The 144,179-nt window shown below is 39.8% G+C and overlaps 6 protein-coding genes across 14 annotated transcripts; 3 read left to right on the forward strand and 3 right to left on the reverse strand.

The window, feature by feature from the left end:
• Positions 1-18,735: 18,735 nt before the first annotated feature.
• LOC121302435 (mitoferrin-1-like) lies at positions 18,736-31,817 on the reverse strand. The gene is made up of 4 exons (XM_041232415.1): positions 31,046-31,817; positions 23,430-23,658; positions 21,801-21,857; positions 18,736-21,563 (listed from the first exon to the last, which is right to left on the reverse strand). The coding sequence occupies exons 1-4, from the start codon at positions 31,238-31,240 to the stop codon at positions 21,037-21,039; spliced, it is 1,008 nt and encodes a 335-aa protein (XP_041088349.1). The 5' UTR covers positions 31,241-31,817; the 3' UTR covers positions 18,736-21,036.
• LOC121302437 lies at positions 29,616-35,654 on the forward strand. Of its 2 annotated transcripts, none has more exons than XR_005947702.1 (4): positions 29,616-29,890; positions 30,335-30,409; positions 34,052-34,215; positions 34,808-35,654. XR_005947702.1 is itself a non-coding variant. In XM_041232417.1 (4 exons), exons 1-4 carry the CDS (start codon positions 29,738-29,740, stop codon positions 35,053-35,055), a joined length of 618 nt encoding a protein of 205 aa, XP_041088351.1. In that variant the 5' UTR covers positions 29,616-29,737; the 3' UTR covers positions 35,056-35,654. The 2 variants fall into 2 exon arrangements, 1 of the variants encoding a protein (XP_041088351.1); XM_041232417.1 differs by having other exon boundaries at positions 34,074-34,215.
• Positions 35,655-41,634: 5,980 nt separating this feature from the next.
• On the forward strand, positions 41,635-53,339 carry LOC121302434 (ectonucleoside triphosphate diphosphohydrolase 4-like). 8 transcript variants are annotated; one of them, XM_041232409.1, is made up of 13 exons: positions 41,635-41,735; positions 43,037-43,171; positions 43,772-43,969; positions 45,063-45,268; positions 45,482-45,632; positions 46,543-46,727; positions 47,160-47,219; positions 47,650-47,801; positions 49,429-49,595; positions 49,684-50,008; positions 51,276-51,361; positions 51,746-51,907; positions 52,334-53,339. In XM_041232409.1, exons 2-13 carry the CDS (start codon positions 43,164-43,166, stop codon positions 52,563-52,565), a joined length of 1,932 nt encoding a protein of 643 aa, XP_041088343.1. In that variant the 5' UTR covers positions 41,635-41,735; positions 43,037-43,163; the 3' UTR covers positions 52,566-53,339. The 8 variants fall into 8 exon arrangements, with proteins under 8 accessions (XP_041088343.1, XP_041088341.1, XP_041088345.1 ...); XM_041232407.1 differs by having other exon boundaries at positions 41,638-41,774; XM_041232411.1 differs by lacking the exon at positions 41,635-41,735 and adding an exon at positions 42,049-42,171.
• Positions 53,340-57,335: 3,996 nt separating this feature from the next.
• On the forward strand, positions 57,336-96,019 carry LOC121302433 (lysyl oxidase homolog 2B-like). Its single transcript, XM_041232405.1, has 14 exons — positions 57,336-57,580; positions 61,950-62,371; positions 64,329-64,504; positions 72,958-73,169; positions 76,906-77,119; positions 80,510-80,693; positions 83,859-84,010; positions 84,682-84,849; positions 85,566-85,731; positions 87,143-87,383; positions 89,681-89,796; positions 90,031-90,167; positions 91,944-92,055; positions 94,261-96,019. The coding sequence occupies exons 2-14, from the start codon at positions 62,017-62,019 to the stop codon at positions 94,329-94,331; spliced, it is 2,304 nt and encodes a 767-aa protein (XP_041088339.1). The 5' UTR covers positions 57,336-57,580; positions 61,950-62,016; the 3' UTR covers positions 94,332-96,019.
• Positions 92,113-101,260, reverse strand: LOC121302436 (R3H and coiled-coil domain-containing protein 1-like; the record flags this gene model as incomplete). The annotated part of the gene is made up of 8 exons (XM_041232416.1): positions 92,113-93,852; positions 96,381-96,503; positions 97,170-97,265; positions 97,902-97,972; positions 98,632-98,807; positions 99,320-99,905; positions 100,563-100,700; positions 101,136-101,260. Coding segments are annotated over 7 exons (1,305 nt in total), but the record flags the coding sequence as incomplete, so codon positions are not given.
• Positions 101,261-112,951: 11,691 nt separating this feature from the next.
• Positions 112,952-123,692, reverse strand: LOC121302482 (golgin subfamily A member 7-like). The gene is made up of 6 exons (XM_041232488.1): positions 123,598-123,692; positions 121,231-121,356; positions 119,974-120,126; positions 116,855-116,956; positions 114,489-114,548; positions 112,952-113,094 (listed from the first exon to the last, which is right to left on the reverse strand). Exons 1-5 carry the CDS (start codon positions 123,670-123,672, stop codon positions 114,501-114,503), a joined length of 504 nt encoding a protein of 167 aa, XP_041088422.1. The 5' UTR covers positions 123,673-123,692; the 3' UTR covers positions 112,952-113,094; positions 114,489-114,500.
• Positions 123,693-144,179: the final 20,487 nt, after the last annotated feature.

Consider the following 144,179-nt stretch of genomic DNA (forward strand, 5'->3'; position numbering starts at 1 on the left):
GCAGTTCTATAGAATATTTGTATGTCCTACCATTGCACTAATTCGATTTATGGCATTACGTTTATGATTATTATTTATTTCTTAGCAGACGCCCTTCCCCAGGGCGACTTACACTTGTATACAAAATAAAATACAGCAATAAAATAGGATTTAAATGATCATGCCAGTGGTGAGGCTATATGTGCTAGTTGTTTTAATTGAAAATAAAAAAAAAAAAAATAAATAATAATAATAATAATAATAATAATAATAATAATAATAATTATTATTATATTATTATTATTATTATTATTATTATTATTATTATTATTATTATATTTTTTATTCAGGAAGCTGGAAGATGACGCTTGTTGCATCGATCAGAAGTTTATGAAATAAATATTAATTAACAAAATCACATATGTGGCTACCTACACACACACACACACACACACAACACAGAAGGGAAAGGGAGCTATGCTTACCATTTGAACGCCGCGTTCTTTAGAAACAAATGGGCTGCAAATTATGACCTTTGAGGTGGCACGAGAAAGATTAAAATGTGCTCGCGAGGGACAAAAAAAAAAAAAAAAAAAAAAAAAAAAAAAAAAAAAAAAATTAAACATGCAAGTTCATATTATATAACTATTTTATTTATTGTGTATAATAATTTAAACTCGTCGAATGTGTTGTTAAAAATGTTGACACTGTAATATTACTAATAATAATAATAAATAATAATAAATAATAATATAATAATATAATACTGATGTTAGGAGATGGTAGTCAATACTTTATAATATTATCACCGTTTCCCCTTTTCTTAAGATCTTTTGATATATATATATATATGATATATATATATATATATTATATATATATATTATATATATATATTATATATATATATAGCATTCCTTCAACCTTGTATTGAAGTTCTGGCGAGCCAATGTCCGTGCTAAGATGTCAGCTTTATTTTTTTCAAACATTTTATAATGTTAAATGTAAGCTGAGAGGTTATGATCTTAATTACAACTGTGTCTGATCTTTTACAAAATGTTTTCCGTATGCTTCAGCTACGATCTGACTTTGATCAGATGTGTTTTGTAGAAACCAGTATAGCCTACAGCAAAACAACAGTAATATTAGTTTCAAAACTTTAACACATTTGCAACATAAAACCAACTGTATTGGTATCGGCTTAGTGTTTACAGACAGGTACACATTGGCAAGGACCGTTCAAAATATTTTTAATATATTTTTAAAATAATATTTGTATTCGTATTTAAGCGAGCGTAAATACTCATTAATCAAAGTGCCACTTGCAATGCAAAGTTTGTTTAGCGTGCCAGACTGTCAGTTTGACAAATTTCGTTTTGAGTAACAACATGCCTTATTAGACCCCGCTGTCGTGGCCATGTGCCTAAAAAAGCAACTCGGCCGAAAGAGAACTGTTTCAGAAATGTTTCCATAATACACGGAGGCATAAACATCGTGTCATCAATGGTACTGCTATAAATAAGATGAGCGTTTCTTTCAATCAGACTGTATGTCCCCAAAACATGTTATAATCCTTTGTTTAAACTTAACATTGCGAAACTTTTCACTACAGGTGTCCACACAACACACACACACACACACACACACACACACACACACACACACACACACACACACCAGTGCCAGTTGTAACACGTGACCCCGTACACTATTAGCTGAACTATATTTGGACACATCAATCTTGCACTGAAGGAAACAAAAGGTTCATATATCACAATTGTGTTGTTGTTTATTTCTTCAAACAATGTTACATCTGACCCCCACCTCCGTTACAAGTGACCCTGGCTGTGGATTCAATTATAACATCGGACAACTTAAATTTCAAGTATATCAGCTCTTAAAACAGGATAACTATGGAGATTGGTAGAGGAGAGATTTAAGTTGTTTGTATCAAAGTCTGGTCAAACTAGCTCTGTGCGTAATGGAGAGAAAGATTACAACTGTCCCCGGTCTCCCCTATAACAGAATGCAAGCAAAAGCAAGGTATGTTGGACGTTTTTAAAGGTAACACTAAGCAATGGATTTGCAGCCGTTCTATTGAAGTGTTACTGTATAGCGCAGTATCTAATAGAGGTTGGAGGTCAGAACGTGCTGGGAACCCTGGTGGTCTTTTCTGTCACGTGTGGAATGTATTAACCTCTGTCCAGCAGCAGTAACCTTTCCAGAACATCCTAAAAGGTTTCTAATTCGAACTCCCCTACACGCTGTAAACAGAAGTGCTGGCCTCCCTTTCCTGCTGCCCAGAGCACACCGCCAATGCGCTCTGACATTTATCAGAGTGCATCGAAGTAACCCACTCTGTGTTCGTGGCCCCTTATTAATGTATTAATCGACCTTCTCTGTTTCAAGTGCTTTAGACAGGAAAGGAGTGTCCGCTGCGGCCCCTTTGAATTGATTGGAAAGTCATTGAGTCTTTATATTACGCCAGCATGCAACTTGAATCACGTTGAAGGTTGCAGTATGGTTTCTCTGTGTTACTTTTTTCTTAAATTGCTTCGTGTAATGCAACATTGGTTTTTGTTATAGCTTTCCAGCTGATCACAAGCTACTGTCTCCGTCTGTCTTCTAATATATATTAAATGGTTTTGTAGAGACCTCCATGAATATGACTTTTGAACAATTTTAAACAGATCTTTAATGATGGTCAAATATATAATTCGTAACACTCAGACTTATTAGCTTATGTCTATTATACATTGCAAAATTGTTTCTACTTTAAATAACTTTAGATGACTCATCCTGGCCCGCTGGAGACCTCACTAAGGTGCTCCAATGATTTGCATTAGATGAACACTCGACAGTGCCAGATGGATCGATATCTGTTTTAGTGTTACTGATTGCTTTGATATTGCCGTTTCTGCTTGGTTTACCGTGCACTGTTTGTACAGCCTGCTTACTGTACATCTGACACGCTCTGCCTGTAATAAATAAAAGACCACTACTAGTGTGATCACAACAGCAGCGAGCAGTTCAGTTAGGCGCGCTGTTCTATTCACCGTTTCCTCCCCCGGTGACAGTCAGTGCTCACCGAACTGTTAAAGTCAACAGGTGACGCTCAACGAACTGTTGTTAAACTCGCAGATGAGCTAGACTCACCGGGTCTAATAAATTAAATTAAATTAAATTAAATTAAAAAAAAAAAAAAAAAAAAAAAAAAAAACGTGCACACATCACCCCTTCATCACACAGGTCCCGAGTGCCTCCTCAACCTGCTGACCCGCTGTGTTCCTAACCCCCAGACTGAGATCCTCCGACTTTGGCCTGCTTGTTATTCCCAATCAAAAGTGCACCACACTTGAAGAACGCCCGTTTAGCTTTGTGGCTCCGAGTCCTCAGAACTCTCTTCCAGCTTTGGTGTGTAAAGCTCCCACCGTCGCTAGCTTTAAATCAGCTCTCAAGACCAATTTGTTCTCTTTTCCTTTCCATGCCTTTAAGCCTGATATCTGCTATTAGCTGCCGTGTTGTTGCTACTATCTCACGTATTATGCTATTATATCACGTATTATGCATTTTTCACTGTGTTTAATGTATTATGCATTTTTACTGTATATCATATATTATGCATTTCTCTGTATTTGAAGAATTATGGATTTTCTTGTATTTACTGCATCTTGTAAAGCCCTTTGTGATGGTGCTCCACTATGAAAGGCGCTATATAAAATAAAGATTGATTGATTGATTGAGTAACAACATGTGCACCATGGAGACTGTCAATGTGGAGTGTGTGGAGACCACATTTATCATTTATTTATTTATTTGTTTATTTATTTGTCATAGACACATACAATAATAGCATAAGGGTCATTTACATAACACAAGATCCATTGTACCTTCAATGCAGCCGACTGGCTAATTTCCATTGACAGTCTCTGGGCAGACATTGGTGATAACTATAAAATAATACTCCTACTGCTCCTATTCCAACTCCTAAAATATTGAATTAATGCTACAATTACAATCGTGAATAACCAATAGTTATCTTTTTTGATGTTACTTTCAAGATGAGGGTCGATTCTTCAGACAATCAGCTAACCACACCCCCTGTTAGTCCGGTTAAACTAGTTGATAAACGATTTATCTAATTCAAAGGAAATTGCACCCTTTTAGAAACACACAGCTTGACAAATGAATATACTGCAGGTGGCTGTGAATTGTCTTAAAGGAGGACTGTCAGTAATTCTTTTTTTTTTTTACCTCCCTAGACAAGAAATTGACAGTAGCCTCTGCTAATGCATATTAGACACAATTCATGGCTGAAGTGACATTGTTTACCCTAACATTGACTCTCTGGTCCTGTACTAATTAGCATGCTCTTGAGAATGTCCAGTGCCTTCTGTACACACAGTTACAAAACCCAACAGTGAAATGCCTTCAGTTTGATTCCTGGGTATTGTCATGGCATGACTCGTGTTAAGCCTGTAAATCTGTATGAGAAGGTCTTAAGGTCATGAAAGGGTCAAGACATTCCACGTCAAAGTTCCCAGCCAGTAATTCACTGTATAGTATCTGCTGTTTCAGCCACTGAATTGTACAGTTTCAGCTGTTTTTTTTTTTTAAGGAATAGTTATTCAAATGTCATTATTGAGGTGAATTTTTGGGAAGTTTGAGTGAACATACGGTAATTAAAACATAACTATAAAAGAAAAGTTTGTTCTATTTAAATATTAGACCACGACCACCACGTGTTTGCTTAAGATCAAAAACAAAACATATTTTCAATATAATATATATATATATTATATATATATATATATATATATATATATATATATATATATATATATATATATATATATATATAATGTATGGTGTATATGAGTCATACATTTAAAATGTCTAGCTTTATATTACAAACGGTGAACCGATATCTGAACTATATGAAACATGTACAAACATATATATTATGTAACTTGAAAATTCCGCGAACGTATGCAAACAATAAATTCAGAATGCATTTTGTTTCCATTGGTAGAACTGCAAATATAACCGAAGTTACAAGGTATAAAAAAGGAAACAATGTAGCTGATGTCAAGCACGCACTCATTATAATCTACAACAATGACACGCATTCAACAAAACGGCTGCCACTCCAGTGTGAGCAGCCTGCGTTTATGTCTCAGTAAGCTCATTACACGAGCACCGTGGCTACAGTTCCATATAGCTGCCATACCAGCTCTGTGTATAACGCTAAGAGACAAGTCTGATCTTGTGGTAATCATGACAAACAAATGTAGATTTCTACTAGGAAAGTAACAGCTAAAAAAAGTACATTTATAAAACACACACACACACACACTATTATTATTATTATTATTATTATTATTATTATTATTATTATTATTATTATTATTATTATTATTAGCAGCAGCAGCAGCAGCAGCATCGTAATATTGGTAAATAACTTATGTTTTCTGCAAAAAAAAAAAATTATAATCAAGGTGTTTTTGTTTTAATGTTATTTTCAGAATTACATTTGTCACACACACTGAGATTGAAAGGGCTACGGAAATATCATGGATAACTTACTTCCAAGTTTTTGTTGAATGAAAAAAAAAACTATTTTTTCTGGTTTTGTATTGATCTTTTTGTTCTATTTCAGATTCTCTTTTCTTTTTCTAAAAATTGGACAGCCTCTCCCTGGCAGTCGCCATCCTCAAAGGGATCCAATTCTCACTTAGCTTACGCGCTATTTACGCGCTGGCAGGAAGGTTTACGCACCATCTGAAGCCCTTGTTCCAGCGCATAAACAGCACGTAACCCCAGTGAGAATACAGCCAAATATTTATGCCGAATGACCGAGAACGCCAGCTGTCTCTGTAGTTTATTCGTGGGTGTGAGAATAAACAATGCGTCGACCTAAGTGGCTGTCTGGTACTCTGAAGAAGTTCCCCCTACATTTGATGTATAACATTGATTATATTATTATTTATGTCTCTATCTGGCATGCTCCTTGCGTGATAACATCTTGGTTTCGTTTTTACACCAGACTGCTTTCAGTTCCAATAGATTTTCTTTTATATTTGGCCTACTGTAAATAATGTCTTGGAATGCTTTTTATTTAATTAAAAATGTTTATTTTTTGTTTATCAAGGCTTCAGGCGTGGGACCATTAATTTCCCCATATGGACGATTATTATGGCCTAAATGAAATTCCACATAATGTAAACGCAAATTGCCAGTGCACAGAATGCGTATTATTATCTCAGAAATGATCTTCAACTTTATTTTGTTTGTGTTTTCGTACTTTTTTTTTTTTTTTTTAAACCAATCAAAAAATAATTGTTACAATGTATGGTCTGGAATATATTCTGATATAGTTTATTTTCTTTTTATGGTATATTTTGGCCATGTTTTTTGGTTAGAATATATTCAGAACACACACACACACACACACACACACACACACACACACACACACACACACACACACACACACACACACACACACACACAGCGAGAGCTTGAGGAAGTGCAAGTGAGGGTCAGCGGATGAAGGAAGCAATAGGCTTTGTGGATTGTTTTTGTGGCGTGGTTTTGGTCCAAACAGGGTCCGTGTTATTATAATTAATAAACTGAATATTAATTGTACCTGGTAACGCTCACCATCTGCTCATCAAAAGGGCACTGGTCATTACAATGTAGAAAACAGGTTTTTAATTATGCTCCAAGTCATATCTCTCAGCATCTGCAGGAGTGCATGCCCGCTGTGGTATCAGAAACCCAGGAGACAAACATTTCAGTCAGGTTTCAAAACGCTGCTGATTAGATTACGGAGGTCTGCATTGTGAACTTGTACGTTTTCTAAACGAAGCGTTACCCACAAATATATAGACAGAGAATGCTAACGTATATGCATACTAAAATTGATTTTAAATATGTTGCAAATGATTTCTGTTTCCAGAGCCCTGGAGCCGGAGCGGAGCTTGTCAGTTTTCAGAGCTGAGCTCCGGAGCCGAGCGGTGCTGGAGTTGGGAATGCTGGAGCCGAAGCGATGCTTAAGCTGGCTCCCTGGAGCGTAGAGCTGGACCGGGGTTCCAGAACAGCTCCACTATATCCTTTCTAAATTATTCAGTTCAAACATTTGAATGAACAAAATAAATAAGTGTATACAATAACTAAATGTAAGTACAGAAGGACTTTAATGTGCATAATATTTCTGTTGATATAAGGAGTCGTCTAAAATGATCAACTAGAATCGTATATTCCGGTATCTGCAGCCATTACCTTTTATAAAACCCAATGCAGACATATGGAGAGGGTCCTCCTAATCTAGAAACATACACAGGAGGCTAGGATTGAATAGATGGTGAAGACTGGTACAGTTATCATGCTCACAATTTAGTTTGTGACAGACAGACCGTTAAATCAAATATATAATGTATATTATAGCAATCTGTATCATAAGACACACTAGATACTGGAGTTTATAGAACACTGATTCTATCCATGCAACATATATTTATCATACTGCCGGAATGAACAGGGTATGATCATGTTCAGATACCTGTTCATGTATTCAGCGGCGCTGGAATTAGGGGTGCTGGGGGTGCGGCTTTGCATGGATTCCATCACGTACAGGGGTTACAGTTTTGTTCAATGGCTTTCAGCACCCCTACTATTAAAACTGTTCCAGCGCCTCTCTCTGCATGTAATTGAATATTTGTTAATTTGCCAAACTTTATCAAAGTCATTCTATGTAAAATTATTAAAGCTGAAAAATATCGCAGAAGCAAGAAAGGCTTGGCTGTACCCTTGTGAATTAATTACAAAACAAAGCATGCCCTACAGTAGTTAATGTTAAAAAATGAATAATCCTAAATGCATTTCAGGTAAAAACACAAAGTACACAACACTTACTTTTTAATAATCCCTGCCATTGCAACTTCACATGTGTGCAAAGATCATTATTTGGCAGCTAGTGCTGTGTGCACAGTTTAATCTAGACTAGCTAGAAGTAAATAGGGGACCAAGAATGGCAGTGTTGATCTTCTGTATGTATAAAAATCTTCATAATATATCTAATATATATATATATATATATATATATATATATATATATATATATATATATATATATATATATATATATATATATATATATATATATATATAATATATATAACACACAGTGCTATTTTTCCTGTTACTAATTCAAAAACTGTTTCCATCTCCTGGCAAGCTGGTAATCGATGCAAGTCAAAACAGGTTGTGATATGTATTTCTCATTTCTGTCAACTGTCATTCCTGACTGACACAAAAACTTTTTTTTTTTTTATTCCTCAGATATTAGTCCCAGTATTATATACACACACACACACACGCACACGCACACGCACACACGCACACGCACAAGCACACACAAATACATATGTAGAAAACCACAGAGGGGAAAAAGCAACTCCCTTGAATTAATCCAAATCCATATTCAATTTGTAGATAAAAATATATATTTATTCTTGCATACTCATGTTTCAAAAATCAGCGAGCAACAATGTTTACACATTTCAACAATCTGTCTTTATCAGATCATATATATAGATTATTATTTTATTGTATGTTCAATATTATTAATAGACCAAGACAGAAAATGTACAATAAAAACAACTAATAATAATAAAGTCTGCAGGTCTCAAAATGCTGCAACCCTCCTAGAATTATTAAGCATATTACATAAACACATGTAAGCAATCAATGAACTTTTATTTTTTTAAATGGCTTTTGTATATAAACCTGCGAAACAAATACTGAAAAAAGTTAGATCTGAAAAGAATTAATGAATTTACCACAAAAGCTCTTCGAGATCTTTAAGTTTTTATTCTTAGTTTTTGTAACATCTACCAAATAGTAATACTAAGTGTTTGCACAATGAACTCCTGTCCAATATTATGTGAATCCTTAGCAGGTCTGTTGGATCAGTGGTTTTGGTTCTTGGTCAATGGTACTTTGAGAAAGGCTATTTTGACCTATTTGTGATAAACAGGTTTACTTCAAACGCAATAGGAACCAAGTTTGTACCTTGTTGATTAATTCTACATGTTTGTATTCAAATCCGATTTATTGGTTCTACTGCTGCTGTGAAGAAGCCAAAAAGAGAGAATCAGCTTGGTATTCTATGACCTTGACATGGAGGTCAAAGGTTTCCCACACTCCTTGTATATGCTTTAATCTACCTGTATGACAACCCAAAACCTACTTAGTTTGTGAGTTATGGAGTGTAAAATTAAAGCATGATTTTAGTATAAAAAAAACTACTACGACAGTCAAGAACATACTTTACTGATTAGAGGTTGTAGAGTCGGAGCCAGATAAAAGCTGCTAGACCTGAAGCAGCAGTGTGGAGGAGCTCTGGAACTGAAGCAGGGGCTGCTGGAGCCAGCCTGGAGTTTGCAAAGCCGGAGCACGGCCAGCCCTGTCTCAGTGTATGATGCCGTTTGACAGCTTCACCTCTTGTTTAGGTATCCATGTTTGTTTATCCTTCTAGCTTCTAATTATGATTCACTTTCTTTTGTTGTACTTGTCATGCAACACAACACCCTAGGCTTAGAACGACTGTATCTCTGAACCGACTCCTGCAAGCTAGTTATTTAAGTGTAGTGAACCATCAGCTGTGCTGTTTGAAGTGCATGCTGCGCACTAAGTGAATGGTTCACCTAAGAGGAACACTGGCTCATTAATAAACGTGTATAACCATGAAAACAAGTTCCGGCTTCTTTTTTTTCAAACTGTATAAATAGCATGAAAGGTGTTAAGTTCAGAGGTTTGAGTTGCGTGCATTTTTTTTTCATCTGCCATGACATGTCAAATGTTCTTTCAACGTTGTTTAATAGTTTTGCTAAATATAGTTCTATTACTGATACTGAAGATATGTTTCCAAGATAGCTCTCTGTCGAGGTTTCAGTCGAGTGGTGTCAGATCATGTTGTAGGCTGCAAAGCATGTCACTCAAAGCAGTTGGTTGGTTAATGATGGTGTCATGTGAAATATGGTTCCCCCTGCCGGGCTGAAATCTAGAGCCACTGTGAAAAAAGGTCCCGACCTTATGGTCCCCCAAGAAATATGTTTGAAGTGTGTGTCTACACCACCTTTAAATCACAGGTTTGAATTGTTGCAGGTTTGTACTATTAGGGTTCCTATATATTGACTGGGGTTGACCTGTATGTAGGGGTACAGGAAGTGAGAAGGAGAGCGAACACTTGAGTGACTAGTGAGTGACTAGTTAACTCCAGTCCTTCATGTTCCATTGGCCCCCACATTTCACTCAAAACCATTACTGGACATGACTTATGTCAATAAACTGAGATCTGGTCAAGTGTTCACCACCCCAGCCAGGCAGTGCCATGCACGAGGGCCAGCAGCCACTAAAGAGAGAGAGGGAAAAAGATTAAAAATTCCAAAGATAAATATCAGGATTTTTTTCCCAAGCATCCAGACGTGGGACTGTCCCAACCATATAGGACCTGTTGGCATGAATAGAATATAACACACTGTATTGAACACAACTGTCAAAAGACTGTTAGGTTCTACTAATAACCTGCACTGTGAAGGCACAAAAGCCAGTGCTTCTAAAGCCTGCTTTTTTTAGTCTGAAATAGCCTTACTAGTTCATTCTGCTTTCACTGGCTCATTGAGCAAATGGCTTCTGATAACATTGACAACAATCCAACACCCACAGGTGAACTTTAAATGTAAGATCAGATTGAAATCTAAAATTCTAACTATACAGGTTATGAGATTGTGACTTCTTTATCATATCAGATACCGAGACGATAACAGGAACCAGTTGCTGTATTGTTGTGAAATGAGAAACATCGGAAGAAGGAAGTGAAGAGTCATTATCGTCCTTCTTTTTCTTCTTCAACTGGATTTTACTCATTCTTCATAAAATCTCATCTCATACGCTTTACAAGAAATGACCACTGCGGGGGGGGGGGGGGGGGGGGGGGGGGGGGGGGGGGGGGGGTGCAGATATGTGTCCTGATTTCTGATTTCCCCCCCTATCTAAAACGGTGGGGAAGAAAAAACTCTCAATACAAAACTACAGAGGGAACAGCTAAACACACCTAGTGGTCAAACTACCTCACTTCCGAAATTCAGCTCTTTGTTTCACTATCTGACTTACATATTGGGGAAAAAAAAAAAGTGAAATACTGAAAATAGTGAATTAGTAAAGAGCCCTTACTATAAAAACATGGCCTAACCATGAATTAACCAAAATCATGAACTAAAAAGAGATAACCGTATTAGTATTTCAGAAGGGTTCTGTGAAAAAGGGACCTTTTTTTCTGGAGGCGCTGTTTCCTCCTCTGTATCACAGATAATCCACCAACACAGAAGCAGCACAGATCTGAAGACAGATACTCATCTTGCAGTCGTCAACAGCAATCTCCCACACTACCTTAAAAACAACCTGCCTCTTTGAGACTGATAGCAGCAATCAGATAGCACTAAGTAAAGGAAGGGCATTTGATCATTTCATGTTTCAAATTCTTAGTATTATTTCTGGCAACCAGCTACCAGTATGTTTTTTTTTTTGTTTGTTTTTTTTTTATATCTATGTAGGTACAATGAAAACCAATTAAGAAGAATATAAGTCCTTGTTAATATGTTCAACCACACACCCCACAGAACAGAACAACACAAAGTCTATCTGTCTCGACAAACTTGCCTTTCTTACAGAAAGGTGCACCAACAAGATATGGATATAGATTTGAATCACCTAGACTGGAATGGCTTTGTTTACATGATGTATATAGCGTTGCCCAAAAGAACTGACATCCTCCTATCTTTTCAATAGAAAATGCTCAGTTTGACTGACCACTCATCCATCCGTCTGTATGTCTGTTACAGGGTGTGGGTTGTCACTGAACAATACCGAGGCAGACACAGAGCACTGGGTGTTGACATGCTGCACACGTGCGCAGATTTAATTAATTAAGGTGCTGCAATGGTATCCCTAGTGTCAGATTCAATAAAGAAAACAAAACCAAAATTAAAGTTTGCCACACAAGGTGAGTACTAGTCCCACTAAAAGAACCATCGCACTCCAGGAACCTACTTCTCTATGCAAACCAACACTCTTTGGGATCAGCATCCCCCAAACTGATCTACTTCTGGGCTCCTGGAGTCTAGATATTCTCACAGCGACTCCTGCCTCTTCAAACGGCCTCAGCTGGGCAATGCCTTCACAAGCACAGTCTTGCAGTGGAAGGGTTCCGTGTGGTAGTTTCTGGAGAGAGGATGCTCTCCTCCTTGATGTCAACAAAAACACAAGCTTTCGCTCAGCGCCCGTCTGTAGGGCTATGGCAGAGGAGTCTCCTCGAGATGGGGCACAGACGCTTTTTGGGCCCCCCAGCTAACCAGAACCTCACAACCAACTCAGCACCGGGCGAGCCCACCTGCTCAATTAGTTCCTTTGCAACGCGTCTGCTGTGGCGCGCCCCAGCTGCTTTCACAAAGACACACATGCACTCCAGAACCAGCGACAGGGTCTGCAACAATGTCACTCTTACATTTTCGCATATGAAACTTGGTCATTCTTATTTTACACTATTATGTTGATTTATGTCAGGGTCTTCAACATTTTCCTCGTATGTTGCGGGCATACTTAAAAAAAAGTGTTGAGAAGTATTTTCATATACAGTACACAGAGAATATCAATGTAAATAAGAGCATTAATTAAAGCGATTGTAACTAACAAAATCATTTCTTTAAACCAGAATACACTGCTCGTGTGAAATGAAGTGTAGCGGAGCACCTGTGAAACAAAGAGTAGAGACTGAGAATGTTCTTTATCCTATAGTAGCACCAGATAGCGTGTAAAATAAAAATACATGCTTGCTATAACACGTTTCTCTCGAAACTGCACTTTTAAGACCAATGCAGTGCAAAACAGATTTTTGTTGTAATTGGGTTTTGCACCGTCAGCGTACAGCTAGGCCAAAGGTTTTGCATCACTTAGAACTTTAGGATTTTATTTAGATATTTTATTTAACATCATGTAATCAAATCAATTACAAAATTATATTGTAAATGTCTACCGGAAGCCATAATAGTAGTGAAGTATTTCAGGTTAGATTTCGAAATGTCACATTTTTCAATTTGTCAGTGTAGTATATGGAAAACCACAATATTCTGTAATTCAATAGGTTAACATCACATTATTCAGCAGGTTTTATTCGACTTTATGAAGCAAAATGAGTTCATTCGACAGGGTGATGCTAAACTTTTGGCCATAGCTGTATATATTATATGTTTACTATTTTTGGGGGGGTAATTAATTGTATTGTGTTTAATTGTGTACATTCATTGTGTAACTACTGATCAATTAAAAAATATATATATTAGTATTAGTACAGTAACTGCCTATTCAACACAGTATCTCTGTATACGTTGAACATAAAGCTGTCCAGAGTGTAATTGAATCTTGATTGAGATCAAGTTTACTACCAACGCCGGAACAAAGAAGTAGTAATGAGATGAGTTCACTTTCCATACCTGGAGACACACTGGCATCTTCAAACTATAAACACAGCGTTCCATATATAAACAGCATGCTGTGTTTGTTTTGAATAACACCACCTGCCATCAGTCTGATAAAGCCACCTTTAATCAAGCTGTTGCGTCAGTCCCAAGCAAGTGAATGGATGTGATTAATCTGGAGCGTCACCAAAAGGCTTTTCATGGCAGTAGAGAGGAAGGAACAGCACTGAGCTCAGGAAAGCAACAAGGAAGGAAAGAAATAATTTTTTTTTGTTTAACTACACTGAATTAAGTAATTGGGCCAATTAGTCTATTACAGTTGGAACAATAACCAGGAGGAACAGCGCCCCTCTAGGACTAGCGTTGGAGACCCCTGCCTTAAAGCACATATATATATATAACAGTATAAGAATGTAAGCCACAAGCCTAAGTACTTTATTTAAGTCACTCTTTTTGGAAACTGACCAAAATATATTCCTTGACTGATGAAATGTCAGTCCTACCATTGACACTATTATGTCAATACCATGCTGCATAGGGCAATAACAATAGAAATGAAAAGAATTGAAAGCGAATGAACCCATCTTACCTAGCACTCAGTGTTATTTGCGATTTCAACTTTGTGTAAATCGGCTCTGATGGGAGCTGCTCACCACTGATACAATCACAACTGATGGGAGACACGGCGACTGGAGGGATGTCGTAACAGTGTGTCTACCATTGTGCTTTGTACTGCAGTGCCACTACCTTTCCATTGAAGATCATGTGTACACAAAAGTAAAGGCACAATATAATACTGTTTCATGAATTATCTGTATCTCCGATCAATCTCTAAAGCCTCGTTGAGTTTTCTAGACAGTGTGGTCATGAAGTCTTACCACTAGCTCTTCATAGCTGGCATTGCTGCAAAAGAAAAACAAACAGATAGACAAGAAGAGATGCATTGTTAGCGTTCAAATATGCCGTGACTGGCTGGCAAAACGCTTACTGCCCTGCTGATAAAGCCCTAGGAGTCCTTGGAGAACAGATTCATAAACTCCCAGGTCAAACAGTGAAAGACAATAACGTTGCAGTACCAGCACAACCATCCTATCAGTTGATATAGTTTCACATCCAACTGATGCTTTATTTAGATACAGCCAACCCCCTATCATGCATTGTCCTTGTTGCCCAACGTTATGACAGAGCGAAGTAGACAGGCTCTGTATTGTGTGATCTGCGCAGCGCACATCATTTACTTTCAAAGCCCTTCGATGCTGCTCTTATCTTGAAAGACAAAGTAGCAACTGGTAGGAAAGTTTACGAGAGACAAGGTGATTACAAAAGGTTAAGGTAAAACAGGGGCGTTGATGTAGAGAAATATTAAAACCTGGAATTCAGGAACCAAAGTATTCAGGAGGTTACATTTAAAGTTTCCATGTCCATGTTTCACGCTAGTGTTTTAAAGTTTGAATTACAAAGTGCGTTGTATCTCAACTCTATAAAGAAAGTTACAGCTCTCAAATTAAAATGTGAAAATTATATTTCTTTCTATTTAGTAGCTTATATTATTGTCAAATGTTTTTTTTTTTTTTTTTTTTTTGTTGGGGGTGGTTACAGTTAGGGTAACCAAACTACATAGTACGCATTTTTATAATTTGTTGGGCTCACAGTATGTTTTGAAATCATTAAATGGTGTCTTAATGGTTTTGGATGGCAACAGATGGTTTATTTTTTTAATATTATTTATCAAAGCGCAGGGGAATATTTAGTTCTTTTTCTTTTCCTGCCAAGTAAAGCCAAAACCATGATGACACACATTTGGGTAATAAACAAGAAGCTGTGTGAGAGATACTTGGGGTCAGTTATCACACAAAGCGAGTGCAAGGCCTGAACAGCAGTGTTTCAAGACGATACATAATGATTTGATGTAACTCGTTCAGGGGGGTAGAAAGTTCAGACGAACCTCGTTGGCTTTACAGTTGTTCTTTAACAGGTCAAATGGTTCAAACCAAAATTGTGGAATTTGAAAGTAGTTTTATTTTCATGTAATGTTTTTTAACCAATTGTGACCAAGAGCAACTACATTCAATTTCCTCTGAAAGCAGGGTACAGTAAGGGTTGCAAAGGCTTACAGGACACAGTAATCACTCCAGTCTGTAATTAACTCTTGGAACAGCAATGGAGACAACAGTAAGTACCCCTTAAGCTCAGGTTTTTCTTCTTCAAAACCTTTAATTAAATGGATATTGCAATGTATAATTCAGCATGTGCGGATCTTTTTGAATCAGCGGTATCAATGTTCTCTTTCTCTCATGATCAGACCTCTCTTGCTAGTCCCTGACAGATCTTTTAGATTTATTTCTTTTCAACTCGACTCTGGCGACGTCCATTAGACCCGAAAGGACCGAAGTAGCTGTTTGACAGACACCTGGTTCAGTAATCACATCGAGTGACTGTAAGGCTATTTTTCCCCTCAAGATCAATACCCAGAATGATCAGGTAGCTTCCCCTTGTGGCACATGGGAGTTTAGCTGGTATAAGGTGCAATCTGAATATCTCTTGCACAGGGATTGTACCCACAGTGTGGAAGCACGTGTTAAAAATAACTTCACCAGATTAGAAGTGAAAATAAAGGCTGGAAATATTCGCAAACTACAAGCAAAGTTAAGCCTTTTTTTTTTTTTTTTTTTTTTTTTTTTTTAAGTTTAAGTTATGGATCCTTTAAACCCAAACCTCCAAGCACTGCAGACAGACTGTTGTTTTGTATTGTGGCAATAGCACACCCTACTGGAAAAAAAACACACCATCAGTTTTATCCAACAGTGATGCACTTGTTTCAAATTTAGGACTCTGTGGGTGTTACAGAAAAGAAAAACACACACACATACACACCAGCCAAGAGCATTTCTTTACTATTTGTCTTCGCTCCAGTGTTATAACTGCAGCAGCAATATAAAATCATAAAACAAATGTATTTTAAAATTTCTTTAAAATTATTTCAGACTCCAGATGGCACTATATATTTACAAGTCTTTACTCTTATTCACGATCCTTGTGTGCGTTATTCAACAGACAGCTGCAAAACAAATCGCATTATACAAGAAAACAAATAATAATAATAATAATAATAATAATAATAATAATAATAATATAATAATAGGATGAAATAATAATAATAATAATACATAATTAATATACAAATGTGTTCATATGTTAGATTTGTTACAAAATATACATTTGCATAACTCAAACATAGCCTCCCACATTCCTTGCTCCCGGGACACAGGAGAACACCCTCTTTCCCCAGCGCCAACACTAACGGGCTGAAATGGAAAGGCATTTAAAATTGGAATTCAGTACATTGGGAATACATTCATTTTAAAAGGACTGGACCCTTTTAGGACTAGACCTTTGTTGGCTGGTTTCACAAACCTGATTAGCACCTTGCTCATCAGGTTCTGTGAAACCAGCTTTTTTTTTTTTTTGTATGTGATCCCAGACCCAAATGAATAAAGAGCACTGGTAGTGAGCAGTGGTAAGGCAATGGTACCCTTTTGGTCATAGTCTCTATTCATGTCATTTTACACAATCATCAAGGCTCATTCTTAAAGCTCCAGGTTGCTTGAGAACACCAGATGTTGCTTTTTTTTTTTAGGAACATGCATCAAACTAGCGGCCTTCAGACAAATAGACTTAACAAACCCAGCATGCCAACTAAATCTCCATACAAAACAAACAACAACAAAACACTGAAAAAAGGTTCCTGTGCAATACAAGGGTGAAGTTCAACGCCTGTAGCAAAAATTGGTAAATTGCGGGCAGACTCTCTTTTCCACATTGCGAGTCGCTCAGTGTGTGCTTTCACTTTTGTTTTCAACCTGAAGTTGGAAGCAGCATCCCTGCCTCTGTGTTTCAGTGCAGCATTGTTTGAGAAGGAGTTTCCTTTACAAAAGGAAGCATGTTGCCATCTAGTGTAGTATTAATCAAAGCACACTTCTGACCTTTACCCGGTCACTTCACTTTCAGTTTTGGTTTTCAACAGGGTTTCTTTTAAGAGTGATGCCCACTATTTATTTATTTTTTTTGTCTCTCCAACTCAAAAACAACAGATCGCAACGGATACGATTACAGGATTATTAATGAAAAGAATATTAGCAGCAGCAGAATAAAAAGCCATTAGAACCTAAAGTATGCTGACAAGAGACATAACGATTGAATGGCTCCAGAGCTCTGTGATTGACATTCTTTTACGTGAATCAATGTCCAGGAAATGGATCTGTGCCCTTTTGATCGCCTGCATTTTTATTTTTTTTAAGCCTGGTAACTCAGCTGCAGAGAGAAACATAAAGCCAGCATACAAACCCATCAAACAGCAACTGCAACAAGAAAGCATGGCTCAATGCCTGCGACACACACAGCCCCACTAGCATGCAGATCAAGGGCTAGGAGAATAGCAGCTGCACATTTCGAATTAGCAAATAAGCAGTCTTTGGTGGCTTACCGCGAACAAAATACATTCTCCGGGTCTTCACTGTCCACATCATACACTTACTACAACTCAGTGGAAAGATGATATAGCGTCACCTAGCCCTCTGTGCGTACTGCAGCATACACATTTAAAGCAGAACGGGTGTCTCTGAAGATCATTTAAATACAGCACAGAATTTAATAAAATAAAACACAGACTGTCTATCTAGAAAGGAGAACGCAGTGCAGAAGCATCTTGGAGGGAATGATTATCGCCTTAGTGTGCGCTTGGTAACAAAATTCTGTTATTTGTTAACTAAGTCACGTTAGGGGCACAAGACAAGGAGCAGAGCATACGGTAGATTACACCTCTCAGCATTTATCACAGGACTTGTTAGAAACAGCAGCGGACGCTCTCTCACTTTCACAGTACCTGAATGGGATAAATCCTCACAAGTCCCCATCACTTCCAGTAGCTTTAGTACACACACAACCTATATATAAATATATAATTAGTGTGCAAATGTATTAGAACACCCCATTGCTTCTGTTTTCGTTTGCTGTGCATATGAAATCCAACCACTGGAACTGAGAATATAGGAAAACTGTCAAAATAGGCAAATGAGTGATGGTCCAATTTAACTGATGACTTTAATAGAGCACACGTGCAACTCATTTAAAATAGTAAGAGAAAAGGAACACATAGTCACACATGGTAAAATGCAGGAGACTTTGTAGAAGTTGTTTAAGATGCCTAATTAAAGCACAAAGTGGTCTAACATTTTTACACACCACTGCCTATTGCTTCTATATCACTGATTACTGAGCGGAAATTGAAATTCTCCCACCCAGAGGTTTTTTGCAGGTGGGTGTATATATAAAGGATATAAAATGTTCCAATACATTTGCACAAGACTGTATGAACTTGTTTATTCATGATGACCCAATCTTGACCCCTAGCGATCACGGGACACTAAACTGACCCACTGAACTCTGCCCAATGACCTTTAATACTGTATTGGTCCTGTCCTGATCAATTTTTGTCATTCAAGGTCATGTGGCACGATGGGGGTCAAGATCAGGCCATCAGAAAATAACACCACTGTACAGAGCATGGGGGGAGGAAAAAAAAAGGAAACGCCTGCCATATGCAGCACATACTTGTAAAAATAGGTGAACATGACAGATTCATTTGTAATGCAAATTGCATACTTTTATATTCTGCAATATATTTAAGTTGTGTCAGTAGCAGTCACAGTGGGCAAGAAAGCTAATCTGTTGGACTGATATTGGGAGGACAAGCCCTGACTACAGAAACAAACCGAGTGTCTGTTTAACACTGTTTTAATGATCACTCATTAAAATTAATAATCACTGGTAATCATTGCAGAATGGTCACATATCTCTTAAAAGCAAGTTGCTTAAAAACTTGTGTCGTCCTGCCCTTTGCGGCACTGCATTCTATTGACAGTGCTATGGGAGGTGTTTCCAATTTTTAGTCCAATCCTTATACATTTGCATTGACGCATACATGACTAGCTTCAGATTTGCACAAAACAGTGGCTGTTTGGGTTCAAACAGACCAAACTGTAACCAGCTTTCAAGCCTCCACTCGTCCTACTGCTGCAGGCATGTCAGCAATACAACACCAGAGTACCAGAGAAGACTTGCCTGTGGGCTACAATCCACCCTATGTAATGATAGTATCTTTTTAATAAGTAATTGTGCGTGTTTTAAGACAGCAGATTGTCTGAAAAGGTATTATTTTTTTCCCCCATTTCTCTCGAACGTTAATCGAGCTTCCTACTCGAGAATACAAACTAATGAAGTGTAATGTTTTTTTTTGTTTTGTTTTTGTTTTTAGGGAAACGGAATGAGGTCCTGCTTGCAGACTAGGGAGAACAAAGCAGCGCGTAAGAACTTTGTTATTTTAATTTTTTTTTTTTCGTTCTATGTAATATGTCCTTCGTTTTGCATCATTCAGGTCTAAATTAAACTGGAATAGCATATTAAACAAACAACAGCAACATTCAGTGCTTAATGGGAATTAATTTACTCAAGAAGCTGTAGGTCCAGCAATAGGTAAGCTAAAATCAATTAACACACCAATTATTGACAGTTATTTTAGGTCTTATAAAGTCTGGTTAACAACTTATTTTTCATTTAGTTTTCCTCATCAGTATAAAACGATCACGGTAGGTAATGTAAAAAAATATAGGATTTAAATTGTGTAGGTTACTTGGGAAATTGACAGCGCTGTTTGTGACAAGAAAAACAAAACCCTATGGAAAGTCTAGGCACTTTTTAGTAAACGACAACTGAAAGGAACGATATTTGCTGGTAATCTTGACATCTTAAAAAAAAAACAAAAAAAAAACTAGGTGTCCTACCTTTGAAAGACTGCAAATAGAAAAAAAAAACAAAAAAAAACATATATGCCAATATAAACACATACTTACTGTAGGATTCTCTCTGTATAAACATTCAGAAACTGGGCTTTCTATTATGCCATTTCTGCTGATACACAAAGTAAAAAATTGTCCCATTTGGTTAAAACTAGGTAAGACAGGATTATTGATAAACACCACACCCAATGAAAAAAATAAAAATCAAAATTGCATTATGGAATTTAAATTGAGCTCTGTCTTTGATTCCAGTTAGCTAGGACATTGTGCAGATGATTGATCGTTCTGATGTTTCTTGTTTTTGGCCCCCCCCCCCCTTCACTGTACCCAAGGTGCATTGTTTAAGAATAAACCTGCATTCTTATCAAATAAATCCTAACACTAACACACTGCATATAGAAGGCTTACTGGAGTGCTCGTTTGCTTACGGCACATGGTGGGTTCATCAGTGCCCTTGCCAATTACTGCACCTATGTACAGAACAGACACAAGCAGAGTTGCAGCTCCGACTAAGTTATGCAGAGTCAGTGGAAAACAAGAAGTAAAAAAAAATTAAAAAAACATTCTTGTTGAAAAACAGGGTCCCAAAAACGAAAAAAGCTGCTCAATTTGCTCCCTATTAGCAAGAGCGCTTAACTGGTTTCGTTTTTTTTCCCCCCTTTTCTTCAGAACGAGGATTCGCCGCTCTTCTCCAGGTTGTGCTTGCTGAAGAAGTACTTGAAGAACTCGTAGACCGACCAGGCGATGGCTGTGGAGGGCATCTGGAAGATGATGCGAGCCTGGGCCCCCTTGAAGTAAGCCGGGATGCCTCCCAACTGATACACAGTCCTGAAAGCGTTGGCCATCCCGGACAGGTGGCCGCTCACGTGGGCGGAGTTCAAGGCCACGTTCTCCTGCGTGTTGAGCAGCGTTTTGCAGACGTCCAGCGGGGTGGTGGCAGCTGCGGCCACGGCCCCCGCCAAGGCCCCGGAGACGATGTGCGTCTGAGGCTGGTACTGCCGGCGTGGGTTCAGCTGCTCCTGCATGAACTCGTAGGTGATGAAGTGCAGGGCCTGGAAGGGGATGTTCATGGTCAGCTGCGTGGTGTAGCTGCGATAAAAAGCCGCCAAGCCCTCTGTCCTCCTCACCGTGCGAATGCAGTCCCAGACGCCCTTGTAAGGCGAGTTGTACATCTGCATTCTCGTCTTCACCACTGCGGAGCCCCAAGAACAGAGATGTTAAGGTTTGTTGGAACAGTGTTGGAAAAGAGGGGTGGGGGGGTGCATTGGACATCAAGGGTCATGAGGATGGAAAAAAAGAAAATGAAATAAAAAACTTTCCCCCAGCACATTTCCATGTACTTTGACTCAGGCCTGAATGAATGATAGCATACATTACCGAAAGCCGTTCACTCAGCATACTGTACTATCACACCCCTGAATCACATTACCTTCTGCCGGGTTCATCACTGCATCGTGGAGCACTGTAGCCATGCTGCCAGCAATGCCTGGAAACAATCGAACAAAAAAAAAAAAAAAATCAACACTGAGCCACTGTTACTGCCATGCAAACACATCTGTGGAACCTATGTATGAAAAGGCAGCAGACAGCCAAAAACAATAATACACCAGGTGAAATTTTGTTTTGGAAATAAGACTCATTGCATCGCAAGTTGGTCCATTCCTGGTTTTATCATGAAGTTTAAAAAGAGACAGAGCGTTAACTATACACTGGGGCTAATAGAATACATATTAAAGCCTGGAATGGGTCAAACGGATATGCGATGGGAGTCTTACTGCCATCCCCGATAAAGGCGTTTCAGTTGTGCTTGAAATGACGACTGTGTTTTTGTTCAGTGCAATATATTTGTATGGGAGTCTGAACCTTATATTTTGCTTCACAACTCTGATTAAACACGCAGCTAGCTGCAGAAGCCTTGTGGCCAAATGAACATTGATGTGGTTTGCATGAAAGATTCCTCTGGGTTGAGAGGCAGTGTGATCTTTCAAAGATTTATCATCAACATGGGAAAGCGGAAAATGTAGGCCAATGGTTACAGAACAGAAATTTTAGATTTTTAGTTCTTGCCTGTAATCCAGAACAGTCTTATGCTCTAAAGAGGGTGAACAGGAATAGAAAACAACAACAGACACAAACCTTTTGACTAACAGAACACAATAAAACACACAGTGTGGGGACTTGAGTAAACTGTGATCTGGGCAGCAGCCAACGAAGACATGGAATAAACAGCACTGGTTTAGTTCAATCTCACTCAGACGGAACAGGACCTTTCATTTCGCTTGCAGTGTTGCTACTGCAACCTTAACGCAGTGCCCACCCTGCTGTAGCTAGCAAAATGTCTTCCGACAGTACCACTCTGTTTAATTAAACCCAGACACTGGAGAGGATTGTATTTCAACAGCGGGACTTGGCGCACAGAATGCAGCTCGTCCTCACATTGCCTAGCCGATCTGCCTAGGAGGAAAACTGAGCTTGTAAACAATAGGTAGAATTCAAGCTGCTTTAGCTACAGCTTATGGGTGTGCTCAGAAAAGTAAAACGTGTGTTAATGTTGACCTAGCAGTATGAACTAGGGGATGAAAACACTTCTGGATCTATGACAGCAACGCTGTTCCTTTTCAATGGAATCATCGTGATTTAAAAGGAGTAAGCTGTTGTTGGTTAAGGAGCTTGCACTTGACAAATCGAGCCATGCAACTTGGTGTGGAGATTCACACTGAAGTCGATGGCAGTTATGTGGGAGCTGCTGCAGCACCAACATTCTGATCCGAGACACTGGGAGCTATTGTCGGCTTTTTTTTAACACTCCAGAAGTGTACATGCATCTATTGATTCAAAAGAAGAATGGCAAAACTGAAGAAGTTACAAAACTAAACAAAATTGGGCATTTCGTTTTAAAGTTAATTTTAAAAGAAGGTGACATTTAGAAACCAACACAAGATGAGACTTCACCTGTGGATCTGCAATTCAAAAGATGTTTTGGAAATAAAGCCCTATTTTTACATCAGTTAGCTTGAGCGATGGTTTGCTTCTTCAATTAGGTTTATTTATTTTATACCGTTTGCGACGTGGCTGTTGCCGCCGTGCTTGATGATGTCACTCAGGGTCCACTTCATTTTCTCGTAGCAGGCGAAGTAGAGTGCGTGCGCGGGCCCCGCCCCCAGGATGGTAATGTTCATCCCCCTCAGCGGCCGCGACACCCCCTCAGTGCGCACGATCCTGCGCAGGGCTTCATACACTCCCCGGTACTGCGCCCTGGGGTCGGGATACAGACTCTGCATTCGCGTCTGGAGAAAACACAAAGCAGTAAAAAATCAGCACTGGAGCCAATGCGGTTATTCAACTGCATTTCCTTGATGACCTTAGACCCGCTTTGTTTAACCATTTGAACAAACCAAGTTGAGCAGAAAAACGTTTCGGCTAGTGCCTTCTTCAGTCTGCTTATAATCTGATCTAGTTTAGAGGGGGAGTGGTGCATCTCTAGCAGTGGAGGCAAGGGGTGCAGTGCCTCCTCCAAATTTCAAAATGAAAAATAACAATAAATTATATATCTATATATATATATATATATATATATATATATATATATATATATATATATATATATATATATATGTATTGTTGCGACATTGTATAATAATATTACTAGAATGATCAAGAAAAAAAAAAAAACAAAAAAAAAAAAAACGACAACCATTGATTCAATATGCCTATATTAACAGCAGTTCTGGCTCCTCTCTGTTATAAACTCCTACTTGTTATGAACATGCCGTAGCAGATCAGGTTACTGGATCCTCAGCCAATGCACTGTCCTGCACTATTATTATGTCATTGTAGCTATAACCTCTTGTAATCCTAACATGTTGCATCCTAGTTCATTTTGTATTCTAGTAGTATTATTACTTGCACTTACTGTAAACTACACTGTATTTAAATATTAATCTTTCACTGTAACCCTACACCCCTGTAACACCTGCAGTTGCCTTGAATAATAATAATAATAATAATAATAATAATAATAATAAAGAGTGTTGTCAGACCAAATGCAATAATAAGATTCTACTGCTGCTGAAAGTTTAAGGGGACCCCAAGTCCTCTGCTTTTTTCTGCTTCCCCACTGTTTTTTAATTTCAGCCACCACCCTATCTAGCACCCTTAGCCTCACCTAAATTAGTGAGAGGAACGACAGCTCTCTCCATCGTGGAGTTTAAAGAGACACCGAAGAATCTGCCTGCAATTGCTACTACTGGACAATTCATGTGCAAACACACGTTTATTTGCAAGGACGTACTAATGTAGATGTCTTTATTCACCACAGCTATCAGGTCACTTCATCAGTTTCCAGTATTTCCAGTATCCACACTCTATACCTGTTGCAATGGAATTCAGGCAGGTACTGTAATAGAGCAAGCCAAGTCAACACCTGCTCCACTTACCCCAGTAATCCATGCACTTGAAAGATTAACTCAGCATGCAGCGGGGGTTGGGGGGGGTAATGAAAGGTTTACAATGCATCTGTCAAATGCAGGTAATTAGTTATAATATCGGTTCAACTCTGAGGATGAAATGCACATAACATAGAAGGTTTTAAAGAATGTGCCATAACAACAACTAGAAATATAAAATTGGCACAGAGATTTCAATCCACTTTATGAGGAGCTTTACCCTAATCCTATGAGCGCTGTGTACGGTAGAGCACTTTCAAGAGCCTGTGTATTTCTTAGTACATTCTTCTGATAGGAAGCATCAAAAGTGGCTTTGATCCAAATGCTGTAAATCTGCTCTTTGTACGGGGTTGTAGTGATTTGTTTGCACTGGGACAACGTTGGGACAGTTGGGACTAAATAAGGAGTCATGATAAAAAAAAAACATACAGACACAGATCACAAAACTCTCCTGAAATGACTGTGTACTGATTTTTTAAAATCATTTTTTTCCCCCCATACTGTGCATGCTTATGCATACGAACGTACAAGAAGTACACCACACTGGTCCTTTTCAAATGATTTTGCAAGCAGCAATGTACAGAAATGAAATGCCGTCTCTCTGAAATGACAAAGTATCAGTTTCATTCTGATGGAGTAAGTGCATGCTAGGCTGGGGATGAATTATTTTGTTAGGAATGTCTCAGTGTTACTGACACAATGGGTACTGAACAGAGAACAACCAAAGATTGCATTCCACTAACACATGAGGATCTGAAATACCAAATAAAGAGTATTACACCGTGCCACTGCTATACACACCCAAAAATATTATCCCATCAATAAAAATGACAAGACACCCCATGCACCCTCTTCCCAATGTATATTGTACTAACTCTCTGAAGCAGTAATTCATTTACCACGATTACAGTAAGTAATTCTCTCTCAAGTAATTCATTTACCAAGGCGGAAGAAAAAGCCAAGAATTACAGTTGCAAAATCACCTAAATTCAGAATTCAGCTTTGCGAGTTAAAAAAAAAAAATGTACAGAATAATTTGGACATCTGGTAAAGGATGATTTGCACAGAAAAATAAAACAAGAGTATACAAATGAGACACATACTGTAATACGATGTTAAACCGCTAAAATAAATGAATTATAAAAATCTATCCTTTTATCTCAAAATACATTCCTTGAACCATTATAAGGAAATGAAAAAAGACTTCCAGTCGAAACGTTCCGTCAGTTTTAGTGCCAGTAACCTTGTCACCTAGTAGTGGGAGCGGCACCTTTCCTCCATTCCATATTCATTACATTGTAACCACAAACAATAAGAGTGCATTCTGAGCCTCTCTTCCTCACCTTGAACATTATCTAGAGATTACTGGACCCCTTATAAACAGCTGAAGGGCTCCTTTGAGTATTCCTAAAGAGAGTTCAAAGGTCACGCAAGAAGTGACAACTTTAACTGCCATTAAAAGAACAGGAAACTTTTTTATTAAAAATAATGAGATGTGTATTATATTGGCATTGTGCAACTCATCAGCATAAGATCAGATTTCTTGATGCAAATGCTGTAACCCTGCAGCCTCGTATCTGTTATTAGCTGTTGTCTAAATTGCTATTTCAGGTTTTTCACTCATTTGTACGATTCTGTATGACACACATATCCACAATGATTAGAATTCACAACCTAGCCTTTTATTTAATGCAATATGTCTGTATTTAATGTATCTGCACTGTTTTTACTGTTTGTATTTAAGGTACTATGCCCTGTATTTCAATGTATTTAATGCATTATGCATTGTTCCTCACTATCTTGTAAAGCACTTTGTGATGGTGGTCCACTGTGAAAGGCGCTATATAAAATAAAGATTAATACCGATTGATTGATTTTTATGCAGTAACCTTAGTGTGTGTGTTCTGTAATTTTATAGTAATGTAACGCAATAAGTTTTAGTTCAAATTGAAAGACATGGGGTTACACCTTAATTATGCCACACTTTAATAGATTTTAACAGTGCCTTTACTTTGAATCCAAAGGGAATAAGCCTCCTTAAAAAAAAAAAAAAAGGTAGAACTGTGTAGAAAACACAGAAATTCTGCAAAGTCATGCACAATAAGCCATTGTCTCTGTTGCTTTACTGGCACCAAGTTCTGTATAAGGAAATAGATTACTCATAGGCTTCTTGCACATAATGGCACATGTGGGTAACCACCAGTACAATTAAAAACACAACAGAATACAGATAACACAGTAATGGTACGCTTAGATGGTTATTGGGTTTAAGCTTTTTGTTCAAAGTGTAAACATCAAAATGCTCAAAAGAGGATCAGACATTTCTAAGCATCAGAGAAATTAATTTAGTAGTGTTACTTTACAGTTCCAGCTACCTGTATACGAGTAGGCAATGCAAAAAACATAAACCTTTAAAATCATTCATTTAACATTTCAATTAAACTCAAGAGATTGCAGCATTAGCCACTAAATGCATTTGGCATGTTATCCTCTTGCTTTGTCATTTAATCAAACAGTTTATTTCAGTACATTCTTAAAAAAAAAAAAGCAGGGATCGCTGTAAATTAGCGAGGAGTTTAATTAAATAATTCCGGAATGTCGCTGCGCCCACTGATTTTAAAACACCAGCTGGCCCTCCTTGCAATGACGTCATTATTATTTGCAGGAGAAGCAGCACAGGCTGGTTTGATGCCAGTCACAGTTGATGCTGCCTCAGAAAAGGGTGGGGTGCCCAGCAGTTGCATGACGGACAGATTGCTAATTGCCGTCTGTTCCAGCAGTGCAGAAGTGCACCCACCCAGTGCCTGCATCGGACCGATTCCTTTCACCAGGCTTCAGTGCTGGAGGCAAGCTCCTGAAGATCAACCACAAGAGTATGCCGCGGCACCGTGGCACGAAGCTCAAGAGGTAGCAATTCACCAAAACAGTCAGAGGGGTAATTTTTTGCCCCCTTGTATGGGATCTCGATTGTGCCTTTGCTAGTTTTGCGACGTGGACTACCGTCCTCTGAGGAGACAGTACAATGAAGCTTTCTGTACTTAAGCAGTAACTACAAAGCACATCTAGTGTCCGCTGAGTCTGACATCAATGGAGCCAGTCATTCAGCAGCCTCTGCTGAGCTGTGAATGGGAGACTTTGTGACATTACCTTTCCTAAAGTAGCTGAACTGGTTAAGATGGTCCGCCTTTAATATAATGTGAACTAACAGCAGATTTATCATTTTTAGGATGCTGGATAATCAAGCACCATTTACATCATTACAATAAAACTTCAACAGCTACTTAAATACAGTAAAGAGGGATGTCTTCACAACCACAGAACAAGCCCATGTGTTTTACAATACTGAATAACACTGTGTGATGACATCCCCTCCCCACTGTATTACATCTTCATAAGACAGAAGTGAAAGAAAATAAAACCCACTATTGCACAAGAAATGTCTGTTGCTCATCTTTAGGTCACTGATGTTGTCATATGTGATTTTTTTCCTTTTCATTGATCACTGGCTCAAAAAGATTGAATTATAAAAACAGACAAAGATGGCACTACCAGAACACCATCAGCCTAACTTTCGGTGTTTAAATTGAAAGTTTAAAAATATAAAATGGAACCAAACTCAGAACAACTTATATAAATGTACACACAACTAAGCAAAGAGAAGCAGTGCAAATCATACAGGGTTATGGCGTGGATGAGAACTGATATTAAAACCTGTAGCTACTGGACATTTTAGGGAACACTTGAAACGTGGTGCTGATGTGGCCCTGTTCTTGTGACTTCGCAGCAAATCTCCATAACACAGGAGGCACCAAACAGTCAGAGCACTCTGTTGAAGGGGGAGCTTTATTAGAAGCAACACACTGCACAATGGTCAGCTGTCAGGAAACGCTGCAGAGACATGACTGCCGTGCACATGTGATGAAGGCACCAATCACGCCACCAGCAGCAGTACAGAGGGTGTGCCTGAATGTCATGCCACGCTACTCCTATGTAGTCTGCAGCGTAAGCGCAGGGATATAATGTCTTTGTAAGGAATCCCTGAAAGCAGGCATCAGGCAGGTGAACAACTCTGCTTAATGTGCAGCATGGTCAAGAACCACTGCAACTGTCTGTCTGATTGAATGCCAACAGATGCTACCTTAGGACACAATACAAGTTACTGCCACTAACCAGTGTAATCTGCTTTTCCCATGCTTACACTATGCATTTCCTGCTCTTCAGCACAGCTTGACCATACTTTCTTGTATTTACTGCATCTTGGAAAGCGCTTTGTGATGGTGTTCCACTATGAAAGGCGCTATATAAAATAAAGATTGACTGATTGATTGATTGATACTCTATACATTTTTCCAGATTAGAACACTATGGTCTAGCAGGGACACATTTGCAGCTTATCTGTGATTTACCTTGCTTGTCTGTGAGGATTTCACTATGCTTTGACAGTAGACTGCAGGGATGGAATTTAGGTTCACACTGCATAGCAGTTTGATCTGTTCCTGGCTTTACTAGGAGTTGAGCAAGTCAAAATTTGTAAGAAAACTGGATAGTTTGTTGTTAAAAACTACTGTAGCAATTGTCTCAATCATCACACAGGATTACCTTTATATAAGATGCAAGAGTTGCATGGGATGCTGCAAGTTTGCACAGTTTTTAGTGTCAGTTTTGTTTTGTTTTTTTCCCCCACTCAAGTTCTGTTATCTCGATTTGATCATGTGTACTGTATATTAGGAGTATTACCACTGCACCACCCTGATAAAAAAAAAAAAAAAAAAAAACTGTACCCAACTTCAGAGCTTTTCAGCACAGAAGAAAGTTCCTGTGTCAGACAGTTCAGTCGTTCGGGACAAACTCCAATCACACGTGCTTTAGACAGAAAATATTTATTAGAGAATGCCGAGTATGCAAAGACTGACAATACAGAATGACATGGATTATAACTTGGCATCAAACCCAACCTATCTTGAGGACTCGCTGCCTGGCCGAACGGACGAGAACAAGGCAAAGACACCTATATTTTGAAAAAGGTGTGGAAGGGGAGGTAGTGGGTTACGATGAAATCAAGATGCAATGGGAGGTAAGAGAAGAGGGTATATATATGTTACTAGCAATCTCGGTTAGCTAATGCATGAATTGTATGATTCAAACTTGTGAGGTGGTGACTGGTGTCTGACCCTCCTCCCCAACTTTAGTTATTAACTTCATTTATATAAACTACAGTTTTCAGATATCGTCTGTAAACTACTAAGATTTTTCTTAAGTTTTCATGACCCACATTTTGGATTTAAGAAGCATGGGGTAATTATGAAGTCAGATGGACACTTCGCTTTACTCTTGTGGGAAAACAATTCACCACAGAACACAGAAACTTTATTTCAAAATCTACCACTACTCAGTGTTTTGCAGTTATGGTTGGTGTCTGAAAACTGTAGTTTATATAACTGTCTGATGCAGCAACTTTTTTTGCATGCTGAAAAGCTCTGAAGTTTTTTTTTTTTTTTATTTTTTTTTTTTTTATCAGGGTGGTGCAGTGGTAATACTCCTTAGACACAGTACACATGATCAGATCCGGATAACAAAACTCAGTGACACAAAGGTAATCATGTATGTAGATGGAGACAATTGCTACAGTAGCTTTTAACAACTATCAGCTTTTGTTATGTTTGACTTGACATGCCATCGCCTGTACTGTACGCACATACTTAATATTTCTGTTAATACGTATTACTACTTAATATTGTCGACTTCACGTGTTTGTAATTATGTCCTACACAAATGACTCTTATACTTTGTTCGGTGTCCTAATGACTTTAGGCTGACATTGTCTTCGCAAGCTAGCATGACTTTGCAAAGGTTGCCGACTGCCTTTACTAGTTCCTCCCAATCTGTAAGACCGGTCTGCACCCTAGGATGGTAAGTAGTCGCCAAATGTGAGACTGCAATGCAACTTACAACACAATCACCCGAACACAATTCCCCGAGTCCAAATGAAAAAGACACGCAAGACTGCATTAGCAATGTAACTTATGGCAGCCCTAACTAAATGAAATGCCATCAAAACAGACTCTTATTTTTGTTTTTGGCATGCAATTTACGGTTAAAAAACTAAAGTTCGGTGGCGATAGCAAACAAACAAACACATAAGCTAGTTGTGTGTGTGTGTGTGTGTTTTGTTTAGCGGTCAGGCATGTGAGTGCATGTGTGTCACCAACATGAGTCCACGCTTCCTTACCTTGACAGAGTCCACCGGGTACATCACCGTGTGCTCAAGAATGCCCGCAACGGCTCCCGCTGTCATTTGTGTCCCTAAAGAAACGGTGACCGGCAGGCTCTCGTAGTCTACCACGTCCACGGTCTCTTCGTCATTGCTTTCGCTGCTCTCTGCCATTTCCAAGGCTGCTACAACAGTGTCAGCACGCAACTCCATCCCAACTGCTTCACACACTCGGGCAGCTGCCAATGCTGCTTGCAATCCCACCGCCGTGACGTCATTCTACCCGGTTACACAACACCCCCGGCGAGCCAATCAGAATAATCACACGGAGGAGAATTCGAAGCAAAGGCGGTGATATGGCTTTAGACGGGGCCGGTTGACAGTGGAGGTAACCAATAGGAAAAATTAAAAAAAAAGGCTCGATTGCCGGGATAAAGCTATGACGTCACTACTGCATGACAAGCGAGGGTGAAAAAAAAAAAAAAAAAAAAAAAGGGATTTTGATCGACTGACGTTTTGACAAATTGTAAAAATTCACAATGTGGGACGCGACCAATAAGGAAACGGGTTCGGGAGATCTTGTTTTGTGCAGGTTACAAAAAAAAAAAAAAAAAAAAAAGTTGACGTGTTGTAAAATTAGTAATGAGGAAAGAATTGAGCAGGCTTTAGAACTCTCACACATATTTAATGTGCAATTAATATTAATAACACGGCTGTCTATACACCATGAGCAACACAAATATACATGAAATAATTATTTCCTATCCCTGGGCTGTGGGTTGAGATTTACATCTATGCTACGTTTGCACTGCAAGATTACACATCATTTGTAAAACTGTATGTATGTATATATATATATATATATATATATATATATATATATATATATATATATATATATATGTGTGTGTGTGTGTGTGTGTGTGTGTGTGTGTGTGTGTGTGTGTGTGTGTGTGTGTTTTTTTCAATTTTTTTGGTTAAATTCCTTTGAATGTTACTACGACTACTACTAGTACTAATATAATCTAATAATAATAATAATAATAATAATAATAATAATAATAATAATAATAATCATTTAGCAATGTGCTCTTTTCAGAGAGGGAGCCCCAAGTCACTTAGTTTGAAAGTTTGAGAACAGAGTTTCCAGTGTGTTCCAGTGATGTGGTGCTAAGATTACAGATACAAAGCGCCGCAGAATGGGTGTAACCCAGGGAGCTGTCCTTGTGTTATGGCAAAGGTTTGGGTGGGTCTCACAGATTAGGTGTCCCGGGCTAACTTTATCATAGGACACCTGCTGGACTATCCAGCGGGACAGCAAAGGCGGTAAGACGGTGACTCAAAGATAACAGTCCAGCTGCAAAGTTCGTTGTTCATCTTGTCCAGTGGAACTTCGAAGTTCTTTTTTTCTTGTTGTTGGCAGTGTGCACTTTTGTGTTTCTCTCACACCGTTCAGAGCACTACAGTTCCCCTCTTTTGACATTTAACTGATTGCACGTTCCAAAATGTGAAATAAAATGTTGAAAATGAGACCCATTGCACAAAGGGTTATTTTACAAACTTCTTCAAAGTGTTGCAGAGGGTTGACGTCTATGAAATCATAAAATCGATGTACTGAGGTAATAAGGGCGTTGTGAAAATTGGTAACAAAAGAACAGAATTCTTCATACAGGGCCGTGGAGTGAGACAGGGCTGCAGTCCGAGCCCAGCACTGTTCAACATCTACATCAACGAGTCGGCTGGAGCAGTCTATATTTACTAATAATAAGATATATTTACTAATCTTATAATATGCAATCTTATAATACAAACATATTGTCAAATATGTAACTTTAATAGAAGTGAGTAGTTTTTCGAGATACTGTAAATACAGTATAATCGTAAATCTCGAAAAACTACTCACTTCTAAATCTTTTGTAGTCATTTTTGTATTACTTTAGTATAAATACATGTTAATTTGGATTCATATGTTGTTTTTTTTCTGACTTTATGTGAACGAAAAGACACACATTTGCCCGTTTTCTCATTGGAAATAGTGATATTTTGAAATATCACTGTCCTGGTCACAAAAGCAAAGTTTGTGGGGAATAATAGCCATTTTCTATACTTTTGAGGCATAAGCAGTTAGGAAATAACATTTACTACCCAGGAACAAAAATTGTGTTACATAGTGTAATTATTACATAATAAAAGGAACAATATGGTAACAATTGTTACAACATTTTTTAAAGTTCTACAGTAAGGCTAAATCAATGCATTTAGTTTTTTTTTTTTTTTACATTTAAAAAACAACACTAAGATATTATATTCACAAAAACAGAATAAGTTTCAGCAAACAACACTTTGCAATGTTTAATAGTACAACACCCATCATATCTTTGTTTGAATATGTCCATTTTTGGTAGTGTGTCTATTCCAGTCCCCGTTCATGCTGCCAAACTGCATGAGATGACGGGACATATTTTCAAAGCGTTTGCTCCCGTCCTTAATCAGCTCTACTTTTTGAAAGAGGTGAAACACTCTGTTAATTACATAAAACTACAGCTATGGCAAAAAGTTTTGCATCACCCTATAGAATGTATTAATTTAATAACGGTACCACGTTGTAGTTTTCCATATACTGACAAAAATTTCGAAATTCATTCAATAGTTGATTTGATTACATGATGTTAAATAAAAGATCTAAATTATGTTTATATATATATATATATATATATATATATATATATATATATATATATATATATATATATAAAGAGTATATCTAGATATATAAAAGTTAATTAAAGAATGGAAGAAACACTTTGAAAATATATGCCTAACTTCAGAGCAAGTTTCCAGGCCAGAAGATTCCATTATCTCTGCTTCTCAGAATCATGTGGAGGACTGACTCCTGGTTTTTAGTCTATTGAAGATAATATGGACTGAAGTACAATATAATGTTTTTGCATGGGCCAGGTGGCAATTAGAGGTACTGTCAATGCATTACATTTTTCAAATGTACTTTTTCTTCTTAAATCTTAGCCCATGTCCCCCTTTCAACCAGGCTCGCCCCTGGGTAACTCTGTTCCCAATGCGCAGGCTCCTGCTGTTGTTGGTTGCAGTACAAGCAGTGCTATGTTACAATGGCTCATTGAGGACAAGGGGGAAACAAATTAAATACAAATGGATTACGTCGAGATCACAAGGTACATTAGTACAGACTTTGAAGCAGAACTTAAATTAAAAATCTTTTTTTTTTTTCATGTTCTTGTAAAGCCCAAATGCAATGGCTGCTGGTGTTCTTGAAACTGTATATTTTGTATGTTTGTGGTGCGCATTCTGACTAGGTCGTGCTTTGATGAAAGGGAACCCCATGCATGCTAATCCCATGCATTGGTACTGCAGTTTTTGACTTTTCAGTAATTCATTCAGCGACCCAGCAAAGCTGTGCTGCAGAATGGATCTATGCCCAGATGAGAAGTTTGACCTGGCTCGGAATCATAACAAAAGCTGCCAGCTCGTTTTATAAACGAGTAGGCTAGACTGGAAAGTGTGACCCTGCCCAGCAACTCTATAAAAGAATCGGCCATGGGTAAAAACAAAACAAAACAAAAAGCCTTACTTAGACATAGCGCTGTGAAGTGATGTACTGTGTAAGTTTCTGTCCAGTATTAAACAGGGTTACAATATGACTCAGTTCAGGCTTTTCAGCTCACATCAGAGTGCTTTCTGGTACTTTTTATTATTAATTAAGAGTCGCTAATTGTTTTTATCATTTTTCTCCCCAATTTGGAAAAGCCAATTTTTTTAAAGCCCAGCTCACGGCTACAACCCCCGCACTGACTGGGAAGCGGCGGCCGACCTCTTCTTTACACACTGCAGGCCCACCATGCAGCCAACACAGAGCCACAGCGTCGGAGGACAACGCAGCTCTGGGAAGCTTACAGGCAAGCTCGCAGGCGCCCGGCAAGATTACAGGGGTCGCTGGTGCGCAGATGAGCCGAGGATACCCTGGACCGACCCAAGCCCTAACAATTCCCACGTAGAAGTGTGGGAAGCCTCACACCTACATGTTATTGGCACTGAAAGTGTAACTGAAACCTGGGTTTACTGACAATAACGAAACTGTTTGTACAACAGTCTAGTCTCCACACCGCAGCATTGCGCATTCCTTTCAACATTCGTAAGTAAAGTTTCGTTCAGTTCTTTTCTCTGCCTTGGCCAAATCCTTTACATAGCTTATAGTTTTACATAGTAACACTTTTTTGGGGGCAAAGTCTTTACTGGTAAATCATAAAAAATAATAAATATTCAAATCGCCAGAAAAACAAACGGTAATCTCCGAATAACGTTGACCACGGCTGTGTTTTGATATGGTTCCTGTTATCTTTGGGTTGCCACAGCACCACCTGCTGGCTGTAACGGCAGCACAGTAGTTAGAATCGACACAGTTGGGTGTATGCTGCATGGACTGAGTGGTGCTCATCTTATTTCCACGAAGAATTTATTGAGGTCTTTACCAGCTTCTCTTCATTGTAGCTTCATAAAACGAACCGTTTATTTAATTTTTTTCTGGATGTACACTAAAGGTTTAAATGATGTTTGATAAAAGCGATAAAAACCAATGCAAACATCACGAAAACGAAGGAAGCAATGAAACAAAAAAATGTAATATATTATATATATATATATATATATATATATATATATATATATATATATATATATATATAGGAGTGTATCCTTTCAATTAAACGTATTTAACACATAACTCAGCAGTGCTAGCCAAGCCCATGCTGAATCAATTTATTTCACCCTGGGTATTTCAAATCCAAATACAGTGGCAGTGCCCTCCTGCTGTGAGACAGACTGCACGCTTCAGCCTGGCTGGCTCTTCCTAGCAGCAGCATGATGACATTTCCAGGGAATGGGGCTTCGGTTACGTTGTGAGTGGCTACATGCTGTGTGGCAGAAGCATGATCCGACGGGGGTAATGTCCGAGCCAGGCTGCGCTGCAGTGTTTGTGGAGACCCGGCTTGTCTGAGTGCTGGTGTAACACAATGCTGTTTTCACTGGAGCCTCCCTCTGACCTCCACTGTCTCAAGACCGAAACCAGGATGATTAATGACCAGCGTAGCACGGAGATGCTGTTCTGCTCCGGTTCAATGTGGGTTTTTAATGGATGACTGTGTTTTGTTGTTCACTGGTGTTCTTTTAAACAAATACACATCGAGGTAGAGATTATTAGTGCAATAAAATCCATTAACAATAGTAATCTTCATTTATGTATTTATTCATTCCTTAACCAGGAATAACCCCATTGAGACCTCGTTTATAAGGGTGTCCTCCTGGCACGATGACCAGCGACAGACAGCACTAATTTCACATCATTAAAAACAACAGCACCACCCTACAACTGTCTATGTTTAGCTGATACATTTGGGTTATTTATCTGCTGCAATACCATATCCCGGATACTGTGGTCCAGGCTGGCAAGACCTACCGACGATGGAACACAGCAGGATCAGTTTCCTCATCAACATATGATGTTCTCCCATCACCACGGAACCTAAACCTCTGGGTGGGTGAGGATCCCTCATGTCCTTTGTGTTCATCACCTGCAACATTAAGGCACATTTTGACAGGATGTAAGGTGGGTCTTAGCCAAGGATGGTTTACTTGGTGCCATGGTGCTGTAATATTTGGACTTAGCATTGGAAGACAAGCGTAACCTGACCAATAAGTTGCCACCAGTTCCATCAAAGCATTACACACAAAAGATAATATTCCTCCGTGCAGGAGAACAATCACCAATAAATTGTGTTAAAACCGAGCCTCATCCAGGACAACTGGAAGCTGCTAGAGACTGGAAAATGCTGTTTATTTTTCCACCTAAGATTACCACCATTAACCTTCGACCAGACATTGTCTTGTGGTCTGGATCAGCACGCCTTGTTCATCTGGTAGAGTTAACAGTGCCATGGGAGGATGCTGTGGATGAGGCGTATGAGAGGAAGAAATTTCGGTATGCTCAACTAGCTGCTGAAGCGGAACAGCGAGGATGGAGTGTCCAAGTTTACCCAGTGGAGTGAAACACACGGGATGGATGGTGGCCCAGAGATGTACCCTACTTAGCTCAATCCAGACGGTTGTCATGCTGATGCGCTGGGGAGACCGCACTGTGGTTGATCCCTGGAGCCAGCATCGTAGCCGTTGTGTGTGCTGATGCGCTCTGTAGGAAAAATAAGCTGATCCCGGGAGCCAGCATTACACTTCAGCCATCAACACCAGGCAGAAGGATATCTACATCATCAGATGGAAAGAAACGCAAATGGATGGAGACGCAAATGGATCACATTAGTTTACTGTAAATCTACGTCTTAGTTAGTGCTTATCTTGATGAGAGCCGAGTTCAAATCAGCATGAAGTTTAACATCTACTCTCTTGTAATGGAAATCAAAACAGGACAACATTTATATGTCACTCCCAGTAATTACTACAGTATTTATAGTTTTACTATACTAAATGCATAGATAAAAAAAAAAAAAAAAACATATAAAAGGTTACATTCCCAGTGGTAATGCAGTTGTTTTTATGTCGAGGCTAGGTCTGATACCTGTCAGCACTGCAGGTCCAGTCCCCACTCCAGAGTCAGTAATCCAGATTGACAAGACCCCAGGGAACAATGGGAACAAGCCCGCCCATTGACTGAGACACGACAGGCAGCAGCTCTACAAGGAAAACAAGGGGCTTTAACTACTGTGCAAGGCCCGGGCCTGCGTAACTGATTTAGATAAACATTCAGTTGTGTTGAAGTGATACGGCTATTAAGCCTGTCTGCATCAAGCTGCTCCTAATTAATAAGGTCCATGAGATTTCACCAAGGGACCAATTCACTTATTCACCGTTTGGCTGTATTTGAATAGGAGACAATGAAATATAAGCACAATACCTTTGTAATGGCTACATTTCACTGTCTAACTACATGCTTAAAACAACCAGTCGTGCTTGGAAGTATTCATTACATTTTTTTAGTTATGCTACAAAATGATACCATTTATATTAAAAGTTGTAATAGGTTTGACTCTAGTACATGCATTTGAAATGCTGAGTTTTCAACTCAAAGTACTTTTGGTTTGTAATAAATGTTATAAGTCACGAATGCTTACACATGTGGCTTTTTATAAAATTATTCTGAAGGATTATGTATGTAGTTTTATGGTGTTATGTAGAATTTATGAATGGTTTTGAATAGTACTTCTTTTAACAATGCCCAATTCAAATCAGGCCATTCTGAGGTCTGGTTTGTGTCAATTGCTTAGTCATTTTACAATATATACTGAGCAAGAAACTTATCACTTATATTTCAGCATCAAAAGAAACGTATCACTTATATTTGGATAAAATTCACTAGATGTGATCGAAAAATGACAAACTGTGTTTTGGAGCAGGTGCGGTGACTTTGTATCGTGCTGGTTAACAATTGACATCACGAAGATGCAGCAGAATGATCTGTCGCTCTCGGGCAGGTGTTCGTGGCCTGTCACTGACAGAGTGTGTCTGGTTATACCGTCTCGCCAGGTTTGAAGTCGCTGGCTGTGAGCACCCAGGACGCCGAGCCACAGCCCTAGTCCACCTCCAACATGCCGATTGCACGAAGGCGCTGCTTTTTCTGCGATCTTCTTTATTGCTTTTATTCAAGCTTGCAATTCAACAGCTGAAATCACTCCCTATCCAGTGTCCAATCAACTATCTCACTAATTAGGTGACTAAGTGTGGTCAAGTAGTTAAAGTCCAGGGCTTGTAACCCTGCGGTTACTGGTTCAAATCCCAGCTCAGTCACTGACTCACTGTGTGATCCTGAGCAAGTCACTTAACATCCTTGTGCTCCATCTTGCAGATGCGATGTTAAATCAACGTTCTATTGTAAGTGACTCTGCATATAATGCACAGTTCAGAGCCTACCTCTGTAAAGAGCTTTCTGATGGTGGTCCACTATGAAAGGCACTATGTAAAGATATTATTATATATAGTGGCACACAGTAAAGAAATTCAACTTTTTATTTTCTAACTCATTAAAACACTTTGACACAACAAGAATATTAAAAAAAGTTGAATTTCAAACAAACGATTTTTTTTTTCTTGTTTGATCTCACAGAATGAAGTGTAGCACACAGCTACGGAATTAAAACAGATCCCTTTGTCGGATGTGTGTTTACCGATAGAAAGTGATCTCCTGTGGTTCAGAGTTCATTCTCTTAGTTGTGTTTTACTGTCCTGCAACCCTTCCTTCCCACATAGAGCGATTAGGGAGGAATTTGCCCCACGCTTGGCTGCTGGTAACAGTAACAGAGGAGTGTTGCCTGTTTGTTTTGTAACTGAGGAGGGGGCTGAAGGCTATGACAAATCCCCATCATAAATCAAAGAGCTATCTGAGAAAGGTGCTGGAATACGCTTGCTTTGTCATGGGCTGTGGTGCTCAATAGCTGGTGTGTGTTTTCAGGAATGACAGAGAGACACAGCAATTTCATATAGGATTGGACTGCAATGCTTTCTGTACTGTAATCCAAATAGACCCTGCAAATGCATAACCCGTTATAACAAGCATATACAGCTCTGGCCAAAAGTTTTGCATCACCTAGAAATTTAGGTTTGAGACATAATTACACATAAGTAGATCCTTATGATCCACATGTACAATGTATGCCAGGGAGCAGAACTTCTATGACAACTTCAGAGCAACCCAGAGACTTGAGATGCAAGGTTCCAGGTGCACGTGCCTTGTTGTCATTGATCTTCACCCAGTTTGCTTTTACAAGGTAATCGAAAGCAGAAGCAGAGGGGATCTTTCGATGCACAACAGGCTGAAAAGAAGAAAAAAATGCATCTCAAAGTTCAGGATGTGAAATCTGCTAAGGAGATGGGGTGGGGGGGAGAGCCCAGCTTTCATGTTTGTAAACACAGCAGAAACATAAGCGGCAGGTCACTGGTGTCGGCATCTCCCCAGCGTAGGTACGTATGAAAAGCAGATTGTGATAACACAGCTGTATGGGAATACCAAGAGGAAATGCCCCGTCTCTGTAGACCCTCTTCCTGTCTGCTTTTTTGTCTGTTCTCATTGTCCCCCACGAAGGGGATACAGTAGAGGGATTGTACCTACAGAGTTTATTGTAGTGAAGCATAGCAAAGTGTAATAAAGCATAGTGAAAGCACGGCAAAGCATAGGTAAGCACGGTAAAGAATAGCGAGGTATGGTAACAGCATATTAATAAACATGGCAAAGCAGGGTAAACTATGGGAAAAGTTTGGGAAAACTGCAAAAAGATAAGGCACACTACACATTGTTCCATATATCTGGAGAATCGCTTATCCGATTGCCATAAACTTTGATGCTCGGATTATTCAGCATCAGTTATTGAGCATCAGATTCAGAGGGTATATTGGTTTCTCTGTCTGTCTGTAACTCTGTCCATCAGTGTGTCACCTAGAAATCTTATGCAAAGTACTTTCATTTTGGTAATCAATTTACTTTAAGATTCTAGTCTTTCAAAAGTAAAATATTACGTTTATAAGGTATGCATAGTAATGTAACGTGTTACTGTAACTGGTTACCTGAAGAGCACCGACGGTATGAATGCTGATGGCTTCACTGTGCATTTGTATTGGTTCGTTGGAGTTTAGCGCCCCCTTGTGATGATATTTGGTACTGTTTCCAAACAGCCCACAAACGCAAAATTAAAAAATCTACAAAGTTACGATCTGGTTTCTTAGCCCCCTGATCAGCACTAATCTTGGATTACAGTACCTAAGGTAATACTGGATAGTGAAATATTAGTGCCAGTCTGGGTTTGTGAAACCTTAGGTATGAGTTATCATCTGATTTTAGGGTTTTCCCTCAATATAGCCTACGCTGTCAAAAATGAAGTTACTGCATTAAAAACCTTTAAAAAAAACTATCCATAATCCAACCTTCGTGAGACCTTGTTAATGCCGGAATAATACAATTATCCCTACACACCATGTGCTGCGTGCTCCTTGCAGTTCATATCTGCTCATTTAATATTTTCATTGACACTGACAAACCCAAAAAGTGACAACTCTGTAACACCAGCAGCTACTCCAGGATTCAGGACTCCAGTATTGCAGTTGTTGCAAAATCTCACTTTACAAAATATCTCATTACAGATAGGACCAGTCATGAGATACAGTAAAGCGTCCTTTTGGATTTCTATCTTCAGCATAGCTTCTTGTTAATTGGTTGCCTGCACCATGTGTTAGTTTACACGCTAACTTCCATTTAAAAGTAAGCAGCTTAAACTACCTTTGGGGAATGTAAACTATCTGAACTGTCAACGTTGTCTGCTTAATGATATCCAGGATTTGTTAAATGTGGACTTGTCGGCTAACAACATGCAAAACATACGATGTTTTTTAAAAATAACGGATAGATCTGAGACCTGAACCCGATTAAATCGCAAACTCTACACGAAATTCAACATTGTGTGTATACTGCAGCGTGGGTTTTTTTTTTTTTTTTTTTTTCTTTTTGAATCAATAAAGTTGTCTTTGGCGCATGCGCAAACATTCAAGCACAGAGCTCATGCTGCGCATGCGTTGCCAGGTCTGGTGAAATAAACGCTACACAATGTAACTCGAAATGATGTATAGTTTGTATCAGTTTAATTTATTGTGTGGCTATTCGAAGAATATTCGCATGTCAGCACAGGTGCCTACTGTAAACCATATCTAGACTGATCGGGACAAGGTGTGCGTTTTCCTTAATTTTGCTATAGAAACTAAACTAATGGTCCAAAAACGTGACTGATTTCTAAACAAAATAACATCTGTTGAGAGGTCATTTTATTTATTTATTTATTTAGCATCATAAAACGAGCTTTGTGTCCTTGCTGTATTGATTTCTTTCTTTCTTTTTGGACCGGACATTGATTGCCGGTGAGTTTTGCGTGTTGGGAAGCAGGAAGCGCTTCTAGGACGATGTTGTGAAACTGCCCTCTGGTTCGCCATGTGGGCTCCGGGCTCTCTGTAGTTTACTCGGGACGGAGGCTCCGCGGTGAGCCGCAATGGCGTCAGTTTCAAACTGATGGGCGACAGCGGTTATCCGATTAGCTTTATCAGTGAGAGCAGGGGGCGGTAGGTTCAAGGTAGGTTGCACTGGAGGAAGTTTGTCATTGCAAACACCTGAGTGTGCGGGGTTGCGAAGTGACACATCAGCAGCTTCACAGGGACCGGTTCTGCACAGGTGTTCAGGTGAGACACCCGCATTTAACAGCGTGCTTGGGGGTCAGTGTAATACGTATGTAGCCGTTGCCTGGTCGAAACGCAGCGCCCGTGTGTCACACAGGACCGATAGGTTATTATCAGTATATTTATTTGTGTTTTTAACTTGGAACATTAGTTAACCCAGCTGTGCTAGTTGTAAAAGCATAAGCTGTACCGTTACACGTTTCTTATAATGAGGAATAGTTATATTCGTAATATCAACCGTTCTGCGTAGCGTGTTCGATACAGTATAGTGTCGAAGTCGTAGGCCACTCACTTGATGATTATTATTATTATTTTATTATTATTAGTATTTCAGTATTATATTACTTTTAATCGCAGCGACTACCATAATGCTAACAAGTCTTACCGGTTGTGGTTTTCGAAGTAAAGGAGAGGCGATACATTTTATTGGACTAACTAAACAATAATTAATCGCAAGCTTTCAAGAGCTCCGTGCTCTCTTCTTCAGGTGAAAGTAGACGAGAGCAATTCGTCTAAAGGGATTTTTTTAGAAATAAAGGAAGCGGCTAATTAAATGAGTTTCTACATCCTTTTCCAAGATGTCACGGACTTTATTCAAATTCACAACTTCAGTCACCGCGGTGACACAATCGTAGCCTTGGGTATAGCTGAGTGTCAGTGGAAAAACCTCCCAGCTACACCTTGTCCGGACCGTTCAGCTCTGTTATACATAGGGGGGAAAGGCAGTGGAAATGATGCATTAACGGCCATGTCTTTCACCAGGTTTCAGGATGGTGTCCATTTGGAGGTCCCCTGTTCTTTGTATTGTAAACCGGTGAAGATGTTTTGACAAAACACGTTGCTCAACCCTCATTCTATTCCCAGTGCCTTGATCAAAGGAGACGCTATCATGGTGAGGTAGGTGGATCCAAATCAATTTATTACCCAGCATTTACAGGTGAGGGATGGAAATAAGACTCCCATTGCATTGCAGTTTGATCCAATCCCGGGTTTTACTATAATAAAACACACACTTGTTCTGCTGTTGTTACCTACGCACTCATAGCAAAACCTGGAATGAGTGAAACTGCTACGCAATAGGAGTTTGGTTTCCATCCGTGCAGATTGTCTTGAGTAAATACACTGTAAGGAAATGAAGACATTTGGGGAACAGCCCTGAAACCTGATAGATACAAAACTGTGAAGTACAGATACACCTAATTCATTCTCTTAAACCATTATTAAGTTGATCTAAATACTTTTTTTTTTTTTTTCTATGGGGGTATCAAGGTGTGCATGGAATTGTCCCATAGGATGTCATGTCGGCCTATTAAAATGATCTGAAGAGGGACCGCCAGTTGAAATAGGAACAATCCTGTCCTTTTACTTGCATTTAAAAGACAGAAATACAGTTACCAGACAAGCTGTTAGTCTACTAATAGTTTTATAACCGATGCTGTTCTGATGTTTGCCTTCGTTGAGTAGCTGGTAATGGTGTTTGCTTCAATTTGCTTTCAGGTGCAGTTTTTCCTGTTTGTTCCCGGCCTCCTGGCACTTCAGCATCGCGCCGGTCGGGTTCCCTCGTATTCTCGTCGCTGCCCTTCGCCAGATAATCCTGATCGGGCTCTGCATCGCGCTCCTGGTTCTGCTGTACTTCTTCCTTGTCCTGGGGAGGAACAAGCAGGGCTGGCTACACAAAGACAACAAGTTTCACAGGTAGGCTCTGAGGATCACGATCCTGTTCAGGGTAACATTTTCAATGTGGGCTTGCAAAGTAACCAAGTAACCAGTCTGTTGTGTGTGTGTGTGTGTGTGTGTATGTGTATATATGTATAGTATTACGACACCTTTTTGAATGCGGTTGATAGTTTCGGTTCATCTCTCTCTTAAGAGAAGCCAGTATCACAAAACCACCACACAATGAAGCACTGTCAATTTCTGCTAGGGAGGGTCGGTGTTCAGGATTACAGAGTTACGTTGAGCTTTGTGCCCAAGCTGGCATACTGCCTGCCTGCCTGCCTGTCTGCAGCCTTTGCTGTTGTTAGCACGCCTTTTTAAATGAATGTGAAACGTGTAAATGTTGCACACTGCTCGCGTGTCAAGTGGATTTTTGGAAAGCTTACAGTAATGTCTGTGTATAGACAGATTGGTGCTGTTTCTTCTAGAAATAGGGTCAGTGATGGCAGCAGATATGATGTCTGGTTAGTAACGCCTATAATACTGTAAGTCTGATTTAAATGCGAAAATCTTAATTTGCTGGAGAAAGAAAATAGCTGGGTTTTTTGTTGTTTTTTTGGACTGTGTTGTAGCGACAGTTTAAAACCACGAGGTCAAATTCATTCTGCCAAATTCAAAACTACACGCGGTAGGAACACATGGATTCTGTGGGACTCCAATAACACATTAAAGATTTCAAGGAGCACACCAATACACGATCGGTAACAATATGCCATCGATCTCGGTAGAACAGAACCCTCTGTGTTTGATTCGAACTGGATTCTGGTTTTTGTGTACTGTAGCGCTATGGCCAAAAGTTTTGCATTATCCTATAGAATTAACTATTTTTTCTTCATAAGGTGGAATAAAACCTGCTGAATAATGTTACGTTAACATTGAATTACGTACCGTTTTGTAGTTTTCTTAATAAGTTTATTAAATAAGAGATCTAAATTCTGTTCATTTAAAACCAGAAAACTTTATAATGTCTCAATACTAAAATTCTAGGTGATGCAAAACTTGTGTCCACAGCTGTACATTATAGAAGGAGCGCCTGCTTGTACTGCAGTGACTCGGGTTCCTCTGTTTGCAGGTACCTGGCTCAAGTGACTGACGTCGAAGCAACAGACACCAGCAACCCCAACCTGAACTACGGCATCGTAGTGGACTGTGGCAGCAGTGGCTCCCGAGTGTTTGTGTATTGCTGGCCAAGGCACAACGGGAACCCACATGACCTGCTGGACATCAAACAGATGAGGGACAAGAACAGGAAGCCCGTGGTCATGAAAATCAAACCAGGTAAGAACTCTGGAGTGCAGAGCAGCAGGTCTGCCCAACTCCACGCACGAGGAGTCCTGCAGCCTGCCCCGGTCTGCTTTATTAGATGCAGCACTAGAAGCTCAGTCGGCAACCCCTTTTTCCAGTCGAATAACGGGTGAGCATTATTAGGAAGCAATCACACTTCTGGGTTCCCCCTCTTTTTTAACTTTTTTTTTTTTTTTTCTTTCCTAGGGATTTCAGACCTGGCAATGACCCCAGAAAAAGCCAGCGATTATATTTACACCCTCCTGAGCTTCGCGTCTCAACACATCCCCAAGGTGAAGCACAAGGAGTCGCCCCTCTACATACTCTGCACCGCTGGCATGAGAGTCCTGCCGGAGAGGTAAGAGGCTGAGGATTGAGACCCCTGCACTACAGGTTTTTAACATGGTGTACCAATAATTACCACATGGTTTGAAAGCCACAGTTGCACATCAGGGATGCATTGCAATGCGATGCAATAATGCTATGTAGAGGACACCGTTGCTGCTTGCAGTATTCTTTGAATGTTTAAGACCATAAGGTTTTAATGGCTATATGCAGGGACAACTCTTATAGGTTGCTCATATTGAGACAGCACCCTTCAGTGTGCGCTGACATACTTCCAGGTATATACAGTTGTGGCATCACCTAGAATTTTAGGGTTGAGATGCAATAAAATGTATGAACATACTTTAGCTCTTCTGTTTAACATGATATAATCAGTGATATTGCTAAACTCTACCGGAAGCCATAATAGTAGTACATTGTTTCATGTTGGATTTTAAAATGTCACATTTATCAATTTGCGTCTGTTTTTCGTTAAGTAAATGAGAAAACTACAAAGCGGCGTGTAATTCAATATATTGACATTATTCAGACTGTATGAAGCAAAATTTGTTAATTCTATATAAAGGTTGATGCAAAACCTTTTAGCTAGAGCTATATATGCATTAGAAGCAGCATTTGAGAGATAGTGTCCACATTATTATTATTATTTTTAAACATGATTTTCTAACATTGAGAAAGCACACTAGCATTAACACTCGGGTGTTTGTTTCTTGAATGTGACTGGGTTGATTTGATTGTTGCTTTTGGATAAGACGCAACTGGATTTTATTACAGCATTTTACAGCACTGAGGAAATGCCACGGGTTGCTTCCACCACCCTTGGTTATCCCCCCTCAAATCGAGTCCAGCTGAGGCTGTGGGGTGCAGGTTGATGAGTGTTTCTGAACGCGGCAGTAAGATGTGTGTGTCTGGTGTGTTCGCAGTCAGCAGGAAGCCTTGCTGGAAGATCTCCGCACTGATATCCCAGTGCATTTCGACTTCCTGTTCTCAGACTCTCACGTGGAGGTTATATCCGGCAAGCAAGAGGGTAAGAGAAACCGTAGCCAGCGTCTCTCAATTGGAAGTTTTCTACCGGAAAGTTGGTCAGTGATAAAGCTTTTCATTGTCGGTAAGGGGTGGATCAAGTTTAGTATATTAGTTCTCCAAACTTTTAAACTAAACTGTATTAATTGCATTTTTTTTTAATTTTGCGTTTTAACTTGAACGTGTTTTATTTTTTAGTACATTCTGTATAACCTGTTAAGTCCAGTTTTTAAATGTTTGTTTTTACATTCCCATTGTTTAGATACCAGATTGAGTTTTGGAACAATCAGTAAGTGTCTACGGGATGGTTTTACATACCCCTGTTAGCATTGATTGTGTACTCTTACCTAAGGAAACATTAAGTAATGCAAGATTAATGCCAATATGGGAAATGTTAGGTAAATGTCTAAGTGAAAAAAGTGTGACTGTTTGGGTTGGGATCAAGCCAAATGTACAGCATAAGACGCTAATATTTAAAAAAAAAAAAGAATTATTTTCTTTTATTTCCACATTATAGGTGTCTATGCATGGATTGGCATTAATTTTGTGCTCGGAAGATTTGATCATATTGAAGATGGTAAATATTTAAATTCTGTGATTCCTTTAACCATAGAATAGGGAAATAATCAGGGGTGGTAACAGAGTTCAAATGGAGTGTTAAACGTTTTAAATATTCACTTTTTTGTCAATGCAGGTATAATATGGCCTCAGTGTTTTCATAGTGGTACAGATTCAGTCAATTTTATTTCACATGCATTCTTCCTCATTATTTTACATTCTCTTCCCATAGACAATGAAATGTTATAAACTTCTACACCAAATACTTGCTGCAGTCATTTCTAAAAATGAATCGAGGGCTTCTTACGATAGCTTTTCTGATTGGTAGCAAACGTATCCAATATTTTTAAACATTCAGGATATGAAACGGATACTTAGACCCCTATAAATAATGCAGCGTGGTTTTGATTAACTGCAAGCCTCACACCCCCCATCCCTCTCCTCCTCAGATGACACGGTGGTGGAGGTGCAGGTGCCAGGCAGTGAGAACCAGGAGGCTGTGATCCGAAAGCGCACGGCTGGGGTCCTGGATATGGGTGGCGTCTCCACCCAGATCGCGTACGAAGTCCCCAAAACTGTAAGCTTTGCCTCTTCACAGCAGGTTATTATCCAGACATTTTTTTTATTATTATTTCCTTGTTTTTGGTCAATCCATTTCTCAACCCATTGTTTCCCATCCCTCTCGCCTTATACCGGAGTCCCTCAATCCCTCGGCACAGGGACAGATTTGGAGATCAGATTGTGGAGTTCTGATGGCAGCTAAGCAAAGAGCATGCTCTACACCTGTTGGGTGTGTCGTTTCTTTAACTTCCCAAGCTCTTGTTTTTGTGCTTTTACTAACACAGCATAAATAATTTCAGTATTTTAAAATAGGAGCACAGCTGATGCAGGAATGTATTGTGTTTTAGTTCTTGGAAGATGTTCCTTTTCAAACGCGCACTCGTTTTTTAGCACAGTAATGCATACGTTCTGCTGCACAGCAGATATAAATAGGCTCGAATGGATTGAAAAAGCAATTAAAACATTGCAAGGAGCACATTGGGAACCACTCGAGCATGAACCTGTAAAACACACTTTATAAACTCTGCGCTTACACTAGTCCAGGCACTAAGAGAAAGACGCACATTTTGTGACGACTGCTATGCATACTGTCTAGGAGGCTGCCCTTGAAGTGGAGTTCTACTAGAATCACAGAATTTTAACCAAACGGTTCAACTGAATTAGACCTATAGGGAGTGATTGGGCTATCTTTAAAAGGTGGTATATTTATTGGTAGAACATGTGATGTGAATACAGTGAATCCATGTTCATACAGAAGTAGTACTGTTTTTGAGTAGAACAAATGCCCCCTGCACACAACAAAACCCTACCCTTCAGTCCCGGAGAGAGAACGCTACACTCTGCATGGATCATGGCGTCCATGGTAGTCTTCTGTAGAATCTAAAATCCACTTTATAACACAGTTTTAAATACCACAGGGAAACAGATCTGGGGTCTGTTCAATTGATCCAAACAGTAATGGAACTAAGTACCTTCACTTAAATATACGCCATCGTTTGCATCAGTTCAGGAATGGAAAACTCTAGTGTGACAATATGCAACAGACGTGTGCAGAATGGGCATTCCACAGTTGGTACGTATCTGAAACCGTGCAATGCTGTACCAGCTGAAAGCTAAAACTGTCTGCAAGTAACATGAAATTCCCTGCAAAGGATATCAGTCTGATATTATCTGCATGGATAGTACGCTTACTGGTCTAATAGTCTGTGCAGCACAGACACCACTGGATGCCTGAAAGACACCAGACTTCAGTCTTTTAATCAGTCTTCTATTTTTTTTGTAATGGCGCACCAGTCCGCTGGTGCAGACAGATTCCCTGGATTTTTCTAGTTTAGTCAGAAGGGAATGTTGAGAACTGTTGTGACAAGGCCATCTGCAGCAGCTGACATAAAACATCCGCGCCACAGGCACTGCGTTTTTCATGTGAAAGGCAGCAGTGTTCCAGACATACACTGCTGTGGTTTTGCCTATTTTGCTTCAGCAGTAGATATCTCAGTAACAGGTCTAGCTAATCTGTTTTTTTTTTTTCAGAAAGGTAGCATTACAGTCTTCAAAGTTGGCATGCTGCAGTTCTGTGCTGTTTGTTGCTAATGCTTTTAAAGGAACAATGCAGCATACAGTTCCGTGTCTTTATTGTATCTCACGCGATGCCCGTTGCCCCATCACAGGAAGAAGTGGCAAAAAACTTGCTGGCTGAGTTCAATCTGGGCTGCGACGCTCACCGCACTGAGCATGTGTACCGGGTGTATGTGACCACCTTCCTGGGGTTCGGAGGCAACGCTGCCCGCCAGAGATACGAGGAGAGCATCATCGCCAAGACCGGGCTTGAAAACAGGTAGGCATCCATCCAGCCCCTCGCCACCTGTGCTGTTGTACTATCCCCAAAGACATACCCTGTATATAAAATGTCTGTTTTTGTGTAGTCTTTTAGGAAAACATACAGGAGAGACGTCAGAGTCCCCTTACTTGGACCCTTGCTTGCCCCTGGATGTCGTCGACGAAATCCAACACAACGGAAAGACTCTGCTGCTCCGTGGCACTGGGGACTTTGATCGCTGTCGGGTGTTGATCCAGCCTTTTATGAACAAGACCAACGAGACCCAGTCCTCCCTGAATGGAGTATACCAGCCCCCCATAGACTACCAGAACAGCGAGTTCTATGGATTCTCCGAGTTCTACTACTGTACTGAAGACGTTCTGCGCATGGGGGGGAATTACAACGTTACAAAGTACACCAATGCTGCTAAGGTAGAGAAGCCACCAACAAGAAACAAAACAAAAATAAATCCAGATAAGAGAAAGGATACTTTATAATTCATATTTAATTTCTTACCTGATCATCCTATTATGTATTGTCGCTGTTATTTCTAACCATTTTTTTTCAGCCACTGTAAAAGCTGAATTGAGGTGGTTTATAGGAAGTAGGAATGCACCGGGGCAGCTGTGATCTATAGGTATTATAGGAGACATACAGAAATTCATGTTCTGGGTGGTGAAAAAGGGACTTGCAGGACTAGTTAGTAAGTCTGGAAATAATGATCCAAGCAGAAGTAACGATGGAGAATAACAGAACACACGCAACGGAATATTGAAAATGGAATCCTGTGCATCACTTTACAAAGTCTGAACCAGTCAAACCTGTTTGTCACAATGGGCAGTCCGGGCTTTAGAGGGATTAGGGCTTAATGTCAAAGACAGTGATCCAGGCCTGGGATCAGTTGCACCAATTACAGCAGAGTTGCATGCTGAAATTGCAATTCTAATTCTATTTTGTTAAATTACAATTAGTTACAATTGTGCTGCAGTAATTGCAATTATAATTACAATTACAATAAAACATTACGTAAAACATCACACACATTTAAGGTGTCGACTCTGTTTATTCTAAATAACTGAGCAATGATCTCAGGTACAAATACAGCAAATGGGGTCACCAAAAGTTATTAAATACAAGAATAACGATCGAATGACAAATGTGTAATTGAACTGTAGTCGATCATTTATATGGTTTAATTACAATTGCGCCAAGTTTTGTTGTAATTGCAATTGTGAATTGCACAATTACAATTGAAATCGAATCCAGGTCTGCTCCACTCACTCCCGCAGCAAAACCAGATCACTGAAATCAGTGGTGTGTATCTTTAGCTGTGTGGTCAGTTGCATGGCACATTCTTCTCATCCAGACCGCACCCTGTTAAAGGTGCCTTTTAAACCTGCTGAAATGCTCATTCCTTAGTACATGCTATTGAGGGGTTCAGAATCTAGGTGACCTGCTTTAGCAGGAGTTATGGCCTCTTATTGGAAGGCTAGATCTTCAAAACCTCTCTTCCCAATGTTTATGAAACTTTGCTTGAGCGTCTGCACCTGAGCGTGCTGTAAAAATGCGTGTCTAATTAATAATTCAGCCTGGAGCAGTTCAAACTGCTTGTTGCCATCTATGGTTATTATTGCCTGTAATGGGGGTATTTGTGTAACTTTCGTGCATTGTTGAAATCAAGATCTACTGTTGTTGCAGAATTACTGCGCCACCAAGTGGACAACGCTGAAAGAGCGGTTCGATCGCGGCCTGTATGCATCGCATGCTGATCTTCACAGACTGAAGTAAGTTCTACACTAGAGATACTACAGGCTTCATCAGCAGCACTAATGAGTTAAAGATCTTAAAGGTGACTTTGTGAAGTTTTGTGTTTAGGTGAAACAAAGGACCACAAATGGCTTGCACATCAAAATTCAGGGATGGAAATAAAGACTCCTGTTGCACAGCGGTTTGATCCATTCCTCAGTTTAGGATGACACACCAGAGCTTGTAACCTATACACTGTGGCTAATCAAGCTTCTTTTAAAACCTGGAATTGGTGAAACTAACACGAAATAGTAGTCTTTCCAACGCTGAAATTGTATAAATATTTAAGGATCAATAACCAAGGCTAATAGAGATACGCTCTGTGCGGCTCTTAAGGTGTGTTCTATGTTTTTCTGCTCCAGGTACCAGTGTTTTAAATCTGCCTGGATGCATGAGGTTTTCCACACAGGATTCTCCTTCCCAGAAAACTACAGGAATCTGAAGACTGCTCTGCTGGTCTATGATAAAGAAGTACAGTGGACCCTCGGGGCCATCCTGTACAGAACAAGGTTCTTGCCTCTCCGGTAAAGAAATAGCATTCTGAACATAACTCTCCCTGGAGCCGCTAGCAGCAGTCCCTGCATTGACTTCAGCTGCTGCCTTTGAATATATGCATCGCCTTTAACCCTCGTCCCCCAAAAAAAGTTTTTAGAACTTCTCGGGTGCCAGCACATAGAAGAGAGACGGAGGGAGAGAGGGCAACCGCTAGACAAATAACAGCATAGACAAAGGCATTAGCCAAAAGCCAAGAACGCTTGTTTTTGTAATCCAGGGATAACTAGGGTCCAGTGCTGTAAAATGCTCAAAGAAAGCATTTTAGGGACATCATCCAGAACGTTTCTCTACTCCACAGAATTTGAGTGTGCGTGTTTTGTGTGTGTGTCTATATATATATATATATATATATATATATATATATATTTTTTTCTTTTTTTTTTGTTTTTTTTTAGGGACATTCAACAAGAGAACTTTAAAGCAAGCCATTATCACTGGAGGGGCTTCTCCTTCGTTTACAACCACTATTTATTCCTGGTGTGTTTCCTGGTCGTCCTGCTGTCCATCCTGCTGTACCTGCTGCGCCTGCGCCGTATTCACCGCCGCATGCCGCGCAGCACGTCCTCGTCGGCACTGTGGATGGAGGAGGGGGGGGCGGCGGCGATGAAGATGCCAGGCACTCTGTAACCAGCAGCTTCCAGAAACCACAGCCGTTCAAGAGCAAGCGGGGCTGCGCTGGTCGGCTGCACGATTCCCACGTGGATGAAACGCACGCAGTCTGTACACCTGGGGGCGTGATTGCTTTTTACCCCCGCAGTGATCTGTGTGCCAATGAGATGCACATTGAACTTACACAGCTCTGGATTCAGTGGAACTTTTCTTGAACAATTCCTTCTCCACAAACTTTCTTATTGTGGATGATGCAAACTTTTTTTTTTTTTTTAAAACCTGCCTTTTAACATCCCTGTCCAGTTAAAAGTGGTTTTGAAGATGTTTCTGTGAACTCCAGTATGTGCATATTTGATGTGTGTGTTTTTGGTTTTTTTTTTTTAAATAGTAAATTGTGAAAAGGTTACGCATTGCATTGGATAAGTGATCAATATCGGACTACTGGACCATCACCATTGCATATCATGAATGTGCTGTTAGTGATATTGGTGACTGATTGTTGTGCTTGGAATGGCTCATCTGCTTCTGTTTGTTTGTTTGTTTATTTATATTATTATTAATAAACTAGATGTAGCTTCGTTTTCTGAAGCACCAGTGTCACTGCTCTAATAATACACATTTATTTTAGTTTTTATTTTTTTAAATAGGTGGTGAAATAAACTGCTGTATTTATAAAGGACTGTATTTAAATTAATTTATCATTTGCTCAGAAAAGTGTGTCGTCGTCCAAATTTTTTTTCTCTCTCAAAATAGGAATGCAGAATTCGACTGTAATAAAATGCAGTTAATGTTTTTGGTCTGGGTTTTCTTTTGTGTCATTTTCAACGGTTTTGTATTTTTCTTTATTCAGTTGTGCTCTTGCTTTGTAGGTACAAAGACCATTGTGCAATGAATCCATTCTGGCACTTACTGTCCAAGTCGCTTTTACATCAGATGCTTAAGTGATGTTGTGCATGTGGCACTGCTTTAAAGAACAATGGAGCGCCTTCTATTGGTTTCTTGCTAGTTTTACACCCTTTTATGTCTGTTTTGTTCCTCTCTGAAAGGGTATTCTTGCTTCTCAATAGATCTGTGTGTTGTATATTTAAAAACGAGTAAGAAAAGTACTAGTACTAAAAAAAATAGAAATGAGTAATTTTTCTTTGTTGTCAAACCTTTGATCATTTTATACAAAGTGGGGGAACAAACCTACTGGTTGCAGCATTGATGAAGCGTGTTGCATTGTGCTATAGGGTTATTGTATTAGATCAGAGGATCGCACTGCAGCACTGACTCCTAGGCAGTGAGAACCCACAGGTGGGGATTACCTGTGTAAACAAACGGCGGATGATAACCTAGTAAATCTCAGCACACCGTCGCTTTTCTCTTCACTCCGGATGCTTTGATCGGCTCGTCAGCTTTCAAAGGCAGTGTTTATATGTTAGTGTTTGTTTGCATGTTCAGGTACGCAATAAGCTCTGGAAAAGCACACAGAAAGTCGGATAGGGTCAGAGAAAGGAATCGAGGCCTTTGACCTTCTCCTGTGACGGTTACTCATGCGAGCTGCACAAAGGTATCTCGGTTTCACTGATCTTTCCTCCCGTCAATCATTCTGACAGAAGCTTAACTTTGGCGTGATGATAAGAATTTGTCTTAGCTGAAAACCTCGGCTGTAGGTATAGCTACAGTGTGCCATGCGAACAATTGACTATGTTGTTGCTGGAAAATTATTGCTTTTGCTTATCCATGCACATTGAAAGACATTTAAGTCTTGTCTTTCAAAATATGAAGCGTAATAATATAATCTCGTTTTATAGCAGTCCAAATTTCACAGGAATTTACAAACTAAGTTAATGAAGCGCCATCTAGCGGACCAATAATAGACTGCACCCCCATCTCTTACTGTCTGTATGAATTTTATCCGTGGCAAACGCAGTTGCTCATCTGTCCCTATAGCGAGTGCTAAAGAAATGTCAATGCAATGTTTGGTTTTAATGCACCATGGTTAATTATAGCGTATCAGACGCCAAAATATTCCCCTACCGTTATCCAAGTTGTTCTCTCATATTTGTAACCATTTTTTTAAAAGTTTCAACAGAGATCCTCTTCAAAGAACAGGTGTATAGTTATGTGATGATATTAATTATACCCTAAGCTTGAGAACACGGTAATTCAATAGCACTCAATAGCGTTATTTGACCTGCTAATATGACGCGGGGATTAACAAGATTGATGCCATATGCCGCCTCTTTTCTTTTCCTGCCATGAATGTTTTCATTCTGAGCTCAAGCTGCGTCTTGCCCCCCATTGAAGTGAAATACATATCCCACCTCACTTAATGAGGATTGGAGATTTCCTTTCATTAAGGTAAGGAGGCTGGTACAAGCCGACCCGAGGGTGTGGATCAGTGAATCGCGACACATGCGCGGTGAGAGATCAAGGGTGTCGCATCTCCCGAACCTCGAACTGTTTTAATAGCTGCGTTTAGGGAGCTTATGGTGCCGCTGCGTTTGTTTGTTCTCGGACCTGAGGCGTTCAGTTGAGTGTTTATTATCACTTAACACATCAAACGAGGCATGCTGGTAACATCCAGGGACTGGACAGCAAGCTAACACCTACAGCACACTTCCTTCTCTGCGAAAGCAGGCTGTTCTTTGCGTGGTATTACTGGCACCCCGAATGCGAATTCTGCATAGTACGACAGATCTTCATTTTGCAAGTCTGTTTCCAAGGATCACAGTACGTTTCCAGTTGGATAGCAGTTTCATTCATGACGTCAGCAAGTGAGCAGTCTGCAGGACTTTGATTGAGGGCTCTCGGTTGGTTTTATTTGAGAGATCTTGATACGTTTAGGGCTAAATACAATAATACTGAATATATAGTACGCATTGCTCATTCAAATGGGCTCATACTGTATTTTACCTATCCTAACCTACCCATTTAAAATACTTATCTTGCGTTTGGATATAGTGGTAGTTCATACTAGGAATTGCCCGGATTCGATAATGACCTGCAAAAGAATTACACGAAAACCCAAAACACAGACGGGATCCTTGCAGTAAACCAATACGTCCACAAGAGGGCAGACATGCGATATGTGCTCACAGTTGGGATGCTGTTCTTTGCCCTCTAGTGGCAAAACTGAGTATTGCAAATCAGTTTGTTGTACATTAAAAGTGTGTGCTTGCAGCGAAGTACACTATGCGTAAAAGTTTAGACACAACATATGATTTCCTGCAGGACTAGGGGTGCGGATTGGGGATTGTATTGCTAATTTCTCCTCACTCAGACCCCTTACTAAATACCCGGGTATCTCTGAATAGGTCATTGTATCCTCTTTAAAAATAAGCTAGGGGTTTTAATGAGCAATCCGTCCCATAAATTCAATGGCACCCGAAATAGGATTAAACTACTTTCAATGCTGAATGACTTGGTGGGGCATGTATTCTCTATTTTCCTGAGTGGTGACTGGCACAGTATTATATGCAGTGCTGTCCTTGGCAACCCTCAGCCAGAAGCATAATTTTGAGGGTAAAATGAAGAGAAAATGTCACTCAGTCATTCCGCATTGGTAGCAAGTGGATTATATTTACGGTAATGCCACAAAGACATTAGATTTAAAGAGAAATAAATGTATGGTTTCCATGGCATCAAAAGCCTATAAATACCTCCAGTGTTTGTTTTCAAGCACACTTTTCCCCTGACAAAGGCGTGCTAAACGTTAGGAAGTTGGATCTTTGAGAAAGAAAAAAAAAACGTATTATTATATAATGGTTTATTTTACAATGTCAAAAAACATCAAAATGATTTATTTTTTTCTTATTATCCTATAAAAAAAAATAGACATAACATTTGTGTCGAAGGCAGAATTTAAAAAAAAAACAAAACAAAAAACGATGCACAATTCAGTAATATGTTGCATTAGTTTATTAGTGTTTTAAAGTTTACAGTAAAGTAACTGAAACAGCTTAAGAACTCAATCACTGTCATACATTCCCATACAGTTTCACTGTCCTATAAATGGCTTTTGAGTCACTGTTACTATCAGCTTTTACGTGTCTAAGTCTCAGAGAGTCATGTAATATATATATATATAATCTATATATTATATATTATATATATATATAATACTATATATATATATATATAATATATATATAATATATATATAGATTACGCCATTGTTATATATTATATATGTGTGTTTTCACTTGGCTAGTTTGGGGTAATTTGGAAAGGAAGCACTGAAATAAGAAATTGCATGGTATCTGCTTGGAAGAAAGAAAAAAACAAACAATGCTTAGGAAATGATTACGTTGCAGAGGCAAATTACAGCGCAGAGCGCAGAGCGCGGGATAATGCTATGCTGTTTCAGAAAACCAGAATTGGAAAATTACCATCTGCTTTTCTTCTTCTTGTCTTGTGGGTAAAAGATTTTGCGTGACAAGATACTCCACAGAAAATGTTAGTTAGTTATATATATATATATATATATATATATATATATATATATATATATATATATATATATATATATAAACATATGTAAACATATGTATAATTATCAACAAATGTAGTTCTTTTAATCGACAGAAAAACAATACATCTGACCAATGGCTGTATTTCATGTTATGTGATCGTGATTATGCGAATAGTTTGTTGAGCGCCGTCCTGTTTGTGGAATGGCTTGATGGCTTATCTAGCTGTCTTCTGCTCTTGACAGGTCTGCAGTGCGCGCCGGGTGCCAGTCACAGATTTCCTCGGAATCCCGGCAAGGTCTCCCGTTCCATCCACCAAAGAGCCAGTGGCCATGGTGAGGTCATTCTTCCTGCCGAGCGAAGGGGTGTTCTAATGGGCGTGGATTCGCCTGCAACTCCAGTGAAATTTGGGGAGGTGGTGAAAGTTACAAAAGAACTTCAAGGCTGGAATGGAAAAGAAAGGACTAAGGACACTGCAGACGTGCATTGCAACAGTGTAACCCAAGTGTTATGAGGAATTCAGGGCGATACAGGAGACTTGGGCAAGACAAGTGATCTGGCTGTATATATTTGAAGGTATGTGTGCGCGTTTTAAATATTTTTTTCTTGAATCAAATAATAATTTGTATGTATTTATGATGTATGTGCTCTCTTTAGTTTGAACAATACACACATATAGTCATATATATATATATATATATATATATATATATATATATATATATATATATATATATATATATATATATATATATGCCTATATTTTTTAATACAATAGACTAATGCCTAGACATAATCTGTGTAAATTTGCAGCAGAAAGGTTCAGAGTTTTCTTAGTCTGTTATCATTGGAGCTCTGATTGTGTAACCCTTGAGATGAACACTAATTGTGCGATGGATCTAACTGGGAATAAAACATATTTTGCACACGAACATCGCTTTCTGACTGCAAGACACTCGTTTACTTCTTATTAAATGAATGCGACGTGAATGTGTTTAAGTTTTAGCACATAGCAAGACAGTTGCGATAGTCTACTGTTTACTGCATCGTGCACGGTTTTTCTGCCAACGTCTACGTTAAATCAAGATAAGATCACAGCTATGGAGATCTTATAAAAGCACCAGCCTTACTAATCCTACACATCATTTTGACAGGGAAACATAGTCCATCTTTTCCCCAATAATTAGAAAGGGGGAGAAAACGTTTTAAAAAGACTGGACAGCATGTCTTTAGCATCCGCCACTGTGCAGTTACGCCTGCTAGATTCGACGTGCTTGTGGAGAGCAGTGTAAAATTGCGCTCTCCGCCAGGAATGGTGTTCAGTCGCGTTTATGAACAAAGAAAGCTGTAATCGTGAGTATAGCCCGAAGCAAAGACCGTGTAGCACAGAAAATCCATTCTTCATACTGTACATCATGAAATGACACTAAACTCCGGGAAAAGTATTTGGCTGGCTTCAACAAACCGCGGGCCCCCGACTCACTTGCCTTTCTTTCAACGACATCTGCTAGGTGCGTTTAATTTCAGACCTTCTGGGACTGAAACTCTATAGGCAACGGATTATGAATTATATTATGTCAGCAATCCGGGTTCACAAGGCAGGACAAGGAGTAGGTGGTTGTGGCGTTTGTATTAACCCTTCCCCTTCTGTGAAGCAATTTCCTCGGCACTGAAACACGCTGTCTCTCGTGAAGTTGTAACACTGGTCGCTTTCCCAGATCAACAATCCAGCATCTCCGTTTGGCATGCGCAAAACTGAACGGCCAGATTGTGTTTTTGCAATACACTGTACATCACACCGTAATGAAAAACAAAGTCAGGATATGGTGGGCAAAGTTTATAAAGGCTTGCGGGCGTTCGTACTCATCCATTATTACCGTTTACGCGCTCAGGGATATTCCCCATCCACTGGTTAGATAGTGCTTGTCCTGTTAAATAAATCCCTGTGAGGCACTGTAAAGTATATATGCAATATTTCATATGTATGCTGAATATGTTTAAGACATATTGACAGCGCCAACAAACATTTAAGACAGCTATGCTAAACATTGGTAGTTAAGTTTTGAAATAATAACGGAGAATGCCGTTATTATATGGTTACATTTACTATTGCATCTCAATTAACAGTTAATACGCATCTAATTTAAATGAATAGGTAATTGCGTATAAAGAGTGTGCTACACATGGCAGGGTTTTTGTTGGTCCGTCATGCTGTGCATTAATGGTATTTTACCAGAACACCCTGTTTTAACAACCAGTTAACTCAGTGTGAAACAATTATGTATCACAAAGCTTGGGAACAAAGTCAATGTGTGAGCTGTGTGCTGTAAGTCCAGCTGGCTCACGTTACAGTTGACAGGAGGGAAAACTACAGCTGACTTTGTAAAGTTTAATGCATGCTTGGAGTTGCAATCCCCCAAAACCAGTTGACTTTTGAACTAACGGCAACTCTGACTAAAACAAGCTATTAGTATTGTTACTGATTGCATGGATAATCACTCAAGTTCAAACAAAGCCTGATTCTTCTCATACAGTGCCAGCCTCAGAGATGATATGGGGCCTGGCCGTGCAGTAAGTCACATATACAGTGAGAACTCCCCAGTGAAATGGGACAATGAAGAACTGTACATTCTAATGAGACCGAGCCTTCCTGCCACTGGGAGACACCCCTGCTCTAGAATTCCTCTGTTTGGTTGCTTAGATACCAGCTGATAGAAGTTGCAGTGTTTCCCATTTATCAAGTACCATGCCAAAATCCTTTGTGTTTAGTGGATAGTATAGCTGTATACACTTTTACAACCTTTGCCCTTGTGGAACATCTAAGATCCAACGTTGGACTGAACCTTTTGACAAAATGCATTGCAAACAGCACCTCATTCTCACGTTGTTGGCCGTTTTCTTTAAACAAATCTCCCAAACGGCAATTCGAAAGGCATATGCAATGTAGCAGAGGATGCATATTTTTTATACAAATCTTGTGAGGTGCAGCTCCCTGTTGGCAGGCAGTGTCAGTCATGACATGTGATCTATCAGATTTATAAAGATCAATGCAGCCTGGACAGCCCATGGGGGCCTCACACCCTACTGACAGTGCTGTAGCCAGCCTTTACAGAGTGGATACTCTGTGCCCCTTGTTTACAGAGGAGACCGATGGCCATTTACCAGGGTTAGGAGGTGAAGACTAAATCAAACTAGACACGAAAAAAGGAATTTAACCTGGAATTTTTGACCTGCGCTGAAAGTTTTTAAAAGTTGAAAGAGGTTGTACAGCTGCACAGCCACACAGAAATGTCACGTCTGCTTGACAGTCAAGCCCTTTATTTTCCTGTGACCTGATCGGCACTAGAGCTGCATTGTCCAGCACCGCAAGGGTCTGCATATCTGAGGCTGTGTATTCCTGTGTTTGCTATAGCAGGGTTAGAGTGTGCAGTCACACTAGGAGACTGAGTCGGACCACATACAGACCACATCCTTCCTGCTGGGTGAAAGGGGTCAGCCACACAGTCTATTCCAGTGACTAGACGGAGCAAACACAAAGATCCAGCACATTTTAGAAATTCATCTAGAATAAAACCTGTTTCAAAAGATGGATCTGATGTTTAATGGCGTGCTAATTGAGATCGATAGAGAAAAGGCATTTCATTTGATGTCTTCAGTAGACTACCAGCATGGGAAAAGTTACCATCTTAAAACTCAACCAAGCTCTCTTGGTAGGTGTGTATTTCTGGGGGTATTTCTGTCTTTGCGCTTTAAGAAGATGCATGTCAGTGTGCAAACGGATGCTTTGATTCTGGGATGTATAGTACTGGCAGTGGCTTACAATTAGAGCTACTCTGTAGCACTTTAACTCTCAGTTAATGCCACTTCCACACAGATTATCTGCCATCCCCTTTAGTTCTAAGAGTAAGTCCCTGTCACACATTGAGGAATGATGAGCTGAAACCAATGAACCCTTTCCTAAAACATTTACTGTTCACAGATTAGCTCTAGCTAAAGCTACCCCAGGCAAGGTAATCCTGACTATTGATAATCAGGGTCTGTGAATCCAGTCTAAAGACCACATCACAAAGAGGGGAGTTTTGGAGAGAGCAGCACCCCGACTCCAGCCAGTGCCAAAGCAACCCACTGAGCACCAATCTAGCGTGGAAGAAACTTACCCTTTTCCTACAGCTGTTTCTCGCTTTAACTAACACTCTATTTTTGTAGAGAAGGAGCAAGTAATGAAAAATTGGTGCAATTTAATATCCTTGCGTTTAAAATGGGTTTGCATGAACCAAAACTTGGTATGCATTTTAGCTGTTGTTTACTAACTAGTTTGTGGTTCAGTGTCCTGAGTAAAATGCAGAGCTGAGAGCCCCTTGGTGCCACTTAACACTGCTCATGTGTTGCGTTTCACTCGGAAAGGAAACTGTTGTAGGAGAGAAGTAATACACGACCGAGAGCTTGCTCCAGAAAGAACCAGATCATTGCAGGCAAGTGACAACAAAACAGTTCTTGTGTGGGTTCGGTGATTCTGCCATTGGCTCACAGGAGAAATATGCAGACTGGTCTGGAACTGATCTTGGGTAATTTTAGGAAGGAAGGAAGGAAGCTTTCTGTTATGTTGCTTGATCTATGGAGGGGAGGGTGGGGGGGGGTACTTTGTGCTGCCGGGAGAGCCTTTGGCCCCCATGTATCATTTTTTTAACACCCTGTCACAGCATCAAGTTTCAGCCCGACTTGCAGAAGTTGATGGATACAGGATAAAAGTTTTAGATAAACAAGCCAGATTTTAAACCATATGCTTATTACGCTATACAGTACCTGCTGCCTTCTAGTGCTGTACATGCCAGCACTGTCTGTACTGAGTTCATGTATCTCTAAAGAATTTGGTTTCTTCCGCTTCCCTGATGTTACTCAGAGGGAAGTGACGAGATTTAACGAAGCGTTTGTTTGTTTTCCTCAGGAAACTGGAAGCCATCCCCACAGTGCACTGCAGGAGGCCCCACTAGAGAAATTATCAAATCTGAAGAATGCGCGCCTTTGCTCTCTGTCATGCAGCGGCTCTGCTCTTGCTCTGCGGAGAGTTGGGCTTTCCGTGTCTCGCTCAGTATGAGAACTGGCCGTACCCTGAGGGCTACCAGGAGCCGGAACAGGAGCAGTACCAGGCTCCTCAGCTAGCTTCCGACACGCCCAAAATCCAGCTCAGGCTGGCGGGCGAGAAACGCAAGCACAACGAAGGCCGCGTGGAGGTGTATTACAGCGGGGAGTGGGGCACGGTCTGTGACGATGACTTCTCAATCCACGCTGCCAAGGTGGTGTGCAGGGAGCTGGGCTACATGGAAGCCATATCCTGGGCACCTTCGTCAAAGTATGGGAGAGGAGATGGTAAAGCTGGCACCTTCCTTTTGTTACATACAGGGTCACGCTAGTCCTGTACCCAGTCCTGGGCTTCAGAACTGGTTTAGAAAAACGGATGCCAGGAATTTGAGCAAGCATGAAGTCTCATCAGTCCGTAGGGTTATTTATAGGAGTTATGCCGCTATAAGGAATTCTTTATTTCACTGGGGTCTGATTGCTCAAAACTTTAAACTCATATACAGCTTGATGGAGTGACAGCAATGTCTTGTCTCCCAATGCAGGGATGGATATTAGACTCCCATTGCATAGCAGTTTGATCCATTCCTAGGTTTTACTAGGATTTTAATAAGACACACCTGACCCATATGCTGTGGCTGAAACCAGGCTAGTAAAACCTGGAACGGATGACACTGCTATGCACTCAGAGTCTTATTCCCACCCCTGCCTAATTGCACAAGCAACGTTATCACTGTGCCATCGTTTCTTGTGTCGTTTTGCTTCTTTGCTTGTTTGTATAGTTTAATTTAGTGCTGCATGCCGCTAAAGGGACTTCCCTTGAAATCACACACTGTGCTTTATTAATTGACAACAGCTTTGCAACCGTATCCTAACAGCTCAACAGCCCGACACTGTAAATCAGCAAAGAGCTCTTAAACACAGCACCCGGGATGCAGTGATCAGGAGCACTGCAAAGAGACATTGAAGTACAGCTTTAATAAAACACACATGACGCCGTGAGCCGCTGCACACCATTTGCTTATCGTTTGCTTTAATGTGAGCAATACAGCAACTAACTAAGCAGAGCTTAGCCATGTGTTAGGGACACATCTGAGAGCTGTAGTGCCCGAGGGGCTGAAAAGGGTTATTTAACTTTTTAAAAGTTTTGAGTAATACTGTCCCTCAACAGGATATAGCAATTGCTGAATTTTCTTTTCAGAATCGAGATCATAGAGATCTGCTTATTATAGATTAATCAATTACTGAGGGCCATGGCTCTTAGTTTGCAAACTTCAATTAAACATTGATCACTGATCAGTGAATCGCCCTGGTGCCTGTTTTGCAGTCTCCCTTACATATGCACACGCATGTTTTCACCTGTGTTTGAGTCTAAGGTAATTTGCTGCTTGCTTTTGAAGTTCAACGATGCATGTATTATATTACAAAGGATAACAATAACAGGCACATGCATATTTTCAGTTGTACATGCAGGTTTCTGCGTTGAGTCCATGCTTCTTGCTCGTAAAAAGTAAACTCAATGCATGGATTATTGACGATTATTACCTGCCAGATATTCGATCAGGAAATTCATTTTTGATTGCCCCCTCTTCTATTTAGGCATCACTTCTGTCTTGCATCAGCTAAGGAGGGTCGCTCGACACAGACTCCTTAATTTATCATTTTCATTGACCTGCATGGTTTATTCCAGTAACGCTGGGCTGGCACTGCAGAGGTTTAAAGAGCTGTGATTCTGTAATCTGCTTTGTGAATGTAGAGAATGTTCACTAATCGACTGGCCAGCCTGGATCCATTCCCAGACTGTCTGCTCTTGCGGGAAATCTTGCGCTGCACAATGCAGCACACCAGTTGACCCACTGGTTAATGCCCCAGCTATTGAAGGAGACTGTCTGGCTCCATAATTTAAGAGAGTCGTTCAAGACAATGAGCTACAGTCTCCAAAGCCATGTTACCAAACCATCAGACTAAAGGGGATTTGCTTGTCAAATTGTTGGCAGCCATCGCTCCTGTGAGTTCTGTGAACTGATCCCACATGTTCTGAGTAACCATCCTAGGACTAGTCCTGTAACTCCTAAAATGAGTGGCTCAGTCACATGAACATGACACAAGAATCACATTTTCATCTTACTTACCGTTAAACCTTTCAGTTGGGGTTTCGCATGATCACAGTGTTAAGCTGTAGTAATGTTTGCCAGCTTTAGGCACGAATCGTTGACTCCAATGCTGTCCCTCTCATTCCGTTCTGCAGGTCGTATCTGGCTAGATAATGTCCACTGTACCGGTAAGGAGCAGACACTGGCCCAGTGCTCCTCCAATGGGTTCGGGGTGTCGGATTGCAAGCATACTGAGGACGTGGGCGTGGTCTGCAGTGACAAAAGGATCCCAGGCTTCAAATTCATCAACTCTGTGGCCAACAACATTGAGGTAAACCCTGACCTACTGCAGCCAGTGACACTCACTAGCCCAGGACCTTGTTCCAACCAGGTCCTAGTTTACCTAATAGATAACACCACCCTCAAATATATAAGTTTATCCCATTTTGAAATCTTGATTGTGAATGCTAAGAAGGACAACCCCATGTTTATGACTTATCAGATTATGCGTTATTTTGGGTATTGGTTGGATCTAGACTCTGGGCTGCAAGGAATGGAATGAGATGAAAGAGGCTCAAATGAGTGCCACTGTGCTAAGACGGCATTGATTAATTTAGGTGCTGATGCACAAGGGTTGGGTAAATCAATGGAGATGTTTGCACAGCACTGGCAGCAGGGTGGAGAGTAGTGGTCATGGTTTTTGGCAGGATGTAAGGTCGAGGGCCTGATAATTTTGATCCTTTGGAATTTAACTAGATACTAAATGTAAAACAAAATTCTGTACAATTGTTCAGTTATAATACAGATGGCAACGATTGAGACCACAGAGAAGTAAGTTGCAATGGCTTTAGTTTCTCAGAGACTGCATCAGGGTTACAGTGTTACAGCTTATGTCAGTTGGCATTGCGGACACCAGTTTGCCCACGGGCACAGTTTTCAGGGCCACCAGTGGTCTTCAGGGAGTTTCAGTTATTTTGAAGGAATATGCTACCTTTATTCAACAGTCTACAACAAAGTCTGTTCTCCAGAATAGCCTATAAACAGAGTCACACCATTTGAGACCTTCTGACTCTCTCAGAAATGTATTACTGGAGCAGCTGAAGTTGGCATTTCACTGTAACACATGAGAAAAAGAAATATAGAAAAGCTTTGAAAATGTGTGTGTGTGTACAATGTACAAGGGTTAGGCTTGCCAGATGAGAACCCATGTGTAAAAAAACCCCCAAAAAAACAGTAAAAATAGAATTTGAGCATAGGACAAGTTAATGAGCAGATATCTCATCTCTGAGGCATTCACGGGCTATCCGTGTGAATTAAGCCCACATGTTTGCTGTAATTTTTATATATGTAATTTTTCGCTTGATGAATTCCTGTTGAAAGGTTAACACAAGACCTTCTCTGTCTGATTGGGGAGTCCCTTGTGTAGTGCATTCCTGCTGTGCATTAGGGTGTTTCAGAGAGCTGGGGTAGCCTTGGCAAACATTAGTCTACCCACACAGACGCTTGTTTTTTCTTGGGGAAAAAGGTTTAGTGAGAAATATAAAACAGAGATGTCTAGACAGGGGTTCCCTATGAAGTCAAAAGGAGAGGTATTCATCTGCAGTGTTTCCACTTGTCATGCAATAATGTGGGCAGGCTTTTCTAATGGTTAAACTCCCAGCTTTAGCAGACCCGTCCTTCCAGATCTGTGAATTTTAAAGGGGTGAATCACTCTCTGCATTTTCTTACCAAGGAACTAATGACGATGGTCTTCAGTGGTCTAGTTAGATTGCTGTGAGCTGTGACTACCAAGCTTGCGTTTGTGGAAATTCTCCTGAATGTTTGTGGAATGACAACATCACAAAAGTGGTTTTGTGATTTCTAAACTCTTTGGTTGTACTGATAGGCTCAATATAGTGCAAGACCACCCTCCTACTTGGGCTTGGGGGGAAATGGCTTATGAGTTGACAAATGTTACCAGTATAAACACAAGGAAACAATTGAAATACTGTTCTAGTGGACTTTTTCAGACATTTTTCAAGTTGGGTTCTGTTACCATCTTCAGTGGCAGTGGTTCTATACTAGGGGGCAGTAATAGCGTAGGGAGCTGCAGTGATGGAATGGTAGTATTTTCATATATGATAGCCAATACAAACTGGTTTCATATCAGTGTGGAGATGGTAGAGCATGGATGAACATAAACATACTGACAGTCAGAAAACCCTAAGCAGTAGCGTCCAAAAGTGTTTCCAGCAAAGGCAACACAATGGATAGGGAACACATACAGTACAGCACAGTACAGTCCTGATGCTGGAGCAGGCTGTCTGGTTCTGGTTTGATAAAAGTGTATCAGTTTGTAGGATGGTGGTACCATCGGTAAGACAAAGCATGAACACGATCCACTGTGGCACTACTGCTGTGTCAACTTTGCATTCTGTGCAAAACCATTGCCTTCCCATTGCAGTGTCGTAGCCAGATCGCTCTATGGTGATCGTTTTGTTTTAATGTATCAACTCAGCTGAGCAGATTAAAAACAATCACTTTTCTGGAGCAGTCTTTTAACTGAGAATCCCTGCAACTTTCTGCATAGCTTTAAGTTATCGGATCAACAGGATTCCCTCCCACACCCTGGCTGAGCACTATGCATAAACTTGTTTTCTAAATGCAACAGAATTAATTGGGAGATTTGTTTGATTTTCAGTACCTAGTTCATATCGGCTCATTCCATTCATTTCAATTAGTCCTGCGGCAAATATTGGAATATTCAAACCAACAGCTCTTGAAATGTATTCAGTGGAAAGATTGACCGTGTTGTACTAGTTCTACATGTAAAACAATTGATAAATGTCTGTCAGAAAGATGACATGCAGATAGACCCCAGTGTGTAATGAGGTCAGAAACACACATTCCACTCTGTAGAGGAGTGTTTCTCTTCTTTCTTTAATAGGTCATTTCACGGGGTGTGGAGTTTACTCTCAAGGGATTTGTTAAAGGTTATTTTATATAATACATTATGAATTACAGAAGTATAAAATGGCCTGATTAGTTCAGGGTGTAATAAAACGTGCAGAATTGGGATGAAAAGATGTTCATATGATTTCAAACTACACTATCATGTTTACGAGTCATTTGCACTGTTCATAAATCACCATTAGAATTACCAGTATGATCCCTGTGTGTGTTTATATGAATATTTATGTCCCAGAGAAGCTAGTTTGCATTGCGACAGTACATTCCAGACTTTGGCAAATATTTTTCTTGATTAAGTCTCCTTCAATGCAGAAGCAGGGCTGGCCAGCCGTGTTGAAATATACAATCAGGTCTTGTTTATATAGCAGAGGTAGGCCAGTGCTGAAGCACATACATTACATTCTCAGATAACCAGAACCTCTCCAAGGCCATAATCAACAAGGGCGCCTCTTTCACTAATATTTCATTTACTGGTAGCGTGCATTTCCAAGAAGCCAAAGCAGGTGGTGGCTGATTGTAAATGAGGGTCTGTATGCATCCGACTCTGTCAATGAAAGCAGTCTAGTTTTATCCTCTTTGTTGACCCAGTTATGGCTAAGGATCGAAGAGAATGTTTATAGGGACCAGGTCAGAATAATCTTCTCTTTTCACCACTGGAAAGTTTGGGATCCAGTGCCAAGGCAAACTCCGTTTTAGAAGTCTAGGAAGTGAAAAATCCAGAACAGTTTTGTAAGCTTCCACTGCACCATGGCATAGGTCCCGGGTTATTCTAATGAATAAAAGAAAACAACAACATCGGTTAATTTAAAATGCTGTAATAAATCAAACTAATCTTTCATTTCCAGGACTTAGCATCTGTTATACAATACATGAAACCCTCTAGAGTTCTGTTTTCTAGCCTTACGAGTGAGCGATAAAACAAAAGACCCACTAATAGCCCTCATATTGGGCAGTAAACTTTTCTCACTGAAATGGTTCTGCCTCAGAAACTATGCTCATCTTCAGATTGATCTTTTAAAAATATATTATTATTATTAGTTTAATTAGCAGACGCTTTTATCCAAGGTGACTTACAGAGGCTAGGGTGTGTGAACTATGCATCAGCTGCAGAGTCACTTACAACAATGTCTCACCCGAAAGACGGAGCACAAGGAGGTTCAGTGACTTGCTCAGGGTCACACTGCGAGTCGGTGAGTGAGCCAGGATTTGAACCAGGGGTTGCCTGGTTACAAGCCCTTTTCTTTAACCACTGGACCTCACACAATACTGCACATATCCACTGCAGGCTTCTTGGGGTACACGAATATCCACATTTATGGTTGTTTTGTGTCACTCAAGTTTACAGAAACAGCAAAATGCTTGGGAGAGTAAACACCAAGCTAATAACAAGCTTAGTGGTTTATTTATGTCTCCTCATTTGATTGCTTGCTCAAGATACCAGGCACCCTTTTAATAATGTTTGCGGTGAGATGTTTGGAAGGATACAGACCAGACCCAAGGAAAATTAAAGTAATTTTCAGTGGTGGACTCTCATCCAGTTTAATTTGCAAAGAGAAGTTCAGGAGTTATCAGTGGTTTTAGTGCTTGTGAAAGCGAGTGTATTGGGCTAGAGGGCTGAATAGTTTTGTGGTAGTTTGACACAGGTCTATTAACTTAGTTCAAATGCGAATGACCCAGCTTGCTTTTCCAAAAGCTCTTGTATTATCTGTTTAATACGGTTGCCTTAGGCAAAGATTAGACAGGAAAGTTAGAAATTTAGAACATGTCCAGGAAAGCAGAGCACAGGGGAGAGCAGTACAGCACTACATTCATTGCTATTGCATGAGGACCAAAGAGGAAGCTGTTGAGAGAAGGAGGAGAACGCTGACAGGGTTACACACTTAATGGTAGCGTAATGCTCCCTTTGTATATATACAGTATGTACAGAATTCAAGTTCTACAGCTTTAAGATTTAGGTTTTGTGGAGCCAGACATCACCTCCAAACAGAGGACATGCATTGTGTGTGCGTGATTACAGTGAGTAGGGTTGGGCACACAGCGACTAAAGCACACTTATGTTAATTGTCAGCGAGCTGGTGAGAGGATGTTGAGATTGAAATGAAGAACAGCTGAGTGTAGCTATCGAAGCCCCCCTCCCCCACCTCCCCTTGTGAATGTGTCCTGACATGACCGCAGAGCAGCTCTGGGCTCTGTAAAAACTCTGGCTATTGGAGTAGCTGCATACAGTATCATTATTGCAAGGCATTGTAACAGACAGTTACCCGAAGTTTCAATACCTACAACCTTGTACACCATTGAAGCTATTGAGTGTTAAGACCTCATGCTATTCCCTTTAATTACTTATACCTAGGCAAAATAATTCAGGGGACCATACTGTAATGTTACAGCATAGGTAGAAAGGTATGCATAATAAAGGACATGGGTAAACTATACAGCTGTGGCCAAACGTTTTGCATTACCTAGAATTTTAGGATTGCCACATAAGTTAAGAAACAAGAGAATTATAAACTACAGAATGATATCGCAAAAGTCTCTCGGAAGTAGTACGGTATTTCATGTTAGATTTCCAAATGTCATATTTCTGCATTTTTTTTTTCATAAAGTATATGAAAATCTGTAAAGCCCTGTGCAATTCAATCTGTTAACATGATTCAGCAGGTTTCATTTTCGACTTTATGAAGCAAAATGAGTTCATTCTATAGAACGATGCAAAACTTTTGGCCAGAGCTGTAGTTCATGCATAACCAAGGATAAAGCATGTGAAAACTAGCCATGTAGAAATACTGTGGTGAACTCCTATAAGGTACACCATTGGCCCTAATGTAATAACGGTGCTGTTCAGTTCTTGGAAGCTGTCCAAAGGCCAGTCAGTCACAGTATTAGGAATGCCCAGCTGTGCAGACACACAGCCCAGCCCTGAACCAGCTGCTTCTGGCAAGGCACGTACTAGAAATCCACCCCTATAATGTGAGCCCTCTTACTGCTCAGTGCAATCAGGAGTGCTCCTGCTTAGAGTGGCAGGCGTGCAGCTCAGTGTTTCTGCAAACCTGCAACCGCACACAGCTATTTAAAAACAAACAAGCCTTACAGTGCGGGATGTCTTATCAAGCTGGTGTTGAAACAGAAGGACTGTTTGTAATGATAGCTTCCAGGGGAGGCGCATGCATTTTAGTATTTCATCAGTCATTCTAAGAGTATTAAATGCAGTGAAAAGCAAATGAATTTGCTTCCCGGGAAGGGTAGTGTGGTACCTGGGCTGCCGTAGGAATTCTATTTAATCCCGTTTTTACAATGTTTCTAGACGGATTTACAATGCATTTAAATGCTTTACCACACTTCAGATGGGTTTGTTATACGTCGACTTTTTAAACAGCAGACATGAAATACTATCTGGTGTTGGCTGATATATCAGACTTATAAAACGGAAATACTCTTCCCTTTGTCGTTACCGTCTTCAAGTGTAGAAAACGTTCGGTTGTCAGTTATGTTTTGGTCCTGCTGTGAGGGGCTGTATAGGAATAGATCCCCCAGCTGTGTGCTTTCATTCATTTAAAGGGAAAATAAATGCCTGGTAGCTAGGAAAACTTAATAGTACTGTTAGTGCACAACGAGTCATGCCTGAGTTATACACAAACTGGGAGAAATACATTGCAAATGGAAACATACCTTCTCTCTGATTTAGCAGTGCGAGCGAGTTTATTTTAGCTGCAAACCTCAGTGGGGTTTAGGTTGAAGTTTCTATGTCAGTGTTGTGTTTCTGTAAAGTTTGCTTCACTTTTTTTTTATTTTTTTTATTCTCGTTCACTGGCTTGGAGTCCGTCCTGCTTTTCTAACCGTTTAATATTTTGTTCCAAACCGGATTGTAGTTTGGTTAGCCCAAGGGATGATGTCAGGCGTGTGGAGGCTATAGATTGGCGGCTGGGTTAGGATCTTTTTTGCTGAATGGGTGCATTTTTATTGCTCTGAAGTGAGGTATTTGTTTTATTTGGTCTTGCTGAAGCTGGCTCTTTTGAGAAAATATATATATATATATATATATATATATATATATATATATATATATATATATATATATATATGTGCCTCTAGCTTACCAACTCTATATCAATCCAACAAGGTCTGCTTTCTAAGTTCCCAGAAGGCTTAACTACGGACAGACATAGTAAATTGTGGGATAGTGCTACCCTTAAGTGTTTTTGAAATGGAATTTAAATAGTGCCTCGTTTCAATCTGGACACATAATTGAAGAGATTTCAAGGTTTAACAGCTTCGTAGAACTCACTTTCATCTTTCCTTTTTTTGTATTTATTTGTTATAGAACAAGCCTGCCCTCGCAGTCTGAGATCTGTGAGACGAAACGCTGCAACCCTTTCTGAGAAACAGTTTCTCAATTGTGAACTTTCACTGGCTGCTGGATTCAATTAAACACCCCCCCCCCCCCCCTCCCTCCACTCCACCGCTGCTTGATGTGGACAGTAGGAATCTAATTTCATTTTAAATCTGAGCTGTTTCGTTCTGCTAGTCTTTGAGAATTCCACAGCCCTGGTGTTGTTGCAGAAAACCAGCCACTAATATTGTAAAATTTTCTGAAACTTGCTGAGAAGGACGTGTTGCCCATTGTGTAATTTTCCAGTCTAATCCCTGTGCTGTCATGTACGGCAGGAATGCGGGGCTCATTCTTGGAAAGCACCGCTGGAATTATGGAAAACCAATGGGCTGAGTGACAGGCTTAAACCAGCCTAATCTTCCCTCCGCGGAGCACGTTACAGAAGCCAACTGCAAACTTAACGCAGGCTGTGAACGCATTTTAAACAATTAACTAAGATTACATTAACATATTCAATGCATCCTTCCGTACAAATATACCAAGCACATGTTGTTCTGTGCAGTATATAATGATCTCATTTATAAGCCAATATACCAGCTTATATTACTCAGCACACAACAAAACCCTGCTTACCAAGGTCATGTGATTGAAATGGGGCTGCATTTGTATAGAGGCACTTTTAGAATGTGTAGAACATCTTATAACCTTTGTATGCATAAGATAATGCTATTAACACAAAATGAACGACATTCATTCGTGTGAGCGAGTTGTGAATGGTTATTAACTTTAAAAAAAATAAAAAAAAAGCCCTCGCCAATCACTCCAAAACCAAAAATTCAGGTTAAACTTTAAGGGAACTAAGTCAAGTAGTAGACAAACGTTTCAGCATGAGTGAATGTTTTAACTGGTGTTTATAAACATTTAAAAAAAAAAATATATATATATATATATATATATATATATATATATATATATATATATATATATATATATATATATCACATTGACATGACATGTGTCATTGGTGGTCTTAATTACGCCTCCCAGACACGATCTTAAACTATAGGAACAGCTGGGGATCTCTTGGGGAAGAAAGTGGCCCCTCACCGCTCACATTTTTGGGTTTTCTGGTTTCTTATCGTGGGACAGTATTGAAAGGTATGCAGCCAGGCAGATCTTCTCTGTGGAGATATCTGATATAACAAGATTAATGCAGCACGCTCCACTCTAATCCAGGGCTTTGCACGTACCAGCTCTGAGCACAAAGTTCAAAGAACCTGATCACATGTGTTCCCAGGCAGAGAGGTCACAAGAGCTTCTGATCAGACAGACACTTTCATTATCCATACAATATATCCAGATTATATAAGCAGGCAAGTTCATAGCTAACCCCTTATGGTCAGATATCATGCTGCTGTTACAGCTGAAGGTCGCGGGGTCACCAGTTCGCGCTTGGGCTCCGTTCTGTTACAAAGGCCCAGTCCTGACTGTCTCCTTCTCTCTTGCAGAGTCTGAATATCCAGGTGGAGGGTGTCAGGATCCGGGCGATACTGGCCAGCTATCGCAAGCGGGTCCCAGTGACGGAGGGCTATGTGGAGGTGAAGGACGGGGGCAGATGGAGGCAGATCTGCGATGAGAACTGGAGCCAGCTGAGCAGCCGGGTCATCTGCGGGATGTTTGGGTTTCCTGGGGAGAGGAAGTTCAACACTAGAGTCTACAAGTAAGAGGGGCTTGCAAGCTACCGCACTGGTGATATTATCCAGGCTGTACGAAATACATTTGTAATTAATGAGTGTATCTAGAGAGATTAGCTTATCGGATTGTGAAGAAATCTGGACAGAGCGTTCTTTAACACGAGAGTATCGGGATCTGGGGATACAAGGCGTGGCTTTCTGCCTTTCCTTATGCAAGTAAGAATACTAGGTCTGGTTACTTTATTAGGATCTGTCTGGATTGGATTCGGCATCACCCTGCTGTTCAGACGCAAATGTTTTTGATCTTGTGCTGTGACGTGATTCTTGAAGCACTATAAATCTATGGAAACAGCACATGTGCAAGCAGTCTACTAGAAAGGCAAAGGTCTAGCAGCATTCAAAAATTCAAAAGATAGTGGCTGCCTGTCCAACAGGTGCAGACAGCTGTGCTATAGTCTTAAATCTAAAGCTGCCGGAACACCACTAAAATATAGATGTTCTTAAACAAGAATTAGTATATTAATTCACATTTTATTTGTAAGCTGAACTTCTAGTAAGACATGTCATAGGTAATGCATGAATCAAATTTCTGCAAGTCTTTCTCTATCTTGTCAGAATGCCTTACTTTACCTGTCTGTGTGTCAGTGCCCTCTTCACTGAATTTCTCAGCCCAGGACAACCAGAAGACCACAATCAGAGACACTGCTTGCTATTAGCAAACAGATTCATTTTTCTGTTTAACCTGGGATATGATTGGTCAACGCTGCCACTGCGTTTAGGGATGAGACACTGCTATAACTGGACTCATCTCGGTGTCCTGGGCTGAGAAATTCAATTAATCACAAAACAAACCACAAAAATGAATGATGATGGATGCAGCTCATTTTATTACACTAGTTGACGTGACTGAACACTGTCTGCTAAAGAGGCGTTTATATTCAAGGCTGTTTTAATAAGATCACATGTTCGCGTCGCCTGCTGATGAGCCATTTATGTGGAATCTGGTCTCGGCTGGTGAAGAGAAATAGGTTTTAAGGAACACCAGGTTCTGCCATTAGCTCAGACAGGCTCTGTTTATTCTAACAGTGATCAGGAACGGCTGTGTTTCAGACTTTCCACCCTGAAGATAAAACTTTCCATGGCTTTGCTTGCTGCACGGCTGCTAGGTTTATCAGAAGAGCACAGGGGCTGCTCAAATCCCAACCACAGGTCATAAATAATTCCTATGAACTCCATGTGACTTCAGCTTAGCTAAGTGGGCTGTGTGTTAGCTTATGGGATGTCATGTTTTGGATTATACTAGGAGGTAGTTTGTGTGTACTGCCTGTCAGATCTATTCGATATGAAGCTTTTGTTGTAGTATATATTTTTAAGTTTAAACAGTAGCATGGCTTGTTCATGGTTGCATTAACACTTCTCACAATCCCAGGAATGCATGCCTCATACATGTGATCAACATCATTTGTTACAAAGGAACGTGGAGTGAACATGGGCAATTAAATCCACATGAATTAACAAGACTGAATTCAAAATGAATTACTTTAGAACTCAGAGGAAGTGCAGAAGACATGTGGGATTCAGATGGAATTCAGTATGAATTTGCAGCCGTTCTTTGTACAATGTAATAATTTATTCACAAAAGGCTTCACAATGCCACTCACTTGCAGGCAAGTATGCATATGTGAGTCTTGCAAAATAAAAGCCCTAGTGGTCAATAATGAATTGAGTCATTATTGCATCTGTACTGGACTGTCAACAAGGTATTAATAAAGTCCTGTGCAAAGAAGGGTAAACTATTCTAGGGAAGGAAAGAGGGGGCATCGTGAGTCAAAAATTATAAACAGGGTTGCCTGTGTAAGTTGTATTCTCTTAGGAGGCTATATATAAATACAGTATATTGAAATATTAAGAAAACTGTTCCAAAGCCCAATCATGTTAGTTTTTTTTACAACTCTTGGCTGAAGACTTGTGAAGGATAAATGTTTCCAGATGTGCAAAGCATTGCAGGAAAAAACAGAACCGTAATCTCTTCAAACACACCGTTCACAAAAATCCCATGCCTAAGCGGCTGCTAGGGTTTAATGAATCACGCTTCTAGCTGTGTGCGTGGATTCTGTCATTTTTAATAACGCTACGTAGAAAAGCTGCCAATCAAATATAGTGCAGTACTTAGGTTTTGTTCAGTAAAGCAGCTAGGTGAAAAATTCAATGAGGCTATTTTATGGTGCCTTGGAATTAAATTAGCTATCCATCAAAATTCCAGTACATTCTATTCTGCTTACAGATGGGCACTGAATCTGCTATAGCACATTGCTCCAGTCTGTTCATTTGTGACAGTAGCTGCTCCAGTAATAGAGCTATCAAAGATAAATCTGTACATGTCACTTTCATTTAATGATTAAGCAATACAATTTAGCACTAGTCCATAGCAGGGATGAGAGAAGAGAAAGGGTGCTCCCTCCAGTCCAGGGCAGGCTTGAGGCATGGAGACTGAACTGCTCCCTCCCTCACCCCCTAAGAGAAGGAGTGCTCCCTCCAGTCCAGCAAAGGCCCTATCAGTCCTTGTGTTTTCTATGCTCTGTGGGTTAACGGAGGACTCTAGTCTCTTTGGGTCAGATTGCGGGAGTCATTTTTAAGATCACTTTGTTTGTGTTATTTGTCTACTCACATGTGTACTTAAAGTTTGCCCCGAGGGAGGCTGTTACACTGAGCTTACAGTCTCCTTCTGCTCCAAGGGCGAAAAAAAAGTCAGGATGAGAAAAATAAAATAAAAGCGACACATTTACAATAACGAGGAGAAGTGTAAGAAAACTTTAAAAGCCTAAATATCTTTAAGTGTATGAACAACTTGACAGACCCCATCCTACAATGTTAATAATAGAACAAGAAATCACTTTATGAAGTTGTCTGCAGGGCTTGTAACTTGGCATGCACCAGCAGATCACTTTAAGCAGTCATTAGCCTCCCTTGGATCCTTCAAGACCATAATGTACAGCTATCTGAAACCAGACAGCGTTGCTGTTAACTTGTGTTAGCATGCTCGTGTCATGCCATGCTTGAGATGTGATAAACCGTTTCTGCATGTCATAGCTATATTAAAAATCTCAACACGTATGTTTTTAAATAAATTAGGTGTTAGCCTTTTTTTTTTATCTAACCGTCCATCTGATCTTTATCAAAATACTGATGTGTTACTCTAGCCAGTGCTGAACAGCTGCTGGGGATCTGGGTTCAACAGACACCCCTTAAGTAACACAAATGAAAAATAACGGACTTGATAAGTCCCACTTTTTTGAAACAAGGAAAAACTTGTTTTTACTCCTCCAGTAAAAATGTGGACTTCACAGCTGCTTCATAAAATTGCTAGTTAATTGAATCCGCCACACTGTATTAAGTGCGTTTTAAAGCATTTGTAAAAGTTACTACAGTGCCACCACCTGGCCGCATGTTGTTATTGCGGTTAATTTTAAATTAATTTATTTTTAACCCTTCATCAGCGGCAATAATGGAATGAAAACTGGTGCTGGATAAAATAAGTATTTATATACCTAAAAAAATAAGTAAATTAAAAATAAGTAAAAATAAGTATTTATATACCTACCTGCATGAAAACCTGTGGGTTGCGAGAATTTCAATGTCTGGTCAGCAATACATTTGCACACTACTGTAGAAGTCAGTAATCAATCGTTATTTAAAGAAAGACAGCATTGTTTTGACGTGCCAAGCATTACATTGAACTATATGTCCCCACTTGCTGTTCAGGATGTTTGCGATGAGGAGGAAGCACAGTTACTGGGATTACTCTGTGAACTGCACTGGGAACGAAGCCCACCTCTCGAACTGCAAGATGGGCCAGTCGGTGGTGCAGAAGAACAGCAGCTGTGTTGGGGGCATGCCCGTGGTGGTGAGCTGTATACCGGGCAGAGCCTTTGCACCCAGCTCCATGACCGGCTTCAAAAAGGCCTTCCGCCAGGAGGTAGGACCGCAGGAGATATAGCTGTGGACAAAAGTTTTTGCATCACCTTGTAGAATTAACACATCGTGCTTCATAAAGTCGAATGAACCCTGCTGAATAACGTTAACATAACGACTCACATACCGCTTAGTAGTTTTACCAGATACTTAATGAAAGACTGACAAAAAATGGAAAAATGTGACATTTCAAAATCTAACATGAAATAGTGACTGCAATAGATTAGCTACTACAACACTTCATATCAGCTGCTCATGTATAGTTTACTTTGAGTTGTTGTGATCACAAGTTTCTGAAGATACTGATCAACGTGAATTAAAGATTGCTAAATGACAAGCTTGGTTTCTTCTCACCCAAACTAAGCTGTATTAATATCAGTCAGAGTTGTTATGATAGTGAAAAACACTAGTGAAGGCTTTGAGTAAATTGTTGATGCTTCTAACATCGATATATATTGTAACTCCTGAGTCTAAGACTTTTGCACGGCAGTTTGTGTCTCAATCCTAAAATTCTAGGTGATACAACACTTTTGGCCAGAGCTGTACAAGCAGCAAAATCTGATTTCATTTTATTGTTTTAAAGTCAGTTTTGATATTTAAAGATTCCAGGGTAGGGAGGGAGAGAGAGAGAGAGAGAGAGAGAGAGAGAGAGAGAGAGAGAGAGAGAGAGAGAGAGAGAGAGAGAGAGAGAGAGAGAGAGAGAGAGAGAGAGAGCTTAAATTGTGCCAGGAAACTTTCAACCGCAATGATTTGTAAACTGAGGGTAATTGTGTAATGAAAGCTGTGCCGTGCAGTGCTGTGTATGTGTATATATATATATATATACTTTCCTTCTTGGTGCTGTCATTGTCAGTGTAGGGCTTTCTGAAGCTCCAGTGGAAAGTTAGAACATGTGAATAATAAAGTAAACGTTACGTAGACAGCAGCAGCTTTTGGGAGTCGGGTCCTCACTTCCATGGCTGCTAAAAACGTAAACGATGTGCAACACTTCAATACCTGAACGTCAACATGGAAGCTGTTTACCGTCCTTGCTAATTTATTTTACTAGGCAAACAGAGATGGAAACTCTTGCTGTTATAAAACGTCCCCGAAATGCAATGCTTTCATAAGAAATAAAAATGAGGATTTTTTTTTTTTTTTGCTGGCAGTGTTGAGTTTCTGTTGTAGCCCACGGCATCTCCTGAGGAATTTCACTGCCGTTGCTGGCTAAACCACACCTTTCAGAACGCCCCTCTCATGAGATGACATAACTGCAGACCTCTGACATGCTGCACGTATTCTCGTTTCTTTCTAGCTAGCTGTGAAAAAAAGGAATGTACCACATTTTCCACAGGGCTCAGCTGGTGCTAGAAATGCTTGTTTTTAATAGGAATAAGATTGAAGAATCTATACTAATTTCTTCCAGTAGATTCTAGATGTTCACTACTAGATGTTCAATTTTCAGAATCTTGGCTCCAATTGTGATTTGATCCATTACTTTTTAGATCAATTGAAAAGATGACAGTGTCAGGAGGAGGAGTAATATAGATTCCAAAGTTTTATTTTTGTTTTGTTTTGTTTTATTTTGTTGCTGTGAGCATCAAAAAACATGAAGAGATTGAAACGGTTCAATAAATATCATTTTTTTCTTAAGCCAGCATTTTCTAACATCTTGATTTCGACTGCTTAAATGCAGTCCTCCAGTCGTTTTCAGAAACAAAACTCCACGCTAATGATTTTCACAAGAGAGTGGACTTCCGTAGCATTAAACCCTGTGCACTGCGCAGTTTCAATCCTTCACAGTCACTTTGACTCTGCCACTGACCCATAAATCAACTGCAGAGCGCAGCTAGGAAACCAAACTATCATAACAGTATATAAAGCATATTAATAAACACGGCAACCCAAGATTAACTATGGTAAATGCATAGTATAACCATGGGGAAAGCATGGCAAAACTGCAAAAAATACCGTGGCAAACTTTCTTAAGTACTTGCCCATCGTGACTGTGGAACTTGCAACAGAGAGATGGAGCTGTTCTATATTACAATAGATGCAATGCCTTGATCAATGTGTGCTAGCTATTGTAGGTGTTTCCTGTAGTAGATTTGGAGACGGGAGACTCCGAGCTGGCTAAGAATGACGTGGTGTGCAAAGGGCAATACCACAGGCTTATTGTTAACAAGGGGGGATTCTAAAAGCCAGTTATGGATGGTACCAGACAGAGAGGCTGGAGGAGGTGTTCTAGTGAGTGTCCAGACACTAATCTCCCCTTTCCTTCCCCAGGACCTCCATGGCTGGTTGAGTCAGGCCTGCACATGCTCAGCATGTTTCCCTGCCATGGCTTTATTGTCTTTGGAGGAAAGCAGACTGGCTTAGAATAGCCATTGAAACACTGGCAAGCCATTTTTAGCCAGTGGGAACATAATCTCACCCATTATTGGTTACTGATAACTTTTCTCAACTGAACATACTCAATGATACCTCTAACTCACAGTGAAATATACAGTGCCTTCCTTTAATTATCCACATAATCATTGCATATATATGCTTGATTTGTTCCAAGTTCATTCCTCTTGTGTAGCATTGGTCAGAGGTTGTATCTTAACACCCTTACAGAAAGAAACATTGTAAGTTTAGCCTAGCAGAACCAAGGGCACGCCAGCAACGTTATCCATTTACTAAGGATCCCCGCTGTGTATTAATAGTTCATATCAATGAGATAAGATTGGCATGTCAAAACATGAAACACATTGTTTCTAACGCATTGTACATGCCCTTGTGCTATCGTCCGAGGTGATTTGGCAAAACTCTGCAAGACGGCTCTCTGTTCAGATTCCATTCTGTTGGCTCCGTGTTCCGTGACCGTGGAATTCACTTGCTGGCTGCATTCTTTTCTTTATTGTTATTCTCTGGGAAGCTCAGCTTTAGCAATACCTCCATGTACCATGAACACCTCTGCAGCACTCAGCATCAGGTAAATGTAAGAAATACAGGAGTAAGAGATATAATATAGAATGGGAATTATTACAGCCACTAGAGTGTCTGTCTGTCTGTCTGTTGCACTCTACACAGTGAACACAGTGCCTGTCTGGACTAATCATGCATCTTTTCCAGACTTTTTGTCATTGACCCTACTTATTTCGATAATTAATTCAGAAACACTCAGTCATAAACTGTAAAGGTCAGATTTGCGATGGCCTTGTTTGTCTGCTTGACTAAGCGTCTTCTAAGTTCGACCTGTTGCTTTACTACGCATTGCTTGCTCTTTCAGTTTGCTTTCAACACGGTCTAACTGCAGACCTGTGAATTATCTGAGCGTGAACCAATGTATCTGATAAACTGTTGACGTCATGCAAATTTTACAGATATTTAAGTTATGATTGTGTTAACTGTGTGTCTTTATTCTGCACAGCAACCCCTGGTGAGGCTGAAGGGAGGAGCCAACATCGGCGAAGGGCGGGTGGAGGTGCTGAAGAAAGGAGAGTGGGGCACCATCTGTGACGACAACTGGAATCTCCTCACTGCCAGCGTGGTGTGCAGAGAGCTGGGTTTTGGGAGTGCCAAAGAGTACCTGACAGGAGGCGTGCTCGGACAAGGTGGGAGGGGCTGGGGGAGGGCTTTCTGACTCATCAGAAATTGTGGTCATTGCTGGAGTAGTATGTTACTTTTACATTCAATTACTGCTTCTGAAGTAGTTTTAAAAAACCTTAATATTTTCCCACCCTAGTATTCAAAATCGACATTTATTGCAAATTTATTTTCAAAGACTCCAGCCTTTAATTAACTGGAACCAAACAACTATGTTGTATAAGCAGCGGTGCTCTTAAGCGCTCTTGAGTTGTTTTCGTTTTCTTACATTTAACGTGTTTTCTCCTATCAAAAATGTCAATTAAAGAACAGAGGGAGCCGTTTGAAAATAAGGCCTATTATGTTCAGGGCCATATGCGGCACAGCAGGGGGTATTGTCAGAAATTCACAGTATCAGAATCTGAACAAGCTGCACGTTTCCTTAAGGCTAAAGATTTGCATTTTTACAGGTAGGCAGTTTTGCTTTCAGGCAATACCCTTTGATTGAACTGAGCTAATACTGAACCAGTGATATTCAGACACACCTGGACACACCTGCCCTAGCCCATTCTTTTAACAGGCTGCATAATCTATATAACGTTTAAGGTCTCAAATCTTTAACATCACCTCATGCAACATGAATTAGGAATCCAAGAATTTGGAATCCTTCTCCCTGACAGGCTAGTAAGATGTGATAATGGCACTGTAACTGCTAAAATGCAAAGGAATATTTCCAAAAAGCAAGATCACTTTACTGCTTTGATAAAACAAATAAATATGGAGGTGCAATTACTGAATCTTCATTTCCTCATTTGACTAAACCTGCAGCTATGAAACTGTAAAACCTTTTTCTACGACGAAACCCTTTGATGTGCGTTACACAAAAGACTGCAGGACGCGCAGCAGCAAATTAGAAGTATGGTAGCTGTTGTTGTGTTGATTGCTGTACAGAAATACAGCATTGTTGAGATTTATCATTGATATATTTTACAAACCTACCAGCATGAATACGCCTGGGTGTGAGAATTTCAGTTTCCGCCCAGTAACACATTTGCACACTACTGTAGGAAGTTTAATTTGGCATCTTAAACAATTTCTAAAAAGTCTACCATTCGTGGCTTTATGTTCCTTTTCACTCAATCAGATAAGCGCTTTTCCAGATAAATAGAAAAATGAAAAAAGCACCTCCTGCGGCATAAAAAGGAGTGACGAGTTTCTTATAGATCCTTCTGCTCAGTGAAATAATGCATTTTATAAAAGGATAAACACAACCGAGACCCTGCCATCGAACCTTAACCTAAAGGGGCTTTCTCCTCTTCATTTGCCCTTACAACCGCAAAGTCAAAACAAGCAAAACATACATATCTGCATAGATTTAGCAGATCTCCTAAAGCAATTAATCATGCAGCAAATAAAAAAAAAAAGCCAAGCTTTGTCTCAGTTAAAAGGAACAACACAACTCAACGCTCTTTTGAGCCACACCTCCGTCGTTTCAGAAAACCAGATGTTAGCGTCTTCTTCCCAAAGTGATGCTCAGCAAAAACAGAAACGCATAAGAAATAGGAGTGAGCTGTATGGTCTGCTTATGGAACTGCACGTTCTGTGGCTGTGTGAGGCACGGGCCTCGCACTGCAAGTTAAGTAAGCTTCTTTTTTCCCCCTCACAGCAGGAATCAATTAGGAGCTGTTTTAGTCAGACTGTCCGTTTGAACTTGCCAGCTTTTTTGGCAGGGCGTTTCCGGCATGTGTTCTCAGTAAATAAAACCTCCAGATGAGAAATTGTCACACACTCAAGTTTGTGTTAACGCGCTTTCACCCTCCACAGCTCAAAGCTGCTCAGTACAGCAATGAGATGATAACAGCCCGGTTTGGCCTCGCAAGGTCAGGCAGGGACGGCTGCTGATGTGTGGTATGTGGAAAATGTGTAGAACAGAAGGCAGGTTAGCTGTGCTGAAAGACTGGATCTCTGTGCAGCCTTCTTAACAACTGCTTAAGAACTGAACATGGACTAGAATGCTTGTTATTTAGGAAGCTTTGCTCCCCCCCCCCCAGTACGTGTTGGTAATGGATTAGAAAAATCAAGGGATGATCACTGTGATGGAAAGGGGACCATGTACCACTTAAAATGATTTCAGGGTGCCCCTTTAAAAGTTTACCACAGTAACCGTGCATGTTATTTTTGCAGCTTTCCCATACTTGTACCATGGCTTGCCGTGTTTCTTTAATATCCTTCACACTGCTTGCCTACGCTTTACCGTGCATTCACTATGCTTTCTCACACCTTGCTGTGCTTTATGGTAAACGTTTATCTGGTTTGTCTCGATGACTATATTTTGGTATAGAGAAGAAATATGGAAGCACAGTCATGAATTACAGAGGGGGAAATGCAATGAATTGCATGTAATTATTAGAACAGAAACCGTGGTGAAATTCGATATGGAAAAAAACTCATGCAGCATTTCCCATTTGCAATGCTAATTTAAAGCAATTTTGTGTAACCAAATGTTCTGAGCAGTGCTTTTCCCAAATGCATTGGCCTTTAACATAAAGAAATCCTCCTACAGATTCATGATTATCCTAATAAACAGTCTTTTCCTGATTCTTGGGGTGGAGTGGACCTTCCATATGAGATCGTTCCATGGGGTTAACCATCTATGTTCCGCAGTGTTTCACTCCTTTTGATTCTGATGTTTCCAAGACAACTCCAGTGTGCCAACCAATCAGAGGTGTTCTGCTATCTCCGTTGGTTTTCATTTGAAAGTCACAATCAACGTCTTGCTTCAACAGTTTTAGCAGTGTCCCCTAAGGTTTCCGCAAACCTTAAAAATGTCCTGCTTTTAGAGCCAGATAGCACTCTTTGCATTAACAGCATAAGCAATCGGCAATCTTAATAATGCCTACAGAGTAATATTTTTCATGTAGGTTAATGTACTAAATTAAAAGCATGCAAAATGCTAGAAATTAAGGGTAGAAATAGCAATAGATATGGTTAGAAAAATATACGGTGGCCACGAATTGGAACGAGAAGGAGCAGTGGCTGTGTAGCCGTTCATTTTTAAACAGTAAGAGTCACTCTATTCAAATCTATTCAATAAAAAAACAAAAAAAATGGTAAAGTATTTTGAATCCATGTGTTCTGAGCTTCAGGAATCTGGACCCCCTCTTACCCATTGTGTTGTGCTTTGTGCTTGTCAGGAATGGGCCCGGTCCACATGAATGAGGTGGAGTGCTCCGGCTTCGAGAAGTCCATCACGCAGTGTTTCTTCAACAAGGACTCTCTGGGGTGCAGCCATGAGGAGGATGCTGGAGTGAGGTGCAATGTGCCGGCCATGGGCTTCCAGGAGAGGGTCAGTCTCGCACTGCATAGCACTGCTGTTACTTCACAAATAACGACTGCTAGGTAGAGGTGCCACTTGATGTGCACACATTCCACTGTGGTGTTGTGTGCCCCTAATTAACACAAAGCTTTGAATAGCATCTGCACTGCATACAATACAGGGTTAAATAATGTAGGGTTATGTTGAGGACAGAGCCTTCTTCCCAAGATCTACCAGATGTGGTATAAAAAAGTTTAGTTGACTCATCATTCCGTGCACTTCGTTTATTAATAAATTTAGGAAGCCACCTGTTCACTAAGAGTTTGTTATAAAAGATGTCTCTTTTCTGTATACAGTCCAGACCTACTAATACTGAGGTGAGTTAATCTCCCTGGCATGTGCAATGGGAACATCTCAAACCCACCCATTGTATAGCAGTTTGATCCATTCCTGGTTTTACTATGGGTCTAATAAGACACACCTGAGCTTGTTACCTATACACACTGTGACTAATCATGCTGGTATTAAAACCTGGAATGGGTGAAAGTGCTGTGCAATAGGAACCCTTTTTTCTAGTTGTGATTGCTGCACTCCTTTGTGGTTCGGTCGGGGCGGAGCCAGTACAGCGGTAGGGTTTGCAGTTTGGTTAGCTGTGCAGTGTCACACGTGGCTGGTCTTCATGGCTGTGTTTGTCCCAGCAGGTGCGTCTGAATGGCGGGCGCTCCCCCTTCGAGGGCCGCGTGGAGGTGCTGGCGGAGCGCAACGGCACTCTGAAGTGGGGCACTGTGTGTAGCGAGGGCTGGGGCACCGTGGAGGCCATGGTAGTGTGTCGCCAGCTGGGCATGGGATTCGCCAACCACGCCTTCCAGGTGAGTCTGCAGGATTCGATAAAGCCTCTCTGCTAATGAACACAGCAGCAGCCACACAGGGCGATTGGCTGGGATCAGTGTCAGTGGGCTTCGCACAAACTATGATTCGAATATCATTCCTGCCGTGTGTAATAGGGAGTCGCTTTCAGTCATGACGGACAAGACGGTACATCTATTGAACTTGGAAAGAGGGCTGCTGGCCAAGACAGTAAGTAAGCTTATATAACCTTTCTTATATAAGCAAGTAAGCTTACATAAAAACCTTTTCACTACATAACTGAACATGTTCTAGCTCCCCCCATAGTCTCCTCTTTCTTTCAAACAGTCTGTACATTTTGAATCCCCTCTCACTTCTTAATCACTTTGGCAGACCAGAATCTTGCCTGGAAAAACTGACCACAGTGTTTTCCCCATTAAAAAAAAAAAAATAAGGCACTGCTACACAAAACATGAAAAATCTATTAAATCTTTCCCACAAGGTTTGTTTGGTAACTTTGAACAGAAATCCCCTAGTTAGAAAGTATGACAAATAACAATGCCAAAAGAGAATATTGAACAGGTAAGACAATAAATATTATGCAAAATGTAGATAATGGATCCCTTTAAGGTTTTAAGAAGTGTGTTCGTTGGGGATCGCCCTTCCAGTCCTTACCTTCACTTTAGGACCCACAGAGATGATAAGCCTCCCCTGAGACTTTCCTGTGTGCGTTTCCCAGGAGACATGGTACTGGCCCGGGGAGGTAACGGCAGATGACGTGGTGATGAGCGGGGTGAAGTGTTCAGGGACGGAGATGTCACTGTCTCACTGCCAACACCACGGCACCAGCCTCAACTGTCCGAAAGGAGGGGGGCGCTTCGCTGCCGGGGTCTCCTGTTCTGAAAGTAAGTCTCCTTCTGCAATTCTTGACTCTGTAACCGTGCTGTGAGTTAGGGTGGATCAACAATTAAACAATTATGATATTCTTGATGATTTGTCTTGATTAATTAGTCGAACTGAAAATGGATTATGTTTGTGACAGTCCCCTAAGTGGAAAGTTTGTTAGGTGCCGTGTAATTAAACTAGACTTCTCTGATGTGGGAGAGAAGTGGGAGATCAGATCTTTCAATTCTACGTTACTATACAACGAAAGAGACTTTTCACCATGCCAGGGCTTGGACAAAAAATGAGACGCGCCTGCACGTAAAGCAGAGTAAGTGAATCATGTGCAATACTAATAAAAGAAATAATGGTATTGAAAGCAAGAAACAGTCTGGATGCCCACGTCTTGCGTCTGACAAGCTGGGCACAATTTAGCAGCATCAAAAACGTGTTTCAGCTGCATAGATATCACTTTTGTTGTTGCTTGAACTCCTTTAGAGAGGTCAAAACACGGAGTTTCCCAACACTTTGTTATATTGTTGTTTCTGCCCATATTTTTGTCATGCCTGCTATCCCAACAAAAATGGCTTCTGAAAAGACTCCTCAAAGTGATTTTCTTAAGTGGAGAAACATATTGCCGTTGTACTAAGAAACCCATAAACAGCACAGATAAACTGGTAAGAAATGTTATATTAGGAACATGTAATTGGTATGAAATATCCTTTTAATTGTCACATTTTACCCACCTTTGACATGCAGTGACAGCTCCCCTTCTCCAAATCCTCAGTGTCAACCACACCTCCTTTGGCTACCTGCCAAAATTCACATAGTTTATTTCTTTTTCTTTTTCCTGTGGCATATCCAGCACCTTCTCAGCTCAAGTTCATTGAAACAACCAGTAGATCAGGGCTGGCCAAAGCTGGCTCTTCCACTGCTGGTCTTTGTTCCACCTCTGTTCTAAACCAATCAAGCCTCCCTCCAGACCCTGGAGCAACTGTCTATATAATATTACCTGTTAAACCTGGAGTGGAATCGCCCTCCGGGCCCCTGATTGATTGGACAGCCCTGCAGTAGATAGTGTGCTGTCTTGCTAAGCAACCATTCTTATGGTCTTATTCTGGGCTTCCCAAACTCGGTCTGCAGGTTTTTATTCCAAATGAGCTCTGTTACCTAACTAAACCCTTACTCAAACTATCAATTTGCTTAATTAGACCTTTTTAATTGTTCTCAGCTCCTAAAAAGTTGCTGATTTCAAGTGACTTATAACATTATAGTTAACTTGACATCACCAATGGTTTAAGAACCGAGAACAATTAAAAAGGTCTAATTAAGCAAATTATTGGTTCATCTAAGGGTTTAGTTAATTGGAATGAAAACCAGAAGGCACCGGGTTTGGGAAGCCCTGGTCTCATTGTTGAGGTCCTGTGTTTGCAGCCGCCCCAGACCTGGTGCTGAACTCTCATGTAGTGGAGGCTACCACCTACATAGAGGACCGGCCCATGTTCATGCTGCAGTGTGCCCACGAGGAGAACTGTCTATCCAGCACTGCCGCCAGCACGCCCGCAAACTCCTACCGACGCCTCCTGCGCTTCTCCTCCCAGATCCACAACACCGGCCTGTCCGACTTCCGACCCAAGGCTGGGCGCCACTCCTGGGTCTGGCACGACTGCCACAGGTGAGACCGGCAGCTTTACGTTGAGGCAGGAGGAACAGAACCGCCACCCGGACCTTGAAGTAGTTAATTACACACTATTACCTGTTAAACCTGGACTGGACACCCCTGGGTAAAGGTGTGCACTATGGGCGTGTGTCACAGACCCGCATAAGTGCTTTAGGTAAGGTAGTCCCAAGCTAGTGGTAGGACCCTGTATGAAACCGTAACTGTAATCGCATAGAGCAGGGATGGCTAACCCTGGTTCGTTCGTTCGTTCGTTCGTTCTGTCTGTCTGTCTTTCTATTTGTCTGCCTATCTGTCTTTCTGTTTGTCTGTCTATCTATCTATCTATCTATCTATCTATCTATCTATCTGTCTGTCTGTCTGTCTATCTATCTGTCTATTTATCTTGTGATACATTCTTATCTACAGATCTGGAAAGTTTTTCCAAGCTTATGATGTTCAGAAACGAGTTCCTTGTGGCACCGTCTGTTCTGCACAGTACATGAAATGGATTGGAGTGTTGCTTCTGCTAATGCTGACTCAAATCGCAATTAAGAATGGGTTGTAGTCCCCAAGTGGGTCGGCTGGTAAAGGCACGACTGCAAGGTGTGCAGGGTGAGTCAGGGGGGAGCAGATCTGAAACTTGGATGCGCCGTTTTGGTTTCCCTGTGGATTCCACAGGGAGAGTAAAGTGGCTCTGGCGTTCCTGCAAAATCATCCAGGGAGTCTTTCTTCTCATCATGCGCCAGCTGTTGAGCTCATAAATATAAAGAAGAGATCGGCTTGGGAGGATCAGAGGACGCCCACTGGCCTTTAATTCTCCTGAGCTGTTGTGAGGGAATGCTAGGGAGGAAACATAATTGGACACGTTGCCATATTACTAAAAGCCAACAGTGAAAGCCCAGTGTTTTACAACTGAGAAAAAATAACTGCGATTGCAAGAAGAGTTAATAATAGTTATATTTCAGACTACCATAATGCTGTGCATACTTCCCATACCGTGCCATTACAACTCAGGAAACTTAGGAGGACCTGTTCTTCCACTTTGTTTTTTCCACGTCTTATTTATCGAAACTATGTTTAAAACATAGTGTAAACATACACGAGAAAGAAAGAAAGAAAGAAAGAAAGAAAGAAAGAAAGAAAGAAAAAGAAAGAAAGAAAGAAAGAAAGAAAGAAAGAAAGAAAGAAAGAAAGAAAGAAAGAAACACTCTTTAAGGCCAGACCAGCCAAACCAATGTTATGATTTTATTTTGAAAATACTTTTTTTTTTTTTCATGTGGCAGAATATTTTTAATGAAAGCCACATTTGTGCTAAACAATCCAATGAGACATAAACTTTCCACTCCTAGGTTACGAAATGGCGCTGGCTGGTGCCCGAGACGGCCCATTGGCAAGGAGATGCATCTGCTCCCCAGGGTGTTGACCCCCCAGGTCAGAGGTCAGCAGCTGGCTGGAGCAGTTGTTCAGTAGTTCCAGTTTGGTAGCTGGGTGACCCTGAGCCGTGACTCCGAAGACCCCAAAAGGAAAGCTCCGGTTTCAGATCCCACTAAACCTTCTTAAGGGATTGTAGCCGACCAAAATAATTCCATACATTTTTGCACGCCATCCACATCCATTCACTGTAGAGATCTGAAATGTGTCTCATTAAGGACAGTGGGGGCGAAATGAAACAGGAATGTGTTCTGTCGAGATCGCAAGATAAATGATCTGAGGGTCTCAACGTTTCAAAGGATCTCGAACCTGTGAGCCACCATCCACACCTGTTTTAGCAAACATTTTAAAACATGAGATCTGGTTCTACCTTTGCAAGCCGGGCTTTCAGCCTTGAACTTTCTTGGCCATTTCATCTGAAGAGTCCCCACCCCTTTCAGCAACTTCTTTCCTGTCAGTAACCAACCAGCTGCTTTGTCTAATGACTGGCTTTGCTTGCAGCCAATAAGACCTTTAACCCCAACGACACTGCCGAATAGCAATTTTGGAATCGATCATGACTTTAAGGTGGATTAAGTTTAAGGTGTTGGTTACAAAGGAAATTATCTGCGGGTTTGAAAAACACCTTCAAGATTATGAAAGTCTGGTGCGTGAGTCACTAGTGTATCATGCTGTAATTTAATTTGAATCATTCCCATTAATGCTGGCTATCCTTTGTTAAACACCTGTGCCACAACTGTGCTCCAACTGGTAGCTATCAAGCTTCTTTTAATTATTGTTGTTTGCTTCTAACCCCGAACTTCCCTAGACCTTATATGCTGCATAAATGGGTCCTCAGCGAAGTGGCCGCTCTGTCTAACAGTCGTTTGTCTCATTTCCAGACACTACCACAGCATGGAAGTTTTCACACACTACGACCTCCTGAGCCTCAATGGATCCAAGGTGGCCGAGGGACACAAAGCCAGTTTTTGTCTGGAGGACACGGAATGCGATGAAGGCGAGTGCATTCGACGCAGTCTACAGCAGAGTGCCTGTAATGTACAGAGATTATTAAGGATGTGTCCAAAATACCATTTTGACCGATTGGTCGACAGACATTTTTGGCTAATGCCTGCGAAGCTAACCTATTATTCTTCTTCGGAGAAACTGAAGGCAGTATTTATTTTTATATACGTCATGCTATCTGCATACTAAACAAAGAGGCGTCTGTGTTTTTTTTTTTTTTTTGTAGGTATCTCTAAAAGGTATGAATGCGCCAATTTTGGCGAACAGGGAATCACAGTGGGCTGCTGGGATGTGTACCGTCACGATATTGACTGCCAGTGGATTGACATCACGGATCTCAAACCAGGGGATTACATCTTCCAGGTATGCAATACGCTCATCCTACAAGCAAGATTTTGGGGCGGTGGGGGGGGGGGCTCTTTAACTACAGTTATGGCCAAAAGTTTTGCATCACCCTATTGAATTTTTTGCCTCATAAAGTCAAATGAAACCTGCTGAATAATGTTACATTAACATATTGAATTACACACCGCTTTGTAGTTTTCCATATAAACAAAAACGAACGCAAATAATTTTTTTCTTTGAAATCTAACATGACATACTGTACTGCTATTATGGCTTCCGGAAGACCTGTGTGATAACATTTTGTAGTTTCTTTGATTACATGTTAAATAAAATATCTAAATTACATTCATAAAGGTTTTTATTTTTTATTTCTCAATCCTAAAATTCTTGGCGATGCAAAACTTTTGGCCAAAGCTGTATTAATTTAGCTGGGGTTTATGTATTTAACATTGCTACATACAATTTAAAAAATAGTGAAAAATCATGTCATTTTAACACAGCACTACTTACATCCATCACTGTTTAAATGATTAAGATAATCCTCTTCTACCGTACGAAGGTAGCAGCTAGTTCCTGATAGATTGTAACATACAGTCCATTACAAACTCAATCATACCTATCATAGCACCAAGAAACGAAACCAAGCAGACTACTGTCACCTTGAGAAACGTTTCACTTGTTATAGTTTTAGATTGGATACTGTAGGACACAGAACCAGGGAATTGGATCAGATATTTACTCCTTTCCTGCTGGATCATAAAAAGGTGTGTTTGTTGAACAGTAAATTGCACTGTGGACTGTCAGACTGACTAGAAGGAGGCGACTTTCTATAGTTAGTCAGCAGTCAGTTTCTTCAAACAGCATGATCAGCTGTGATCAGTTTTAAAGGTTCCTTTAAGTTTCTGAGAATGTCAAGCAAGACAATAAACCCTGTATAGTTTAGGGAGATCATGAATCAGATTACTTTGTCTGCAGTTATTATGTTGTAGAATTATGGTACATGTGTTTAAACATAATGTATATTAACTAATAATCATAATAATAACTATAATAATAATAATAATAATAATAATAATAATAATAATAATAATAATAATAATAAATAAATTACTGTGAAAAGAAAATGTTTAATTGATCTGATGTAAATACGTGTATATAGGACTGATCAATAGAGATTTCAATTCCAGGTTCGTTTAGTATTTCCGTAAAAATATTTTAAAATCTGCTAGATTATTTCCGATCCCCTGTGGTATGTAGTGAAAAGTTGGGATTATTTTGAGTCAAAGAGTGGTGTGTTTATGAATGGATTAAAGTCTTCACACACTCTATATGGCAACACCCCAAAAAATAATAATGTTCCCGTGTTAAAAAAGACACAGCGTGCAATCTTTCACTGTCAAAGACTTAAATAAGGTAAGGCTTTGGTTTCAAGTGTTGGTCAATTGCGCCACCTACTGAGCAAATCTGTCATTGTATTTTTCAGTCCTTTTTAGGTCTGCATAGATAAGTGTAGATTAGGAAAACTGCTTTTAAGGGTAACAAGCACACCAATGACTGTTTAAGATGTCTCAGAGTCACACTGTAGTTCTGTTTAAATTATTTTCTTTTAGAATTTTGCCCTAATGTCAGTAACCTAATAAAATATTTAAAGTGTTCTGTGCATTTAAGGGATATTTGCAATAAATATTATTATTATTATTATTATTATTATTATTATTATTATTATTATTATTATTATTATTATTATTTTAATTCAGATAATAATTTTGTTCTTTTTGATTTTCAACTTTTCAGACCGTTATAAACCCAAACTATGAAGTAGCAGAGTCTGATTACTCGAACAACGTAATGAAATGCCGGTGTCGATATGACGGGCACAGAGTCTGGATGTACAACTGTCATACAGGTAATCATTCTTTGAAAAACATTTTAAAAATGAATGAGACAAACAGGTAAGCAGAAAGAGTAGGATTCGGAATGTATTTGTACACAAAAAAAATAACAAATAATCACACCCAAACAGATGAAACACAACAAATAGAAAAACAACAACACTTTTGAGTTGAGTATCTATTAAGAGTGTTCTACACTGCTACTTAAAATGACCATAATATAAATGGAGACAATAAAAACAATATAGAATATAGCGCATACAACCCATCTAGATATTATCAGGGGTTCGATTAACCTACAACGTCTGGTTTCACATCGTATTTAAAACACACAAGTATTAAAAACGTTTCTTATTGAGGATCCTGTTTTATCCTGGGTAATCAGCAGTGGAGCCAAGAAAGTGGTAAATGTGCCAAATATTTTTCACATGGAGACGTTTTTTTAATGCATGTAGCCCAAATCTTTATTTAATCAAAGTCTGCCTGCTATTGATGTACGAACAGGATCAGAAACACTGGTTTGCAGTGGCGTCTACAAACTACGTGCTAATTTGAAACAGCCCAGCACAGTTAAAGAATACCCAAAATAATGAAATAGCTGTATGTAGCTAGTTTGTAAATTGCGCTAATTAAAATGATTACATCTGCAATGCAAGTATTGTGGTTTTTTGTTTTTTTTAAATCCACTTTATAAAAGTAAAACCTAAGCCATGTATTTTATTTAGCTGGCAATAAAGAAATCGTTTCTCCATTCTTGAAAAGCTAGGACTATTGACGGCATGACTGTAATCATTACTTTGCAGCAAAAACACATTTTGTTTGTTACCTAGATGGCTAGAATAATACTGAGACAGTCTGTGAGAATAGCACAGTAAGAAACAGGTTAGTCTTGTAGACAAAATTATTTTGCAAACTGAATTCTTGCATGCTGTTCTTACCCACTAATTTATTCACTTACAGGATATCCTTTAGCAATATGTGTGTAATCAATACACCCTCCCTAATAACCTGTTGAAACTTTGTGTTGAATCCAATCATGTTACTGTCTATTTACACAGTGCATTTGATGCTATAGTAGATCATGGTACGCTGTTACAGGTTATATTCACAGTATTTAGGTTAACAGTTTGTCCCGAGTCCACTGTCCACTGCACCCACACACATACACAAAAACCGATCTACTTCTTCTATTTCCAGATTTCATTTGCAAGACGTTTTGGTAAATGTATTATTAGTTTTGAGTTTACTGTCTTCGTTAATTTGTTGAAAGAAGCTGGTATAAGACAGTACAGATCAGGTTTCTCTTTAAATTATTATTTTTCTTTTTGAGAAACAAATGATGCACAAGTTTGTGCTTTTGCAAAACGGCTAATAAATGTGGCCCTACATTCTTCACCACAGGTATCAGTACTTTCAACAGAGATGCAAACGTGTTAGATGCATCATCCCTTTGTTGATGTTGGTAGAAAACCCTATAAAACAAAGGTATCAATAAATAACAAACTGGTTACAGTAGCAATGGCTGCATTTTAAAGAGTATCCCTTTGTTACGCCTCACTCAAACAATCAAACCAGGCTTGAATCGTTTGGCATGGATTCTGCAGCCTTTTGCTCCACTTTGGTTTCACCCGACAGATTTCTTCATGCAGTTTTAAAGGAACGTTATTTATTACGCCCACTCTTGACAATCGGTGTTGGTATGTCCAAAATAAAAAACAACATATGTGAACTTGAAATTGTCTATTTCACGCATGCCAGTGGTGTTTTCTCTTGCATTTGCTTCCCTGGTCCTTTACTGCAGGTTTCTATGTCTGAAAAAGAAAGATCTGTATTAAAAACAAGGCTGCCACCAGAGGAACTGCACGTTAACAGTACCGGATTGCATCAGAGGCTTAATGTACAAGCAACTTTCACATTTTACATTAGGACCTAAAGGTCCCAGAATGTTGTTTTAGGTTACTTTTGCTGTTAGAAAACTGAACAGAATTTCAGCAAGACCCCAACAGCAAATTAAAACATACAACCCTAATTGTATAATACTACCTTAAATGACGTAAGGAAAAGGAAATGTCCTCCCCGTATCTATTAATATGCATGTTTCTCAAAGCTGCTTTCCAAGTTCAATGAAAGCGCAGTTCTAACCATCTGTTTCGGATCAATGATTAATCAATTAACCAGTTTCCAGCTGTTTGACAGATGTTTTCTGATATCTTTTATAGGGGGCTCCTTTAGCGCTGAACAAGAAAGTATGTTTCCCGGACTCGAAACCAACCAGCTTTCACACAGGTAAATAAAGAGGGACCAGGATGCTGCCTGAACACGACGCACACAGGAGGCTCAAGCAAATCAACCCAACCACTAAAGAAAAACAAAGCCCTTTTATTTTTAAATCCCTTTTTAAAAAAAAAATGTCTTAATGTATTATTAGTTTTATAAAATCAGTGCTGGACGGTTTCTTTGGCTAGTCCAAGGTGCTCATTTCATCTACTCTGTACCATACAGTATTACATTAGCAGGGCTTGCATTGCCAGGTTAGGTGTCTGGATGAACGGAATGACCTAGAAGTACAGGAGAATTTGCCTGAGGGTAGTGTCCCGCACAGACTGCCTGAATAAGGCGTGAAACAATAACGAGAAAACAGGCAACAGGGGATCCCACATAAAGTATTTCACATAACGTGTGACATTATCCTTTACATTGTAATTCAGTTTTTCACTCCTGTTCACATAGAAGTTGAAAGCTTTCCAGCAGGTTGTTTCTGAATTTAATGGAAAGCAATGGGGATTGACAAGCACTTTTGAATGCAAGCCCTGGTTTTGTTTGTGAAATCTGGATGATGTTTTATTTATTTTTTTTTTTAAAACCACTGGGGTTTTTTCTTTCGATTAGCACCTTGATAAGTCATGTCATGCAGAACCAACAGGTAGATGGCGCTATACTGTATTCAATGGTCCTATCCAATGTAAAATAGCACTCCAATAAGAAGCTGTGTATTGCACGACAAAATTAACTATTTCTTGCACTGGCAGTTAAACTAGTTGAAGTAATTGGGGCTTAAAAGCAATGGCTTCTTTTAAGTTTCACACTAGGGTTATTAGCACATGCCTACTTCTTCATCTGTATTTCTGAGCCGTGATATCAAGTCAGGTCTACAGTGTGCAAGGTATGTGTTGTATACACTGTGCCAACACAGCCAGACTGCCACATGTATATCTCTATGCATAGAGAGGTAGTACAGCATGTGATATACTGAGAGTGGCAAGTTTACTACCCATTGAAAGGTCAACCACTGATTTATATTTGAATATCACCAATAGTGCCTCACAGAACCTGTAGTGTTAGCGCTGAAACAGTAGATAAAAAGTCCCATTGATTATGTCAATAGAGGGCAATAACGACCTTGTGCTACTAGATGGCAGCACAGATACCTGGCTACAACCCTGCCTCGATCCAGCTGAAATAGCAGTCCCCAAAACTATTCTCTACTGTGCCTTTCCTCCTGGTGTCTCTCTTCTGGCCGTCAATATTACACTGAAGGTCAAACGTCACTTAAGTCTTACCCAGACCTCTCCCTTTTTTCAATTTATATATATATATATTTTTTTTTTTAAATAATCTTTCTTGTATATCTGTTCTTTTTTTTTTTCCTAGTCTTGATTTAAATATCTAATCTGTTATTATAACAAGCATTTATAAGTAACTTATTGTTGTAAAAGTCAGGGATTTATAGCTGTTTTGTTATTGTATTTGTTAGTTTTTTTGGTTACATTTTTAAAAGCAGCAACTGGTACGTGTGTTGACAGATCTCTCTCGTTTGCTTATTTTGTAAATGTTTAAATGGTGCTCAATGTGATCCTCTGTTTTATGAGGAGACACAGATCTTGCCAGAGAAATGGTTATGTATGCATATACTTGAATGAAATCAATATTGTCCCCCCCCCCCCATAATATTAAAGGTATGATTAATGAAGCAGTATTTGCTTATTGCCCTTAATTCATTTTTTCACTTGACTACACTGTAACAGAAGTCTCATGGATACACCAACGATTTTTCACGAAGTATAAAAATAAATACTAAAAACACAAAAAGATTATCCGATTAGTTTGGAGTACTGATCACAATCTGTACCGTTCCAATCTCAACAAGGTCCAGTCCTTAGCAAGAGACTAATGTAATGCGTTTGGGGAAATTCACACTGTATACGTGGCAATGGGCAAAATCTAGGGTACCGGAAGAGCCCTGGAATTTCTATTAAAAACCAGTCAATAAATCCAGCGGTTTGGTAGCAAATTCACACACACAAACACACACACACACACGTGGGGGCTCTCTGCTTACTCTTGAAGCCTCAGAGCATCTGTCTTCGGTTGCCTCTTTTCTGCAAGCCCAGCGCTCTGGTTACCATTCTTTTTGCCACCACGGTATCCGTGCGCGGTCTCAGCTTCACTGGCTGCATGAACTCTGCAACAACAAACACCTTTTAGGAACAGCCCTGCCTAACAATGCAAATCTATAGAAGCCCACCTTTTAATCCCCCCCTCCCTCTCCTAAGAACAGCTCGTTGTTAACCATTTGGGACAGCCACTGAAAACGTAATCCCCACTGGAAACTGGCCATGGTTACTCTGATTTGAGGCAGCGTCCCCTGTTGACAACGACTTACCAGTCAAAATGCTTCGAAATGGGTTTCTTTTTTGGGGGGTCTTCAAAATGATGGGCGACAACAGAAAAAAACATGATTGTACAGCATGTGCAGGCTAATTCACTAGCCAGAGCTTTGAGATTCATGAAATGGGAAGCAATATGTGGCACTAGAGGTGGGCAGGGATCTCTTTCCTATCTGCACAACCATTTTTAACTGTTTAACACACAAATGCAGTTCTGGTTAAAATGAGTTATCAACACTAATGAAGCTGTGAAGGCAGGAGAACCTGGTATGGTAGGCATCTTTTTAATGCAATTAATGTAACGCTAGGCTACCAGACAGGAGCTTGAAATTGATGGGTACCTTGTTCCATATTCTCTACCGAACACAGCTCTAGCACAATGTTGCCCATTTAATGGAGCTGGACTCATTTTTTATTGTTGGTGTGCAGCGACACGCTCAGAATGAGAGGCAGACACAAACCTGCACGTCTTAATGCTTTGCCTTTGGATTGCTTGGTTGCTTTGGATAAACAGCGCGTCTTCAGCAGGGGGTGTTGTATGGTGAGAGCCTGCAATGCTAAACAACCACAACAAAGCATAAGTAATGAAAGGTCAGCAACATTTTAACCAAACTTGTATTATATTTTTATCATCATACTGATCAAGGTTTAGATGCTAAATAACAAACGCTATTGTCCATTTTCCATTCATTAACTCTGGAAACTGGCCAACCCAGTGACTTGAACCCAGCCCAAACATAAAACTAGGTAAAAGCCGTGTCATTATGGGTGTTGGGTATAATGTGAAAGAGTGGGGCTTTTTACATCAAACAGGTCACTTCGGACTCAGAAAACAGTCAGAAACTAATGGCCAGTACATCAGAAAACGATCAATAAAGCCTGGATTTTGCCTCTGAAATATTAAAATGAAAAGTTATAATATCTATGCCCACTGCAAGAAAGTTGATGTAAGTTCTCTCTCAAGTGCTACAATTACATTGAAAACCAATCCTTCACAAATTAAAAATAACTAGGTAATAAGTAATAACTGGTAATAAGCCCAACATATTTCTCTCTTGTTGGTGCAGTAAAGCAATAACAGAAATCCTTTATAAAATCAGTGACCAAGCATTACGGTGTGACGTTTAGGATTTTTACATTGCCTAGATAGATTAATACATATAAGCAAAGATCAAAGCTTAAAAAAACCATACCTGCTGATTCACTTGAAAATACTCCCATGGCATGAGTGTTGTCCACCCACATAATTTTTAATCCTCCTTCACTGTGTAAAAACAATCCAAAACAACATGTCAGATTGCAATACAACGACAAAGACAAGGAAAAGCACAACCGGAAAGAAATGAAAGGCTGCTGGTTTAACTGGAGAGGCTCAAACCAGGACGCCGGCCGCGCAGACTGAGTGGATCCATTTAAACAAGCAGTGAAACTGCTGAATTCACAGACCACGGTTAGGACTACATCTTGAACCAGCCACTGTAACTTTAGGTAGTCAGAGATCAGCGTTAAATCAGGACCTGTGAAGCCTGCTGCGAGTTTAAAGCAGGGATTTTCCTCTATCCTAATTGCATTAGTTACATCATCACTGGCAGGTTAACTCCAAATAGTAACGAGCATGTATTAATGGCCATCAGGGATGAATATAAGGCTCCCATTGCACAGTGGTTTTATCAACACCAGTTTTTGTTAGGCGTAATCATTGTATAAGGACTAAGATCACTGAGCCTCAGCTGCATCAAATTAAGCAACTAAATACTTGGAAAGGAAAGAATGGGGAACAAAAGGTTTTGGACACTAATATTAGATGCTTCCGCCCTGCAGTGTATCCTAAAGGGCGTTCAGCATTTTCAAACAATTCACGATGTTACTTTACAACTGACACGCACGGACAGTGGCTGCGGGGTGACTAGCTCACTCTCTGACCTGAAATCTGCAAACGCGTCCAGGATATCTTCAGTTTTCAACACTGCTGGAAAGTCATATATTTCAATGACGTGGCCAAATTCCGTTGGCTCAATCCTTGGGTTTCCATAGCAAGAGTAGTCACACTGGGCATGCTCAATGGAGACTTTGTCTGCTGCTTTCAGATTAGCTGTGATCTAAAACAGGAGAACAATCAGCGAGGTCAGTTAATAGGGCAGTCACAGATCCACATGAATTCACAACTTGCAGGTATCATTTGAAGGCAAACAAGTGTAGTACAGTGGATACTCTTGTGGCCTTTGGTCCATTGCAACCAGGTCTTTACATGTTTAAATGAACACCTATAAAGGTGAACTTTTCATGTAAAAAGCGTTGAGATTGGTGTTACAAAGAAAAATGTCTGAAACTGAAAGTCATGCCAGTAAACGTCCTTACTTTTATTTTGATACCTTGCACAGCGCTGTGTGTTAATGCTTTCCACATACCACAGCCCTGTACACCAGTCTAACAAAGACACCCAAAACTGCAGACTGCTCAAGTGGAACAGGGAAGGTAACTACACTCAAAACAGCAGACCAGTAAACAATCCTAAAATACTATCATGTATAGATCTGAAGGAGAAAGTCTAGGGTAATAATGACATTAAAAAAAAAAAAACAATTAAAAAAATCAAATCAAATGAAAGAACCTCTTTCAGAAAATAGCCTTCGTAATCTTCCTCACTGTCCTCCGCATGCTTCAAGGCTGTATCTGCGCTCCTGTCATGGTCTTCCTGTTTATCATCTAAAGACATGGCAATGAAGTAATTTGCCGTCTGCCTGTACTTTTTCATCCAGCTGCTATTGCTGCCAGCGGGTGCGGACACTGCGGTCTCCTGCTCGCTGACTGACTCGTCCGTGCTGTCCGACACCGTGTCTTGATTGAAGTCGCTGCTGTTCGGAGAGTCCTTGTTCCACGTCGAAGACTCCCCGTCCGTTTCAGTGGACAGTCCCGACGTGAAGGAATCCTCGGAGGTGCTCGGGCTGTTCTCGGAGGTGTCGAGCTGGGGCTTGTCCGGTTTGTTTCCGTGGTCCGCGATTCTGTCGCCTTCCTTCTCCATCTTCTGCTGCAGCGCCTTGGGAACGTAGATGGCTTTATCGGGCCGCTTGTTGGTCCGGCCCCTTGAGTTTCTTTTCTCCGAAGGCTTGCTGTTGCTGAAGCGTTGCATCTCCCTGGCCTCCCTGTGCTTGTGGTTTAAGTTGGTTTGTTCTTCAGCGTCATCTTCGTTGGGCAACCTGTAAAATCAATAAATAACTTATTTAAGACTTCAGTATTAGCCTTTCCAGGTTTTCTTGCTAGCGCAAAATGTGATCAGGGGCTCAGACTAATTAAACTCTACGGCACCTGGAACGGCTTCAGCTGCTATGCAACAGGAGTCCTACCTTATACCTTGAAGCAACAAAGGGGTCCACTGATGGTCCTTGGTGCGCTAGTCTATCAACTTTGTTCGTTGTGGTACAGTATAAAAAGAAGGAGGAAGGGCAAAACTACAAAAGCCTGCATGCAACTTGGCAGCAGGTAAGACTGAGTAAAACTATAATCTCAGCAGAGCAACATAATTTTTTATCATTTAGAATACTAGTGAACATAATAGACAAATTAATAATTGTTTTGTTGGAAAGCCTTTGAAAAGAAACTTAAAACGACACTAATGTTATTCGGTTAGTGTGACCACAGGCCAGCCAAAAGGTGCATGGGCCGCCAGCAGACAACTTTACTATTGTTAACTTTGACATACATTCTTCATGAATTTCAATATTATTTGTATATTCAGGGGAAACAGTAAAAAAAGCTAACGCGGATGGCAACCCCCGGATTGTATGCGATCCTTGCAGGTGGCATTATGTAGATTACAACTTATAAGAAAGAGTACTGAGGGCAGCATAGCCTACCTCAGTTCAGAGTGACAGACAGCCGACCGTCGACTCCATCCCTCCCCGACAGAAAAGGTGCTTAAAGACTTGTAGTTCTCTGCAGCTCTGTGAATCAGGTAACGAAGACGACTGGGGAGCGGAGGGAAAAGCAACACACTGGAAAGAAAAATTACAAATTACATATATATAAAAATTCAAAGAGGTGACTGCACAGTGACTGTAAACACTGCCTGTCCAAACGGCTTCTTATCAAAGTAGAAACTAGCTATGCTGTGTAAACAGCGTACGACAGGTTGTGACAATAAACCTACATCAGCAAACAATTCACAAAAGCAGAGATCATTATTAGCACCAAAACACTAAAACTGTCCGTAGCACAGTACTGGCTGTATTTCAGACGTGGTCACTTCCTAAAGCTAACACGATGAAGTCACTCACATGCAGAGTAGACCTACAGTGTAAAAAACACACAATTGCAGTTGTACAGCTGTGTTTTAAAGGTAAATATATTGATACAGTTATTGCAGTAAAGTAGTGTGGGTGCATGCGAGGCGACTTATCATTAGTCGTAATAATGAAGTCTTTATTGACCTTTTCTCGTCGTTTTCCTGTAGAAAGTTTTCCAAGTCCTCCACGATTTTGTGGACGAACTCATTTTCCTGCTTCGGAAGGTAAGTGCCGTCTAAACACGCAAACGCCAGGATGCCTAAATGAAGTTAAACCCAAAACCCAAAAAAGCCTGTTAGCCCCGGGACTAGTCACTTAGCCGCTGTATAATAAGCCATTTTAAACTATATATATATATATATATATATATATATATATATATATATATATATCTATAGAGAGAGAGAGAGAGAGAGAGAGAGAGAGAGAGAGAGAGAGAGAGAGAGAGAGAGAGAGAGATATTGCACACGTTACATTTTGTGTAATCAAACCACTGGCCTTGTGTGATATGCAATTCGAGGTACAGTAAAAATAACCTTGCTTATCTATGACATGGTCTTCAGATCATCTTCCTAAAAAAAAAAACGCAGTTACAGTAGAAATTTAGGTATTTAAATAGATTAGTCTTAATTCATATCAATATAATTGGATTTAAAGTCCTCGACTGTTGCTGATAAATTAATATATTAACAACGAATCTCCACGATTCTCAGGACATGCACTGTCCCTCCAATGCAGTCCGTAAACTCAGCAAAGACATCTCCCCTAACGACACATCTGTGTGAGATTAATCTGTAATCGTGGTACTATGCAGCAGATTGGGATTACCTCCTGTCTCTGTGTGTTTCGTAAACGACTAAAGCGTGTGTTGGTTTTCTTTTCGCTTCCAGGCTGTCATGCCAACACAAAGCAGCTGCTTTCAATCTACCACCAAGTCGATACAGTGACCCCAGTTGTCGCTGGAAAGTGTCTTGTTCTGCAGTGGCTCCACCTACAGGCTGGAGGAAAAAGTCCAGCCAGCCGTGACAATTATTGGATCAACTTGCTTTTTTTATTAACCCACTGGGTTCGGCTCGTTTATATTTAAAATATTCAATTTATAGAAACATATGCCACAGCACTGCACACAAAAGTTACACAAAAAAATAACACGTACACGAAATACACTGAGCTTTCAGCAATCAAAATCTAATAAATAAATCGTTATGCGGTATGATGCTGGAATATAGTATATTATTATAAACAAACCCTTGGAAACTGGACTTTAAAATCTTCAACTACACCTAACATGTTAACACGCCAATGGCGTAATCGTGACACCAGGTGGCGCTGTTGGTTCACTTTAAGCAAAGTGCGTTGCCTTTGAAAATATAAAGATGCCTGAGGGAAAATTTAATTGCTTCCCTCTGGAAATAGCAATAGAGTTTGACACCCGTCATATCCAATCTCTTTTCTGTTTTGTTTGGAGATATGCAGTGGGCGCACCTCAACGGTGTTTACATCTTTATTGATTTCTATCTGCGGAATTTTACTCGGAGCACTGATTTGTTTGCGTGAGCGGTAAAAAGCAATCAGACGAAAGCATTTCAAACATGCAAAAACAGCCAAGTCACCTCTATAGTTGGAAACTGTGTATCGTGATCAATTCTTGGCCCACTTTCTAGCGGCATACCATCTTTATACAGCTGCGCACAAGCGCATTAACTGACTGGCGGTTCAACTAGAAGTCTCTTTCAATTGACAAGAGAAAGGCTTCCAGTCTAAACAGTATTTGTAACATTTATTTTAGCATTTCTAAATCGAGCACTAATTATTTATTTTTGTAGCTTTAGATTTTATTGTGTGCATTGACAATACCCTTTGCAGCCGTATTCTTCCATCGTTAGGCAGTGGCTCCTCACCACATTTAAACCAATACGCATTTCTTTAAAAGACTTGTCTTAATTTCGAAAGGTTTCGATACAAGTCTGAACATTTTAAAAATACGAATCCGTTAGAAAATCGTTTGAAAATACCATTGAGATGCCATTAATACCAGGGCTTTACACCGAAGAACCAGCAGGACCTTTAATTGGTCCACAGCACAGTTTTAGAAGATGCTGTCCGTTGCGCACTGTCTCCAATACAGTACCGTGGTGTTGCAATGTTACCAGCAGTATGTATTGGTTCCGCTGATCACACCAATGTTAACTCAAACCACGCAGCTGCTCTTCTGTTTACATTGCCCCGTAGCACAGAGCATTGACAATGAATATCATTTGGAAAGGAAATTGCTCCAGCCAGCAATGCAGCAATCAACCTATCCCTCCAGCACTGTGCGTTCCTTAGAGACGCGGGGACTGAGTGAAATTGTATAAACCGGCAGTCGTGTCAACAATAGAAGAAAGCCGCAATGTACATACCCTTTCCTTGCCGAGGATTTATAGCGTGTTTGATTTTTCTGTTAACTTGGCACCCAGAGAAAGAGTCTATTGAATGCTTTCAATTCCACGCCAGGTTTAACAGGTAAAGTTAGAATTGCCTTATGGTCTGGATAGAGGGTTAATGGTTTCGGACAGGGTTGGAACAAAGACCAGGACCGGAATAGAACAAATTTGACCACCCCAGAAATAAAGCGGTTTCAACAAATCTTTATGAGGATTTGCTAGTTTTAGTTTATTGATTTAGTTGCATGGTACGCAGAGGTAAAAATATGAGACGTCAAGTCAACTGGACGGCCAGCAATTCTTTATCTTGCGTGTTTGACATTTAAAATAGTCTTACATCAGAACTGAGTGTCTTGGATTACGTTAGAGATGAATTACTTATATGAACACAAGCTCAGAATTACAAGTACATGCAATAGAGAATACTATAACGAGCACTTACCTGTGCGTTCACAACTCTACAGTCACAGTGCCTTAATTCCATTATGACATCACACCACTGACGTGGTCACTGCATTGTGATCAAATACGTTCTGATCACAGTAAAGGGCAGAAAATAACTGAAATGTGTCCCTAAAATATCATCAAAAAGGATGGTCAGTTCTCTGGATCCAAGAAGATCCTTGAGTCTAGTGACAAACCTAATGGAACCTAGACAACTGGGACAGACCTATCCCAGACCAGAACTAGAGCTTGAACTCTGCTACAAAACAACATCAAAGGAGCATGCATGTGTGCAAGTACGGCGTGTGAAGACCAGTTTGCCATATGTGCTAAGGAGCGGGCAGTTTTCAAAGAGGAATGGGTATGAAACTAACAACTACAGCAAAACCTCACTTGTTAGTCCCTTGACCAGCCTTATTAGAAAGGTTTTACTCTACAAAGAACAATAACCGCTTCTTCTTTGAACCAAGTTGTTTTCCAGCTTTATACTGTAACAATGGTTTTATTCCTCTTCCAAGGCATGGCAGTACCTTGGCAGACTCTTCAGAACTCCACTGCAGTCTCGACCCTTGAGATGGGAGTTCTGACTGCATTCTATATATACCGTGCTTGCTGCACACATGAAATCAGTAGATTTATCATTCTGTAAGTAGGTTCCTGAAAGACGGATAGAGATGTAAATGTATAATGCATGTATCACAGTACAGGAAAGTCTTTTATTGGGGGAGGGGGGGGGCATGTTCTGCTACATTCTTAGTGGATACGACCCATGACCGTTGATTAAACGAGCAGGCTTAAGTCTCATTGTACACGCTATGAAGAATGATTTCAGATTAGTGTTTAATGCGAGCTGCGGCCAGCCGGGAGATTTTCTTTGGCAGTTCTTTCCTCCAGACATATGCTTTCTTTTGAGGAGAGGCTTTTGAACAAAAGCGTACAAAATGCATTGAATGTGCAGAAACGACACATGAATAATTAGGAATATTCGCAGGCTGGCCTCGAGCGCTGTTCTGTGCCGAATAAAAGAGGAGGATGATTAATAACAGCGATCTTTGCGGAGCTACGTCTTTTTATTGTGTGTTGCTTTAGATTTCAGAGACGAAGGTGAGAATGTGCAATCGGGGTTAATGCAGGGAGGAGGATATTTTCCTGTTAAGCAGCTTGTCTGTAGTTCAGATAATATGCCAGCTTTCATTCAATCGCTTATGGTTTTTGTTGTTGATCATTTTTTTTCCCAGACTTTTGTTTTGACTTTTACCTGCCATGACCACACTATAAATTCCTTAAAGAGCAAGTAGCTGCTATAAATGTTGTATTTATTGGTTCTACCTTTTCCTTGTCTTATGTTGTTTGCCAACACTGAATGGTTCTGATGCTCTAAATTCAATGTCTGCCTGCCTTTGAAGCTTGTTTAGAATGGCCAATTATGTTCCGTCACCACAGCAATTCCAAACACTGCTCAGGAGGACTGAAGGTTCAGCGGGCGTCCTCCAATCCCACGACGAGCCAGCTTCCTCTTCCACACCCAGGAACTCGAAAGCAGATGTCAGTGAGCTGCCTGCCTCTGGAGGTCAAAGGTCGGCCTTGCAGGTGTCTGCCTGGGCTTACCAGACACCTGGCCAGCAAGATCTGCTGTAGCGTGATGAGGAGAAACAGTCCCTAACCAACCAGGAGCGCCAAGGCCAGTGTGCCTCTCCCCCAGCGAAGACCGACAACTTTGCACAGCCAGGACGCGACCTGCACTCTCTCCTGACTGTATGAACAGCCAAGTTCAAAGGCCATTTTGTCACATGATTTGAATTAGAATTTTCCAGAATAGCTCACTGGTAGGTGAAGACAGACAGGGGAAAATGATAACTCAATTTTGGATCCAAACCAGAACTACATACAAATACGAGGGAATGGTGAGCAAAGAACTAAAATAATATTTCAAATTAACTTGTTCTTTATAGTAACAGTCCATGCGCTTTTTAAAATCAACAAATAATGTGACTTGCGCCCAAAACCGTGATGTCATCAGAAAGCTACGAGTCTCCACATCACAATGCATTAGGAATGGGTTATGTTGGAGTTTATGAACAGAAACTTAAAATAGGCAGAGCTGGAAAACAAAGGGAATTAGAGATTCCACACGCATCAATATTTCTGGCCCATGTTGTGCTTATTTCCCAGAAAGGTTTCATGCTCGCATAACCAAATTGAGGTCCTGTGTATCAAACCTTGAGGAGAATTTGAAGCATTCCCGAGGCCCACAGATCCATCTGCTTTCAATGAAACCTCTTCTTCTTCTTTTTCCTTGGGAGAAAAATAAATATTTTGGAACAGTCCTGCAAGACGCTGAGCTGGAATTCACTGCTGTGTGTGGTTTGAGATCAGAAAGGAGACAGTGGGTTTGTTGAGGTGCTTGGACTGGAGGAATCGTCCATTCACTGAGGGGGCATCAGAGACTCCAGCGAAGCTGATAGATAACTGCCTGGCGATCGTGTCACTGTTTATTCTGAGTGGTCCTGTGTGCTGTTACTCCAGCATTGTTTTTCTCATTCCTTTCAAACCATGCTAATATATAAACTATCCTTGCTCTGCTATTATGCCACTGTAGATACAATTAGTTTTAATCCTAACTTGTTACTTCTTATCTCGTATTGCATTCTAGTAGTATTTGCACTTACTGTAAACTATACTGTGTTTAAATATCGTTTTTGCACTGTTATCTTGTATTGCCCTGTAACACCTGTAAGTTCCCTTGGATAAAAGTGTCTGCCAAATAACCTAGTAATAATAATTGTAATTTATATTGCTAATATTGGAGAGAGACTGGAGACTGCGGTCGACACGCCACTCAGACAGGCAGGTTTTACTTACAAACATTTGCAATGAAGCGAAACATTCAAAATAAAACACTGAGCAAACACAACTAGTAAAACGAAAGTTAGGAAATAAATGTTGACTCAGCAGCTGGCAGAGCGCTACCTTCGCTGAAAAGAGGGTCCCGCTCCAGGATCCGCTCCTCTCGAACCCAAATGAACTGAGTGGGATTAGAATCCACCAAACCTAATCTTTTCAGATGGTTATCCTGGCGTACACACAGTGATAACCCATTGCGGCCCCTGACTCACGCACGCAGCTGTGAGCTTCTCCACACATTCATCTCTGTTTGCTGAGATTAAGAAAGAACAAAAGAACAAAGGACTGGCTTTCCAGCTCCTTTTGCAAAGCCTGTGGTCAGGGCTGATTGATAATCAATCAACACCTGGCCACACTCCACACTTATCTTAATTAGGGGGCACAAACCCAGATTTAAACAAATATACCCCATTTACATGTGCGGGGCTTTTACCCTATCACAGCATTACACATTACATCTGAAGCTACTTACTCTTCAAGAAAAGTCATTTCTAGTAAAATTACCCAGTTATTTTATTTAGGTCAATGAGATCTAGTTATTTAAGCCTGTTGTTTTTAGGATCTTCAATAAAAAAATGGGGGGGGGGGGGGGGGGGGCGGGGGGGGGGGGGGGGGGGGGGGGGGGTGGGGGTGGGTGGGGGGGGGGGGGGGTGGGGGACAAACACGACTAGGACAGCGTGAGATTTATCCTGTCGCACTCTTGAATGGGAACACAACAACATGTCTCGATTTTGTACCAGTCTTGACCAAAATATTAGGTGAGAATCTTAGCCTATCTGCAGACGTCTAGATTGTAAGCGGCTCTAATCCGATGAAGTCTTGATTTATACAAATAGTTTAACCTTTGGGTACTGTGCGATGCCACGCTAATACTCCTTGTAGACATGGGCACGTGCTAAATGATTCAGTCAGTCGTCGCCCCCCCCCTCCCCTCCCCCCCCCCCCCCCCCTCCCCAGAGATGCATTTTTACAACTGAGCACAGCTGGCTCTCCTCTGTCTAAACACATCAGCGCAAAATAAACCTTACATGCAGAGAACACGCTCTGCGCGTTTTTATACAAAAACACAGACAGGTCACTTAAACCGACACGTTTCTGGATTATAAATAGGTTTAGGGGGCAAGATGTAATAAAAACTTGTTAAAACACAAGTCGCTGAAGTAAAAGCTGCCTGTGATAGTCGCCCCCTTGCAGTTTACACGAGATGTATTGCGTTGGACAGCCGCCAGCTATATTACAAATGTGCTAACCAATGCTTTCAAATCAATTTTCTTACATCTTATTAACTTTATTAACATTATTACTGGTCTAGCTTTTACTGGGCTAACATAGATGTTTTAAATACGCTATAGACAAATTGTTGCATCCTGGTACCTTTGTTCATGTCACATAGTCTGACCAACAGCTCAAACACCTGGTACCTAGAATGCATTGCAATGTTATAGCGCTGTCTGGAAATATCCAAGGTCGAACATACCTACGAAAATCACACTTTTTTTTCCCTGTCTGGAAAACCGTTTATTCGCTTGTGATGAAACTTGGCACTAATGTTGTTTTAGCATGCTTTATTGAGAGCATTGGATTCTGCGGATACATGGGGGCTGCCTGTGTCTAGCTTGTGAATTGTGATGAAACAGGGTATTCGCATTACAAGATTTTGGATGGCTTCAGATGAGGTGCCATAGGGGGCTACTGTGTCGTCCAAAAAGGGCTAAGTCATTTAAGTGAAACAATGAAACCATGGTGCACCTACCGGACCATCTAATGGAGGCACATGACTGGGCATGGCTGGAAAGAGCAATTAGGAGCTGCCATAGCCTGTTGAACTATTACAGCTCCACTCGAAACCAATAGGACCACTGTGCTTCTCTACAGTGCATTCATTCAGCTGTCACGCTCCTGCAAGTCTGGGTCTCTTTCTCTCCCAGCAGAGACCACCTATTGTGTAGCATGATCTGGTGGAATAATTTCACCTGCAAACTGATTTGAAGTTCTCTCCGTCGTTGAAAGTTTTTTTTTTTTTAGAATTGTGGAACCCTGTCTATTATTAGTTTCCTCAGAGGCTCTTGCATGGCAAAGTTTTTGTAAAGAAAAAAAAAAAAAAAATGGGCATGCTTTAATGCCAGGGATATAAATCACTCTCTGCCCGAAATATCGATGCAAAGCAGGAGGAGAGTTATACAACTGACGTTTAGATAGACACAATCAACAGACTTGAAATGAAACTCTGGTATGAAAAAATCTGAAAGAGACTGTTTCTGTTATTGATTACTCCAACGTGTGTGTTTAATGAATTCTGTATTGCATGTAATTAGATGTTTTGTGTTGGTTCAGGTAAAGTGCTCGTTATAGAAGAACACTTTGCATCAAATAACTGCAAGCAGTTTCTGTTAATGAAAGCCTGATTGCACAGTACTTTTAAAAAAAAGTCTCACTTAACAAGAAGAAAATGTCTTGTTCCTCAAAATGACGCTTTCCCAACTGGCTGTGCAGCATCTACCTTCACATCTGCATTGTGTCTTAAAAGTTGATCTTTCACACTATTTTTTGGGTTATTTTGGTTGAAACAACTCTTATTGTGTTTTATGGAGTGTGTGCAGACCAGCGATCAGCGCACAGCAAGAAAATGGATGTTGAAAAACAAGCCAGTAATGACTGCCATAACTCATCTGCCCTGGCAGGTCTCATAAGCAATGACATCACTCAGCAGGATATTTTCCTTACAGCTCTGCGATTTCTGTTTCTGCAAGAAAAGACTGCATGGAAACTGCCAACATGTTCTATAAATATACAAAGGGTTACAGGTCAAATATATATATCTTTTTAAAAGGGTATATACTGTACATTAGATTGGGAGTAACCAAAAGCAGTAATAGCTGTGCTGTGTGTGAAGAAAGGTCCATTCAGGGTTAGCCTAAAGTTTTTGGTTTATACTGGGATAAAATACTTAAACAACAGTAGGGCAGAACATCTTATTTAGTGTTGCTCCAAAAAGCATTAAAAAAGTCAGTGACAAATATTATTTATTATTATTATTATTATTATTATATATTATTATTATAATATACATGGTATAATACTAGATAGATTTCATATGATCTATTAAGCCAGAATTATAAAAATAAATAAATAAACTCCAGGTTTGTGATACTGTTATTGTCCCTGTGTCCATTGATCTTGGGGTTTTTATTGAAGTCATTTTAGTTTTTTTTTTTTTTTTTTTCGGTGCTGGGATCTTGATATTTTTAATTAGAAGCATTACCCTTCCTGAAAACCCTGATATCTGTTTAAATAGATGAAGTTCGTACAAATGGTTATATGCAATAAACGCCTGCATAGAGATCTTTTAATTACCTGCATCTTCTTTACTAGCTGCTTAAAAACATGTGGAAATAGCGCAGTGAGTTCTCGATTTATTGTTGCTATAATATCAGATATATATATATATATATATATATATATATATATATATATATATATATATATATATATATATATATATATATTATATATATATTCCAATTGAATATGAAAGATTAAACAATCACACTTATCAGAATTAATTAATATTCATATGCAAGTGAAATCCATGTTCATCCCCAGTAATATAATGGGGATCCTGATCATGCTGAACGAACAATCTGTTCCGTCTTGCATTCTCTGTTTATAAACCTGCTGGTTTTTATGATACCAACACATGCAAGCCCTGAGGTCAGTTTTTTTCCCCACTATAAAGTGCTTGTGATATTTTTAGAAGGAACTGCATGTTCTTGATCAAGCGCGGTGTTAGAGAAATATGGGATGGCATCCCTTTGATATAAAATAACCGCTGAAGTTTTTTTTGTTTAACTCTGTTCTGTTCATTCACATTTTTTTTTTTAAACTTGGTCTATAGGGAGAAATACAAAGTTTTCCTTTAATTCAGGTGTAATCTATTACCATACCCCCACAGACCATCATTAACAGTGTCTAAGATTAATTCAGCTTTGAAGTGATTTGTTTGTGTAGTAAAAGGGACTTAAGCTGTGCACTCTGAAAAGCAGGAGTGACCTCTAGCATTAAACTGGCGGCATTTCTGACTAACCCCTAGTTTGATCTCATCCCAAACTGGTAACGCTCTGGTACTGCAAGGCCACATTTTTCCCTTGCCCAGATGATTGTGTAGACGCCAATTTAGCATTTTGCAACATTTACTGCTTTTGATTCAAAACGCAGTTCTGGGAAAGACGACATAAAGGCATCTGAACACCAATCATGCTTTTTAAACACTATTTCTTTACCCACAGAAAGAACTGATGATGTTGAAAAGGCCACTGAAGTTGAATCTTGGGAACTCTAAGGACGACACAAACCATAAGGCAGCAACAACTATATTTTATTAGATTTAACACGTATTATCTAACTGTACTAAGACCTTACTTCTGGTTTTGCAACTAACAGGCATTTTACACTTTGGACTAAAATAATCTTTGAAAATCACCTCCAGTGTTTTCATTAGTCATGCAACTGGGTGCATGCAACATTAAGCACCACAGAAAGGCTTCTGGAGTTCATGGAGAGGGTAGCCACACACTATCTATTTGGTTAAAGGCATCAAAGGGTGCTGGGCTGATGCTGAATGCATCTCCTTTGTGCAAACTACTTTGCTCTGAATGCCCCAATACTATTGATCACTGGAACACCTGATTTACCCACTGGCCTCACGCTAGCAGGTATACCAAAACTCCACAACTCTTCACTTTCACAATGCAAACTGTCAACTTTAGATTTTGAAAGAGTTTTCAAAAATCTTGCTCTGTGCAGATTCTGCTCACTCCTACTGTACAGTACATCTGACAAGCAATGCCAAAGCTTTCTTCAGTAAAAAAAAAAAAATGACTGAAGCGATTTTTCCCTTTCAAAACATCCACACAGTGCGGGACTTGTAATGATTAATTCTCCATTACAATGTTAAGACACCTCAACAAATGCACTGTGCTCCTTGTTTTATCAAGAATCATTACTGTATTTCCATTTATTGTTACATAATACATGTTATTACAGGTCATAATGAATAAGTTAATACGCATTTAAAGAAAAAAAATATTAAAAGCTATTGGTTTGAATGATAAATATGTTAAGACACTGCCTGACATAACTAGGGCTGAATATAACTAGTTTCACTACTGTGCTTTAGGTTACTCTCTCTGTACATATAAAATCTCTCTATGCATATTAGCATATGTGCATACCATCCATAACCTGATCAATACAAATCAATTATCTTACCAGAACGGAGCAACATAATGTTACTTGTTATCAGCAGAAATACTATCAATATTATCAGATCATGTCATTTCATATATTTCAATATCATAACATTTTGTTTGTACTTATTTTAGACAAAGAAGATGTAATACCTTTTATTGGGCTTGATTATTGTTTAGTTAGTCCAATAAAAGGTATCGCCTCTCATCTCTGGACTGATGCGGCTACCATTTCATCTACCAATAACGTTTTAAAAGACGGGCACATTTGTATGAGTTCAGCAACGATACTTGTGATCTCCACATATAACAGTCCTTCATTAGGCTGGTCCTACTGAGAATGCAGAAGCTACTACTCTGTGTTGTACCAGAATTCAATACCGAACATCAACCACTTACTGTAATAGAGTACCTGTTCTCCAGCCTCTATATTGTAAGCATGCGGTGGGAATCAAATTACACGGATAGGCATAGCAAAACACCACACAATTCACTGACCCACACAAGGCTGAAATTTAAGACAGTTATTATCAGAGTCACACATTTAACACATAATTCACTGTCACTGTTGTCCTACCAATATCATTGTTCTAAAATGATACAAAAGGGGAGGTGGAGGTTAGTTTGACAATTGTATGGCACAGCTGGCTTAACAAAACCTAGGTATGCGGTCTGGAAAAGAATAGAAAATAAGTAGAAAACATTAATGTACAAATTGAGCACTTGATTGAAAACAAAAAAATAGAAGAAATTCATGTAAATTACTGTGTTCGGATACATTTTTTTCACCATGCAAGTTATTTATAAATAATTATAGTTGTAACCAAAAAAAAAAAAAGTAGAAAAGGAAAAAAAAAAAAAAAAAGCACACACGCTATATCTGGAACTACCTACATATACTACAACCCCCCCCTGGGGGGGGAATCTGCGTCACAGAAGCAGTGTGTTCTGTCATTGGGCGGCCACCAGGTGAGATGTCAACCAATCGGGTAGGAGGCCAAGTCAACCAATCAGGTAGGAGGTAGGAGAGCAGTCGCTGAATCAGGATCAGGCAGCCCTTGCAGCTTTTTAACCTGTGGATTGCTAAGAAAAAAAGACCAAAATTTATATATATATCATATCATATCATATCATATCATATCATAGAAAAGACATTGCTAATTCATTACATCTTCAAAACAATGCAGCTTTCGCCAAGTTCATGATTTGACCATTCCGGATTTCAGTTTATTCACCTTTCTGTATGACAGTAAATAATATTCTTTATAGTGTTAAGGCTCAATATTTCACCATTTTTGATGCGCTAGTCAACATATCAAAATATCACCCATAGCTATAAAACGGTAGGATATGTCTCAATACTTTAACAAATGTTGCAAATAACTTTGACAAATGTTTCTACTAGCTGTCTTTTTCAACATCTAACTGAGTAATTTATACAAAGTTTATTTTGGTACTACTACAGAGACCCAGTTAATGAGGGAGGACTAAAGCCAGGTTTTCATGTGCACCGTGGGGAGGGCGGGCGGAAGAGAGCGGGAGAGGGAGAGGGAGAGGGAGAGAGGAATTTTAATTGGAAAAAATTAATCAAGATGGATCACCTATTTTACAAGAGCTTTCCAGGGGAGGTGACTTAATAAACACACCATCAATTACAAGGCAGAACTCAAACGTCAACTACAAGATGGCATTTTAAACGTTTAAAAATGATATATAATGTTAAATCAATGCAGATGAATTCATGGTAACCACTAACCATCACAGTCACAGTGGAATATGTTCATTTTACATCACAATTAGCCCAAATCAGACCTGCGAGATGTCTCTCCTTTCAGACACATATTTGCAGTTCATGAAATAATCCAGAAAAACGTTTCTGCGTTCATTCCTCTCCACCCCTCGTATAGGAACTAGCTTGGAATTTCACAGTTTCATTTGATCTGTTTGATAGATTAGCCTCCTGTGTAGCTGCTCAAAACCACAGCCCATCGGGAAAACATGCTATTTAGCAATAATGTCTGTGCAATGAGTCATGGCAAAGTGTTGGGCCAAGTAGATGCAGCTGCGATTGACAAAACAAAGCCTACGTCAATGGCATGCAATCTGTTAGGGCTACAAAGTGGAAACAGTGGCAGATATTACATATATATATCTCTCAAACTTCACTGAGCTTTGCCTTTGAATTTGCTGCACAGTAATTCACACGTGCTTTGTAATAATTCAAACACCGAGACTAGTCTTGTGGAATCAGTGCCACCCTGACGTATTCCAGCATGTAAAGTATTGTGGGGTCTAAAAGATGATCGCCGGTGATACACGTTCACAGCGCCTTCAGCGATACAGAATGTAAAGCATTTTATTTATTTTTTTAAACTGAAATTGGAAAACTAGAAGCGACTATTCTTAAATCATCCCACCTCAATCTTACATGGATTATTTCTAATTCCTTTTTACTAGCCTTGTACTTCTCTGCTTACCTTTGGTAGCTTTTATCTTCCGTTTCCTCCAATCCTGTCTTCATAGATGGTAATTTCAATCTGCGGGCAGCAGTGTTAAGGAACATATCAACAATTTTATTATTAGTTCAGGCGAGGTGGCGCAACCTTTAAGGAATGTAAACAAACTGGAGAGCCAACAACTTCTGGGATCTGATAAAAATATAGTGAACTGATGAGGAAGAACCCACTTTAAAATACAGGTCCATTAAAACATGAAAAAAACGTTCTGACTGGGAAAATAACTATATGTGTACTGAGCTGCATCCCCACAATCACGTATTTAGGTTCATGTACTCAAATAGCAATTGGTAAAGGCAGTGCAACAACATGCAGTATACATATTTTATATTCTTTAAAAAAAAGGCACGAGTATGTTTCTCTATGTTTTCTTTGCCTACATTTGGTCCGAGTCACTTTGTAAAACATGTTCATTCAAACGAGCTTGGATAAAATCCAACCAAATCGAGGACGCCCACATTTAAATACATTGTAACGTAACTTAATTGCCTTTCCAAAGTGTAACCAATTAAATAAACACCATTTTACAGATGCACATTGAGCAGAGACTCGTACAGACCAGAGCTGGCCAACTTTTTGACTGTTGGGAAAACTCTGTTGCTAACAGGGCATGGCAGTGCCATCTGGCCTCCGTGTAGAAATGGGAGTCAATTAAATTAACGGCTCAGGGTTACAGCACAGTAAGAGCGAGGGCAAAGACAGTGCTCGAGGGGAGAAGAAAACTAAACGCAGTGTTTCCCAAGATGTTAGACATTATCTATACAGAAATACATATTTGGGCAGGTGGAAGACATGCACAGCTATGGCCTAAAGTTTTTGCATCACCCGATGGAATTAACTGCTTCATAAAGTTGAATGAAACCTGCTGAATAATGTTAAGTCAGCATATTGAATTACATCCCGCTTAGTAGTTTTCCACACTTCAAGAAAAACTGACCATCTGAAATGTAACCTGAAATACTGTTCTACTATTATGTCTTTGCAATATCATTTTGTAGTTTGTTTGGTTACATTGTGTTCATACAGTTTTATTAATTTTTAAACTTTTGCTCCTAGCTGTACATAGAGATGTGCAATATACTCTGCCCATCTTCTTTTCCTTGTATCTTGGTTTCTAGCAAAGCCGAATGTCCTTACATAGACCTTCGCTTCTTGCGCTTTTTAATTTTTTAAGACAGTCAGTGAATCTGATGTCTTTCAAGAGCAAGCTACATTAGACTCATATTTTAAATATTTACATGCAGTTGGACTAAAAAAGAAAAACCTGCTTCAAATTCCATATATAGCCCTTGGCCTTCGTATAAACCTGCTGGATATAGCACAGCACTATAGGCTTGTGATACTAAACAGAATCTTCAGGCAGATAATGTATGTATACATTATTTCTTGGCAGCAACAGCAAACAATTTTAGCAATACTCAGGGGGCAATTAATTTGGCTGTTGCATGTTGGAAGCTGGTGCATTTTTAAAAAAGTGTTTTTTTTAATCCATGAAACACATAAAATCTTGTTTTCACTCTATTGTTATGAGATGCCCTCATAACCACAAAGGAAGTCGAAGGCGATGGAAGTTTATATACCAGCTGCGGGGTTTCAGAATGCCAGTTGTTTCTGCTTTTCATCACAAGTCTCTCTTAGCTGTACAACGTGAATGTGGCCTCTGCTCAGGGATTCTGGAGGGGGGCGGGGGGTAATGCATTAGATGCATACTGAGAAAGCTCCCATTTGTACAGGTGGTACCATGTCATTCATCTGCACCAAGCCAATCCAAGTTTTACTATGACCTTATTTAAGGATCAACTTTATCTTTTTTACAGCACCACTAGGATTTGATCAACCACTTATTCTTAGAGGTAAACCCAGGCCAACTACATGGGACAACAAAAAAAAAATATATCAGCCATGTGCAAAAATCTTGATCCTTCACCATCATCAGCACCCCGCCCCGGGACCAAATCCTTGTACGCCAGTGTTATTAACCATCATCAAAAAAACTCATTGAGTGGTGTTACACAATTCCTCAGTGCTGCAAAACGCTCCAAAAACAAACCAGCTGTGGTTCATTCCAGGTTAACCGAATCAACCTCTCAAGCCACTTACTGTGCAGTTCAGAGTCTACTCTTTGTTTTTCAATGTTAATTCAGCATAGCAGATCAGCAATGGAAATGCACAGCAGTTTGATCCATTCCTGGTTTTGCTTTGATCCTCGTAAGTCACCATGTACAAGTAACAAACTCAGATGTGACTAATCAAGCTGGTACACCTTGGACTGCCTCAAAGAGATGTGCAGCACAAGTTTTCTATTCTCTTGCAGCAGTTAAGGATACCACGCGGAGTCCTCGCTCAATGGGGTCTGTGATGAGCATGCCTCGAGGAGCGTAGATCTTATCATTCTGCTCCTGGATGTACTTGGCGATCTTCTTCAAAACCTGCAGAGGAGACCAAACCTTTAACAGTCTGCTTTTGCACTTTATGAAAATAACAATCGTAAAATATTTTATTAAATTATTTTTTTAATTTTTTTTTATTTAGGGGGGTATGCATTGTTTTATTGTGTAATTAGAGAGGACGTGGACAACAGACTAAAAATGCGTACACATGTAGCATGTACTTTTGTGCAAAGAGGTTCTCGTTTGGCTGCACCCAAGAATATTTCCCTGCAGGTGTTCTCCCTGGTGGAATAAGAGGCAAGGTAATAAGTGGAAGAACGATCAAGGTGGCCCTACACTATGTGGGCAGTATCTTTTGAACTAGTATTCAGTAAAAATAATTATAAAAAAAACTTTTGGTAGTATTGTGCATCTTGGCAATTACAAAAAAATGTCTTGGGTGTTCTAAGTTGATTTGGGTGTTATTCCTGTTTGATTAGGTAAGATCACTTCCCACTTTGTGCCACAAGTGGTTCATACAGTTAGATTTGAAGACTGGAGGGTTCCTTCTTCACTGAAACTAGCAGACCCTCTTGACTAAGAATTAGATGTGAACTGACAAGGTCTCTCTCTGTCGTGAAACACCAGACAGGACGCCACACCTCTCAGAGTTTGGGTCTTTAAAAGGACATTGTGTTGATGGAGACACTCTACTGCAAGCTGGTTTTCAAATTAGAGACTGGGTTTGAATCTCCTCTTATAACTTTCTCATCGGAAAGCACAAATTAGAGAAACTAGTTTTGATTTAATTATATACAACAATATATATATAGTGCTAATAAATTCTTACCAACCAAACAAATCCATGTGCATAATAAAAAGGTAGGGGATCAACGTAATTGACCTAAGCAGAGGCAGATCTAGAAAATTAAAATAGGACTTTGTACCAAGGTTATTGAAATCAGACATGTACTGTACCAGTGCCTGTAACTCTGAGACTACTTCTGTCTGTAAAAATAGGGAAAATGCCACGTAGACGGGCCAGGACTAATGATCTGAAGTCAAACAATTGCAGTATTTAGTTCAAGCATGGTTTAGATCAATTGAATAGACAGCCATATCTGCCAGCACAAATGTTTAATGTTGCAAAGCATATTCTTAAACACTATGTACCATTATATTTATATAAATGTATCCTTCAGGGGGCTTACTGAGCAGAGAATCAGCCAAAAGCTACATTTAGAACGGACTATCCATTTCTGGTTATTTTTTCATGCTGGAAACACTGACACACCAGGTTATCAATACAGATCACTCACCACAGACTTTGTGGAATATTACACAAGCCTTCTTTATTAAGAGGGTCTTCAACCCCCCCCCCAAACTCAAACACATATCACTTTGACAGTAAATTCGCAGTTTGTTTCTGTTCTAGTTTTCCAAAGATTGCAATCACTCGTACAGACGCAGACATAAAAAGTTATTTTGCGCTGCAGGATACCTGTAACCCAATTTGACCAATAGAATTATACAGTTGCAAAGCCAATATCTAACGGCACATCCAGAAACTAAAAAGCAACAGAACAACAATTTGGCGACTGTATTTGGTCTCCTCGTCTGAAATATAAAGATTGCACAGGAATGTTACATGGTAGCATCACATGGGTGCTCAGGTACCAAATAACAACTTGAATCTAATCTGCAATGCAGAAGAAAAAAAACTGAAATTCCCTTTCAACGATCTTAACTTTCTCACAAGGTAAAACAATGAGTACATTTTAAAAAGTGATTCCCTTTAAACCCCTAAATTAGCCGAACGAATCGTTGCTCTGCTCTGTCCTGGCTACAGGCAGCAGAGAGTCTCGAGTTACGAGTTCATGTTTTAATAATAAATCTGCCATTTACCAGCGAGGGGGGCATCAACATGGTTATCTCTCTCCGCTGGTATGTTGTCAATTATATTCAACAAAGAAGACGAAAGGAAAACAGCCAAGGGCGAGGGGGCATGTCTTGGATCAGACTGGCGCTTAAATATCCACACCTCCTCCAGGGCCAACGAGAGAAAGGGAGAACCTAGATCTCCACTACCAACTAATCCACCAGTCACTGACAGATTTTCTCTGCATCGAGATTGGGTGACCGGTCCCAGAATAAAGAGTCCCTTTCAATTGCTCAGCTATTCCCCCTGCTTTCTTTCTTGAATATAATCCAAGAAACTGCATCTTTTAATGGGGCCACTGCTCTCGTCTGCGCTGTTTCAATCTAAATTGATCACAGATCTCTTTCTAAAAGTTTTCGTTCATGCATGTCAGATCAGGAGATGAGGATTTAGGATTACGTTTCTCAGGACCTGCATTCCATTTCTGAATGTTAGGGGTCTTCTCAAGGAGATGGATTTATCCAAACTTTATCTGGTAAAGAAAAACAGCTACAGCTTATTTTATTCAAATGATCCAACTTGTTGCCTCTTGTCAACTTCTTCATTATGTACCTTAAATCATGTATCTCTCAAAAGTTTTGTAATATTATGATTGGTAAACAGATGTGAAATGCAAATGCATTACATATGTTTCCTTGGGGACAAGGTATTTAAATTACAGTTTGTTGGATGTTTCTTGATTCTCAATAAAACTACACAGAAAGGCTTTTTGCAAATTTAGGTGGGGTTATATTCTTTATAAAAAAAAAACATTCTTTAACCCTTACTTAGCTATTGCGAGAACAGAATTTTGGGCTTAAAAGCGACAAAGGAAGATGTTCACCAATAAATATCTATTACCATGAAAGTATATCATAAAACACTATGAGACATGTCTCAAAACGCCATGAACTGTGCATTATATGCAGAGTAACTTACAATAAAACACCTTTTTAACATCTCATCTGCAGAACTGAGCACAAGGAAGTTAAGTGACTTGCTCAGGGTCACACAGTGAGTCAGTCAGTGGCAGAGGTTGGATTTGAACCGGTGACCTTCTGGTTACAAGCCCTGGACTTTAATCACTGGACTGCACTGTCTCCTCTAATTGATGTGAATGTAAGCTCTAAGAAACTGCAGAACCGCAGCCCAATCTTACCTTTTCGTAGTGCGTCTCCATGCAAAGAAAGATGGTGTAGGCAGTCAGGCAGGCCAGGCAGCCTTCCAGGTAGGATTTGCCCCCTATCTTCTCCGCTTCAGCGTACAGATTATTCAGCGTGCGCACCGTCTCCTCGAACTGCTGTTTGTCGATCTGAACGAGAAGACAAGGTTAAGTGTAGCAGGAGATAAGACAGTATCATACCTGACAATCTTCTAGTAATTCATCCGCAACACACACACACAGATAAGCCTCGCCATTGACTGTTATACAGAATAGTGAATATTTAGGGATCTCTGTTCTTAAGTCTCAATATAGCTTAAATAAAATACATCTATGATATCTGAGGAGACAGACATAACTTAAAAGTCCTTCAACAACAGTACAAAATGCACAGTTGCTTGTAATTCAGGCAAATGGTTCCTCAGATACTGACTACATAAGTAGAACCAAGCCAAAGCATATGAATAAGGTGATGATTAAAACTTCATACCAGGATTCTTCAACTAGTATCATATCTATATTAGAGTATTTTGTAATAGTGCAGAATGTTACTGATCTGTGAAAGAAATGGACACTGGTATTTTTTTTTCAAGTATATAATGTCTAAGTAAAGAGGAAGGAATTCAGATCATTTTGATGTGTGGTAGAGACAGTCAAGGGGGTGTGGTGGCTGGGTTTAACAGAGTATTTCCTCACTGACTGCATGTTTTCATATTTGGCAAAGCTGTTTAAATATTTTAACAAGGAAGACTCTGCTTTCACATTGCCCAAGCATGCACCAGACACTTAAAACAAATCCTTAAAATCAACAGAGAAGCAAAATCTGCAATCTCTGGGAACTGAAGAAGCTCATGAAAATTAAAACCAGCGATTTTCTTTTGCTTTAAGTTATGCCAACCTGAGATAAATAAAAGGAGGTAGGGATCTTGAAAGCTTGGAAAAAGAAATCGACACCTGAACATTAACCTTGGGGAGTGTTTTGACTAGGTGCTCAACATGCGTCTCCCTTTTGATTTCAAGCTCCCCCCACTGTAATATTCTGCAATCCGGTATGTTAGGAATGTATAACAAGAGGAGAAAGCAAACTTTCATTTCCTTTAAAAGACCGTGAAGCCAGCTAAACTGGTGTGAACTGAAATGCTCTTTCAGTCATGGGAAAAACATTCAGCTTCCCAAGATAAAACCACTGTGCAGTTTATTTTTACAACTTGCTGTCTTTTTTTGCAGACGGACAAAAATCATTTGTTTTCTTACCCTGTTCTCCAACTCTGGCAGAAATTTCATCTGGAACTGGCAGGTGGTTCCTGTGGAGTAGTCTCTCTGAACAAACACTTTGGAAGCGATGGCCGCTTGCTGCCGCATGTCTTGCAAACTATGAGTCTGAAACCGACAAGAAGGAGTAGTCAGTATGCCCTTTTAAAAGGAGGAATACGCCAGTTTCAGTGTTATAACGTTTCCAAAAAAAACATCAAGGGGCCAAGTTAAAACAATGATCAGCTAAACAAATATGGCAGTAACTGACACTACCCCCACCCCCCCCGCCAGGCCTGTAAACTCCGAATTAGAGCCATCAGTATGACGATAACGTTAATGACCATGAAATACCAACAGTAGGTTCAGAATAGTATGGGATAACAAAAGGCAATGAACAGTTTAGTGGAAATGGGGCAAGCAGTGTTTATATTCCAGGTGATAATGACAAAGTTAAACAAGAAGACTTGGCTCCTTTTTTGGAAACCTGTCAGCAATACAGTAACTAGCTTGTTTTCATTTGACATAGTTATCAAGCTCACCACGATTTTAACTCTGCCCCTTTTGTAGATATCACATCTTTACACAGCTGATCTTGCTTGTATGTGTTTCTGTCCCAATTGTATAAATACATAAAGGCATGAACAAACTGTGCTTAAGTTATTTTGCAAAGTATTTTTCAATGCATCCTCCTTTTCTCCCCCAAATAATTTTTGCATCAGGACGCACCAGCGGCAGTGCCTTAACAAAGCTGTCAGTATTCAAGGGTAATCCACTGGGTCATGGTAAATTCAGTGGTCATTTGACAGTCCAAGTCTGCACAGCAACACTGGGATAAACATGGGTTTGTCGTGTTTGAATATCAGTTCATAATTTCGACACATTGAGGGAATGAAAACAAACTGGACAGCCAGCACGTTCTGCTGTTTGATGAAGCAGCACAAAAAAGACACTGTGTAGCAACCCAGGGATCATGTTTCACTACGAATGCTGGTTATATCTAACCAGCGTTCAGTCGCAGCTTTCGTTTTCAAGACTCACAAGAAACATAGGAATGAAGCCAGACATTTAGAAAGTGTAGCACCTAAGATAATTAATGATCCAGCAAAGTTTTGTAAACAGTTTTTGTAATCAGCCGCACTTTAGGGAATATCGGTTTTCATGCTATTCAGCTATAATCAATGGTCTTTCCTGCACAGGCCAACATTACTCATTAAACAAACACAGGACTCCTGCCAGGTGCAGAAAGGGGGTAACTAGCAGATTCCAACCAGACCCAAAACGCCTAGAGCATTGAAAGCGAGCACACAAAAAAAAAGAGTGTGCCTCCTGTTGACTTGACATTTGGGATTTTCTAATTAACAATACCTAAATGACTATCATTTGTGAATTTGGGGGAAAAAAACTAAATCTTTTAAATGGTTGAAACAAAATTTGAACTTCTAAACCAAAACTAGCATGGTCCTTAACCCCAGAGACATGCATACTATAGGATGTGCTGAAAATCTTTGTCTGTTACAAAGATGGGCCAGGCTCACATCTCCTTCTCCTTCTGTTTGACATTAACACCTTGTTGAAATGTGTTATTAAAACGATTAGAAGCAATGAGAAGCAATCACAGCTGCTGTGAGAAACAGCATGTAATCAACTGCCTAGAGACATGGGGACGCACAGCAGTTTTTCATTTTTAATATTTGTCATTTCATGTTTTTAAGGGAGCTGAGGTTATTAAAGTCCCAGAGCCTCTGATGTTTAATGGAAAAACAGGGTTTACGCATTTGTCTGTTTGAAATAGTTTCTTATGTATGATAAGAATGAATGTCTTTCTGGTACCAGGTTTTTGTTGGGGTCTGTTTATAACATTTCTACATAGAGTTCAGATTTGTTCTGTGTGATTTGTCGCTAGACACAAACATGTAGTTTAATTACCTGACATCACTGTTTAGGCAGGAAATGTTTACAGCTACAATGTACTTGACGTTAAAAACATCAGCAGCATTACTGTAGCAAACATTCAATATATATGTGTGACAAGTCTCTACGGTCGTTTTAACGCTAAAGTTTAACATTTTAATTTAAAGTGTTTTGGGTAAACCTTGCGTTTTCGGCGAGGTCTGTTAACCCACCTATGATTATTTTACCATTTTTGTTCGAACAAAAATCAGAAAATACACAAAGAATACAACATTAATTCCGTGCGTTTTAAAGGGCAAATGTTATGTTACGTATACTTCATCGAAAGGAAATCTCTATCAGTATAAACGATTTTAAAAAATCTTCCTCGTATTCCTACTTCTGATCTAACGCTCATAAACAAATGAAACACAATAATCTATCGAAAAAAAAAAAAAAAAAAAAAAAAAACCTTACCTCCGCCATGTTGAAAGTCCGTCTGCTTCCGCTTTGAATGGTGTCTTGGATTAGAAGTCCTGAACGGGGACGCATGTTCAAAATCACCGAAAGTTACGTTCCGCTTGTCAATGCAGTAAAAAAAAAACAAAGTTAAAAAGTGTGTGTGTGTGTATGTATATATATTATAGTGTTGCGTGCATCCAATTGGGTAACATCTAATAATTATATACAACTGAACGTTAACAAACTAAGCGTGTGTATTCAGTTACGCTTTGACTGTGACACCCTCACAATAGTTCAACTGGTGTGTAAATACACACAATTATAATTTCACTCACTGCGTTTGCTAGCAGATCTTCGGTATAGCTGTGATAAATCTGTGTAAAACCAAATAAAATACCTTTCTAATATGTTGTGATGTGGGTGTTTAAGTTATGGTTGATATGTTGTATAATCATAATTCAACACTGCTCATGTATTATATGAAGTGGATTAAGGTCCACTGGGTTCTATATTTTATTTGGAAGTGTTGCAGTAATAAACAAGAAGACAAAGAAGAAAGAATCTGAAGCAAGGCAAAGCTACAGTCCATTAGTTCAGCCTAATTTCGGCACTGTTCTATTAGAAGTGGTTCCTCATTAATCGAACCATCAGCCATTTCCTCCTGTTTGTCTTGCAATCCAAGCTACTGAGAATGGACTGCCCTTCCTTCATGTAAATTCTCGTTTATTTGGACGGTAAACACATTATCTGCACTTACCAATTACCCTCCCGACCCCGGGGATCCTGCAGAATCTGGAAGCAGTGGGCGAAAGGCTAGTCTGACAGGAAATGCCAGTGTTATTGAATGATTTATCTGCACACATTAAGGCCGTCGGGGTACAATAACTTAAAATACAGGAATTTCTTTCAATATTTACCTTGTTCCCTTAATACCTTTTCATGGGGAATTGGGTGGGCCCCTAATTCAGGGCTGACAGACATTGAAAACGGTTACAATCTGCTAACCATGTACAAGTTCCGTTGGTCTCTGTGTAAAGCTTACATGATAGGTGGCCACATCAAAAATTGGGCACCATTATATTTAGACTAATGAGAACCCCTGTCAGTCTCCAACAGAGGGCAAGGATTAGATACCAGAGAAAAACAATGGTGCTTCCCTCCTATCCAGGGCAGGCTTGAGGCATTTAAACTAAGCTGCACTCTTCCTCGCCCTATGAAAGAAATTCACCACTAAAATGTCCACATTCTTTTTTTTTTTTTTTAAATGCAGTAACTTATTTTGAAAACCTTTTCAGATACTAAACCTTTAAGAAAAGGTGACACGGTATAGGTGTGGAACATTTAGAGTTTATTAGCATCTCTTTATAAAAAAAAAAAAAAAAAAATGAGGAAACGCCTCTGTGAATCATCTTGCCCTGGCAAATGTGTGTGTATCTGTGATTTAGAAGCCGTTTAGTCAGGGGAAGACAGAAGTAATGAGTCCAAACTCTCAGTGTGAAACTGAAAGGTTTGCCTCGGTGAATTAGTACCCGGTGGTCAGCAGCGTGGTTCAGAAACAGTTGAAAAAGCACTGTGTCAGTTTCAGAGCAGCTGGAAAACGCAGAACTGAACACATCAGGATAGCTGCAATATAAATATCGTCTTTCTGTAAATCTGCGCAATTCTAATTGTCATCAGACATTCAGGCATTCAAGTCATGCGACAAAACTGCCTTACAACTTGCCGGTCCCACCAGCGTGTTGGGCAGTTCAAAGGTCACAGTCAGATGGTTGGAATGAGGAAGGCTGTCCAGTCCCGGCATTTAGGATTCTCCAGCCAAGCTCATAGCCAGGTAAAGACAGATATAGAGAACAATGAGAACCCATTATAGCAGAAACAGAACCCAGAAGCATTCCGAATGACTGCAAACCCCACACAAAGACAAGGGGAACCCAATGACATTGGAAGCGACCGGTGTGTAGTGTTGTCTTTAGAGTGCTTCCAGTACATCTGTCAACTGTTATGTCCTTCTTCCAAGACTCAATAATTAATAGTTCAAATAAGGAAATGATGAGATGGCTTCATGTCCATCAGCTATAGCTTCTTGGCTTAGTCAAAAGACAATTAGTCAAGAAATATGTTCTTGAAAACCCTCCAACAGCCTGAATGTACATCGGCAATTTGAACAGAATGAGAAAAACCTCAGCATAAGCTTTTCTGTCAAATTGAGGTTTGTGACATAATCCAGGTTTAATTGTATTAATGCCTAGCTCTAATTCGTCACGCACAGGCCATTATCAGAATGCATCAGCATTGTAATTGGAAACAGTAGCTTTGATTTTTTGAAAATGCAAGCTCTATGCAGTGGATATTTCTCAGGAACATGAGCACATAGAATTCATTATTACTTGACTGATGTAAAAAGATCTGGTTGAGAATCTACTTTTGTGCATTACACAACTGTTCATTGCATTGTCCATTAAGTTTGATTCCTCCTGTGATTTCTCCTCGACTAATACTAGCTACTGTCATTGGGGATGCATATCCCTGGTGGCTAGGAGATAGTGGAGACCCCAGTCATTAAGTCACACATTAGGCTTTTACTTATACCCAATTAGGAAGGAAGGTGGGCATGACATTCTTTAGCATTGAGAGCATCAGGATCCGAGGATACAAGGCGTGACTTTCTGTCATTTCTTATGCCTGTCTACTTTATTAGGACCTGTCTGCCTGATTAGATTTGGCATCATCCTCAATTAGATATGCAAATTAGGTTGATCATGTGATGTGACATGTGATCCCTGCTGCGCTATAAAAGCTGCCTAACCTAAGCATCATTGCTGATCAAGTTCCCCCCAGCAAGGCTGGCTACTGTCAATACTCCCATCCACCATGCCAGAACTGTGCTCAAATGGTTTGCAGAGCATAACTTCAGAAATCTTCCATAGCCACCTTGGATCTAACCGAGCACGTTTAGGATAAACTTGAACACCGCTTTCCTCATGACAATCATACCTCTGCACCAGCTGTGTGATGTGTTAATCACGGAATGGATTAACATCCCTCGTGACCCCTTCCGGATGCCATGTTGTGTCAAGGCTGTGATCAGGGCAAATGGTGACCCAACCCAATATAAAACACAGGTCCTAATACAGTAGCCAGTGGATCTAGAGAGCCGCTTATTCAATTGGGAAGAAAACTTGGTAAGGACGTTCTTTAACCCCAGTCTTGAGAATCGCAGGATCTGGGGATAGAAGGGCGTTTGTCTTTACAAATTTTGGAAAAGGCGAGTGCTTTCAACTCAATCGCTGCCTCTGATCAGCCATTGAGACAGTACTGTACCAGGAACGATTGTACCCATGCTGCCTGATCGATCTCCCGTTGGACAGGTCCATTTATATTTGTTTATGAATCTATTAAAAGGGATTGTTCTCCTTTTCAGAAAACACTCGTTCCCATTAAAGAGCATGGCGTGGCAGCAGTTAATCATTTCAGCATGATTTGACCTGCTTGCGAGTGCTTTCAAAATGAATGATGCTGCTGTTCTGAGCTCACAGAAGAAACCTGTGGAAGAAGCAGGTGCATTTCACTTGTCACTTGCTCAGCGCACTGGAACCCATTCATCACAAACCTTATGCCTTTATTACATGCCTAGCTAATAATTAGGGACTGATGGAAAATGAAACCCTTTGCTGTTTTTAAGTATTGCCTGCCTGACTTTCTGGCTCTTGTTAATCTGACCTCTGTAATGGGGAGCCTTTCTTGAAAGTTTAAAACACCTGCAATTCCTCTCTAATATAATTCGCCAGTGTCCTACTGCATGAGGGACATCAGTTGCAAGCCCTGTTCGAATTATGCTCAAGGCAACGTCTGGCAAATGAGAACAAGTGCATTGAGTTTAAAACCAGGCTTCTGCTCTTCCACCAGTTTCTCCCCCTTAATATAAATGATTTTCTATATGAATGCATCTCTTTCTGTTAAAATAGTTTTTGCAAAGATCTTTTTTTTTTTCTCATAGTTGATTGCTTTTGTAAAATATGTTTCTGTGCTCTGAAGTTTTGAACACTGTTCACCAACTGTGACTCACAGTGGGGTCTGCTTTGGTAAGTTAAACAAAACTCTTCTGCAAAACGTGTAGTGCTGTTCTCGACCATGAGAAGAAATCAACAGCTGCAAAACAGCAAATCACACAGGCATTGAAAGAGAAAGTCTGAGTTGCAAGCAGAATATGAAAAATGGATAGGTTTAGAGGTAAAATGAGCTATAATGTATAAATACAAAATTCATGAAAACTGGCCTCTGTATCTTTCTAAAGAGGCTACATTGTTTTATCCTATATTTAAATTATACATATATATTTAGATCATTGAAATATACCCTTATAAGTTATTGAAAGAATGTCTATTTTAGTTTGTATTCATTGGAAATCTGCCATTGTATATACTTGTTACCATTTCAGAATTCGATATTTATAGTATAGCCCATGGCAGGCCTGTCACATTGACTTCTAATTATTTGTTTGAGTGCCGAACAGCTTCGAGACAAGCAAGCTTTGGTGAACAGCAAGACAGGCTTTGTATCCCCTGATACAAAACCCTTCTTCGTTCTCTTCCTGTAATTTCATCATTTAATGTGGGATCACGAGCATACCGGTACATTTACCGTATACCTTACCGTGCCCTGCCTCGCTCTTCCTCTTCTTGCCTCACTCCCTGAGCCCTATCGCTGGCCTCTTCATTTAAACAAGCCCCTTTCCATGCCTTCATTTGGCTGTGTGGCACAGACACACTTTAAAATTTGCCATCTAAAAATATTAGAGATCGCTTGATGACTGAGTGGGATGCTTTTTTCTCTTTCTTTTACTTGGTTTAATTTTTGAGTTCCATCATGACATCATTCGATTCTATTTTGTATTGTTTTGTTATAAATTGCCCTGGAATCGTTTAAGATGAAAGGTGCTACACATACAAACGTTGTTAACGATCAAAGCAGAGCATGGGCAGGCTTTTATTAAACAAAATATTCAAAAACAGCATCCAAAAAAAAAGGCTATCACAGGAAACATAACCTACTGCCCCCAGTCCTTCTGCTTGTCCCCCAGACCCTCTTTTATAGCCGATGTCCAGCTGTAATTGATCATCAATCAATCAATTAGCACCTGGCCACATTCCATTCACGTTTTAGCAAGGAGGAGATTCTACCCACAGCCATGCCATATTCAACAAAAACCTTTTTCAAACAAAAAGAAAAACAGTATCCCTGCCACAACATGATATTATTATTATTATTATTATTATTATTATTATTATTATTATTATTATTATTATTATTATAATACATCCAGCAACAATAACTGAAATGCTGCCTTTCCATTTTTCCTTCCAGTATTCCAATAGAAAAGTCCAAGGACTGTTCAGGTTATTGAGTATTGCATATGTCCCATGAAAATAATAATCCATTCTTTTTTTTCTGGCTAGGATTATTGTCTTCTCTGACTTGTGTTTCAAATTGCTACCAGGCTGAAGCCACTAGCTTTCTGAATTAGCTTCCAACAATTTAATACTTTATTTGCCTTCTGTTTGAACAGCAAGAAGCACTTAAATGCAATTAATTTTTGATATTGGTCTCTTATGGGCAGCTGGAAACCAATTTTATGTCTGTCTGTCATAGATTTTTCATCTGTTGGTGATTTAACGTGCAAAATGATACGTACAAATACAATCAGACTTTCTGATTGTCTGCGACAGACTTTTAAAATGTATTTTAAGAATCTGGATTTCATAAAGGAGTGCAAACTAATGCTTTAAAATCAATTTGTTGCATCTTGTTTGTGCTAGACACATTGGGCCCCATTCATTAAACTTTAAAGACTGTTTTAAGGACTTTATATATATACCGTTTGTGTGCAAAATCAGTAAATCTATAGATTAACTGGTATATGTGCAGATTTACTAGCTCAGTGGTCAATGTATAAAATAACTAAGGGGATGGTAGTAAACTATCTATTTTACTAACAGCCATGATCACTGTTTGGCAAAAATTCACATTACAAAACCTGTATGCACTTAGTTCAACTGAATGATACTAAATCACACTTAGTAGAGGCATGAGTTTGGAGAGATGTGATTATTATCATACCTATCTGTTTGCCCTATGGGCAATTTTGATTTAAAATAAAATCAGGAAAGTGAATTTTTTTTTAATGTAAAGCGAAAGACAAGAGGGAAAAAATTGTTACAAATAAAAGAAATCATTAATACCTGGTCTCTGCTAAATACATACATTATTATTATTATTATTATTATTATTATTATTATTATTATTATTATTATTATTATTATTATTATTATTAATAATAATAATAATAATAATAATAATAATAATAATAATAATAATAATAATAATAATATTGTGAAGCTGTGTGGGGAATTGCTGCGGTGTGGGGCGGCCAAATGGCCATTCTAAATTGAGGTGAAAATCAGGGGTAAAATAACTGGGCCCTCAAAAATAAAACCTCAAACAAATGTAATACAAAATTTCAAAAGTTAAAACCCTCCCTCACTTTTTCATTTCACTGTAGACCTATAAGCCAGTGCATACGCAGCTTTGTTTTTGCAATTATCCAATTAGTCAGAGTGCAGTTTACGTTATGCACAGTTTGTTTATTGTACAGGGTGCTGCACTGTCTGTGAACAGTCTAGCGGTCAAGCTGCCTGTGATTTGTAAAGTGGCAACCCCCTGAGAGAAAAGACACCCAATTAAGTCATTATCTCAAGTCGTTCATTAAAGAGTTTTCTAATTCTTGAAAGGTCTAAGGCAATGAGTGATATCTTTTTTTTTTTCAATCTAAAAGGGCTTCTCTTTTTTTGTGTAACCAGATGTTAAAATGACAGAGAGATGCTGAAGGCCCCCTTTGAGAGCATCTCTCCTCTTTTAGTATTTATTTCACTTGAAGGATTTAAAGCCCTGCCCCCTGACACAGGTGTCAGCCATGCAAGATTTGTTGTGTTTGGTTTCCATGGGTGGGGTGTTAAATAGATTAGTTCCAGGCAATGGGGGGAGACAACTCAACGTACACTAATGTGGTAAGCTCTGTGATTTTTAACACATGTTGCTACATCCACTGGCACACATTAAACTGTCATCTGGAAACATATTTAAACAAAGCCTCTAGAAGACATGACTCCAAAGCATGATTAGTTGTTATCTTTCCATAACTTCACACACATTCAAGGAAGACTATAAGCAACTAAGGGGCCATAACTTTTAAGGCGTTTGCAGTGCTCCAGTTTTTTCTTTCTGAAGCAGAAAATTCCATGTTAAGGGTGCAAACAACCTGAGAGGGCTTAAGAGACCTTGAATTCGAACATTTAGTTGTTTGGTTCCAGTTTGGTCAATTTTACAGATGTTTTTAGTTAAAGACGGAGGATCACATGTAGCACTGATGAATATATTAGCTGAAATGTTCTGTCTTCTTGACTTACAGTATCCAAGTATGTTCCCAGACAGGGAGCAAAATAAGTAGATTCGCACATATCCCCTCTTTACATTTGGGGTGTTTGCTATGCTGTCCGAGTGGTTTTAACTGCATGAAGTACTATGTTAAGGTCCTTGGACAATCCAAGGGCTGTGCTTATTGCATGCCATAGACATCTGTAATGTTAATTTCAATAAGTATCATTAGGCAACTGAGGTCCATGATCACTCAACAATGGATCTGGCCATTTAATGTGATCCGCTAGACCTATATAAGCAGTGTGCAAGTTGTGTGCAACTATTCAGAAACAATCTTGGGAAAGCATAGTGATAGTGGGTTGCCCATGAGAATGGCTTACCCCTCAATGCTGGGGCTACATTGACTAACATGTCCATTAAGATGTTTGTAGAAAATCTCCACTTGAACCGTGGTTGCAAGCAGGTCATGATGGAGCAAGCAAACCTATCATGGAAAGCAACAGACAAGCGTTGCAGTGGCCCAAATCTCACCTTCAGCTGTTTTCACTCAAATCACGTGCATTTTGGGTAGAAGGTTATTTTTTTTAGGCTGGTCAGTGTATAACATATTTGAAATTCTCTTATTTGTTAATGTTCTTCTGCGGTCAGAGTGGCTATCATACTTATTAAGCAGGCGCCGTCTTCATTCTGCATGTTCAGCAAATTGCAATTATGAATATCAGATGGCTGTTCAAGCAGTCTTGGCCAGGCCGTGCATCCCAGATGAGTTTGAAAGGCACAGGCTGTCTTGTTTGATTGGATTTTTTTCTCTGCGATGTTCAGAAGAAAGCAGCTGATACCTCGATTCATCACAAGCCCAATGCAATATTCAGTGAGCATATTCTAAGGATTTGGAAAACAGACAGTGTTCTGTGCTCCAGATTTATGGCTGGTTCACAAAATATGTTCAAGTCCTGGTGTTTTGTGAAGGTTTTGTAATGCTTTAACACTGGCTTAGATATTCTATAAAATAGCAAAAAGCAAGTTTCTGTTTTATGGCTGCATAACTGTTTAAACACTTTGCATTTTTGCACTTCCCACACAAGACCGCAAGAATTTTGGACAGAACGGGTATAAGAAAAAAAAAAAACTTTTGATTAAGTGTGATTTGCTTTTGAATTGTGACGCTCTTTGGGAATCTGTGCTAGGTGTTCAGGCTTTCCATGCAAGTGTGACTATAAAACAGTTCAGCGTGTTTAAATATCCCCCAGTGCTGTCTAATTTAACCCTATAGATGAGTACCTCCTCATGCGTTGTGCTTTTATCACATCCCGTACCAGACGCATGCATATGAAGGAATGGGAAATCCAGGAAAAGACTGCAATGTTGTAATTATCAAATTACAAAAGCATCTGCTTAATTATACAGCTAAGTTGTGTTTCAATCAAAGTTCCAATCTACCCCCTGATATTCTGCACATCATTCTAAATGAGCCCCCAAAAATGTTACCATACACTTAACTCGCTTCATTATTGGTGAAAATGGAAGACGTTTTAACGAAACTTATAATTCAGTTTATTTATTTTTGCGTAACAACTGATTTTCACCCACATTTTGCGCTACACACACAAAACCAAAAAAAAAAAATCAAAGCCAAGAAAATTTAGATGGACATTAAATATGAAATATCCTCAAAAACATTCCCAGTGGAAATTTTTTTTTAAAAAAATAAACTGAAAATAGACTTCCCTACACAAACAGCACCTGCGATGGGGTCTGTGACGTTTTTAATCTGATTGGTCTGTTTATTTACTGGAGCATCACGAGGCACAGGGCCTAACCCGTTTCAGTTGCAGCGTGTTTAAGGCTGTTCCCGATAACATATGAAGGCACTAAACTGAGGTTTTTGCTTCATGCTGCTATAGACACTATGGGTTTCCTGTTCAGTATAGTACAAGCTCTTAAAGAGACAGTGCCGGAATTCACCTCTCCAGCCTCCAGGCACTTTAGAACATTATTGTGTAGCTGGAATGCATTTAAGCACTAAACTCACTAGGACTCACATTACACTGGCGAGCTCCTGACTGGGTATTGCTAGCAGCTCTGTAATTATTGTGTAACCTCTGGTTCTCTTAAACTTAATAACACCAAGCCAGTGGAGCAATAAGGATCAGATTTCTTTTTCTTTTTATTAAAATGTTGCATGACCAATTGTTTTGCCCACATTTTTCTCCCCTGTTTAAAAGGTCCAATTATGTTCTCTGACCACAGCAATCCCCATCGCAGCTCAGGAGATCCGAAACATAGAGGGCATACTCTGATCCCACGACCAAGCCAATGCCCTCTTTACAGCCAGGAGCTCCACGCCGCATGTCCGCAGGGCAACTCACAGTTGCATACAAAAAATCCATATCAAGAATTACAGTACAATTAAGAGCAAGATACAAAATACAATGACTTCAGCCCTAATAAGAGCAAATACAAAACCCAGTACAATTTGATAACGGGGCAGCTCAAGAGCAGATAACAGTGTTGATAGTTACATCAGGGTTAGATAGGAGTGCAGGTGAAATATCACATCGTGCTCCAGATGTATGCATATAAAAGAATGATACATGGAAAAAGTGCAAAATTAGAATGAAAATATTTCCCTAATTGTACAGCTAAGTTTCATTTTACTACTGCTTTGTATACATGTGGTAGTCTAGCGCTAAGGTCGCAGTGACCTCAGTAAAAATGTTTGTCTGTGTACAGCTCTGTTTTTATTGTGTCTTTTTCAGTGTAACAGGAAGCACTGTCTGATGCACATGGCACAGCGGGTTCACAAAATTAAAACACAAATGCATGTTTTTCACGTCTGTTTTGATGTATTAAACACATTATTTTTAGACATTTTATTATATAGACAGTTGTTACAGCAACCAGCGACAATCTGGACCATTTTATAAATATCAAACACAAAACATTCTTAAAACCTTATATTTAATTGTCGGTAAAAGCAAGGGTTCATTTCTGTTTGAAAAGGGGACAGATCGTGTCCTGCCTTGTCTCTGAGTAGATCGGAACGAGTGGAGCTGTGTAATGGCTTTTGCAGGAGCCTCCAGAGGCTTGGGGAGAAATCACAGGAGGCCATTCGAGCGGAACGCTGCAAATCTTAATTGCTTCTTCACTTCAGCGGGAAAAGAAGCAAGAAGTATAATTTAGCGAGACCAAGTCACCAACTCACCACGTGAACTCTATTGGTTTGTTTGGTTTCTTTACCCAGTTTATTTATGACTCCCTTGGGGCACAACTTCCAGATAATCAAGGACAGAAGGATGGCTAAGATCATTGTCTATGTATTCAAACCAACGATACCTCAATTTTGCACAAAAAAAAACATTTCTTACAACTATGGCTTGAATTAAATTTGTCTTAGCTATATCAATAGCTAATTTTGCATTAATACTGTGAAGTATGAGCCAGCAATCACTGACCTGCTATATATGCTATATTTATAATAAAATCTGTATATCTCCTCAGTGACTAGGATAGTAGATGATTCTGTATAGCGAATATCACCTATAGTGGCCCTGCATAAGTAACCTGTATTTGAAACTTCAAGAAGGGTAGGGGTGTCTCATGTGAGAATCAAAAAATTATCCAGCCACTTTCCCCTCCTTACCAGACTGAGGTGATTAAGCCCCTCGGCACTCAATAATGGCAGATAATAAAAGTCTAATGGTTAGGTTTGAACAAACAAACACCTAGGGCCTTCAGACAGTCTCCATTAGTCAACCAATTTCCAAAATCAACATGAGAAAATAGCATCAACTTGACCTCTGCATTTTTGTACTGTTTTGTTTTTCTTAGTAACTGAAAACTGTGTTGCTTCCAAGCGTTTCCTAAAAGTTATAGCCGCGGTGCCCTTGTGTGACATTCCTGTTTTTCTTGATCACTGTGAGGAAGTTCTCCTTAGAGATAGCTCCAGTCATGGGTTTGTTGATTTACATGGGATTTCTTCATCCCTAAAAAGCAACAAAGATGAGGTGTTTAGATTGTTTGTTCAAGGGGTTATTGAACGGGAAGACAAAGCGCTTATCCGTCTGTGTGACCGAACCACAACCGAACCTGAATGACAGACGGAAGGAGACGAGGTCAGGATTGAGGTGCGTTTGCATCCAAGCTGTAAGTTCTCATGCTGTCTGATTGTGCCATGCCTGACTAGCCTGTGCTTTTGTCCCTCACCTTGACCAGCTTTCATTACTTTAATGAGGCCTATACAGATTGTAAACACCACACACTATATTTTGACAGGACTGCTTCCTGCTCTCACTTCCTGTGCTGAAGGTCACTTCCGCTCTGAATGTGAGCACAGGAAGAAAATCAATGAAGATTACCAAAAAAAAAAAAAAAGAAAGCATTTGAGTTCAAAGGTACTGATGAGTATAGCTGTGGCCAAACGTTTTTCATTTTGCCTCATTAAGTTGAATGAAACCTGTTGGATGTTACATCAACATATTGAATTATATACCGCTTTGCAGTTTTCCATATACACAATGAAAAACTGACAAAAGTGTGACATTTTGAAAATCTAACATGAAATACTACTACTGTACTACTATTATGGCTTCTGGTAGACTTTTGCGATATGGTTTTGAAGTTTCTTTGATTACATGATGTTAAATAGATCTGAATTATGTTCATATAGCTTTTTTAATTTTTTAATTTATTTATTTATTCTTCAGCCATAACCAAAGGCAGTGCAGTCCAATGGTTAAAGTCTAGGGCTCATAACCAGAAGGTCACTGGTTCATATCCCACCTCTGCCACAGACTGACTTACTGTGTGACCCTGAGCAAGTGATTAACCTCCTTGTGCACCATCCTGCAAATGAGATGTTAAATCATATTGTAAATTCACAGCCTACCTCTGTAAAGTGATGGTGGTCCACTATGAAAGGTGCTATATAAAGATATTTATTATTATAGATATACGTTTGGAAATTTGGTTGCTCTCAAATACGTACACAAAATCAGGTTTGGGTAAAGCCCTACCAGATACCCATTGTAAGATATAGTAAGGGAGCTTTGCACAAACATCTAGTGACTGTGTTGACCAACACTGCACTCAACAAGTAATGTCAAGCCACATTCTGTATGTTAGATTTTATAAATCTGTTCAGAGGTTTACTTCCTAACCATAAAGCACACATTGATGGTAAACACAGTAATACCTAAAAAATGCAATGCTCCAGTCCAACACATCTGGAGTGCAGTGACCAGATCTTACCAAGATCTGAGAGCCTTCTGTGGGAGAAAACTTGACGATGGCTGGAAATAATTAATCCCCAACTATTATTATTTATAGATCTTTTTTTTTCTAAGTGATTGATGTTGATGCTGTTCTCTCGCAAGAGGACAAGTAAAGCTGTCCGCTTCTTCATGCAAAGAACTAAATGAAAGCAGTAGGGTCCCCCCCCCCCCAGCCTCCCCTTTACAGCGGAGCAAGTTTTTCAAGCTGTCTCTGAATTTTTAGATAATATACTCCAAGCTCACACTTAATTGGTCATCTATTAAGTGAGGCCGCGTCAGAAACAGCACCCTACATAATTGCTGAAAGTGTGTTGGTGAGGCAGTTTCATGAAGAATTAGTAATATTTAGTAGCTAACAAAATCATTAAAAAAAAAATAAAAAACATACCTGTCGTGCATTTTCTATCACTACATAGGTCACAGATATGCAGTTTGGAATATATTTATAGCAAACATGTACTTTTCAATTCAAAACTGCCCATTTCAGAAACAGTGAACGTCTGTGCACGGCAGAGAAAATGTATGGAACAGTTTATTTAGCTACAATCACTGTAATGCTCTCTGTATTTGCATTACAGATATTTATTTTTAAAATGGGATTATTATCCTGTGAGCAGGTACGAGACTGTCCCTTGTGGTGATAAGGAGGTGGTGCACCTGATACTTCAGGTCTGTAACTTCTAGTCCAAACAACTGACTCTTTTGTACAGACTGGCTATAAGGTATATGCCCCCTTCTTACAGGGTTTTACAATTCCATTGCAGTTTAATTGCTATTGTTCTTCATTAATTGCATCCTTGGGATTAAGCCCAACCACTCCCACATAACTGTGAATGAATCCATCCTGTTTACACAACTGTGAGTGAATAGGATGTGTTAGTGATGAGGCTCCTTGCTTTCAAACATGCTGGGATTGTGCAAGCCTCTGGCTCCATATCTGTGCAGGCTTTGATCTCTGTGATGAGAGGGAATTGCATGCCTTCCGGCATTTTGCAAAACATCAAATTATAGCTGGACCATAAGGCTATCAGGAACTACTCAAAAAGACATGAGCACAATTCTTTAGAAAATATTTCATCTAGTCTTTATCAATCAGAAGAAATGTTTGCCAAAAGAAGGCATTGCTAAAGAATTATATTAAACACATTTCTCAAAGCATGCTTTAGCAGGCATTCTATCGTTTGGAGAAGGAATCTTCTCTCTGCTCCTAGTGGTTGGAAGAACTACAACAGCATAAAATCCCACAGAGAACTAATTTGGCATTTTTACTTTCATTGGGGACAGACTGTTGCAGGGGGGCAGGTTAATTACACTACAGCTGTAGAAATTATATATGTTTGAGAGCTCTACTGAAGTTAAAGGAACTTCTGAGTCACCAGGATGTGATGACTTATACAAACAAAAATGATATACAAAGTGGTTCTAAACAAGAAGAATAGATTAAGAGAACTGTGATATTTCAGATCTTTTAGACACATGCATATGCCCACTATACACAGTGCATTGCATTTTACAGGAACAGCTTCCTGGGTTGTTGTTTGTGACTCAGTCAGCACAAGCTCTGTTGAATATGAAACGCACTGTACCATCATGAGAGGGAATACAATACAATGAACACAGTCTTCAGAGCGGTTGGCTTGACTGTGTTGTTTATGGTGTTGCTGCAAACTTCCCAGGGAATTTACATTTCATCAAGGCATGGCTAGACCCTGGAACATTCCCAGACCCTGGAACATTCACAGAACCTGGATCATTCACAGACCCTGGAACATTCCCAGACCCTGGAACATTCACAGAACCTGGATCATTCACAGACCCTGGAACATTCACAGACCCTGGAACATTCATAGAATGTGGAACATTCATAGACCCTGGAACATTCTCAGATCCTGGAACATTCCCAGACCCTGGAACATTCACAGAACCTGGATCATTCACAGACCCTGGAACATTCACAGACCCTCGAACATTCATAGACCCTGGAACATTCATAGACCCTGGGACATTCCCAGATCCTGGAACATTCCCAGAACCTGGCACATTCACAGACCCTGGAACATTCCCAGACCCTGGCACATTCCCAGACCCTGGAACATTCATAGACCCTGGAACATTCTTGTCAAGAGATCCTAATCCCATTAGCCAACCACTTGGTTAATCAACACGAAACTACGCAGCACACTGCTGGTATGTGACTAGTCTTCATTCTGTCCAAATACTTTTCATGACTTGCACTCAGTAAGGAGGGTATTTCCAAAGCTTTATAACTTACTCTGTTAAGAAAGACCTGGAACTAATAAATGCAAATCACAGTTTGCAATTTTTAATTGAATAGAACCATGCATAAATCTGAAAAACAAAAACAGGGCAGATTTACTCAGCAGTTACGACAACTGTAAATTGAGTACACTTAAGTATGATTCGCACAGGACTAAAAAGCAGGTGTCCTGATTAAAAGCAGAGGACGTCTAGTGATCTCCAAGACGTAACTCAAAGATTTGAACTGCAACACATTCACCGTGTTTTGAAAATGCCAGGGGAATAGTCACTTTCATTGACACGGTGCGTTTTCCTGTTCTCCATGGTCTGCTATAAACCTTCAATTAAAAAAACACATTTACTAAAACACTCAATAATATGTGTGTCTGTGTGCGAGGAAGTATGCTTATTTGCTGCTGCAATACGTTTATTTGTGCAAAACTTGTCAATTAGTCAGTAAATGCAGCACAATCTATCCCTAGGCATGCATTTTTTCTCCAGGTTGCCGGCATTTTTTGGGAGAACGAAGGTGTGGGTTCATAGGTCATTCAGTGGGTGGGGTTAACATGGGGTCATTGTCGTTGGCTGGAAGGCAACGTTTGTGGAAAATTACGCCTTTATAAACCAAACAAACAAGCATGAAACTATATTTCAATACCGGTAAATTTTCACTGACATAAATAGATTTCTTTATATGTAAAACTTTTTTTTTTAAGTAATTAATTTGAACTAAGGTTTACAGTAATAAATTAAAGTGAGGGGGACATTTGTGCCCCAATAATCAGACGCTGCCAAATTGTTTGTTAAACATTAATGAGGTTAGCCTGAAGTTGACCTGTACTGTGTTTGCTTCCAGAGTTTGTGGTTTGATCCCCTTCCCCCACCTGGAGAAATGCGTTTAAGGCTCTGGTTATTGCCTGCAACCTTACAGGGTCAAACTCTTAATTCAACAAGCTGTCAGTTTAGACAAATGGTAATAAACTTCAGATCAAATTCCTTTTGGCACTGAGCTAGAAACAGAATGCAGAGCATTGTTTACCAGACTGGACAGACCACTGTCTAATGCTTGAGGATACCAGCATATCGCAATCACTCTGAATTCTGTGCGGCTCTTTTAATCAGCTTTTGTGCCACAATGATCAGAACCAACTTTGTTTATTTGCCATTTTCTTTTATTCTAATAATCTTTCCGGTCCTCAAAAAAACAAAAAAACAAAAAAAAAAACAGAATAAACGCTAATTCAAACAAATGGTTTTGAACGAAACCAATTGGGTGGAATAATTATTCTGTTTATTTCCTCAAACCACCTCAAATTAAACAGGCCTAACTCAAAACATCTTGCAGAGCGAATTGCCTGCCGACCCAACATTCTGGCTTTTATTAATGTCAGAGGAATTCGTTTTTCCGTAATGTTTGAAACAAAAAGGGAAAGAGGGGACTTGAAGTCTTTAAAAAATTATAAATGGTACAGATAAAGTTACCCCAAGACACTGCAAATTTAGCACAGAGAGAAGAACAAGAGGGAATAAGTAGAAGCTGAGTAACAGTGTGTTTAGAACAAAAGTAGGTAGCTCTTTTTTTACAAAGAGACTTGTATGATAACTGTATGGAATAGCCTACCAGGTGAAGTATCTAAAACACTGGGAACATTTCAACTAAGACTAGATTCTGTGCTATTAAATTAGATCCCCCTCCTCAGTAGGGGAAAATGGCGTGCTAACAAGGGACTAGCCTTGATGGCAGAATGGCCTTTTCTCTTTCTTATGTTCGTCATGATCAGAAAGCAAACTTCAGACTACAAGAATTACCTTGTTAAACGCAGTTCGGACACAACAGATTGAGAGTGTCTGCTTCAAACAGGCCCAGGACTGAACGCCAGACAGGGGGTGTTGAGGTCAGGATTGAGGTGAGGTGCGTTTGCCTCCAAAGCTGTAAGGAGAAGCTCTCATGGTGTCTGCCTGCCTGCCTGCACAGTGCCTGACTCTAGCCAGTACCTTTGTCCCTCACTTTCTTTTTTTCACCCCTTAGTGTCCTTAGAAATGCGTCCTCTCTGCAGTGAATTGTGAGATTGTACTCCTGTTCAAGGTGTTATCTCTGATTCAAAGCGTTAAAGAAATGTTGAAAAATGTCCTGATTTAACTCGACAAAGAAAAATCTATTCCACTTTCCATATATGAGATGACATTTGAAGTTATACTCTCTTTATACACTTTACATTGTCTCTAATTATTGCGCATTTACATAGTCGTTACTTAATAAATGCATGTATACTTACACATAATTGCAAGTTTATTATGTATAGTTATAATGTACTTAATGTGTACCTTTTGATTTGCATGCTATACCCTTAACCCAAACCCTAACCCTAATCCTTTTCTAATACAATTGTGTACTTACATATATCATGCAAAACGATGTACATTGCAACAATGCATAATAACATTCTAATTATGTGTGAGCACACATGTAACTATGATGTATACACAGTAATTAGAGACACTTAATGTAAAGTTGATAAGCAAAGCTGCTTTGTATCCCCGTAATGAGACCATTTACAAAGTTGCTGAAAAGACTGCAAAGAGATTTCAGTAAAACACAATTGCAGGACTGCTGTTCCTAGTCCAGATTACAGAGGAAAGTGGTCTGACCTCTGGAATGTGTTAAGTAATGAAATCTTAGTCTGATGAGTCCGGGTCGATGAAAGCAAACAAGCAAGAATCCCCTTCAGACACAGACGTGGTTATCCACTTAGTCACAAGAGGCATGGTTGTGTGTCACTCTGCTAGTGTGCAAGAATGAAGCAGCATCGAGGTTAGGGCAACAGAACAAAGCCATGCCAGCTCAGACTGGCACACCAGGAAAAGCTGCATGCTGGTTGGCATGGCAGCAGTTCAGGATACATTTGCCTAATCTTAAAATAAATGGCTCTTAATTACAGGATAATTTTATTTTGTTGCCATTTAATTTGATTGTAATTAGAAGCACATTAGAATTGCTCAAGGCTTTATAAGCCAGTCTGGTGTAAACCAATTGTGTTTAATGCAAACAAGTCAGAGCAATTATCAGCTTTTGGAGTGCAGCGGAGTCAATGGAAGGGGTTCTGTGAAACACTGGAATCAAATCAGCACAAACCACAGGGGAGGTCTGGATCATAAAGAAGGGATTTTACTTAATTTTAAATTATTTTTTTTTACCACACCCACACTCACAGTCACATAAAGATTCCTGAGAGCCGTAGTTATCTTCACATTAAGCTTTCTTTTTATATTTAAATATAATGAAAATATATATATCTATATATATATATATATATATATATATATATATATATATATATATATATATATATATATAGAGAGAGAGAGAGAGAGAGAGAGAGAGAGAGAGAGAGAGAGAGAGAGAGAGAGAGAGAGAGAGAGAGAGAGAGATTGTTACATTTAAAACAAGTTTTGTAAAAAACATTTATATTAAGGGTAGTACACTCAAATGGTAGATAATTAATCTCTGAACACATGTATTGTTAGTCTGGACAACTGATGTAGTCTGCGTGCTAATAGTCTGATTGTTCACATTGCCCACAGGTACTTTATTCTGATGCATCCTCCCCCATTGAAACCTGCTGCCCCTGTGTCACAGGGGTGCTTATAATTCTCAAAGGCTATAAATTGCATCTTCAATCTCTGTTACAGCTCAGGACGGGAAACGCAAGCCCAGTTTTTATCTTGGGAGCATTAGCAGCACTGTTTTTCCAGAAAGGAAAGAAAGCGCCAGAAATGAACCGCTCGCACATTTCATTTATGCGCTTGCAAATAGCTGTTTTTTTTTTTGTTAGTTTTTTTTTTTCTAATTTTAATAACTTGGATAATCTATCTTAAAGTTTAGGAAAGGCTTTAGCCTTACAGCCCTTTAGTTCACTTAATATTATAACTAGACTGCTAAGAAACGGCAGAGCATAAGAAAAGAAAAGAAAAGGCCGGTTGATTAATAGTGCAGCCAGCACTAGTAATGATTTAAAATATGTGCTGGTTCCACATGAATTCAAGTTATGGAAAAGGTTTATTAGTTTTGATTACATGTGACATGCACGCCTGGATTCTGAATAATGAAATAATTGCAATTTTGGATGCCAACCTTTAACAAATTGGCAAACGAAGGTGCTGGGAGATTAAATGGCATAGCACACCTCTGCTATATGCTTTTATAACTAAAGATCCATTGTAGTGAACTAAGTCCTGCACATAATGGACTAGATTCATACTGAGCTAACTTTAGCTGCTTGACTGAATCTGTGCTTTTTTTTTTTTTCTTTTTTTTTGCAGCAAGTTTAGGGTTACCAGATTCCCTGTGAAAACTGGAATTGTCCCAGTTTTCAGCATTCGTTTCTTTGTCCCGGTCACAAACAGTAAAACTGTTCAATCGTCCTGGTTTTGTGTTCAGTGCGCTCAGCAAGTTAACGGCAAAGTAATGTGTTAGGTTGAGTTGGCGCCATTCATAAAACAAAATCAAGAATTTTATAGATTATTTGTTCAATGTAATTCTGATTATGTGTATAGCACATGTTTAAATGAAGATAGCTGCTCTGTTTGGTCTGTTCTGTGTTTTTGTGCATTTACTCTGTGTATTCTGTGTAAGACTATCTCAACCTAAACAACAAGGCTTAATCAAGCAACTCTGGCTTACAGCCTATATCATATTTACTTAGCCAATTATTTTCCTGTTTATTTTTCAGCAAAGCACAATACTGAACTCAAAACTGAAGGCAAAATGGGGGATGGGGCTTACATGTTGAAAGGGATTACACTAGTCTTTAAATTAAAAAAAAACATGGAAATGAAAATCATTATTGATACAAAATGAACGTGTTGTTGACTAGTTCATGGGGCCTAGTGTTATTAACACCACATCTAAAAGGTCTCAATGTTAAAATAATGACTAAAGTGCCTGAGGATATGAAATGCAGACACCCATTCGTCCAGACCACCCACGTGACCTGCATGGCACAGGTCAGACCTGCAAACTGATATTAGAACCCACAGACCCACGACAGCCACTGGATTGAAAGTCAATCTTGGCTGGTTCCCGACCTCAGTGCACAGCACAAGACTAGAGTCCTCCCCATCTGCACAAGACTAGAGTCCTCCCGTCTGCGCAGTTATAAGCACAAGACTAGAGTCCTCCCGTCTGCGCAGTTATAAGCACAAGACTAGAGTCCTCCCGTCTGCGCAGTTATACGCACAAGACTAGAGTCCTCCCGTATGCGCAGTTATCAGCACAAGGCTGTTTTGTTTGTAGAGTTGAGATTGTATGTACAGTGTCTTTATGTCAGTAAACACAACTTAAGAAAGGTGATAATTTAATGACTTCAGTGATGATGGTATTCAGATGCATCAGAGTAGAAATCTACTGAATAAACCCAGGCCCCCTTGTTAAGTGTGGAAATAGCAAGTATCCCAGTATTGTGGACATATAACATGAAAAAAAAAAGTTTTAAGATTAAAGATATAAAGCAGGTGTAAGTAGAGAAAGTGTGATTATAGCATCAGTTTCTGACTTTACTAAATGAAGTAAGTCCTGCCTTCCAATTACAGCACAGTGGAAAACAGGGCCCTTAGCTCCTTATAATATTACGA

Source organism: Polyodon spathula, chromosome 29, assembly GCF_017654505.1.
Source record: "Polyodon spathula isolate WHYD16114869_AA chromosome 29, ASM1765450v1, whole genome shotgun sequence".
In the NCBI taxonomy this organism is placed as follows: Eukaryota; Metazoa; Chordata; class Actinopteri; order Acipenseriformes; family Polyodontidae; genus Polyodon; species Polyodon spathula.

What these genes read in the sequence shown, in the direction of transcription:
- LOC121302437 (XM_041232417.1), top strand. Translation starts at nt 29,738, where the DNA reads ATGACATGGATTATAACTTGGCATCAAACCCAACCTATCTTGAGGACT. An exon ending in AAATCAAGATGCAATGGGAG is followed by an intron (nt 29,891 to 30,334) that starts GTAAGAGAAGAG and finishes TTTTTTTATCAG; the next exon opens with GGTGGTGCAGTGGTAATACT. An exon ending in GATTACGTCGAGATCACAAG is followed by an intron (nt 34,216 to 34,807) that starts GTACATTAGTAC and finishes AATTTGGAAAAG; the next exon opens with CCAATTTTTTTAAAGCCCAG.
- LOC121302435 (XM_041232415.1), bottom strand. Translation starts at nt 31,240, where the DNA reads ATGGAGTTGCGTGCTGACACTGTTGTAGCAGCCTTGGAAATGGCAGAG. An exon ending in ACCCGGTGGACTCTGTCAAG is followed by an intron (nt 23,659 to 31,045) that starts GTAAGGAAGCGT and finishes TGTTTTCTCCAG; the next exon opens with ACGCGAATGCAGAGTCTGTA. An exon ending in AGTGATGAACCCGGCAGAAG is followed by an intron (nt 21,564 to 21,800) that starts GTAATGTGATTC and finishes GGGGCTCCGCAG; the next exon opens with TGGTGAAGACGAGAATGCAG.
- LOC121302434 (XM_041232409.1), top strand. An exon ending in GCTTTGCCTCTTCACAGCAG is followed by an intron (nt 47,802 to 49,428) that starts GTTATTATCCAG and finishes GCCCCATCACAG; the next exon opens with GAAGAAGTGGCAAAAAACTT. An exon ending in AGTACACCAATGCTGCTAAG is followed by an intron (nt 50,009 to 51,275) that starts GTAGAGAAGCCA and finishes CTGTTGTTGCAG; the next exon opens with AATTACTGCGCCACCAAGTG.
- LOC121302433 (XM_041232405.1), top strand. Translation starts at nt 62,017, where the DNA reads ATGCGCGCCTTTGCTCTCTGTCATGCAGCGGCTCTGCTCTTGCTCTGC. An exon ending in AAAGTATGGGAGAGGAGATG is followed by an intron (nt 62,372 to 64,328) that starts GTAAAGCTGGCA and finishes TCCGTTCTGCAG; the next exon opens with GTCGTATCTGGCTAGATAAT. An exon ending in CCATGGGCTTCCAGGAGAGG is followed by an intron (nt 84,011 to 84,681) that starts GTCAGTCTCGCA and finishes TTGTCCCAGCAG; the next exon opens with GTGCGTCTGAATGGCGGGCG.
- LOC121302482 (XM_041232488.1), bottom strand. Translation starts at nt 123,672, where the DNA reads ATGCGTCCCCGTTCAGGACTTCTAATCCAAGACACCATTCAAAGCGGA. An exon ending in GGACTTTCAACATGGCGGAG is followed by an intron (nt 121,357 to 123,597) that starts GTAAGGTTTTTT and finishes TGTCGGTTTCAG; the next exon opens with ACTCATAGTTTGCAAGACAT. An exon ending in TGCCAGAGTTGGAGAACAGG is followed by an intron (nt 120,127 to 121,230) that starts GTAAGAAAACAA and finishes CTTCTCGTTCAG; the next exon opens with ATCGACAAACAGCAGTTCGA.